At 43.7% G+C, this 144,179-nt stretch overlaps 1 protein-coding gene across 2 annotated transcripts; it reads right to left on the reverse strand.

Annotated features, from left to right (window-relative positions):
- Window positions 1-30,382: 30,382 nt before the first annotated feature.
- Window positions 30,383-92,316, reverse strand: Lmcd1 (LIM and cysteine rich domains 1). 2 transcript variants are annotated; one of them, XM_057777143.1, is made up of 6 exons: window positions 92,162-92,316; window positions 57,781-57,869; window positions 51,909-52,164; window positions 46,456-46,791; window positions 32,698-32,913; window positions 30,383-30,980 (listed from the first exon to the last, which is right to left on the reverse strand). In XM_057777143.1, the coding sequence occupies exons 1-6, from the start codon at window positions 92,201-92,203 to the stop codon at window positions 30,822-30,824; spliced, it is 1,098 nt and encodes a 365-aa protein (XP_057633126.1). In that variant the 5' UTR covers window positions 92,204-92,316; the 3' UTR covers window positions 30,383-30,821. The 2 variants fall into 2 exon arrangements, with proteins under 2 accessions (XP_057633126.1, XP_057633136.1); XM_057777153.1 differs by lacking the exon at window positions 57,781-57,869 and having other exon boundaries at window positions 92,162-92,219.
- Between the last annotated feature and the right edge of the window lie 51,863 nt (window positions 92,317-144,179).

The following is a 144,179-nucleotide window of genomic DNA, read 5'->3' on the forward strand; positions in this document are numbered from 1 at the left end:
ACGAGATCTGGAGGAATCTGTAAAGGATGACTCCTAGAGATGTGATGGCTGAGGAAGACCTTTAAACAGTTAACATGTTCATACAGCCTTAGGCTTTGGCAGAGCTTAGGAAGCTGGGCAGACTCTCCCCCATGGGCTCTTTCCACCTGTGCGCCTGTCTCCCCCCATGTGCCATCTCTGTGTTGAGTGGTGCTAAGCAGCTTCAAGCAGGATCCACAGCAGTGTCAGTAGCTCCGCCTTTAATCCTGTCTCCGTTCCTTCAAGAGTTGCTTAATACTTGAGTTGTCAGTAGGTGACATTTCATTCCATTGTCTTATCGTGTATGTGAGAAATCCCATCAACAGGAGGCAATTGCAGACCCAGAAATGATGATGGACAATCTGAATTATTTCATATTAGCTGGGCCTGTTGTCTGTAGATTCGCCGAGACTCAGGCTGCCTCTCTTTTAGTTGACTCCTACTAGATAGGCTGTATTAAAGTGAGACCCCGACACAGCCATCAGGATCTGGAGAGAACAGAGAATGCAATGTGGTAGATATGTCTAATGCTCAGATTTTAGACCCCTCAACCCCATTTCCCAGGGGCCAGTGATTCTTACCATGCTCACTGGACAGTCTGCTCCAAAGACAGACTATGGTATCATTCGCCATGGATCTGCACTACTCAAGACCCATGGGAACTGACATTGACAGGTGGACCCAGGTAAAAATTAGCCTGTAACTCATCAGCTTGGACTCTTCTGCCTGGCTTCTGCAGGCAACTAAAGGGCAGACACTTGTCAGACAAGGCTTCTATTTAGAGAAGGCATGCATGTGAGCGACTGGGTGTGTGCTGGGCCAGGTTCTGTTCAGGGCCATTCCAGTCCCCCAAGCAGGCTTGCTGTGGATGTCACTGTAGCCTGGGCATAGTAACCAAGCACAGAGATCATCAAAGGATGAGAAACCTCTTTCATTTCTAGAGGCTTCCAGGTTCTTCCTACCAAGGAGGCTATTGAGGCAGTTGGTCTCCAGGAAGAGATAATAAGGATCAGCACTCTGTACGTGGTGTGTGTGTGTGTGTGTGGGAAGGGTGTTCGCATGCATATGTGGGGGTTCATGTATGTGTCCTTGTATAAGAGGCCATAGAACAACCCTGAGTGTCCTTATTCAGGACACTGTCCATCTTGACTTTGCACTAGGGTCTCTCACTGGCCTGGACCTCGTTGATTTGGCTCAGCTGCCTGACCAGTGAGTCCTAGGGATCTGCCGGTCTTTGCCTCCCCAGTGCTGGGATCACAAGCACGCCTCACTTTTGTTTTTGTTTGTTTTTAAGGAACAGCATTTTTGGCACATCTGTTAATGTGCAGTGTCCCCACTTCCTGTTCCTGCTCAGTGGCAACTTTCCCAGATGTTTGCCAGGAAGACCCATAAGCACATATAATTATGAATGCCAATATTTATCTTTACTTAAAAAAAAAAACCTTTTCTATCCTCTTAAAGTTTGCATTAGGGGTGGTGCTCTGAATACCCACAGCATGTCCTCTTCCAATCTCGAGCTACAGACAGTTCCAAAGACACACCAGTGAGGGTTTTCAGTACAGTGCACCTCTTGGCTCCAGTGCTATACCCCATCCGTCGCTGTTAAGTGGTTTCAGCTCTTACAACATGCCTGCTTGACACCTTGTTTACTTATTCCGTGGAGCTGCATCATTTAATTGCAAGTACTTCAGAACAAATGAAGTTGAAGCCCAATATTCTGATCCTCTAATCCATCTCAAGTTGCTTTATTTATCTGAGGATCTTGACATAGTCCACTCATTTTATTTCTCCCCCCATGTTTTCATCTTTTTGTTCTCATATTCCTTCTGTGTACATTTCCCCCAGAAGGGGACATTTGGGAAGGAGGCAACAGTGTTCTTCCTACTCGCCTCCTTTAAGCCCCTATAGGAGTTTTCATTCTTATCACATTGTAACATGTATAAAAGAGGTCCCAGAGATGAAGTGGCAGAGAATGAAGGGTTCAGGGGACGACTTGGTGCTTCCGAGCCCACAGGATGGCATTGCTGAGAATGGTGAGTGTGGAAAGAGACCTGGTGCTCAGCTGCAGCTCTGCTCTGACACTTTTCTCGGGGAGACATCAGCAAATGTCTGTTCACCCCAGAGAGGGAATGGAGGGCAAACCAAAGCAACGATATCACCAAGGTCCAGCTTGGTGAACCAGTCAGTTAATTGAGATTAATTTTAGGAGTATGGATGAGGGTTTTTTTTTTTTTCCACAGGAGACCATATAGCTCAAAGGTAGCCACATCACAAAAAAACCCATCCCAGTAAGGGACACTCAGAGATGCTGGAAACCTGGAGCACATTGCAGGACTTGCAGACAGCTATGCAGGCTGAGGAGGGTCTTTTTCATAGTCCTTATATAACTTTGAATGAGGGACCTGGTGAATTTCAGGGACTTCCTGAGATTTGTAAGTTTACAGTTCAGCAAGTTGACGAGTCTCTTTTTCATTCTACATATATAATCTTGAATGAGGTACCTGGGGAATTTCACGGACTTCCTGAGATTCATGAGTTTGCAGTTTAGCAGGTTGAAGAGTCCCTTTTTCATATTACATATATAACCTTGAAGGAGGGGCCTGCTGGATTTCAGGAACTTTCTGAGATTTGTAAGTTTTTTTTTTTTCCTTCCTGAGCCTTAAGGAGCTTTCCTTTTGGAATTTTCTGAATCTTATCAGCCTTCCATTCAGGATGGAAGACTTCAGTTCAGACGAAATTGCCATTTAGCACTGCTGCTCCATGACCCCAGTCAAGCCACACAACCTCTCTGGGCTCTGATGTCCTCAGACACCACAGGAGGAGAGGCTGTTGGTCCTTTTCTCCTACCTGTCATAATAGAGACTACCGCCTCTCATGTGTCCATAACTTGCTAAGTGAGCAGAGCAGGTAGGTGCATTCTGGAAGCCCTTGTGCTATGAGGTCCTGCTGTTCAACCTTGTTCAAGACTTAGGCACAGACCTGCCCGCCTCTATTTTGTGTTCTGTCTCCTACTCAGGTTTGGGTTTGGCTGTCATCCCCAACTTTGCGTGACTCCTTGAAGAGGCAGTTCCTACAGCTTTTAGCAGAGAGGGAAATGGCCAGGGATAGTGCAGGCCTCTGACCCGTGTCTTAACTAAGTGTCTCCTTTCTGGATTCTAGTGCTCAGTTCTATTTTGGTTATAATTCGGCATAAAATACCTTGCTGGAGCACAGGCCCATGGAGACAAAAGTCCATAATCTGCCATAAGAATGGTAATTTGGAGAAACGTGGCCCTTTGTGGAGGTTACCATGTAGGTGGCATGGCCTTAATTATTTTGAGGACTGCCTCAAGCTGTTATCCCTGGGCTCCAGCTGATGTGAGGCCCTGAGGACTAAGTGGAGGAAAAGGAGACTGTGTATATCAGGCCTTGAAAGTGTGTGGCCTCCCTACTTTAGCCAGAGAATCAAGATGATGGTGCTTTAGTCAAGTGCTCCAGAGGCAGACTTATCTCAGGGCTCCAAGGAAAAGACTCAGTTCCTGAGGTCAGAGACCCTGGGGAGGTGGTCTTTGCTGGCTTACACCTCCTGGAGGGCTCATTAGATAGAGTTAACGCCTATCTTTGATTCCTCGCAGGGCGGCTCAGTCTCTTTGAGGAAAACCTGTCATCAGGAGATATTGGCTACCTGTTAGCATCAGTCTTTCTTCCTCAGAGGCCAGATCTGCCTCCATGTCACCTGCACAGCTCTGGTTTCACCCTGTGGCACTAGGCAGAACGAGTTTCAATCCCTCTTCTTTTCTGACAGCATTTCAGATGGATGAAGGTAGCTCTGCTGCCCCGCTGAGCAGTTTCCCAAGTTAAACATAACTCTTTCCACTGTCACTCACATGGCATGGCTCCAGTTCCCTTTCTCCCACCGTTCTCAGAATTTTCAAATCTTTAAAGCTCGAGGGTTTCCAACCTGTAATCTACAGTCCCAGAGAGGCTAGATCTCATTTTGGGGAAAGGGAATACCTGGTACTAGGGAACCCTCCAGGAATCCACAAGGATGACCTCCTAGCAATAGTGGGGAGGGTGCCTGAACTGGCCATCTACTGGAATCAGATTGGAGACCTCCCTAATTATCATCAGAGATCCTTGATCCAGCAACTGACTGAAACAGATGCAGAGATCCACAGCCAAGCACTGGTCTGAGTTCTGGGTATCCTGATGAAGAAAGGGAGGAGGGATTGCACAAGTCAGGGAAGGTCAAGGTCATGATGGGGAACCCACAGAGACAGCTGACTCGAGCTTGTGGGAGCTCACCGACTCTGGACCAACAGCTAGGGAGCCTGCATAGGACTGATCTAGGTAGGCCCTCTGCACATGCGTGACAGTTGTATAGCTTGGACTATTTGTGGGACACTAACAGTGGAAGCAGGACCTGTCTCTGGCACTTGAACTGGCTGTTGGGAACCCAATCCCCAAGAAGGGTTGCCTTCCCCAACCTTGATGCAGGGGGAGGAGCTTGGTCCTGCCTCAACTTGATGTATCATTTTTGGGAGGGTTCTAATTCTCTCATTCAGTGTTTGGGAGCCCCTCTCCACAAGTGCGGTACTTTGTGGTGCTGCTAACTAGTCTGTGTGCATCTGTAACCCCTGCCACCTCCTAGTGTGCATCTGTAACCCCTGCCACCTCCTAGTGTGTGCATCTGTAACCCCTGCCACCTCCTAATGTGTACATCTCTAACTCCTCCCATCTCCTTGTTCGACAGATCTCCAGCTCTCCCCAGAGGCAGAAAAGAGTCATCTCCAGTAATCAGTTCTGGGCCAGGCAAATGCCCAAGATATCCTGGAGACTCAATGACAGGTATTTGAGATTCTTGGCTGAGGTCCCCTGAAGTTGGAGTCTAGTGTGACAGGTGTCGGGAAAGGGGAGGGTCATCATTCTTCACCTTATAGAGACTGAGCTCACAGGTTTACAGCTAAGAGGACAACAGGACCCATTTTGTGCCTTTCTTTCCTCCCTTTCTCTTCCTCCTCTTGATGGTTATTTTATTCTCTGTCTCTGTGCTCATCATGGCTCTGGTGCTTAGGGTCCCTATCCCCAGATCCTGCCCCTATCCTTGGCTCACCAATCACCAGTGAAGCCAGTGTTAATGGGCACTCTCTGTGGCCATGTTAAGAGCTGGGTCCAAAGTGCACTCAGGGTCCCATGGAAACATGATGCTCTGAGCATTACCCCATAGTGTCCAAGACCCACTGGGCTGTGCCTAGAGTGGATACATGTTGGTAGCCAAATAACAACTTCTCAGCTTGACGTTCACACTTGAAATAGAGTGAAATTCCACTGGGAAGACTCAATTTCTTTTACTGTTCAGGAAATAAAACTCCATCATAGGTGACCTTGGAGTCAGTCTGAGGTTCAAGATGCTGTTGAATCGGAGAACAAATTGGAGCCTGGGAGGGTTCTACCAAGAACAGCTCGATGGAACATAGAGGGACCAAGGGCAAGCTGAAGACTGAGCCACAGGTTACGGCTCGGACTGACCAGAGTGTAGACTAAAACATCGTAGCATGTTGTCTTCCCTGGCTGTGTTTGCTTGTTTTCTTTGCCATCTTTTCTTAAGAGAAATTCTGAGCGGAGGGAGACTGTGACTGTATTTCTCAAGTCAAAACTGCCAGACCTTCCCGTTTTTGGAGTGCTGGGCCCCGCAAAGTTAGGGTCAAGAGATGCACTTTCTTGGGTGGGTAGTGGTGGGCAGATGGGCCTTGTTCTGTCCATTGTGGTAGGGGATATATCAGGAAGCTATGGGGTACTGAGATGGATTGCTCAGTGTGGCTTGCACAAGATGAATACTATAGAGTGACCTTTGGGGTGTTTTGTGACCTTTCCACTGGCTTCTATTGGCTCCCGGTCAGGGGCCTGGGCAGAGGAACCCCCAAACAGGGAAGAAACAAAGTCCTTCCTACTTCTCTGACCCCTCTTTCCTTTCCTTTCCTTTCCTTTCCTTTCCTTTCCTTTCCTTTCCTTTCCTTTCCTTTCCTTTCCTTTCCTTTCCTTTCCTTTCCTTTCCTTTCCTTTCCTTTCCTTTCCTTTCCTTTCCTTTCCTTTCCTTTCCTTTCCTTTTTTTCTAGGCCAAGATCCACCATCTCTATCTGGTCACTGTCCCTGCTAACCTTCTTCTAGAACTCAGGACAACCTTGCTTGCTCATTCAAGGTCAACCTGCTTCTATGCTGATGATCACTTCTTTCTTGGACAGGTCCCCCTTCTCTTTGCTTGCCCCCCACTGTTGTGGTTTCATTGGGATTTCCTAACTCTGGATTCCTGTGATACAGCCAGCCCATGCCATTCCACACCAAGGTGAGTCAGCAGATCCCGTCCTATTTATAGTCCCCTGTGTCCCTCAGACCTGGTGTCACATCGGCTGGCCTGGCAGTCTCAATAGAGTTTGCTCCTTCTTGTCCTTTATTCTCTGCATACTTAAAGGCAATTATTCTCATCAACAGTATGAAGATATGGTGTCATTAGCAAATAACAGAGAAGTATAGAAAGGGTGCATTTATTCTGCTTCATTCAATGCTGACTGCTAATAATTTAGTTTGATTTATTCCATTTTTATTGTAGATTTAATTTTTAAAAGCTTTATTATATTCATTTATTTATTTACTTACTTGTGTGTTCATATGTATGGGTGTGGGTATGGACATGGCGGCCAGAGAACAACTTTCAGGAATTGGTTCTACCACGCAGGGCCTGGGAATCAAACTCAACTCATTCGTCTTAGTAGCAAACTCCTTTACCCATTAAGTAATTTCACTGGTCTCTTACATAAGAATTTATAAACAGTTTATATTATCTGTATCCATGAATCCATCCACCCTCATATCCATCCATCCATCCATCCATCCATCCATCCATCCATCCATCCATCATCTTACATAATGCCTACATAAATACTCTGAATTCTGAGGCTCCAGTAAGCTTTGCTGTTTAAGATGCTCTATGAAGCTTGTTACAAAATGATATTTAGTGAGGAAAATGCCCATGAGTCTGTGGGAAAAAGATAGTAGGCAATCTTATTTGATACTCTGGACTCTGTCTTGTGTACTTCTGGTTGATTTTCTTCTCTATCCATTTTCTGCAATGAACTGGGTGTTGAACATAAATTTAAAAAAAGCCTTAATTAGTCTTCTCTGTAGCTAAGTAAATGGTGGCTCCCGGAAGGATTTCTTCATTGTTCCAGGCAGGTTTCCCAGGGCAGTCTGATCTCTGTTGGACAACATAGAAAAGGCCAAGTCGAATTTCAGGATGACCACATAGCAGTCAGAGAGTGACTCTGAGTGAGTGCTCTTCTTTATCCCCTGAACAAAGACACCAAGAGAGGGGCCAGGATCTGACTTGACACCATTAATGACATAGGCATGTATTTTTCTGTGTGAACTTGAATTTATGAGACAGCCAATAGATTTGTCCTGGAGAAAGAGCCTTTTGAACATTCTGGGGTTCAATGACAAACTCCTTTGCAATGATAGTCATCTAGCAACCCAATTCTTCTCTATAGTTGTTGGGTTAAAGGGACTCCAAGTCCCTTCTGGAACCTGGGATCTATTTTATAATTGGAGTCAAAGATAAATAAGAATGGAGGTTAGTGACAATAACCTTCTCAAGTTCTTGTTTTGAGGATTGCAAGAGCTTGAGAATATTTAGGAAATATTTGCTGTGAGAAACTCCTGCTCAGTAGAAGCAATGATAATTCATTTATTTGCCCATCTTGTATCTACCTATATTAATTGAATATCTACTGTATTCTAGTCAAACAACTAGTAACCAAGAGCACTGTGATGAGCAAGACAGACATGCACTACCCACTCCAGGACATTGCTGTGTTTAGAGACTTTAATCATGATCAAGTGTTGCTATAGTCAACTTTTTAGCTGACTCAAAGCAAACTATAGAGGAGGAAGAGATTGATTATCACCATCTTCTGGGTGAGAAAATAGGTAGGAAAACACAGAGTAGATTTGATGGTCGTAAGTGGTACTGGAACTGGATCTTTAAGCTCATGTCTTTCTCTCAAAGCCTTGACTTCAAAACAATAAACTGATTATTGGTGCAGTCACTGCGCTTTGGTTCATTCACTTAACATTTTACTCCCCTGGCTTCTTCCTTTGTGAGTATCTCTATATAGATACAGAGATAAAGTAGGTGTCAATATGCTTAAGCATTTGATAAAACTCTGAAATATATGAGAAACATCCCATCACTATGAAAGACTGACTTCTCTTTATTGAGTGATTCACTGGATGCATACTTTGTTCCTTATCATGTCTATTATTGTCCTCCTTCCACAGCTGAGAAAAGCTAAGCCTAAGGTAGCGAGGTAGTGATTTAACTTAATATTATTGATTAAAACAGTGGAAAAGACATTTCAAACTTGTATCATAGGTGTGGATTATATATAACTACATCACAGAATATCCTCTTTGGCTGGAGAGATTGTTTAGTGGTTAAAAGCATTTGCTGCTCTCCAAATGACTTGAATTTCATTCCTAGAAGCCACATCAGATGGTTCACAATCACCAGTAACTCTAGCTCTGAGAGATCTGACACCCTTTTCTAGCTTAACCTCTATGGGTACCCGTGCATGCGCATACACACGTGTGTGCGTGTGCATGTGTGTGTTTCCCTTCTTTGGGTTTTGCTGGTGTGAGAGATTATCTATTGTTTAGATTTCTGTGGGTATAGTTAACTTCCTTGGGTTGGAGTTTTCCTTCTAGTACTTTCTGGAAGGCTAGATTTGTGTATAGATATTGTTTAAATCTGACTTTGTCATGAAATATCTTGTTTTCTTCACCTATGGTGATTGAAAGTTTTGCTGGGTGTATTGGTTTGGGCTGGCATCCATGGACTCTTAGAGTCTGCAAGACATCTGTCCTGGCCCTTCTGGCTTTTGGAGTCTCTATTAAGAAGTTGTGTGTAATTCTGATAGGTCTGTCTTTGTATGTTATGTGGCATTTTTCCCTTGCAGTTTTTAATATTCTTTTTTTATTCTGTATGTTTAGTGTTTTGATTACTAAATGATGCAGGGAATTTCTTGTCTGATCCAATTTATTTGATGTTCTGTAAGTTTTTTGAATGTTCTGTAAGTTTCTTGTACCTCTATAGGCATGTCTAAGGAAATTTTCTTCTGTGATTTTGTTAAATATATTTTATTGGTTTTGGACTGAGATTCTTCTCCTTCCTTTATTGCCATTATTCTTAGGTTTGATCTTTTTATAGTATCCCAGATTTCCTAGATGTTTTATGTTAAGAGTTTTTTAAACTTAATATTTTCGTTGACTGATGAATCTATTTCATCTACTGTGTCTTCAGTGTCTGAGATTCTGACCTGCATGTTTTATATTCTGTTGGTGACGCTTGCTTCTATTGTTCCTTTTCACCTACCCAGATTTTCCACTTCCTGAACTCCCCCAGGTTGTGTTTCATTTATTGTTTCTATGTTGATTTTCATGTTATGAACAGTTTCTTTGACTCCTTCCCACCACTTGGCTTTCTTGGCATTCTTTATGGGATTTGTTTTTGGTTTTCTTTTCCTAGATTTTTTTAAGTAACCCTTTTCATTTCTTTTTAAAGGATGTCTATCATATTTATAAAGTTATTTTAAGGTCATTTTCTTGTGCTTTGCTGTGTTAGAATATTCAGGTCTTGCCATTATATGATAGTTGGGCTCTGGTAGTGACATATTTCCCTGGCTGTTGTTGATTGCATTTTTACACTGGTGTTTAGTCATCTAGATTAGCTCTAGTCCCTGATTTCTGAGTTGGTCCTTACTGGATAGATGGTTTGTTTCTTGGTTTCTGTTTCCTCTTTGGTTTTCTAGTCTTTGTGACGTGGGTTTCTGGAGGCTGGTGTGGCCTCTGTCCAAATTGTGAGTTGACCTTCTGGTGGTTAGCTTGGCCTTTGGTGCAGCAGGATGTCATTGTTCTTCTGAGTGGTGTGACCTGCACCTGTTCTGCCTGTGTGGCTTGCACCTGAGTTGCTGAAGTCTGTTCAAGCTGGTGTGGCTTGTGCCTGTTTTGATTGGTATGATGTGGGCCCGAGTGGTGGAAATCCACTGGGGTTCAGAGCAGGGTTCAGCAGAAGGACCAGCACTGAGATAGGATGGCATGGACCATGGGAAGGTTCTTGGGATGCAGAATCTAGGGAGTGAAACAGTTCTATCCATAGGTGGGTCCCTCCTTGGTTCTGATAGGGGTGGCTTCCCTCTGAATGGTGAAAGTCTACTGGGGTTAGGAGCAGGCCCAGCAGCGGTGGTGTTGAGCTGCAATGGTGTGGGCTGAATCCAAGGAGGGGTGCAGTTCCTCTGGCTGGCAGGTCACACACTAGTTCTGGCTGGTGTGACCTGCTCCTGGTGGCAGAAGTTCACTGGAGCTGTAGGCAGGGCCCAGCAGTGGACTGGCAAGGATCTGGACAAGCCTGGGGAAAGATGCCCTGAGACAGAATCTAAGGAAGGGTGCAGTAAGCATTGAACATTTAAGCTGCAAAAGCTGACTTTAATATTATATTTAAAAAATGATTTGTTCATCAGTCATCTTATTTCTCTTTTTGCTTTTAGTGGACCTTCCTCATATCTTAAACTAATGGCTGGTGTCACATAATCCAAGGGGAAAGAAATATCTTGTCTTAGAAAGTGAGAAAAATAGAAATAATTTTTGCTGTGACAACAGTTTTCGAACATGCGAGAATAAATTGCAGATAATTTCTTTTTGTGGATCTCCTTGAGTATTATTTCTGACTGTGAAGGAATATATACAATATGGAATGTTCCACTCTTATCACTGTGAAGTGCATGGTTTAGTGGCACCAAATATCCATAATACTATTGTGCAGTCAAGCATTATTTTCTAGAATTTTTAATCATATACTGCCCCTATGAAGATCTTCTCATTGCATATTCCCCCAAACCATGTTAACATCTGTCCTACTTTCTGTCTCCATGGATTTGATCACTTTAGAGATTCAGAAAGTATCTGTGCTTTAGAGTCTGACTTGTTCTCTAGTTTAAGTCTTCAAAGATCAACATGTTGGAGCAGTGCTGGATTAGTTGTGTCCTCTCCTCCCTAACAATTCATGTTGAATTCCCAAGGCCCAGGACCTGTTATAAACTCACATTTGGAGGTAATTTTCACAGTGGCCTTTGGGTTAGAATGATTTGTGTGGGTTGAATGTGAAATACCCTCCGCAGGCTTCTTCATTTGACACATGGTCCTCAGCTGACAGTGCTGTTCTGGAAGGCTATAGAACCTTTAGGAAGTAGAGCTTTCCTGGAAGAAATACATCACTGTGGGCAGGTGTTGTGGGAATCTGATTGTACATTCCCAACTGCCCAGACTTGAAATAACCATACAGAAACTGTATTAATTAAATCGCTGCTTGGTCTATTAGTTTTAGCTTCTTATTGTCAAGCTCTTACATCATAATTTAACTCATTTCTATTAATTGGTGTATTGCCATGTGGTTGTTGCTTTCCAACAAGGTTCCAGCTCATCTGTCCCCCACAGCTACATGGCATCTATCCAAATCCACCTTCTTTTTACCAGAACTCAGTTTAGTTTTCCCTGCCTAGCTCTACTCTACCCTATCCCAGGCCAAGGCAGATTCTTTATTCATCAACAGATAAAAGCAATACATAAACAGAAGGAATCTCCACATCATCTCCCCTTTTCTGTTTAAATAGAAAGGAAGGTTTTAACTTTAACATAGTAAAATTACATATAAAAAACAGGTATCAAGCAAGAATTGCAATTATAATATTTATATCTACTTTATCTTTTATCATAACTAAGGAAAACTATTATAACTATCTAGTCTTCAGCTCCATCAAAGACCCCAGATGGATATAATGTTACCTAAATAAACAGTAAGTACACTGTAAGCAACTTCCAAAACTCTAGAATTGACAGAGACATCTCACTACATGGACAGTTACCCAAAGTTCTTCCGTATCATTGGGGCATCCAATCTTCAGCCTACATGCCCATAGTGTCCAAGAGACTTTTCCATGAAGCAGGAAATTTCAAAGGCAGTTCCACCTATATTAGCAGTTTGTTAGTCACCTTTTTTTTTTTGTCCTGCAGAATGTCTGGCAGACTCTTCCATGAAGCAGGAACCTGAAGGATCGTCTCACCTTTTGGCAAGTTCAAAAGTCATTTCTTTGTGGGTCCTGCATGTCCATTTCATGCAGCATAACATCAAGCAGTCCAGGTGAGAACAGTTTCTTGCCAAAATGGCTAGCAAACTCCATAAGGTGCCTCTTTGACGCACATCTTCCTCTTGAGGTAATTGGTGCTGCCAGGAGCAGATGTGTTTCATGTCATGAAAAGTCCTAAGTTCTTAAAACATTTTAAATGCCATATTCTGTAGGTCTTTGAAAGGTTTGAAGATTATCAACCTAACTAAAATATATGCCTATATATCTAGGAAGCCTAACTAACACGGCTACAAGCTTGACTATTATAGATGACTCTTTATTAACCTATATTTCTTAATTATACATTACATTTTTAAATGAGCTGCATAAACACAATACCTTAATCAAGAGCAGAAATATAAAAAATTGGCTTTAAATTTGTATTAATAAGCCAAGATCTATACCTATGCAAATTTCTATAACATATCCCTCATTAAATGTAAGCAAACAATTATAAACAATCATTTGGAAAATTTGGGCATAGTTCAAAATGCGTCCTGCTCTTTATTGCTCTGAAAAAGTGTTGTGGGAGGTGGCTTGTTTGTTTCCTGGTCACCCAGACTCCTGAAATAACCACTCAGAAACTGTATTAATTAAATCACTGCTTGGCTCATTAGCTCTGGCTTCTTATTGGCTAACTCTTACATGTTAATTTAATCCATCTCCATTAATCTGTGTATTGCCACATGGCAGTGACTTGCTGGCAAAGTTTCAGCATGTCTGTCTCTGGTGGTGGCTCCATGACTTCTCCCTGACTCCACCTTCTTTCTGTATTCAGTTTAGTTTTCACCACCTAGCTCTGTTCTACCCTATCAGGCCAAGACAGTTTCTTTATTAAGCAATGATATTCACAGAATACAGAGAAGAATTCCACATCACCACAGTGCACCCTGAGAGGAGGTTAGTAGTCATCAGACACTTCTTATTCACCAGTCTCAGATCAGAGGCTACCTCCTCTAAGCAACTTTACCAGATCACTAAATCTCAAGGTGGCCTGTGATCATTTCTTGTCATAGTGTCTGTCATGCTCCATCTTAGCTCTTTTACATTCTTATTCCTACATTCTTTTTTTTTTTTTGCTTATTTTGTGTCTCACTCACTAGAATATGATTGCAGTTTAAGATGGTTTTGCAAGGAGTGAAAAGAATTGAGACTGAAATAGTAACCAGAGAATAGACAGACAACGGTTGTAGTGACTCATTATGAAGGTTAGATGTTATGTTGTAGAAAGATAAAAAAAAAATCTGCAATTTAGAGCCAGGATCTGACTTGCATGATAGTATCAATATTTAAGAGACCCCAATGCAAGAGCAGAGAATAGAATTCCCTGGGCTCCTCTGCAACGAGAAGAGGTATACAAGGAATATTGGGGAGTAGGGCTAGAGTAGACTTATGTCTGGGCTGCTGTTACAGCTTGAGGGAGAATGGATGACTTGGCTAGAGAGGCAGTGGGATTAGAGAAACAGGTCCCTGAAGGCTGGCGTGGCTGGACCTTATGAATTTTCAATACAATAGAGACATTTAGATGTTCTGCCTAGATTTAAATATTTTTTGCACCAGTTTTTTACTAACAAAAAATGTTGATGTTGTATTGTGGGGACAGCTGTGGTCTGATCCCCACTCAGCAGCTTTGTAATGCTAGCCAAGAATAATACTGCTATGATTTCATAGGCATTAATTGTAATTTCACTTGAATGCCTGGAATCCAGGCATCACTATGAATGCTATATGTGTTCAGCAAAAGATACAGCATCCCAGAGGCAAGACCAGGACATATGGTGGGTAGGAGATAGGAGAAATTGTGAGCCCCATGGGGATATAAAGCCCTGTTCTTCTGCCCTTACTTGGGAGAACCTTGGATCGGGACACATGACTAACAATGGTCAAGGCACAGCTTTGCCAATTTCTTTGTTGTGAGCTTGGCCAAACTACTTCTCACTTTCTTGGTACATGTTTTATCCTCTGCATATTGGCAACAATCGTCTCTACTTTCCAGAGATCCTAGGTAGAGAAAACAATAAAGCATAATGGATCACACAGGATGACTGTGAACCTTATTCTGTGTGCTTGGCTTGAAAGATTGCATCCATATTTATAGCTGTTCTGTGTGTTTGCTATTGCCTTTCTGTTCTCCTAGGGGTAAGGTGATAAGTCTTGTTATTTGGTGAGACTGAAAAATGCCTAGGAGATGCCAGTGTGGCTCTGAGGACAACTCTAGAAATGATTCTATTGGACCCAATGGGTGGTTTGATCCATTAATACAGTCAACATCTGAATAGGCTATTGGAAGGCAGTGGCAACTGAACGGTGGGGCTTTGGAGGAAGTGAGTCACTGTGGCTGTGTCATTGGAGGGTGCATTACGTTCTGGCTCCTTCATGCTTCTGTTCATCTTCCTAGCTTCCATGGGGATGTTCCTGTTTGACCATGCCCTCTCCTTCATGATGGACTAAAGTCTCTAAAACAGCAGGTTAAAAATCAACCCTTTTTCTCTAGCTAAACATCTTTCCATAATTATATATTCCACAGTAGTCTATGCCTGATGGGGTTGGCTGGGCTGCCTGGGAGGGGCTGTTCCTTTTTGTCAGCAAAGCCCTGAATACCAGGGTATCAAGGAGACAAAAACATCACAAAGGTACAGTTCATTCACAGACAGTTTTACTAACATTGAGAAGACATGGTTCTTTCCTAGGGAAACTTCAAGGCTAGTTGACAGGGCAGTCTTATGGGAAATAAGCAGCAGTAGAGTTGATTACAAAGATTCTTCTCTCATCAACTCCTTTATTAAGCATTTATTTGTTCCCTCACTTGCCCATTCATTCATTCATCCATTCCTTCACTAGGCACTTATTTGTTGATAGCCTCCTTTGTGCCAGGCGTTTTTCATTGCTAGTGGGGAAAGCATAGAAAAGCTTCCCTGTAATAGTCATGGATTGACATCTGGAAGGAACCCACTGGGATTTCTAGGTTTCTCAGTTCTGGAACAAGAACTGGACCAGGGACACATGGATATTGGTAGAACAAGAGCAGCTCATGGAGGGAGAAAACCCACCCCAAGATCAGAAGCGAGCTAGACAGCAGGAACAGTTGGAAGCTCAGAGGTCCCTAGTCAGAGCCCTCTGTGGGTCATTTGTCCAGCATGTACTTTCTCCGGAGTTTATACAGCACTCACTTTTGTTGTTCATGTTCTGTCTCTGAAACTCAGATATTTAGTTTTTTTCTCCATTGTTTTCTTTCCAGTGTCAACACTGATGCCTCTCTCTCTCTAGATCCTACTTTCATGTCATAATCACTTCCTTGAAGCTCATCTTCTTGTTGGCGAGACAATAATAAGAAAACAGATACACAAAGAAGATAAGCTGCTACAGTGCTCAGAGCTACCGTGAATGCAAGGCAGAGAGGAGTAGTGTTGTGCATGAAGTAATCAGGAATGGCTTCTCAGAGTGGGCCATAGCCACGATGATCCTGGGTGACAACATGGAACTAATGATGTAAGGACCTGGAGAAGGATAGAGGGGGCATCTGGACATAGGAGCAGTAAGTACAGAGGTCCTGAGGTTGGAACAGGAGTTGTCCATGCTATCTCAGACACAGAGGAAAGGTCCCTGTTCTGGAAGAAAGTAAGCCAGGGAGGTAGAAAGAGATGACGTTGGAGAGGTGTGCATATTGCAGGTCCTCCAGGCCAGGCTAAAGAGACTGGGTTTTATTCTGTGATGTCACTGAGCTGTCAAGTGTGACCTGAGCTGGTGCTTGTTAGTCATGAGCTGATATAGGATGGGTCATAAGGGCATGAGGGTGGAGACCAGTTGGAAATTGGCTATGGGACAATACTAAGTGGCATGCCACTTCTGAATTCACAATGGGCTGCTAGCTAGTGAAGGTACTGTGGTCCTGGTCCTCATGGGGTTACAGTATACAGAGCTGACCTGTGGGGCTACAGGCCACACAAGCAGTATGTTTTCCCCTGTGCTGGCTTTGCAAGTCCCATCTTCCAAATGAGGCCCCTGGGTCCTCCAGGAGCACAGTCAGCTTTCCAGAAGAGCACAGCAAACCCTTGTGAAGTGGCTCTTCAGAGCCTCTTTGTCATTACATGCCAGAGCCACCTCACTTTGGATGCACACAGGGAAGAAGGTTCTGAGGCTCATGTGATGCCCTTTACTGCCATCTGTGTTAAATATGAACAAGACTCCAGGACACTCAGTGAGTTACTGTCCATAGGCAAGATGGCTGCCTACAAAGCCATTTGTGCATTTTTCTACACAGGGGACTCCTGGACCACCAGGGGTCTCACTGTGACTTGGCAATCTAAGCCATGTAAAAACCAAACCTATAGGCCCAGTCAGGAGGCACTGTGACTTTAAAATGATGTCAAAAGAGAAGCAGGCATCTAGAATCCACACGAACTGCCACTGACTAACGCCTCCAGGATTTCACTACTCACAGTTAATAAACAGCATCTCTGGAGTTAACTGTGTGGTGTGGTCATTCCGAAAATAAGATGTTTTCAATTTAGGTTGTGGGTGTTCCTTCTAAAACCTTTGTGTTTTCTTCTAGTCTCCTGTATTAACAATGCGTGCTTGTGTGTGCGGGTGTACACACACACTTTTACAAATGTGAATATGTAAGTATAATCATGGATTCTCCTCTCAACCTATCCTGTCACTTTGAACTTGACTGCTCAGTCTGTCTGAAGTTGATTGAGTAACATGGGCCACAGTTGCTGCTTAGCTTCTGAAAGGAACCACTAGTTTTCTCCCCAAATTCCCCAAACTTAGGCAGCTCAGCAAAGCATGCTGGGATGCTTTTTTCCCTATGGAAAGGTGATGGTGGCTGGGACTTTGAAATTCCACCTGTTACATTGTGAACTGAGACCAAATAGCCTCCCATCCCAGCCAACCCTCCCAGGGGTGATTTCTTAATTTTGAAAAAAATTTTTAAAAGATTTTTGTTTATTTTTTATTTATGTATAAATAAATGAAATAAAATTTAGGTATTACTGTTTGTTTATTTGTTATTGTGTGTGATTGGTGTGGAGGTGGTGGTGGTGGTGGTGTATGTGTGCGTGTGTGAGCACACATGTATGTGTGTGCATGTGTGCATTGGTCAGAGGACAGCTTTCAGGTGTCAGTTCTTTTTTTCCACGGTATGTTTTGGGGGTTGAACTCAGGCCATCAGACTTGGGTGGTAAGTGCTTTCACCAGCTAACCTGTCTCATCAGGCTTTAGAGGACCAGGTTTGGAGGCTGATTTTTGCACAATGTGGTTTCCAGTTGGCCAGAAGTCACTTTCTTTGCTGAGTTCCATCAGCACTGATACATCACTCACTTAAGCAAAGACTGAGAAGGACATGGAGAGAAACTACTTGTCAACATAAAAGAGACTATCAGGGACATTGTTCTTATTTCATCTCCTTTGGTATCAAGGAAACAAGACCATTAACTCCTGTCTTCCCTTTATGGAGATATATAGGAAGCCCCACTGATCCTGAAAGGCCTGAGTTGTGGTTTGGTACACAGCCGTGCCTACTGTGTGTGTTGTCTGTGCCTCCTTTCACATTACAGCATCAGAGTTAATAGCTGGTACACAGACCTTGCAACCTAAAGTCTAGAATATTCACTACCAGGATCTCTATAGAAAGGCCTGCTGACCCTGCTCTGGAGAAGTAGGTGAGCCAAGGACTGGCATCTTGGAATGTTTTGTTAGCATCTGAAAAAGAGAGATGACAGCAATCATATAAGCATTGTGGCCCCAATTGTTGGCACCAGGCTTTCCTGTGTTTACAAAACTGCCTAGCTTCTAGGGCATACAGACCCCATCTCTGGTTAGGAGATTCAAAAAAGGCTTTAGATTAGAACTGACAACACCTAGGTTGTAGCCTTGGCCCAGTCTTAAGCTTGAGTGATGTTGACAAAGGTACTTTGACTCTTAGGCTTTCAATCAACCACCATAAGGACAAAAATATGTGTGTTGCCTACCATGTTAGCATACTGTGGCTGTGTTGACTGCCATGTTGGATCTGTGTTGTGTACCATGCTGAATTTGTGCTTCCCACCATGATGTATCTACAAGGTTTTCCATGTTGAATGTGTGCCTGCCACTGGTCTCATGGGACCTGTGCTTCCTCCTATGTTGAATCTGTACTACCCACTGTGTAGGAACTGAGCTGCTTGCCCTATTCGATGTGTACTGGTGAGTGGGGAAGGCCGGGTTGATGTGGGATATCCTTCTGTATATGTGTTGCTTTTATAGGCTAATGAATGAAGCTGTTTCAGCCAATGGCTTAGCAGAGTAAAGTCAGGAAGGAAATCTGAACAGAGATATATATAGAGAGAGTAGGTGGAGTCAGGAAGACACCACGTAGCTGCCAGAGGAGACAAATGCTAGAACCTTACAGGTAGACCACAACCTCATGAAGATACATAGATTAACAGAAATGGCTTAATTTAAGATTTAAGAGTTAATAAGAAGCCTGAGCTAATAGGTCAAAGAGTGTTGTAATTAATACAATTTCCATGTGATTATTTGGGTCTGGGTGGCCGGGAAATGAAAGTGCAGTCTCTGATTACAAAAGAGCACCCACTGTCTGGGATATGGATCCACATAAGACCTAAAAAAGGCTTAAGAAAGGCCTCTAGACCCACAAAAATAGTGCCATGTTCAGCTTCTTGGTAGTCTCATTTCTTTTTCAGATAGGCTCTATTTGCTAGAGGCAAGCAGAGATGTGATTCCTTTAAGAAAAGAATTCCTGACTCAGCACTAGCAGCAAAAACTCCAAGGCTCCTTTAAGAGATAGCTTTCTAGTTTATGCTGGTCCTATTATAGAACAACAAATGTGGTCTGTGAGCAGCATGTTACAAATTGCTTACTGGTGACATAGACCTGCTGCATTCCTGGAGCTGGGACTGTGAGCATGCCTTGCAGAGGCGGTGAACAAGTCTACCATGTTGGATGGTTCAGAGTCAACAGGTAGGGCCATGGAGTTGGTCCTAGCCATGTTCGATTAGCATTTTAAAAAAAAGGTGCTCCTGGTCAGAAAATGATTACAGATATGTGATAAAGACAGATTCAGACAAAAATAAACCTCTGAATGTGTTACAATATGTTTAAAAAATATACTTAGGTTTGTGAGAGAGAGAGGAAAAAGAGTATAGACAAGAGTATGGACAGTCATAGATTAAAGGAGTAAAGAAAAATAAGCCATGTAAACATGGAATATACACAGAGAGTTTGAATTATGTATACTGTGTTTTCTTTGAATTTTTTGACTGCAGAAAGACATTTGATTCTGGGAGCTGTTAGTTAAACCAATATAAAGGTATCTTGACTTCAACATTTGAGTATAAGAATATGTTGCTTTGGAAAAGAGGTTCTGCTTTTGTTTTCACAGAAGATGTGAACCTGTAAATTTCTTCCAGGCTAATATTGCTTGATGGAACAAGATCCTCCAAAAGGTCTCCATGAACCCTAAAAGCATGTCACCCAACAAAAGCAGGAAGCAGTTTGGAGAAAATTATGCTGAGCTTCCCAAAATGATTGTTTATAAATATTTATTTTCATTTTAAAAGGTTTAGTTATAAATGTTTAATGGCCACAGTCAATTTCTGAAAAAAATAAGGAAGATATGATATATAGAGATAAATACTTTACATTGGTATAGATTCTGGTCTATGGATAGAAATTTAAGGTTGATTTGCTACACTGTGTATATGTATTTCTCTCTCTTTAAGGTATTATGTTTGTGGGGCTCATTTTAAAATGTAATGTATAATTAAGACATGCAGATTAATAAATAATCATCTAAAATAATCAAACTTTTAATTATGTTAGGTTTTTAAGATATGCAGAGATAAATTTCAGTTAGACAACCTTCAATACTTCAAAGACTTATAGAATATGGCATTTAAAATATTTTAAGAACTTAGACTTTTCTCAACAGTGAGACATGTCTGCTTCTGGCAGAACCAATTACTTCACAAGGACGATGGGCATCAAAGAGTCTCCTTATGGAGTTTGCTAACCATTTGGGCAAGAAACTGCTCTTGCCTGGACAGCTTGATGTTATGCTGTATGAACTGGACATGCAGGACCCACAGAGAAATGACTGCTGAATTGCCTAAAGAAGGTGAGACAGTCCTTTAGGGTTCCTGCTTCATAAAACAGCTTGCCAGACATTCTACAGGACATAGAAGAAAGTGACTGATAAACTGCAAATAGAGGTGAAACAGAATTTCAAATTTCCTGCTTTATGGAAAAGTCTGCCGAAGGCTATGGGTCTGGGCTGAAGATGGATGCCCCAACATTACAGAAGAACTTTGTTTGGGTGACTGTCTAGGCAGCAAGAAGTCTCTGTCAATTCTAGAATTTTGAAAGTTGCCTACAATGCACTTCCTGTTAACATAGGTAATATTATATCCTTCTGGGGTTTTTGATGGAGTTGAAGACAGATAGCTATAGTTATAGATCTCCTTAGTTATGATAAAAGATAAGTTAGATATAAAACTTTAGACTCACAAAAATATTGTTAACTAGAATGCTTGATACTTGTTTTTATGTGTAATTTTACAATGTTAAAGCTAAAACTTTCCTTTTTAATTAGACAGAAAAGGGGAGATGATGTGAAATGTCCTTCTGCATATGTGTTGCTTTTACTGGCTAATAAATAAAGTTATGTTGGGCAGTGGTTTAGCAGAGTAAATCCATGCAGGAAATCTGAACAGAGATATAGAGAGAGTAGGCAGAGTTAGAGAGACACCATGTAGCTGTCAAAAGAGACAGATGTGGGAAACTTACGGTAGGCCACAACCTCGTGGCAATAGATAGGTTAATAGAAATGGGTTAATTTAAGATGTAAGAGTTAGTTAATATGAAGCCTGAGCTAGTATGCCAAGCAATGTTTTATTTAAGATAGTTTCTGTGTGATTGTTCATGTCTGAGCAGCTGGGAAATGAACACAGTCTTTGGTTACATCAAGTCTATGTACTTCTGGGGTACATTGTTTTGCTTAGTTTCCTATGCATTTACAAGGCTCAACATCATGTTTTAGCCAAGGGAGATGTTGAGTAAGTGCTTGGCAAGTGGATAAATCAAAGAACCACCCTACTAATGAATGAACTGTCCATTGTTTCGGAGACAACCATATAATGAGTAGTGAGTACTGTCCAGTTAATACCTTATTACTCATATGTTTGGTTGAGAGCCTAAGAAGCTGACAGAACATCTCAAAAAATCACCAAAGCCTTCCTGGAGGAGGCAGTGCTTTGCAGTGCTGAGAGTTAAAGACAGATGCAATAACTGGGACATGTTTCAGGTAGAAGAAGACAGAAGGCCGTGTGTTTACATGCTGTGATCCAAGATGTGACAGTCACCTCCTCTGAGGACAGGACCACATAGGAAATGCACTGAGCAAACTGCATCTTCTCCTCTGGCCTAAGGAGTATGGTTCTCATCCAGCCCTGATACCCAGAGGTCCCCAGGATGCTTGCCTACCCACTCCTTCCCCTTCCTGTTATCAGCTGAAGATGAACTCTACACAGCTCTCTGTTAGTGCAGCCCAAACCATTCCCTTCTAGGGCAAAGGCTCACACTGCTTTGGAGCAATATTTCATAATTTATATATTTGATGAAGATCCAGAGTCTGTGCCAGCAGTTTGCAAAATCTAACATCCTGGGATCCATTAGCTATGCAAGTCACTTCTCTATTTTAAAACTTTCCATATTTGAACTTGTGGAAGCCCATCTTTCCCGTCTATAAGAGTTTTCCCACAAAATGGTTTGTAAGTATCCATCATTCCTCACAGCTGAAAAAGAAAGGGCTGGGACAGTAAAATTTTTTTAGATATTTACTTCAGGGATTACCACTTTATGTAGACCTTTAAAAAACATTTGTCTTATCTTGCCAGTAATTAAAATATCAAGACAAATGAGATTTTAGTAGAATTCTAATTACTTCAAGATGAGCAGTGGTACTTGGCTTCCAGCCTGGGTGCATGCTGCAGCTTCCCCAGACCTCCTATGAGCCTCATTCCTTGATCCTGGGACTCACCCTCTGACTCTGCTTTCATGAGGTGCTCTTCTCCCAGGGTCATTTTCTCTGACTTCAACGTGCCTTGTTCTTATTGTTTTATTTATATGGGCTGCCTTCTGGTACTTTGGCAAGTGGAGTTGGCTCTACTTCACCGGGAGGTTTTTCTTTCTCATTGCTGCCTCTAATAGGGCCTCTGTCTTTAAAAGGAACCCAGTTTCTTGTCACTTGGATGGTAGATGGTTTTCTTATCCTGTCCTTGGCCTCTCTTCATAGAGATGTCTGTCCCTCTCTCTCTTTATTGAATAAAGCTTTCGCAAGACTAGGCTAGCCTCAAATTTATATAGCTGAGCATGACTTTGGAGTTCTTCTGCCTCCACCTCTTGAGTGCTGGGCTTACAGGCATGTGCCATCACATCTGGTTTGTGTGGTGCTGAGGACTGTTTAACAGTCCTTTGTGCATGCTAGGCCAGCTCTCTACCAACTCAGCTTCATCACCAGCTGCTATAGCTGTCTTTACTAATCTTCCCCTCTCCAACAGAGGTTGACCTCCTGGTGATGATGAGACACTGTTAGTTAGAGTACCATAGGGCTCTGGGCAGAGGGATGGGTTGAGGGGTAAACATATAACCCAGAGTAGCTGACCAAAGTCATTTATAGAAAGCCATAAAAAGAGACATTCCATTTGCACTGGGATCATTGGCTCCAAGAAGGATCATGAGTCTATATGGCGGTGACAGCCATGCCTAGGACACTCTGGGTGAGTCTGATGGAGAAGACCAAAGCCAATGAGGAGGAAAATCATGATAAATCAAAGGGATAGGTGGAGGAAAAAAGCTGAGTCTAAGTTTGAAACTTGAGCTCCTGGATCCAGTTGTTCCTAAAGCTGGACTTTCTCTTGAAGCTGGACTAGAAAAATAGATTCTAGAATGTACATTGTCTCTCACCTTCTTTTGTCTATTTATATTGACTTGAACTAGGCTACCTTCTCATAACAAGAATAAACATTATTTCTTCTGGCCACAAATCCAAATCTTTTTTTTTTCTATGAAGAACCAACATTACCTCAAACAGAACAAAGCAACATAATGCCAGTGTCTGTAGTTCCTATTTCAGCAAAACCAGGAGTTTGAACACAGGATCTCCTTTCATCTGACTAGTAGAATAGGACCCACTGTATACACTGACTGAAACAAAACAAAGCAAAACCAACCAACTGGCAAACCTACCTACCAACCAACAAACCAATCAACCAAACAGGCTATCTATCAACCAACAAACCAACCAGTCAACCTATCTACCAACCAACAAACCTACCCCCCTATAAACAAACCCTACCACTAACTAACCTACCTATCTACCACTAACCAACCTACCTATCAACTAACAAACCAACCAACAAAACTACCTACCTACGTACTTACCTACCTACCAACCAATCAATCAACCAACCAACCAACCAACAAAACCAATCAACAAACAAACAACTCCCCCAGAGAATGCCCAGTCCTCAGCAGAGTCTGCAGTCTTGGCTTGTAAGAAGAGGAGGAAGCTGTGACTAGCCATCTCCATGGCAATAGATGACCTTGTTATTCTCAGAACCTTCTCATGTTGGAAGACAAGCTTTTGGAGCACAAGTGGGATGACCCAAGGAGTCCTTCTCTCAGTGTCACTAGTGCTCTGTGGGACAGATTTGATGATAAATTGGGAGGATATTTAGGACAGTTGATTTTAGATGTCCTCCTGGACACCTAATGGTATGCGAGGTCACAGGCACACTGACTAAATTTCAGGAACTACTCTACACCACATGCGAGCATAGTTGTATGCTGAGCCATGAGGTTCCAGGTGACAAGAGGTCACATCCAGGATGCTGCGCTCTTCAGATCATTTCACGGTTGTAATAGTTATTTTAGTCTTTGTGTCTGCCTTATTTATTTGTCCAAGGTCTTGCTCTGTGGCTCATTGTCCTTGCACATTCCTGTCTTCCTCTTTCAAACTTCCAAGTGTTCAGGTGTCAGGCATGTGCTACCACCAGAACCTTTTACACTTTGTTCTCTTTATGTTCTGATGGTCTCCTACATATATAGATGTATTGTGGTTATGTTTACCTGGTGTGTTTACTTTTATTGGCTAATGAATAAAGCTGTTTTGGCCAATGACTTAACAGAATATAGCCAGGCTGGAAGAGATCTATAGAGAGAGTAGGCAGAGTCAGGGAGACACCATGTTGAAGGAGAAGGACACACTGGAGCCTTACCTAATAAGACACAGTCTCCTGGCGATACACAGATTAATAGAAATGGCTTAATTCAAGATTTAAGAACTAGTTATAAATATGACTAAGCTGTTGACCAAACAGTATTGTAATTAATATAGTTTCTGTGTGATTATTCAGGTCTGGGTGGCCAGGAACTAACGAGTAGTCTCCACTTACAAAGCATAGCCTCCATTTACATTTACCATCTATCACCTTCTCAGATCTGCCGTACTTGCCTGTTCTGTGAGGCATATTTTCTCAGCCAGTCCCTCTGTGACCATGCCATTAGAGAACAAGATTCCTCCAGCCATGATTAACAGTCACTAGATGCTTAGGAAGGTCGTGGGCTTCATGGCTACTCCCTCCATTCATGATACAAAGTTGGGGCACAATCCATAGCTGGTATCCAAGGTATATCTATATCTATATCTTTATCTATATCTATATGATGTGGGATTCCCTTCTGTATGCTGTGAATACCATTGGTTAATAAAGAAACTAGCTTGGCCTGATAGGGTAGATGGGCAGGGAAAACTAAACTGAATGCTGGGAGAAAGGAGGCAGAGGCAGAGAGAAGCCATGTAGCCCTGCCAGAGAGAGATATCAGAACTTTACCCAATAAGTCACAGCCTCGTGGTGACACACAGATTACTAAAAACGGGTTAAATTAAGATATAAGAGTTAGCCAATAAGAAATTAGAGCTAATGGGCCAAGCAGTGATTTAATTGATACAGTTTCTGTGTGATTATTTCGGGCTGAACAGCCGGGAACCAACAAGCAGCCTCCCCACAACGTCTATATCTATATCTATGCTGTGCATTCTTGACCTCAGGAATTGAAATATTCATCTTCCCTAGAGACACCTCAGTAGCACAAAAGTATCTCTCAAGCATTTCTGCTGAACCTGACGTCAAAATCATATGTAAACTCATTATTTTCTACACTGAAAAATTAATTAAGAAATCTCTATTGGGGGCTGAAGAGATAATTCAGTAGTTAAGAGTGCTTGCTGTTCTTGTAGAAGTTCAGTATTTAGATCCCAGTACCCACACTGGGCAGCTCACAACTGCTTGTAACTAAAGCTCCAAGAGATCTAATGTTCTCTTCTGGCCTTTATAGGTACCTGCACTCATGTTCACATCCTCACACATGATATACACATACATACTATCAAAAACCAGAGTCTTTTGCTTTGTCAGTCATTAAAGACAATCACATGCCTTTTGTACCATACCGATTACTATTAATGATAAAAATGATAACAAATCACTGTTCTATTAGTTTAGTGCACTGGACTTATGATCATTAGTGTGTATTTCTTCTACTATAAAACCCCAAATACATCATGAAGTGGAGGCCACATACACCTGCAGCAGCCTCAGCACCTGCTTATCTAACTCTTGTCTGCGACAGGAAGTCACACCGCGTGTGTGAAGTGCACCATACAGGTCTGGTGCATTCTCTCCAAGATATTCAGTACTGATGCATTTCTGAGAATGTTTCCTGGTACCCAAGTGACTCATGCCTGTATCAAATCCTCATGCTGAACATCATCAACATTTTAAAATCTGTCAATCAAACAATTCAAACAAACTGGAAAAATATAATGGCTTCAGAAATGTGTAGTCGGGTAAGTAAATTGATGTGTGACCCTGGACTGCGATTTTTGTTTTATAAGCCATTATTGTGACCATTGGTGATGGTGGGATAGGTCTGAGGATTCTAAGATAGCAATACTTGTGCATTCATTTCCTGATTATGATGGCCACGCGGTGGCTTGTGGATAAGAACATCCTTGTCGGAAGTCACATGCTAACATTCTCATGGGAGGCTATGGGTGTGATTCAGTGGTAGCACTTGCTTATCCCGGGAAGGCCCTGGCTCCATCCCTATCACGATGAAGAAGATTTAGGTGTGGTGGGGCCTGATGTCTGAAAAGCTTTTCAGCCATTCTTCATTCCCTTCTTGGCACTTTTCATATAAGTTTAAAGCTCTAGAAGCAGTAGAAAAACAAAGTAACAGCAGAATTCCCCAAAGAGGCTCTCTGTTCATTAGGGAAGTTAAGAAGCACCTTAGTGGAGAGGCCACAGCCGTTTTTTCCCCTGGGAACAAGGCTATGAGAGCCACTTTATGTCACAGGAATTACTCCACCCCCACAAAGTAGGAAGCAGAGCTGCTTGGGAATGGGTGCATAGCCAACAGTGTCGGCTTCAGTCTGAAATCTCTATCTGTGATCTCCATCAGTGGGAACATGGTGCCTTTAGCAAAGTGAACCACAGCAGATCCCGGGCTATTTGTGCTTTCTGTTCCTTGCCAGGCTGTGTACAGAGGGCGAGGGAAATCGTGATGGTGAGATTATTGTAAGGAGGGCCATGGCTCATTCCACATTGCAAACATCTATCAAAATGTCACATTTTGTTCCCCATAAAAATGCACAAGGCTTATTTGCTCATTAAGAATAAAATAAGAAAGAAAGAAGTCAGTAAATGGAGCTTTTCACCAACAAATAATTGCAGTTTGATAAGGGTGCGGGAGTGCTGTGGGCCTGGGGCTGACTGAGTACACAGACCAAGGGGCCAAGAGAATGGAGTGATGAAGTTGGCAGCCACTCTCTCTGCTGATTCAGGGATGATACCATGCAACAAAGGCCATTGGGCCTCGAATGCTTGTGTCTTTCTGATGCTCGTACAGTGTCCCTCAGCTCCAGGTCCTCCTAGAAGAAGCAGAAATGAAGCATAATTAAGAAACCTGATTGCAAGTTAAAGAAATGTCCACTTCTATGCAAGAATCAGGGAGTTCCTGATTGTTCTTGAAGGCAAGAGTACACAGGGGAAGTGTGTGTGTGTGTGTCTGTGTTTGTGTGCTAGTGGCTCATCTGGAAGTAGTGTAGTAGTGTAGAGATACTAAGGTCCTGCCAGAGAGAACACGAAAAAGCATTGTCTGTCTGCTAGAATATGTACCAGGCAGGATATGACATCGGAAACGATGGAGAGAGTGATGGAGTGGCACTGGACTGAGTGACACCCCAAATGCAAGGGCAGGGCTATTGCTGGACAGGAGGAGCGTGGGTATGCTCCCGGAATGTATACTCTGTGTCTTCCTGGTAGGCAGAGGCAATCTAATCATTTTGGGTTTCAATAAAACAGATCATGCATCTCACCATCTCCCTGTCCATCTCTCGCCAACTCTGGTTTGAGTCTGTTTAAATGCCCCCATGGTTCCTGTGACAGGGTCTCAGCTTTTATATTGTTGACTAGGGAGGAGCAGACTGGCCTTGTTCACTCTTCTTTTTGTGTTCCTGTCACACATTGTGCAATCCATCCTCTCTGTCTATGCTTCATATTCATCCCTGTATTTCTAGTACCCAAAACTGGGCATTGAATAAATGGACAAGGCTTCCTCCATGGGGCCTTTGTACATGATTTCCATCTTTAACCCTTGATCCTTCTGATGGAGGAGTTAATTTCATTGGTTAAATAAAGAAACTGCCTTAGCCCTTTAATAGGACAGAAAATTAGGTAGGCGGAATAGGCAGAACAGAATGCTGGGAGAAAGAAGCTGAGTCAGGAGTCGCCATGATTCTTCCACTCCAGACAGACGCAGGTTAAGATCTTTCCTGGTAAGCCAGCTCGTGGTACTACACAGAATATTAGAAATGGGTTAGATCAATATGTAAGAGCTAGCCAATAAGAGGCTGGAACTAATGGGCCAGGCGGTGATTAAAAGAATACAGTTTCCGTGTAATTATTTTGGGTAAAGCCATGCGGGTGGCCGGGTGCCGGGGACGCAGCCCCGCTGCCGCTCATATTACAACATCCTTCTCTCTCTTTTAAATCAGGGTCCATTGTTGCAGGGGTACCTTTCTTTCTTTCTTTCTTTCTTTCTTTCTTTCTTTCTTTCTTTCTTTCTGCTTTTTCTTTTTTTCTTTTTTCCTGACTAGGCCTAGTCTTTTTTTTTCTGTGTGTGGATCTTCTTTTTATAGTATGTACAGTAACTATAGTTTCACGTTGACCTGTAGATGTGTTTTTCTGAAGCTGGTCCCCATAGTGTGTAAAATTCATGGAAGAAGTGACCACTGTTTTGGGTGGAGAGATATGCCCTGCACACAGCAAAGGACCAACAACCATAGTGCATATTGAACATTTCTAGGACGGGTGACTGGCTGGCTTGCTGGCTAGGCAGATGGATGGAAGGATTGGTAGATGAATATGTGACCATTCTTCTGCACTCAGGGGAAGTGCCCGTGAAATGGGTGATGCCCCAGGAGCATCTTTTAGGGCATAAAAACTTACAATAGATAATGAATTTGACCTTCAGGTAACCAAGAAGGAGCTGAAGCATGGGGTAGTGGGTGGGGTTTGTACCTATGTAAGAAAAAGAGGGAAGTACTGTGTTCTGAGGCTGGAGACAGAGGAACCAAGTTTCAGAAGGTTTCAAATGCTATAGTTGAAACCTGGTTCCTAACTTGACAAGTACTGAAGAGCCATGGGAGTTGATTGAGGGCAAAGGGGTGCTTAGAACTTGTCTTTGAGACAGCACAATAATGTTCAAACCAGGGGTATGGGAGAGATGAATGGAGGTGATACCCATCACCGTAGGAGAAATCATAACAGTTTCATCAGAATTAAAAAACACATAAATGGACTGGGGCAGAGAAGAGTCAGGGCAACAGATGGGAAATTTTAAGGAGAGTACTGATGACTGGAACGTGCACCCCTGGGGCCAGTGTCTTTTTCATTCTTGTATATCTGGTAGAAAAAGAAATGGTACTTAGTAATTGTGGGAAGGAAATAAATTTGAGGACTGAAAATACTCAGACCATAAAAGGGAGATAAAATCACGCCGGTCAAATTTTGTATTTGGCTCACAAAATGTTCAGTTGGCAACATGTGAAAATTAAGAGATTTTTCATAAAAATGCCATTAGTTTAAAAGATTTATGTTTACTGGGCACCATGTATGTCCCACCCACTGGTTGAGCATAGGTACCTTGGCAGCTCCTAGCACTCTGCCAGGTCTTGCCCCCAGACAGGCTCACTTGTGACCTGCCTAGATACTAGGACTAATGAGTTGAGCCTTTGACTCTAAAAAGATCATTAGCTCCAGTGATCCACATGCCTGAAAGGAATGAGACTGTTCTTCAAGTAATTCCTCTTTCTCTGTCTCTCTGTCTCTGTCAATTCCTCTCTCTCTATCTCTGTCTCTCTCTACCAGACTGTTAAACAAGGCACCCCATGGGATTGGAATTTCCTCCCAGGAATCTTATCCTGGGAGAAGGGAAAGGCTGAATGAAGTTTGATGCCAGCCAGGGAGGGAATCTGTCACCCGGAGAGATTTCACACAGTGCAGAGTTGACTTGATCTGTGTAGAATCAGTGATGATGCAGCAATGGCTGGGGCCATACCTTGGCCAGAGCTGCTTAGTTATGCACACTTCTTACATCCTATTTAAACCCAAGACTCTTCTAAGTACCCCAAAGATAGATTTTTGTGGGGGATTGCCAAATCTCTTTGTCCCTTTTCCATGTGCGGCCAAGTTAAACAAATTTTCTTTTTATGCTTTTCACTATTAATTTGGCTCATTTAATTGGCTTATTGAGGGTAGATGGCTGAGCATGGCTTGTTAGCACTGCCAAGGTCCCATGGGTAGCATGAAATATGGATATGTGTTTCTATCAGATATTTGAGAGCATGAGAAGAGCAATGGAGGAGAGGAAGCCGGAGTCTGCTATAAGCATGTCTTATAGTATTAGTATAAGATTATTATTAGTGTTTACTCATTTCCTGGCAGTACCAGATCAGGGTCTTGGCGATAACCACCTTTTTCCAGAATCAGTGTCATGGTGTAAATAATTAGACAAAATGTGTGTAAGTGTGAAATTCATAAACCTTTTATTTATATGTTTATCATGCCAATAGCATTGTTTATTGCAGATTCAGATTCCACTTGAAAAAAAGGCAAACAAAAGAGAGTTGAGATCCCATCCTGCCCCTTGGAGAGATCCCTTGTCCAAGGAAAAAAAAGCACAGCCTACAGCTACTTCATTGGATCCCTCAGAAATGCATTCTGGAAAATTTCTTCTAGGGTTCCCTTGCAGGATACCAGAGTGTCTTTTGTTGTCTGCAGTTGGGAAACAATGAATTCATTCTAAGACTTCTTAGAATCCCTCTGGTTTCAAACCTATGGACTCCCAAGGATCTACCACCCCTCAACCTAGAATATGCACTGCTTGCTGGCTGTTGCATTTGCCCCAGAGGACGGCTTCAGTCTCCTGGTGGGATCCAATCGACTCTGGCTGTGGGTTGGCAGCCCTTCAGGAGCGTTTAGACTTGCTACAAGTGGGGCACAGGAGCTGGCCCTTGGTGACAATGTATGCACGGCCACTCAGCAGCTGCTCACAGCCCTCACAGATGAAGTGCTTCCGATGCCAGGCCAGGTCTTCCACGCGTTGGTAGTCTTCTGAGAAGATGATCTGGAGAGAGAGAGAGACAGAGGAAGGAAGGCATGACTGAGGTTCTGGCCCTAAGTAGAGGCAGTGTGTAAGGGGATAAATTATGGGTTAGTTTAATTCCATCCCATGCTGTACTGTGACCTTTAAATGTCCCCACAAAGCACTCTGACATGATCTGAGGGTCATGGCTGTGTCTCAGTTTTTCAGACATGAAAAAGAAAACACTCTGCTACAGGCAGGTTTTTATTTATCTGTCAGTGAAACTTCTGGGGCAAGTCCAGAGGACAGTTATTTTCTGAGCTGGGATTAAATAACTCGAGTGACCCTGGAAGACAATTAACAATGGGAAGCAGACAGTGGCCATTTCCTAAGAACAAGAAACCACGGGTGGTCTGTTGGATCCAGAATAAAGTGACACTCCAGAATAACTCCAGGAGCTGAGAAAAGTCAGAATGGAAACCTGATTTAGCCAGCTTGGAGCACAACAGGATGTGAGCCTGAGTTGTCACTGAGGTATTTGACAGTCTTGTGACTTGGCAAATTATACCACTTCTCTGTCACTCCATTTACACATAACCTAGCTTTAAAAAACACTGTTGTCTCCACTTTCCCCCATCCCACCCCACACCCCAGTTCCCAAATTTTGGAGATGGGGAGAGAAAAGTGAGAAGGGGAGGATAGGGAGAACTTGGGGGAATGGGATGGTTGGGATAATGGGAGGTTGGATATGGGAGCAGGGAAGTATATATCTTAATTAAGGGGAGCCATTTTAGGGTTGGCAAGAGCCTTGACTCTAGAGGGGTTCCCAGGGGTTCAGAGAGATGTACCCAACTAGGTCCTTCGGCAGCTGAGGAGAGAGAGCCTGAAATGGCCTGATCCTATAGCCATACTAACGAATATTTTGCATATCACCATAGAACCTTCATCTGGCAATGGATGGAGATAGAGACAGAGACCCACATTGGAGCAATGGACTGAGCTCCCAAGGTCCAAATGAGGAACAGAAGGAGGGAGAACATGAGCAAGGAAGTCAGGACTGCGAGGGGTGCACCCACCCACTGAGACGGTGGGGCTGATCTATTAGGAGATCACCAAGGCCAGCTGGACTGGGACTGAAAATGCATGGGATAAAACCGGACTCACTGAATATGGTGGACAATGAGGGCTGCTGGGAAGCCAAGGACAATGGCACTGAGTTTTGACCCTACTGCATGTACTGGCTTTGTGGGAGCCTAATCTGTTTGGATGCTCACCTTCCTAGACCTGGATGGAGGGGGGAGGACCTTGGACTGCCCACAGGGCAGGGAACCTGACTGCTCTTTGGACTGGAGAGGGAAGGGGAGGGGAGTGGGGAATGGGAAGTGGGGGGAGGGGGAAGGAAAAGGGAGGTGGGGAGGAGGCGGAAATTTTTAATTAAAAAAATTTAATAAAAAAAAAGAAGAAAAAATTACTGTTGTCTAAGGATTCAAACTTGATTCTTCATACTTGCAGGGCAAGCAGTTGACAAGCTGAGCTATCAGGGTGGTCCTCCTATAGCCAAACTCCAAAGCTTTGAGATTGTAAGCATGGCCCGTTTTGTAGATGAGAAAATCAAGGCTTTGAGTACCCAGTGAAGCCAACCTCAATTTTCTTAAAGAAGAATACACTATCAACAAAGCCACACCTATTTGCCTTGGGGTTGCGCTGTACAGCATGGCCACTCCCACTTACTCCCATCAGCCTACCAACCGACTCTCACCTCATCACAGCCTGAGCATCGGGGTCGTAAGCTCTCACAGTAGTGGCGGCCGCACCAGGGTGCACCATCCTTCCAGAAGTAGATGAGGTCAACCAGTGGCTCTGAGCACTTGATACACACAAAGCAAGTGGGGTGCCACTGCTTGCTGTAGCCAGCCCTGTCAGCATAGACCACAGGGCTGTCAGCAGGGGCCGTTCCCTTGCAGAGCTCACAGACCTAGAAAGGATATGAGAAAGAGGGACATGTGATGTCGGTTTAAATCCCAGTTCCATCCTCTCTACCTCCTGTGTGACTTCGGACGAGTTAAAAGACTTCTCTGTTCTTTGGTTTTCCCATTTGCGAAGTGGGATAAATATATTTTCTATCTTTGGAGGGCTAAATAAAGTGACTTATCAATCCCCGAGTCTCAGGTTGATGAATGTCACCACCCTTTGTGTCCTTGGAGTTACTGAGAGTTTCACAAAGTTTTTGTTGAAGGGGAAAACCGTGATTGGTAGTCACCTTAAGAGAAATGAAAACTGTGCTTCCTCACAATGATAGAAAAAGCTTTTATGGCGTGTTAGCATATATGTTTTATGTCTGAAAACAACTGTATTTTCTAAAACAAAAAAAATTAGTGAGAGGAACAATTGAATATCTTTTAAATAACTCACTTAAGATGGCCGGATTCTCTTAACTACTCATATGTTTGCATGCCTTGTGCCGTTTTGGTTGAACACTGTAGAGGAACTCTGGCCTCACTCTGATAAGTTGGATTAGGAAGGGAGGAGTATTTTAATAGCCGTCCAAGAAAACAGGATGTGCGTCTTTGACTCTACATCAAAATTTAACAAGTGCCTTTTCTCAGAAGTTAGTCATGGACCTGAGATGGTTCAGGGGGTAAGGGAGCTTGCTGCCAAGCCCCATGACCTGAGTTTGACCCCTATGACCCACACACAGTGGAAGGAAAGAACTGACTCTAACAAATTGTCCTCTGATCATACGTTTGTGACATGTATGCTGTGGCACGTGTGTGTGTCCCTTAAAAATATCAATAAAAATGCTACCACATATAGTATAAGGTCACAGGAACCCTTCTTTTTGTTCAACTTTAAATAGATTTCTTGTCCTGCATTGTCTTCTGATCAGCTTTTTGTTCTTGAATAGTTTGAGATTTATAGAAGAAAAAAAAAGCAGAGAATTCCCACACACCACTTCCTTTTTTTCTGTTTCTGATTGACTTGTGTTAATCAGGTACCTTTATCAATGAGCTAGTGGTTAACATGTCTTTAAATTTCATTAAGGTACCTTTAGATTTCATGTGACCTCTTTCCTCTCTTCTGGGACACCACACTTAGCCTTCTGCTTTTGCAGGCTCCCCTTTGGGGGAAAGGGTGACAGTCTCTTAATGTTTCTGTTAATGTCTCTGTGTTTGTGGAACCTTGACAGTCTGAGGGAGTCATGGTTAGTTAAAAATGTGTGCCAACTGCAATCTGTTTGATGTCACAATCATGGGATAACACTGAGATGAGGACCCCAGAGGCCAAGCAGGCTCTCCTCACCTGCTACCAGGGGCATATGCTGTCACTATACCTCCTTAGGAGGATTGCTGACTTTTGCTGAAGTAGGATGTTGATCTTGACCCCTGGTTGAGAGTTGGTTGTCAGGTTTCTCCACAGCGAAGATGTCTTCCTCTTTCCAACTGCCCTCTTTGCAAGAAGCATACTCCATGTTCCTCATGTAATGAACCCTCCACTTTCTCAGGGTTCAAGTAAATACATATACTATGTGGAATCATATAAACGACCTCACAGGTTCCCCTAAGGGTATTTTGAGAACCGTTGCTTGACTTATCTCCTGGAGTTTTGAGTGTTGGACAGCATTCTTCTTATATACCCATCCGTCTATCCACCACTCCATCCATCCATCCATCCATCCATCCATCCATCCATCCATCCATCCACCTACCTATCTATCCACCCATCCACCCACCTAACTATCCATCTATTCATCCATTCATCCTTCCACACCTCCCTCTCTTCTTTCCATATTTGTAACTTTGTCTTTTCCATCCTCTCATGAATGGGAATTTAACAGATCTACAACATAAACTCTCTTGAGCCATTTCAAATCTTCTTCTGCTCCCCAAAGCCCTAGGATAATGATGGCTCTCATGTCCTTAGGGCACATCTGTACTCTGCAGTGTGCTTGGGATGTTTTGCATATTATGAATAACCTCACACATACCTGGTGGTTGTTTCTGTGTTAGGAAAACGGTTATTTTCCCTTCCAGAGACAACCATGCCTCTGAGAGACTCGGTGACATGCTCAGCGATGCACAATTTTCAGAAGACAAAGCTGCCATAAGAATCTAGCCAGACTCCTCCACAGCTAGGTCTGCGGACTAAGTGCTGTGGCCTTTACAGCTGGGGTCAGCAAACAGCTGCTGGGGCTGCTCCAGTACAGCAAACACTTTATCCTCAAGAAGAACTCCATTTCCCTTATTATTAGACCTAGGGTTTTAAAAGGACCCACGTTTAAGGGCTACATTTTCAATTGCATGAATAAAAATGTCATGGAGATTTGTTTTCTCTCTTGTTGTGTAAAATGCTCACAAGGTGCTTAATTTTGGCTGTTGGCTCAGGACCCTACAACGTTTGCTGTCTTTGTTTTTTTTTTTCTTCAGATGCTAATTTTAACTTAATAAATCCTGTCAGCCCCATTCCCAAATATTTATATTTTGCCATCTTTAGATGGGGAGGTATATGTTAAAAGTCTACTGTAGGGACTGGAGTAAGAACTCTTACTGCTCTTGCAGAGGAATTAAGTGTGGTTCCCAGCACCCAGGTCTGTTGGCTCACAATTGCCAGTATCTCCTGCACCAGGAGACCTTATGCCCTCTTCTGGCCTCTGCAGGCACATGCACACACACGTATGCATAAATTAGAAAAAAAATAAAAGTTTACTATACTTTGGAATCAGAATATTTCTTACAGGCCCTATGCTAATGACTTGGTTCTCAGCCTGTGGTTATTATCAATGAAAGGTGGGGCCTAATAAGAGATCAGAGGGGTGTGACCTTGAAGGGGATGGTGGGATGCTCATTTCTTAATTCCTCTGCTCTCTGGTCACCATGTGATGAGAAGTTTTGTTCCACTACCATGATTCATCTACACTTACCATGATTCATCACTTGACCATATGCCCAAGGTGACAAGGGCAACTCACCATAGGGAGAAACCAAGGAAACTGTCATCTCAACGAACATTCTTCCCTTGTTAAGTTGATTCCTCCAATTGTTTGTTAAAGTAACAGAAAACTGAATAGTGTGAACACTATTCCTATCTTATCTCTTTTAGTGACCTACTCAATATACTCTTGCACACTGGAGAGGAAATAAGAAGTAAAATGATGACAATTAGGATAAGGAAACCAAATGAGACCATGGAACATAGCTTCCTGGAGCACAGTAGGTGCCGAGTTAATATCTAGGCATGGAAGGCATTTGGTTATCTGGATGGATCTGAAGTGGACCCTCACTGCTTGATAACAGACTTTAGAACATTCTAGTTTTCCAGCTTCACTTCTCTCCATTGAATGAAAGTGGGGAGCCCCTCAGTTAACTGAAAATGCTCTACCTCTTCCCATGGCCGAGTGCACCAGCCTGGGACTCATCAGAGGGTCAGAATCATAAGTGGCAGTCAGCTCTAGTCTCACACACTGCCTGCTTTGCCTACTTGGGCCCTGAAAACCACATGGGCAGGGCTGCTGGAGCACATGGTGCATTTTCTGCCTGGCGTCTACATTTTGTAGAATGAAATTTCCAGTCCTTTCCTCCCACACGGAAGGGACTGAAGGGACTTACTGTTGGCTGACCACATGCCAGATTCCCAGATGCTGCTTAACATGGAAAGAGAGGACAGGGATAAAGAAATGGCCTGGGGATGCTGGCAAGCACCTTGGTGGCACACATAAAAAGGAGCTGCTGATACGGGTTTTTAAGAAAGGCAGTCTGAGTGGGTGCTCAAGGGTGACCCTGAAGTCACGTGGTAGATGGAAACTTTATTCGGGAGCCAATGGGGAACCATTGCAGGTTCTGGAGGCCAGGAGTGTGGGGGTGTGATTTGAGCTGTAGGCTAATAACTAGGGCAGGGAGCAGGAAGAAGGTCAGTTTCACAGACCTTGGTGGCAGCTTGACCAACAGTACTTTGTCAGGTCCCTGCCTGAGGAATGTGTTCTCCACCATGATTTTTGGGTGGCAGTTACTACTACCCTTAACCAGCTCTTTTTTTTTTTTCAAACAATGTCATTGTCAGTTTGTAAAAACACATAGTATAATGAGCCCCTTGGACATCTTTTTGCCCTGGGTGGCCTCCTCCTCCTCTTCCTCCTATTTCTTCTGTCTTCTTGGTTATCTCAAAGGCTGAGGACTCTGGGGTTGTCTGGGTCTGGCAGTCTCATGGGCTCCCAGCCACCAGGAACATGAATGAAGGATCAGATCCTACACCTCTTGGGCATTATGATCCTGGCCTCCCCGATCACCATCCTTGGTGAAGCTCCCCTGTTCAGGGTGGCGGGGAGCCAAGCCCTGGAGTCAGGTGCCAGCATGATTGCGGTGTGACTTTGGGCAAGCTAGCCTCTTTATGTCTCAATTTTGCCATCTGTCAAATAGGGACAATGTTAGCAGCACCAGCATTTTAGGGTTATTGTATGAGTTTAGTGGATTTACTGGGGAGTTTGAAGGGCTCATTTATTGTCCAAACTGCTTCCCTCATAGGATAGAAAGTTGAGGCTCAGAAGGGTTAAATCACCCCCCCCCCCCAAGATGACCATGCTGTGGTGAGGTCAGGGCTGGAGCTGACTCTCTGTTCCCATGATGCTATACCATGAGGACTCGCCCTGGATGCTCCTCCCATTTTTTGCATTTTCTGTCCCCCTTCTCTCCAGCTGAGCAAGGTCAGAACTTCCACCTGGCTGATGGTCTTATGTCTCAGTTCCATGCCCACTGACTCTTAGCCCTGGGCTTGTTGTCACGCTCTACTTCTCTAACCCTACCTGTTGGAGACCTTAGTTACCAGGCTTATCCTGCCTCATGTCTCCTGGAGGGCTTGCAGCCACATACTCTTTCACTCCCTTTCTCTACAGCCATTGATTCAGCAGGCCAGGAATTTGCAAGGTTCAAGGAGATATGGGTACTGCCACTGGCTGCACATTGAGAAACCACCATGGAGTACGAACACCTGAGTGAGCTTTGTGTAAAGTCTGCCCTGTGACTTGGGGACCACAGGCTAATTTGATTTCCTGGGGACGTTTACATTTTAACACTTTCCAAGGAAGCCCATTTGGCCACTCTTTGGACTTTTTGGTAAAGGAGGTGGTACAGGCGGGCAGAATTTCCTTGGGACTAGGGTAAAAGGCATTTAGGAAGTCATTTATCTTGAGTCTTCCAGCTGTATTTTGCTCCTGTTCCCAAGTGCCCAAACTCAGCTTGCTCGTGAGTGTTCCTGGTAGCTGCCAGAGAACCTTGTCTGCATAGCACTTTCCCTTGGGACAGGGGATGTGGGACAGAACCTTTCAGAGGTAGAATGAGTAGGAAGGAGGTGTTTGTCCATGCCCACAGCTTTCTATGACCTGTTCACATATTGTAAGGTGTTTAATTAAATAGTCAAAAGCAGTGTTATAATCCCAACACCCAGGAGACTGAGGCAGAAGGATCTCCACAACAAGCTAGAGACTACCCAGGGCAACAGAACAAGTAAATGAATAGGATAAAACACAAGTTCCCCCCCCCCCCCCAAGGAAAAAAAACAGTCAAAATGAGCAATTTTGAGTATTCTGTGATTGGGCCTAGGCAGTGTTTAAACATCTGATTTCAGAAAGGCAAGAGCGATCAAACAAGACTGTCGGTAGCTGAGACCTTGGGTCATGAGCTCCTTGCTTTGGGATGTGTTCAGATCACACTGGCATAGCCTTAGATACTCTTTCAATCAGCAGGACATCCCTTTCCCCGAGGAATCATGTCCCAGCCCAGTGGAACACAATGGGTGGAGTGCCACCATAGCACATAAAGCAGGAAAGAGGTCCTCTTTTTACGACAAGGTTAGGTCATCGGAAGTGGAAAATATAAGTTGCCATGCACCCAGCACTGTCAACTATCAGCCTCTGACTCAGCAACATAGTTCAGTAGAGTCTTGGTGTTCACTCTTACAATGGTATGGCTGACCAGCAGCTGTGTCCTACTGCCAGTGCTCAGTGCCATCAGAGAAAACAGTACCCATGGAGAATCTGGGAAAATATCAAGCTTCAAGACTCAATGTCACTCAAATTCCTTCCCCTTTTTTATGACAGTGTAAATTTGTACAATCTTAAGCAGAGCTGCCACAAGTTAAGGATCGCATATGCAGCTTTTTCTGGACTCTATTTCTAAAGACACACCCCGAGGACTCCTGAGAAGACAGAAGTTACAGCATCTGGAAGCTTCCATACCAAGGTGATCATCACATGGAGAAAGTAGAGGAAGAGTCCCAAGGAGACCCTGCCCGACCAACCTAGCTGTGTGTTTCCCCCAGTGCAGTCCAAACATAAGCACAGACCCCTGCCCAAGTAAAGCTGAGTGGATAGAGCCAAGATGTCCCTATGGTGCTCTGATCAAATGACTGATCTGAGAACAAGAGGGACCTCATTGACATTAGTCACTTGGCCAGGACGGCTTGCTCCACAGCATAATGAAAGAACGACACTGGACAGGGACAACAGGGACACATGGAGTCATGTGGTTGCAGTAAGACAGAGTGTATCAGGTCATAGTAGGTTCAGGACAGTGGCCAAGGGCTATGCAGCTATTTAGAACTGTACCTAAGGACCAAGGTTCAGAGGGACTCATGGGCACAGAAAAATCTCTCTAGCTATAGTAATCTCTGCCTTGGGATTGTCAGAAGCACATCCCAATACTTCTGTTTCTCTCCTGGAAGGCTCTTATCCGAAAGCCTACCCAGTCTAAATCCAGAGAGCCTCGTGAAAATCTTACCATTGCACTCCAGTAAATATTAACACAAGGCCTTAAATTCAGGCACTGGCTTCACTCCCATGCAAACACTCAACAACTTATTTATAAACAGCATCTCCCATGTCCTCTTATGGTGCTTAGTCCCCAGCTTTGCTTCTCAGCCTTGTGTCTGACAGATGGTACCACTCCCCCCAATTTTCGGACCTGGCATCGTTTCTGCAGGCTTAGCTGTCTTGAATTCTGTTTTCTTATACACTAATCTTCCTGAGACCACAGAGGGCACTGGAGGAGCACATTGAGTGCACAATGGTTAGGGCCCCAGGCCTGAAATGTGGTCAGTACAATGGCTTCATTCCTAGGGAAGCACAGGGGAAATTGGGGCTTGTTCAAACCTCGGTAATGGTGGTCTCTGGCTTATAGGAAACTCATTATCCATGGTGGCCACTACTACTAACAGCCTTTTTTACCAGAGTGTTTTCTTAGAGCAGGTTGCAACTATGGGGTCTTTGCCCAGGGAAGCTAAACATCACTGAGATGGGCACGAAGCACATAAACTTACTCTCAAGAGAGAAACGGTAGTCTGCATTTATTTTCACATAAGTTCAAGGACCAACTTGCTATAGAAAGTAAGTTACAAGGGATCTGATGTCTTCTTTTGGCTTTAATAGTCACTAGATACACACATGGTGCACATATATATGTGTAGGTGAGCATCTATACACAAAAGTTTAAAAATAAATTATTTTTAAGCTTGGAAATATATATATATATATGTGTGTGTGTGTGTGTGTGTGTGTGTGTGTGTGTAAAAATTACAGGGTAATTTTGAGGATTAGATAAAATGACTTGTAAATTTCCTGGCATGGTACCTGACATAACTTAGGTAAAAATGGCAGCTCACAACATTGTCACCTGTTGATCATCATCACCAACATCATGAGCATCACCATTTCATCATCATCACTAGGACCATCATCGACACCAGGATCAACATTGTCATCACTAGGACCATCTCCACCATCCCCATCATCATCACTGGCACCATTATCATCCCCATTGCTATGGTCATCGCCATCTTTATCATCTACACCATCATCATCACCATTCCTATGACCATCCCCACCATCATCACCAACACCGTCATTAATACCACCATCACAATCAACATTATTGATTAGTCTACAAAAGCAAAAAGCAGAAGAAAAAAGAAGAGAAACAAAACCCAAATAGGGAAAAGCTGAAGATGTTTTTTTCTTGCTCAGGATTAGCAAACTACATTTCTCCATGGATTAACTACAGACCACTGCCTGTTTTTGTAAGTAAAGTTTTATTGGCTCACAGCCAGTCACTTGTTTAGATAGAGTTTATAGCAATGTGCTACAGGGGCTGAGTTAGTAGAGGCGACAGGGACAGTAGGGCCTGCCAACTTCTATATATTCTCTCTCTGTCCTTTATTGAAAATAGCTTAGCAGTGGCTGTTTTAGTCAATGGAATATTATGCAGCCCACTCAAAAGAGGGAAGAAAAATGACTGTAAAAGTCACATGGTTATATGGGAAAGTATTTATAGTATAAAAAGTGGAATAAAGGGATTTTTTTCCCTTGGAAAAATCTTTTTGAATGTCATTAAAATATCCCCACTGAGAAGGAAGCAGGCAGAGACTGAGGAGTCTGGTTACCATGGTGATCTTGAGGTCTGCTCCCAAGTTCCCACCCATGGGTACCTGGGTCAGGGAAGCTGAAGGGACCAAGGTTGGCTGTGGCTTGGTGGTCTCACATTGATCTCCTCCACTTTATTCCAGCTCAGAAAGAAGTGGCTCACAGAGGGGCTGGGGTGGCTTCAAGTCCCCAAGCAGAGCTGGCAGGAAAGGCAGCCAGCCTGCACAGCCCACAAGCCAAACATCTGCTCCGACAAAGACTTGGAAGTCCCTTGCCCACAAATATGTCCCTTCTGGGATGGGCCACAGCCTGAGCTGCCGGCAGCTGTAAGTTTCCATCAGAGAGGCCGTCCTATGTAGGAGGGTGGGGTCCAAAGCCTTCTGTGCCTCCCTTTGCATTTTTGTGGGGAGGTGGAGGGAAAAGAGTTTGCCTACTTCTGGCATCCCACTGGGTATCTCAGGATCTTAGGAATACATTCTCAGGACTGTGGGGAGCCTCCATTCCTCTTTATTGAATCTCTGTGGCTTGAGGCTTAGGGATGATCACCTGACCTGAGGAAGGGACAAGGTGATGGCGGGAGTGGTGGGGGTCTGTGCTAAGAACGGTCAGCATCAGAGCGGAGAGTACGTTTCATGCTCTGTTCTGGCATCCTCTTCCCTTTCTTGGGTTTCAAGTGTGGGATGATGGAAAGGCGGAAATGCCTGGGCACAGTGACCATGCCTGAGAACCCTGTATATTCAATTTCTGAGGGAACATTCACTGAGCTCTCTAAATACGGTGAAACTGCCTGTGGAACAGTCAGCAGTCAGAGCAAGCAGGCTGTGGCCCATCCAGCACAGGCATCTGTAAATTCTGTCCTGCTGGGAGAGGTGAGGGTTGGTGCTCAGAGGGTAGGTGAGGGGCTTTGAGCAGACTGGTAGAGTCCAGTATGTTGCTGGAGTTCACAGCACCCTGGCCAGAGCTCCGAGATGCTCCTGAGACCCATGAGGAGAGACTTGGTCTGGGGCAGGGTGTCCTTCTGCTCTTCAGCACACAGAAAAAAGGGTCTCATTCTCCAGCATGCCGGCCTTTGAGGGCTGTCAGGTGCTGTGGCTCACTCCAGACATTAGCACTCAAATGTATTTTCCTTTCTAGGGGGCTCCACTCAGGACTGCTCACACCACACTGCTAGTGATGACAAGACCTGGGTTCGAATCACCCAACCACTCCTTAGCAAACTACCCTGGCTGTGTCCTAGGCTTCTTATCTGGGAAATTGGTATGATAACCTCAATCTATCTCATGGTCATCACAAAGACTTAATGACATTTATTTTGTAGATTTGAAAATTTCTCCAGAGGCAGTTTAGAAAGGACTCTAGCATGACACTCCTCTGTGAGAGTGGAATGTTGGGGTTGGGGAAAACTCGGCAGTTTAATGGCTATTTGATGTGGGATTACAGTCTGTATGCTGTGAATATGTTTTATTACCATTGGTTAATGAAGAAGCTACTGCCATTGCCTATGGCAGGGCAGAATATAGGTAGGCAGGAAAACTAAAGTGAATGCAGGAAGAAAGAAGGTGGAGTCAGGCAGATGCTATGTAGCTGCCCAAGAAGCAAGAGGTAACAAATTATGAGCCTTGTGGTAAAATATAAAATAATAGAAATGGGTTAATTTAAGATGTAAGAGTTAGTTAATAAGAAGCCTGAGCTAATAAGCCGAACAGGTTATAACTAATACAGTTTCTGTGTGATTATTCGGGTCTGGGTGGCCAGAAAACAAAAGAATAGTCTCCACTTACAGCCATTGATGCTATAATGAGGTTTTAGAGGAAGGTCATAGCTTAGTGTATGAAACCTTTGGGACAGTGAAGGCTATATAGCAGCATGCATTATTGCATGGTGGGAGATCTTGAGGGGAAGAGGATCATGATTCAGTGTCAAGGGCAGTAGTGGGTGGTAGGGGGATCAAAAACTGTGTTGGATTCGATGCTTGTGTTTCTAGAACACAATGCAAAGAACTCTAAGAGTACCAGGTAGTATTTTTTTTTTTAAAGCAGGGATCCTTTAAGGTCACCCATGCATGCATGCATCCATTCATTATCTGTCCATCCATTCATCCATGCATGCATGCATGGGCTTCAGAGAGTGGTACAGGCCCACACTTGGCAGTGAGGCTGCTGGAGACACAGCTTTATGGCCTGCTTTTCTCCTGAGTTGCCTTAATTGTGACTCTTTCTCTTGCTTTGAGGAGACAGAGAACCCAGTTGTTTTCTTTTGGGACAAATAGCAAACAGGGCGCTTTAACTCAGCATCTTCTGCATATTATTATGGAAATGGGATCTTAGACAATCTACATATTGTTTGTGCACCTGAAATTCTACAACTCACCTGACTCTCATGAATCGCTATATCAGGCAACTGTGTGAATTTCAAGAGATCCTGAAAGTCTCAGTAAAGCTTTGTGCTTAAGCCCTGTGAAAAGGGAATGCCACTATCTTCTTAGGCAAAACACTATTCAAATTGTTCCCGTCTTCCAGAGCCCAAATGAAGTTTGAACATTGATTTACTTGTTGAGCACCAGCTGTCTACATCAAAGATACCCACTGTAGATGTAGAAATGAACAAGTGCTCAGAGTCTACAGAGAGGGACAGATGTGACCCCACTAATGACAAGTGAGCTCCCAGTTAAAACTGTGTTTGGGATTGGGCAGCAAACTACATCTTTCAGAGGCATCAGACAAATTCATCCAAACACTTTCCTCCTCATTCCTGCTCATTCCTGAGTGTGGAATATGCCCCGTAATGGCCAATATTATTACTTAAATGCTTCCAGAATACCATGGATATTCCCCAGAGTTAAGTACAGGCAAGACACCAGAATCTCAGAGCATCTTTGCTCTAGTTCCATGTTGAACAAACATTTGGGGTTTACTCAAGGACAAGATATGCCCTCAGAACAGCATTGCTCCCCTGGGAATGGCAATTCAGAGAAGTCACAATGACATCAAGAGATTCTCTTCCAAGGCGGAATTCTTTAAAACTTGCTCTTTAAGGACAGACAGCTATTAAAGGGTGGATACCGAGCAGAATTGGGGTGGTGTGGGGGAGAACAGTTTATAAAACTAGTAGCTACTATGGTAACAAGATTTAGTTTCTTTGAACAGTCTTTCACAGATGTGAGTCTTTTAAGTATTACTGACAGGGCTTGGAGAGATGGCTCCAGTGCCTGAGTTTAGTTCCCAGCACCCACATCTGTCAGCTATAACCACCTGTAATTCTAACTTCAGGGAATTCAACCTTATCTTCTGGACTCCACAGGCGCCTTCATTCCCACATATACATACCTAAACAGACACACTATATATATGAAAAACATGTCTCACTGCTAAATAACAAGGAAAAACCCAAATCTTGGAATTCTTAGCTAAAAGATTATGAGGCTGTGGCTCCTTGGATGGAAATTCCAAGTTGGGTCAAGGTGGGGGTGGATGGAACTGGGAGGTACTTAAAAAACCCATAGCCAGGAATGACAGAGTAGCCAGGCTCTTAGGCCATCTTTCTGTGGGTTGCTTGGTTTACGAGAAAGACTGTTAGCCTCTTCCCTGCAAGACATATATCAGGGACATGATGGCTAATCTTGGTTGTCCATTTGGCTGGATTGAGGATTGTCCAGGGGATTAATAAAGCACTCCTCTGGAAATGTTTGCAAGGGCATTTCTAAAGACCAGCGCATCATGTAGGCCTTGACCTAGTAAATCTGATGACATTGTTGGGGGGTGACAAAAGGTAGGAAATAAGGCCTAGCTAAATATGGGAAGTAGTCACTGGGGACCTGTCCCTAGAGGCTAGATCTTGACTTGGTCCACTTTCTGTCAACTGGGTGCTTCCTATTCACCTATGTGATCCCTCCCCTGTGATGTTCTGCTCAAGCATACAGTGCCCAAAGACCACTGACTAAACCCTCAGAAACCAAAAGCAAAATAGAACCTTCCTTTTTCAAATTGCTTATGTCAGGTAATCTGACCACAGTGACGATGACCTGGCAAAAAAAGGGGTCCCTGTGCTGGGACTTTTTAGAGTCAAATGATAAGTAGGGCTAGAAACATAGTGGTTATTATCCCCATGGTTCCACTCTTGGCCTTTGGAATAGCTTGAAGCAATTCCATCCACAGGAATTTCACCTCTGAAACCATGGTTTCTCTTTTGTATTTTCTCAAAATGCACCCACCCCCACCCCTCCTGCCACAGGTATGTGCATCTTCGGTACCGTTGCTAGGGAAAACTGGTAACCACACAGCCGAAACCATGTCCTATATCTGACCTACAGCTTTCTCCTTTAGATCAAGTCCTCAGCCCAAAGTTCACACCAGTGTGGGAGCAGTGACCTCCCCTTGTTTGACTTCCTGGGGCTCAACAGATACATATATGAACAGTGTGAAATTCACCCTTTCACCCTTTTTGGTTCCCCCAGCTTGTCATGTCATCATCATTCACATGGAACTGCTTTTAACATGCCAATTGTACCTTGTTTTTTTTTTTTTTTTAAATGCTCACTCCTTATAGGGGTACAAGGCTCTTTCTCAAAGTCTATGGTTCTGTGTTTCTGAGTTATTTCACGCATGTCAAGTTGAACCTTACCACATTTTCAGAGCCTGGCCCTACCCCAAGGGAGCCTAGATGCTTTTCCGTAAGTTGTTACCATTTGTTCATTGGTGGCATTTTCCTAGAGCAATAGTTCTCAAGCTTCCTAATGATGCAACCCTTTAATATAGTTCTTCATGTCCTGGTGACCTCAACTGTAAAATTATTTTTATTGCTACTTCTTAACTATAATTATACTACTGTTATTGATTTTAATGTAAATATTTTTGGAGATAGAGGTCTTTCAAGGGGGTTGTGATTGTGGAGAACCCCTGTCCTAGACTATTATCCGTTCCATGGCACTAACCTGGTGGTATTTTCCATGGGTCTGATGCATATTTTCATGTCTGATACAGAGTAACAAGTACCTGCCTCCTTCACTGAACATGAATAAACACACGGAAAGAGGAGAGTATGGCAAGATGGGACCCTGGCAGCATAGCTCTGGCCTGGGGAGCTTCAACCAGACCAGAGGAGATAAGGGACACTCACATATTCCACTTCCTTGGATGGGTCACCCAGGCTGCCATTGGTGGTTGGCGCAGTGGTCTCTGTGCTCTCTGGTTTCTCCTGTGTCTTGCCTTCCTCTTTGGGCAAGCCTCCCTGGCCTGGGAGGGCCACTTCGCCCACCCCGAGGGCCTCACTCTTGTACTGCTTGACGAAGTCTTCCATTGCTTTCAGCTCACTTTCCACAAGTCCACGGCAGCGAGAAGGGTCCTGGTCATATATAGGGAGCTGATGCATGAGCTGACGTCGGCGGTAGAGGGCACCCTCAGTACCTGTCACAGGCTGCTTCTCCTTGGGGATGAGTTCCATGTACTGCAGGCCCTAGGGGGATGGAGTGGAAGAGATAATATCATATGGCTGTAGTTCATGGTCATAGAAGCTAAGACACAATCTACTTTAAACAAAAATGATGGTTTTCCACTGTGACCCGAGATTGAAATATAAATATGTTTTCCCTGCCCATATCCATTCCTTCCTGCATGTGTTATGCATATGTAAGTGTATTATATGTATTCACATGTGTGTACATGCATTCTGAGTCCAGAGGCCAACCTTGGCTGCTGTTCAAGTGCCATTGTCCTAGGTAGCGTTAGCTGTTAACTTGACATAGCTTAGAATCACTCCTAAAAGAATCAGTTGAGTAACTGTCTTTATCAGGTTGGTGTGTGGGCATTGAGAGATTGTGTTGACTGTTAATGGATGTAGGAGGGTCTAGCTTATTGAGGAAAGTCCCATTCCTTGGGCAGGTGCCTGCCTAAGCTAACAAGCAAATGTTCCCTCACAGGCTCTGCTTTGAAATCCCCCTTAAGTTCCTGCCTTAACTTCCCTTAATCATGAACTATGACGTGGAAAGTATAAACTAAATAAACACTTTCCTCCCCTAAATTGCTCTTGGTTGGAGTGCTCTAGAACAGCAGCAGGAGGTAAATGAGGCCATCCATCCACCTTTTGTTTGAGACAAGGCCTCTCTTTGGCCTTGGACTCACCACATAGGCTAGATTGGCTGGTCATCAAGCCCCGGGGATCCACTTATCTCTGCCTTTCCAGAACTGGGGTTCCATGTGCCACCATGTCTGCTTTTTTTTTTTTTTTTAAAAAAATGGGTTCTGCAGGACTGAACTCAAGTTCTATACTTGCAAAGCACGCACATTAGTTACAGAATTGTCAACTTAGCCTCATCGTGTTTATTTTCTACTTCAGTTTTTCTTTTACAAGTCACAAAGCAACACCTGTCTCTTATCTCCAGTAAGAATACATAGGTGAGAGAAAGAATGCAAAGGGACATGCACACCCTGTCGCTTGTATGTGCACACCCTGTCGCTTGTATGTGCACACCCTGTCGCTTGTATGTGCTGAGATGCTACTGGATCTTTTCCTTGGCTCTAGAGGCATGGATGTGAGCCTGTGTCTGAATTCATCTAGCTGTAGGTCCAGGGGATCCCTGTTCTGTATGATACTGTCCTCTGACTGACAGAGAATTTAAGAACTCTCCTTGGAGATTTTACCAAGCCAGCACACATACCAGGCAGGTGCTCTACCACGGTGCTACCAGTGTTGACAGGTGAGAAAGAGGCACAGACTTATACCTGTTAGCTGGCTCTCCATTTGCTCACTTACTAGGCATGGCGGGGTTGGCGGATGACTACATTATTTTGCTGCCCATTCCCCATACGCTACTGTGATTTTAACTTTGGGGTGACATTAGGAAGAGAAGGAGTATCTGTCTGCTCATTTCAATTTCTGTCAGAATGGAACTGAAGATCAATCGGCTTTGTTATCTGGTGTGAAGTGATTGTGACGACAAGTGAGACAGTTAACAGGCATTGTCAGCTTGACTGGCTTTAGAGTCACCAGGGAAACACAATTTGGGGTGAGTCTAGGAGAGTGTTTCTAGGAAGGTTTAACTGAGGAAAGAAGGTCTACTCTGAATGTGGGTGGTACCATCCTGGGCTTTGGGTCTCAGAGAGAATAAAAAGCTAGCTGAGCACCTGCCTTTCCCTTGCTCTCTGTGTCTCAGCTGCAGAAGTGATGTGACCAACCTCCTAGAGTTTCTGCTGCTTCAGTTCTACTCTGATGGACTGTTCCCTCAAACCACGAGACACAAGAAGCCCTTTCCTCCATTACGCTATGTTTAGTTGGTATTTTGTTTCAACAACAAGGGAGAAAAGTAAGTTTGCTTCCACCACCAAAGCAAAGTCACTGCTTTCAGCCTCTTCTGTGATATAACTTGCTGGGCAGTGACCAGATGAAAAACTGTTACAGAATCATGGCAGCAGGAATGTAGAGAGGCTGACCTCACTTGACCCGGACCTACAAGGCACTGTCTTCTCTCTGGTCCTACAGTGGATGTGCTTTATTATACTTCGGCTGATGCTCATAAATGAAAAATCCTGGTCATCTCTTCTGTACTTAGAAGCTTTGGCGAGCTTCATATGTGTATATGTGTATGTGTGTGCATGTGCACATATGTGTTTACTTTCTAATGTAACCATCTACTCTGCAAGGGCAGTTGTCCCTTAGAGTTTAGCAGCAAGAATGAAGGTTCTGGATTTATCCCATCTTAGGTTGAGATTCTGGTCCTAGGCACTCTAGCTTCAGCCTCCTTGACACTCTCTCTGTGCACGTATTTCTCAGTTGTAAAGTGATCACCGAACAAGTCCAGCAGGCTCTGGGATTCGGTGACAGGCCTACACTGCCTACATCATGCTGCTAACATCCGTCCAGCTTCCTTTCCCCTTGCTTTCCTATCTGTGGCTTCCCTCCTTTGGAAACGCACCTCTGCTTAGCTGCCATGTTTGTCAACAGTGTGCAAGAAGCTGTTGGAAAGCTCACTAAAATGTAGGCTAGCAAGCAGCAGTCCCCAGTTCCTCAGGGCAGTCGTGGCATCCAAGAAACTGCATGCTGGCTATGAGTCTCAGTCTCAGAGGCAGAAATTTCAAGACCTGACATTACTGTCATGGTTTGAATGTGGAATGTCTCCCATGGCTCATGTGTCCAAAAACTGGGTTCCCTGCTGGTGGTGTTACTTTGGGGGAGTTGTGTAGGCTTTGGGAGGAGGGTCACTTAGGGGGATATACCTCGGGATTTACAGCCTTCGAGTTCCAGCATTCTCTCTCTGCTTCCTGCTCTACCATGAATAGCCATTGGCCATACGCTAGCACTGCCAGAGCCAGGAGCCTCTCCTCCCACCATGCCTTTCCAGCCGTGATGGCTATACCCTTTCAAAATGTGAGTCACAATCAATCCTCCTTCTTGAGCCGATCCTGCCATTTGTTCTGTCACAGCAAGAAGGGGAATGCCGACCATAACTGCTTCTCAATGAAACCCCAGCAAGAAACAAATGTGTGAGAGAAATCAACCGGGACCCCAAACACCTAGCAGGAGAACAGAGGCAAGGCAAGTTCCTTGCACTTTGGGATTTTGAAAACACATGAATTCCCCTAGAAGAAATTCTATGACTATTGGTAGCACCTCAGAGGGCCTTGCGTGAGCTTTCACTTGCGCGAGGCATTGCCACAGAGTCTCATTTTTGGTGAAAACAAAGCTCATTTTAGATTTGCCAGCTTTGTGGGGTGGATTTTGTTCCCTTCCAAATGGAACATTTTGATTTCATTTTCCTCATGGGCAAGACCCCTGATTAAAAGAAAAATCAATCTAGTTTAAAATAGCTTTTCTTAGAAAAAGTATAATTATATCATTATGGGACTATGGTATTTCATGATTTGTTAATTTTAAAATATGTGTCAGCACCTCTAAGAGTAGAATCGACAGGGTCTCAAGTCAATAGCACTCCCCCGTCTACGTGACTGGTAATTATCTGGATATTAATGTGTTTACAGATGACTATGGTTTCCTTCGCAGCCAGAGATCTGCTTAGTAGGTCTCAGGGATGGGGAGGTCAGAGGGGTGACAAAGGTCAAGGCCACAGTACAAGAAACTGAGAGGCAAGTGTCTTATTCTGGGTGACTTTTCATCTCTGCTCTCTACCTCATCATCAACTTGCCTGGCTCTCACAGGTCCTCCTCTGTGAACGCAGATGGCCCAAGTCTAGCCCCCAATTCAGAGCTAGATTCACTTGGGATTATGGAGGATTAACATGTAAACTTCCATTGAAACCCACAGTGAGCAGCCAAAGCTGCTATCAGATGCTAGTGAACAGGGGTGCCACACTGTGAGGGGTGACTGTCCCCAGAGATGAATGAGCTAGGGATTTGTTTTCCTTCTTGGTGCTATTGCGTGGTGGTGGACACTTAAAACAGGTGGAGTGTAATGTAATCTTGCAGGCCCCCTCTGAGTCTCAGTTTCCCTCTAGGTACCTGACTGCCATAACAGTATTTGTCTAACACGTTGGGAAATTATACAAGGCTATGGGGTGAAATACTCTTAGTCTGGTTACCAGTACATAGCAGTGCTTGATACAGGGGCACAGACAGGCTGATGGGCACCAACTTGGAGGTCTGATAGAGTTCTCTAGTTTTCATTTTGGTAGGGAAGGATGACGGGCAGCCTGATTCTGCCCCACTTCCAAAATTCAGTCAGGCTCGACCACTTGGAAATGAAAACAGAGAAGGGAGGGTGAACTAAAAGAGAGTGCTGGCTAATGCCAGAACTGAGACCAGCCAGCTGCAGAGCAGACAGGAGGGCTTTGTAGTCAGGCAGTTTTACAATGCAGCCTTCACTATGACCCTCTGATGGCTGCCCCTGATTAGACAGGGAGCAGCATATCCGGGGCTTTCACCAACTGCTTCCTGATACCTCAAGGCAGCTCTTTATGACTTGATGGCTTGTGTGCAGCTGACTTTGTGAACACCAACTGATGGTTTGCACACCCAGGGAGCTGAGGGTAGACTGAATTTCTGGATCCCTTGGCATGTCCTGGCTCTGCCACTGCTTTGATGCCATCATCAGCCCCTGCTTCACCTGGACAACTTGCAAAAGCCACTCTTTGTGTCTTATGTAAGCGAAAACTCTGCCTTGCACAGTGGTGGAGTTCATGAATGCTTAATAGGTATTCATTCATTCATTCATTCATTCATTCATCTAAAATCAAGGGGCTTCCCTTGTCTGAGGAGGAAGGACAGCACCTCTGTTTTTCCATAGGCTTGTTGAGGGTTCCAGATCATTGCATATAGAAATGAACATCTTGCAGAGAAAACAAAGAACATTTAGAGAACTGTGATAAACCATTCCCCTGTTCAGAATTGAGGAGCCCCAAAGACACAGTGAATGGCCATGTATAGAAATGGAAAGCTCTCAAAAGTTCATACGAAGACCTCTCTGCATTCTGTGAATGAGAAAAACAGAGGCCCAGACTGTCTTTGTGTCATTACCTGACACAGGTACAGAGCTAAAACTATGGCCATCTCTACCTCATCACTGAGTTTCAGGAAACCATGACACAGCTCATTCTTAACAGGGTACGAAGAACCAATTCTTACCAGTTTCTGAGTGACTCCTGGAGGAGCCCACTCATAGGTTATGGTGTCAAAGGTGGGGTCTTTGCCGGTGGCAATGGGATTGGTCATGATCATGCGGTTCCTCTTATAGATGCGGATGCCATCTCCACCTTTCACCCGGGCAGTGAGCGTGGCATACTTGGAGTCCATCAGCAGGCGCCCGATTTTCCGATCGTCATCCAGGTCGGAGCTCAGGCAGTGCTCCTCCTGGCTGCACTTACAAGACTTGCATATTTTCCTGGGGGACAGTAGAAAGAAGTGAGGTCATCCTCCAGAGATGACATGCTTTGGCAGTAACATTATCTACCGTTTTGTACCCAAGCACAGAGTTTTACTTTATTAACCTTGAAAGACTGACATCAGACAGGCAAGGTCTTTGGGACAGAGAAGAGCATTGGGGCAGAACACTTGTCTCTTTCTGTCTCGCTCTGGGAAACTCAGAATGCAAATATCATCTGAGAAGGTTGTGTTCCATGTTTCTTGTAAACAAGAGCTGCAGTTTCCACTTGGTGGTTACCATGGCAAAAGCAAATTTATTCAAAATGTGTGTGGACTGTAGTTTGAACCTGGCCCCTGACTTTCTTTTTACAAATAAAGTTTTATTGAAACACAGCATACTCATTTATTTGTATGTCTACCCTTGGTTGCTTTGGGGGCTAGAACAGCACAATTGAATAGTTACAACAGAGGCCTTCTGACCCTCAAAGCCCAAAATATTTATTATTGGCCCTTTACAAAAAAAGGTATGCTAAGTTCTCTACTCTTAAGGATCATTAAAATTGTCTCCTGTGATTCATGAGCTGCATAAGCTCTGGTTGAAATTCTTCAGCATGCCCACTGAAATGAGATCTGGTGGGAATTTTCTTCAGCTTTGTGGACAGAAGCCAGGGGGAAGGGAGTGAACTGAGTAAAACCTTCCAGCTGGGGAGATTGATGTCCTGGGAGGGTGGCTCTGTCAGGAGCCCAGGAGGAGGAAATACATTCTGGGGAAGTTTCAAGTTCACTTGAAAGCCCTGGTGCCTCTCTCTCTGACAATTAATAAAAGAAAGTGTTTGACTGTTTTGTGTCATGCTGTTAATGTTTGGAACTCCAGAGAGTTCCGGGGTGTGAGAAGGAAAGTGTTCTCCCTCCCCTCACAGGCCTGTCACCATAGGTTTGCTGTGCAGTGTCTCAGACGCCCCAGTGCATGCAATTTAAGAGACTGTTTTTAAAAAATGTGAGCAATGTAAGACCAACCACAGGGACTAAGGCAAGGCAAGGGGGCTTAGCTGTGGATGCATTATGGGGTTCAAGCAACCCGAAAGAGCCCTGCTTGCTTTTACACCTGGCAGTCACAAGTATCATTGGATAGACAGTCTTATTGGTCACTTACTTCAGATCATGTCCCTAAGTGGGTAGTTAGCATTGTTGGCAGTTTTTAACATCGTGGTTGGAGGCAGGGTGCCCCTGTCATCTAGTTGATAAAAGCCTTGGATGGGCAGACACATCCTCTAGTTCAGCCTCCCTCCTGCTGCCCCAGTACTTCAAAAGCCTGTGGTGGGGGTGGGGTTGAAAAGCGCATCTCATTTGAAGAGGAGTTTAACTAGAACCTCCAAGAAGCTCACAACTGGCAGGGCAGGAGAGGGAAGTGTGACACAAAAGAGGAAAAGGTTGAACAGCAATAAGTTACAGGGCATGGGATATTTCTGCTACCCTTGACTCACTCCCAAATGTGAGTAGGTAGGACACAGATGTGAGTTCAGTGTTCTGTGCTCTGGAGTCTGGAGTTAAGGAAGTTAAGGAAGTCTTGATGGAGGAAGGTCATTGGTTAATTAATAAAAAAACTACTTGGCCCTCATAGGTTAGAACATAGGTGGGTGGAGTAAACAGAACAGAATGCTGGGAGGAAGAGGAAGTAAGCTCAAACGCCATTTCCTCTCCTCTCTGGGGCAGACGCCATGCCTCTGTGCTCCAGGGCAGACGCGATGAAGCTCCGACCCAGGATGGACGTAGGCTAGAATCTTCCTGGTAAGTGTACCTTGGGGTGCTACACAGATTATTAGAAATGGGCTAAATTAATACGTGAGAATTAGCTAAGAAGAGGTTAGATATAATGGGCCAAGCAGTGTTTAAAAGAATACAGTTTGTATGTTGTTATTTCGGGGCATAAGCTAGCCAGGCGACCAGGAGCTGGGGCGGCAGGAACACAGCCCACAGCTCCTACTACAAAGTCTGGAAAAAAAAAAACCCTATTTTTTGTTTAGCATCAGGTTGCATATTGTGTGGCATGATGGATGGACTGTTCACATCTGGGGTACTGCACATCTGGGGTACTGCCACATGAGAAGAGTTAAATCTATGACCTGAAGGATTCATCCCAGCACCATGGGAGACAAAGGACCTTAAGAGCACCACAGGGTGCACATGAGAAGTCTTTTCTCTTTGATCCCACAGGAAGGAGACTCCTGTTATGTGCAAGTGGACATCTCAGTCACAATCCATTGGATTCTCTCACCTCTTCTTATGAGAGGCAGACTGGAAGGCTGTTGATGAATGGTGTTAGTCATTTTCACTTGAGAGGTAACAACAGCAGAAGTGGAATGAAAATCCCAGTGTGTTGGGACAGAGGGCAGCCACGTCTGCAAGTCTTTTGTGTTCTATTTGGCCCCCTGGTCTCCCTATACCCTACTTGAGGACCTGGATATGGAGCTGCTCTGGGCTGCTTTGGTCAATGTGGGATCCCAGGATGCTATCCCAGTCACTGTGAATGCAAACTATTTGAGCTGGAGAACATGAGGATATTCTTTGAGGATGTGTCCAGGATCTTCCTCTGATAGTTATGCTCTTCTTACTGCTGGGCACACTGCTTCACTGTGACCGTTGAGGAAGACACTTTCCCATTCTGCCCTAGCTCTTGTTAGGTACCCATATTGTGAGGGACATATACACTACCCCCAAAGAACCTAAGTAGCATTAATATGACCAGTTCCTCCTCTCTTTTTGGAAAGACATGGGCTTTCCTTTCAAACCAGATTGACTGAAATTAAGTCATTTAAGTAACTGCTGTGATTTGAATATGAGTTATCCTGCATAGACTCAGATGTTTGGATAATTGGCTCCTGAGGGTGATGTTTATGGGGTTATAAAACTTCCAGAAGTAGAGCTTTGCTGAAGCAAGAGTATCACTGGGGGCAGGCTTTGAAATTTTATAGACAGACCCCACTTCCTGTTTTCTCTCCGTTCTGGACTGCTGGCACAATGTGATGGGCCAGCTTCATGTTCCTACTGCCATGCTTCCCCCACCATGATGGGCTCTAAACACCTTCTAGAACTGCGAGCCCAAATGAACTTTTTCTCTTAAAGTTGCTTTAGTTGCCGTATTTATCACAGCGACAGAAATTAAACAAATGCAGCATCTTCATCAATTGACTGTGAAAACTGGGACATGAAGATGTGTGGAAGTGTGTCCTCCCGAGATGCTGAGACAGCACTGCATCTACACCGTTGAGTTTAAGCTCCTCATGTGGGCATTCTAATGCAAGATGACATGTTCCATGTAGGACCTCCAAATTCAATCTATGTTTCTCAAGGAATTTACTTGCTATTCAACCCATGGGCAGGATGACAAAGAAACAGAGGGGTTAAAACAATGCAAGGAGACTTAATTTCCTAGGAAGCATGAAGGATAGGGCCAGATTGCTCAGCTTCTGTAAACAACTGGATGACCAAACCACATCCACTATGGGATTGTTTTAGGATGGTAGGTGGCAGCAGCCCAGGACTGACCCTTGTGCATGGAGCGAGCATTTACTCCCTATCTCAGGAAGTTTACAAAGTGATCCACAAAGAGTTGCAGCCATTCCTCAATATTGTCTGAGACCCGATTTAAAGAAGGAAGATGAAAGGAAGACTCGAAACTAGTAGAGTTGAGATGGTGGAGGAGGTAACTTCCCTTCAGACTACAATCTGCTCAAATGGCTAAAACAGGAATGGGTGGAGTCACTGCTGCTAAGATCAAGTCAGCTGAAGAACGTTATAAAGGGGTCAGAGGCCTGGGTTATATGACTTCCAAGGTCCCTTCGATGTGGAAGATCATGTGGGCTCCTCTGAGGCTAAGGCTGAGGCTGGTCAGGAAATGGAGCAAAGAAACAGGGCAGTGCTATGAAGCTCAAAATCCACCATAGTGCAGATGTTTACGAGCTTGAGACAGCGTTTCTTTCAGGCCTAAGTTCAAATCACGTCTGTTAGCGAATTCTTTCCAGTTACCCACCTTCCCTGTACATACTTGCAGAAAGGAGAAATATTATCTAATATATGATGTTGATTAACATTTCTTTATAGAAGAGTTTGCTTATTAATAAGTAGGTTGTTTTCTTTTGAGATAGGGTCGTATGCATAGCAGATATTTTGCAACTACAATCTCACCATGAATGTTAGCATCTTAGGAAAGCCCTGGGGAATTTTGATCGGCATTGAATGTCCAAGCTATAATAAGACACTGATAATAAAAGTTCTTGGTTTGTTATGGTGTTCTATGGAGTGTGGCCTCTATCTCTGTGGTGGCAGAGACAGTCACCTAATTTGTGCCCTGCATATCTCTAGAACAACTGTCCACATAGATAGTGGCGTGAAGATTGCCGGGACATTGTTTGTTGGCAGCCTCCACGTTGTTTCAAAGTCCTCAGAGATAAAAGAAGAAAGAAGACAAATTCCAGAACTCTACCCAGACCCTACACTCTTCATGGAAGGATAGGAATCACAGGTTCTGGTTTCCCAGTACTGTGGATGGAACGCCTCTGACTACGTGCACACGTACATGCCTGTGTGTGCATGTGTGTGTGAGAGTGTGTCTCTGTGTGAAGTCAGAAGGCAACTTTTGGGGTCATTTTTCAGGTGCCGTCTTTCCTGTTATTTGAGACAAGGCTTCTCATTGCTTTAGAGGTTGCAAAGAAGTTCTACTGGAATTTGCTGAGGAGACTAGCTGGGTGGCCAGGAAGCACCAGGGATCCTCCTCTCTTTGCCTCCTCAGAGACATTTGCCTTTCGGGAAGGGAGATCAAGTCCTCATGCTTGCAAGCCAAACACTTTCCTGGCAGAACTCTCTCTCTGCTTCTACTTTTGGCCTCTATTTCAGGAGCCACACCTAGGTTAAAATCCACCTCAGAGATGCTACTTCAGTGAGGTGAGACCAAGGCCATCTTCAGACCTGAGAGTCGACAGCCCTTCCCCATAGACATCCCCAAACCCATCTTCCCATGGTCATCTGTTGTGGCTTATATGTAAAATCTTCCCACTAGGCTCCTATGTTCAAATGCTTGGTCCCAGCTGGTAGCTGTTTTATGAAGTTATAGAAACGTTAAGAGGTGGGGCCTTGCTGGAGGAAATGGGTCCACAGGATTTGGGTCCTTGGGGTTCTCATAACCAGGCTCTCTCCTTCCTGTCTGGCCTTTGCTTCCTTTCCCACCAAGATGCAAGGAATGCCAATGGCACACTCCTGCCACCATGCCTTCCTTTGCATGGCTAATGGTGTCCCCTCCAATCACGAGCCAAAAGAAGACTCCTCCTCCCTTAAATCACTTCTTGTTAGATGTTTGATCACAACAAGAAAAAAAAAATAATTCTTGCTGGATCAGGCTTGATAGCATCTACCTTAAAATGGTTTCTGAAATGCAAAGCAGCTTTCCCTATCTTTGCTCCCCAAGTTCTTTACAACATTATCCATCCCTGAATCAGGACAAGAAGAGGGCCTCATTCCCCAGCTGCCCTTCCTAGCATGCATCCTCCAACCCCGTGCCAACAGAGAGAACCACCCACATTTTTGGAAAGGATAGTCAAGTAACAAAAGCAGACAGAGTCCCCTTGAGCAAATCCATTACCTCCACGAATGAGGCTCGAAGCCGGAGCACATTCCCTTGCACCGCAGACAAGCCACGCCCCTTGCCGACTGCTGCTGGCCCAGGGACATCTGGAAAAGGAAGCACAGAGAGGGTGTTTTCCTTCACATTGACCTTTGGGAGACTTGGCATAACAGAAAAGGGACTGCGTGGGGTTCAAAGGGCTCCTGATCAATATGCTGCCACTCACTGTTTACTGGGAACAGAGAAGAACATCCGGGAATGGGGCCATAGGCGGCAAGTGTTGAAGGGTGGGGCCCTTCCTAATAAAAGCTCTACTGGGGCTCCCCGCCAGGCTCCAAGGCTGTCTCTGAGCGCCAGGGTTGTCTGGAAAGATTGCTACGAGGGGCCATCTGCTTCTTTCCCCATCTTCACTCCTTTCTTAATCTGTCTATCACTGGAACGGAATCTTCCAGAGTCTCCTTCATTGCCTTCTGATTTATTGATAGGATGTGACCAAAGCAACACTACAGGCACAAACAAAGGAACATGCCTTAGTTGTTTATGGCTCAGAGCAGGACTTAAATATTTTGCTAATGTACCAAAAACAATCTCATGAGCCCTTGAAATCTCCTCTCGGGGGAGGGCAACACACAAGGCAGGTTTTGTTATTCATTATAAGTCCTAGGAAACAGGAGTGCCTTTGGCTCCCATTGCTGCTGTGGTTAGGTCCAGTGGCTCTGGTGGGGTCCTCGAACCAGCAACTTTACCGACAAGCTCACCAGAAATGCAAAATCCCTGGTCCCTTTTCATCACACTGCCCTTTAACAGAATCCCCAGACGTTTATTACATTAGAATTGGAGAGGTGGCGGGTTAGTGATGGATCTGCAGGCTGAGAAACTTAACCTAGCTTTCCCCTGGGGGTGGGGGAAGGGAAGACTTGGTAGAGGTATGTGAACCATCTTGTTCTTATCAGAAGCAGGCAGGGCTCAACCCATTAGAAATGTAAAGGAATAAGTTCTTCATCTTGACAAATGCACAGATGACATAGCATTTGCTTAGTGTCCACTCTGTGCCATGCATGGGGGCTTTAGTATTAGAGGCTGTATGCCCAAAAGGGATGCACAAGCCAGGGGCTCTGGAAAGGGAAGCTCATACTTCTCGCTCAATTTTGCAAACCACTGCTGAGTAGCAGCGAGGGATAGGTTGCCGTGCCAGACCGTGATTTGGACATAAATGTCAGAAGTATTGAAGAAGGCATCAATTCATAAACCCATATGGGAGGAACAGGGAGGCTTCTTCAACTAGGCCCCTTGGAGATTTAGACTGTGTAGGTTGAATAGACAGAAAATGGTGGGAAGGGAAGCCTGGCAGTGGGAAGAGACAAGCTGTGAGGAGAACAAATGGTAGAATGTGTATTGTGCTGTCACAAACTGAGTGTGCTTCTGGGGACTTTTGTGGTTCACTGTATTGTGGTGTGTACACACACACACATACACACACACTCACGAAGGCCAGAAGACCATGATGGGTATTGTTTCTCCTCAGGAACAACCCGCACTGTTTATGTGAAAGAGTCTTATCCTGTGGTGAACTCACAGCGCAAGCGCAGGCGCAGGCTAGACTGTCTAGCGAGCCCAGGGTATCTATTTGTTTCTGCCTTATGTACTACCACACTGGCTTTTGTTTATGTGGGACCTGGAGATAAAACTCAGGTCCTCATGCTTGTAAGGCAAGAAATTTTGGGACTTTTCTATAGCCCTCTGTTTGGTTTTAAAAGCGTGTGTGGAGGTGGGGGAGGGGAGGGGACCTGGTGAAGTTTGTAGGTGAACCTATCCTCACTGATCCTTTACAATATCTCCCTCCTGCACCCACATCTCCCAACAGTTAGACCAGCATTTTGCGCGCATTCAGAGGTCAGTACTTATATTTGTGTCTGATTAGTGCTAAAATCATGTTATACATGCCCCCACCCCTGGAAATGGGTCTTACTATGTGATCTATTCTGGCCCCAAGCATGAGATCCTCCTGCCTTAGCCCCTTGGGGTTAAGATTACAGATCTATGCTAAGTGTGAGCATTGAGATGGTTCAGGTCACTCACTAACCATCTTCCTAAGTTGGGGGCTGCGTTCCATAGACAGAGCTTTGTTCCTTAAGTTATTGGCCTGTGTCTGTGCTTGCATCCACCTCTCCTCCTCCTCCTCCCCACACCTCAAATTATACGAGCTGAAATATAGCAATCTTTCCACACTTATTACTGGAGTGGTTCCAAGTGTGCTTAATTCACAAATAAGGCTTCATTGTTGGAGTGTTTCAGCTACACCCAGAGGCCTGGAAAGAAGTCATTCACGGAAGCATTTCCTAAGTGGCACGGCAGGCCTGAGCAGAGCTGATCTTCTAATGAGGGGCTATTTAACGGTCCTCCCAGAAGAGGATTAGTTTTGAGGACTGATCTGGAGCCTATCCTCGGTGTGGCTGCTAACTCCCGTTTGGTTGAGAAGGAGTGATGTAAGGCAGGGCTGTTCCTCAGCGTGACAGCCTGTGATGTGGTGACCAGACTCCCTGTGCTAGGTCTGGCATTTATCAGCTATGCCTGTGACTGGATGCAAGCCATTGTTCTGCCTAGATCAGGTTTCTGCTTTGTCAAACAAGAAAACCACCTGGGTGGGGCTGCCTGGCTTGTGTCCCCCACAGCACTCATTTGTGAGATGTTAGAGAGTAGCTCATGGCAGCGGAGTGGAAGTGAGGCTCATGTGATCGAACACAAATGGCACCCGACGTGCGAAGGCGGCTAACCTTTAAGTTGCCAGGCTGTGCTAGCTGCAACAAGAGGGTAGGGGAGTGGCCCTGTTTTCAGGGAGAAGGGTCCTGGTGCAAGGTCAGGCTGGGCTGGTTTTAGTGCTGCTTTTGTCCCATTCTCTTACTGTACAGGACCAATGACTGGGCTTGTTGAGTCTTTCCCTTCCTGACCTACTGGGATAACAGGAACCCAACATGCCTCATGGAGTTGCCAAGAAGGTTCAATGAGATGCTGGGAAGGATTTAACATACACTTATTATGCACTGTGTATTTACTGTTGTCATTAGATCTTGTGAAAGACAGCTTGAAAGACCTTGAATTGATTGTTCTAGAACTTTCTTTCAAGCTTTCGCTTTCATGGGGGCTTCTGGGGGAACTATTTTTGGAAGGGCAGACCTCATATGTTTTTCATTCTCTACTTTCTTCCTTACCTATTTGTTGTCTCTGTGATTTGATTTGAAAAAAAAAAAAAACAAAAAAACAAAAACAAGCAAACAAAACAAAGCACAAGGCCAAAGCAGGCTCCATACTTTGTGAATAAGCAAGGCTGATTTTAGCCTTTGTCCTTGAGAAACTCTTTTGGTTTTGTTCTGTTTTCTATTAATTAAACTTGTTTGTTGACAATCTCATACACATATAATGAAAGCATTCTCCCTCACCCCCATCCTCTCTCATCTCCCCTTCTATTAGGTCAACCCCCCTGCCCTTCCCTACCAATCTGTTTCCCACATCACATCATTTTGTTTTGTGAGCTAGAGTTTTAACCAGGGTTGTGCATGTATAACCATAGTTTGGAGCTGTGCATTGGAACCTGGTGGGTACACAACTAAAAAGAGTGAGACACCACTTCCTAGACTCTCTCGGTAGTTGATATTTCAGCAAGAGGGTCAGGACTCTATGAACCCCTCCCCCATTCACAGGCCAGGCTCATGCAGGCCCAATGCAGGTCTCTGCAAACAGCTGTCATACTTGATAACCTCTTTCAGCAAGCTGTTCCTAATGAAGAAAGGCCACTGTTTTCAAGCACGTGATGATAGAGGAGGTCTATGCTTGGGCCAGGTAGCCATAGCTATGTAGGTACAGGAACAGGAAGCAGAACTTAGTCTCCAGCCCGCCAGTGGGCCAGTTTCCATGACATCAAAAGTTTGAGGAAAGCAAAACAAATGGCCTTGCAAAGAAGAGCTACATTTGGGCAGTCAGATCATGCATGTAACTAGTTTTCTGGCTGACTGTTCTACACAGTAAATAGTCACTTGTTCGTTGCATGCCATTCACTGGAGCCAGGCAGACCCAAGGATCTTCAACACAGAGGAAATGATGACCTTGTTGATTGAGAATGGGGAGGGGGATTAGCGTGAAGCAGAGCTCCAAATAAGAGCCTCTGGTTTATAAACAGTGCCCTTCTCTGAAGGAGATGATGTTGACTGATGGCACTGTGCCTCCCAACCTCTCCCAGGAGCTGTGTATAGATGCTTAAGGGGACCATCCCTTTAACAAAGGTTTCCTAGAATGCAGCATCTAATCAGCCTTTTCTCTTGAGGGAAAGAAAATGCATTTTGACAACTGTTTTTGGCTCTGGTTTGGTAGGATGTGGTGCATGTAATATAAATTCTTAGAATTGAATCATGCATTTATTTTTTATTTTCCTGTTTTTTTTTTCCATCCAAATCAAAGCTTTCTCTCCCTCCCCTTTTCCCAGTCCACCCTACCTCCTTTAAAGAGTTAGGTCTTCAAAGGACTTAGGTAGTTACTGGAGGTATAGGGAGCAAGAGACAGCCTGGGGTCTCTAATCTCCTTTAAACATTTGCTTTCTGGTGAACTTCTAGGGGAAGTCTCTAGACTTTGATCTGTCTGTGCCCCCTTTCTCTCCTCTCTCTCTCTCTCTCTCTCTCTCTCTCTCTCTCTCTCTCTCTCTCTCTCTCTCTCTGCACCCAGGCATGTGGCAGCCAGAGGCTGGCACTGAGTTCTTTCCTCTACTGTTCTCCACCTCCTTCTCTGAGCAACTGTCTATCACCGGAACAGTAGCTCACTAATTCAGCTAGGGTGTCTGGCCACTGAGTTCTGGGGACCCTCTTCTCCCCACCCTTGCCCCCACACCAGGGTTACAGGCATGCATCACTGTTCTTCACTGCCTGGATGGGATGTGAGTGCCGGTGATCCAAACCTGGGTCCTTGTGTTTGCTACTTTAATGGACGAGACCATCTCCTTCACTCGCCAGGAACTGTGCTAATAACAAAATGTTACCGCGGAGAATAATATGGGGTTGGGATGGGAGGAATTTAAAAGGGACAACTGCAGTGTTCAGGGTGAGCGTGGGGATTAGAAAAGAGGTGTCCTGCTCAGTTTCTTTCTCCTTGCGGGACTCGTGTAAGATGAAAATGGCAGGAGGATACTGGTTTGTGGCTCGCCTGATTCGTGCATCATTCAGTGGCATCCGTTTCCCTCAGCTCTAAGACTTAGTTACCCTGCATGCTGACTTGCAGTCATGGGTCCTGGGAGATACAAATAATCTCTGTGTTTTTGAAAATTTCACTCCTCAGATTATGACATTAACTAGTCTTACAATTGGTCACCCACCTTGTCCTAACATTAAATTACTATCTAAGACCTGGTTCCTTAAAGGGTTTTGAGCTGGTCCTAAAATCTTCCAGGTTCTTTCATGTATGAGGAGGAGGATCTCGCGATTATGTGACGGCCATGGTCTTACCCTCTGACAGTGGTCTATTCATGCCTGCACATGCCCCGTGACTCTCCTCAGTGCTTCCTGAGGCAATATCTTTTAAATGAATGCTGGATTCGATCTGTCAGGGGATTTTTACAGGTAAGTCCTATAAATACAGGCCATTCAGGGTCACTGGCTAACCTATTAGGTTACTTAAATTGAACTCATAGAAATTCCAATAGCAAACGGAACGAGAATGGAGATAAGAGGAGCAGGCTGAAGTTCTGAGAGGGTCCAGAAAGAGCCAGTATTACATTCAGCTAAACCAATCCTAAAACCACCCCACTACTAGAAATAGTCCAATACCCATAGTTCTGCACTCCACCAAGTGCCTTCACTTCCTTAATCACTCTTTGTTCACACTTAGGATCAGCCTTTGAAGACTGCCGTTATTCCTAGTCTACAGAATGTTCAGGAATATGGCCTTCTGGAGGAGGGAGGGGCTTCTAAATCCACTTCTGTGTGATGCTCTGTTTTTCTCGATGATCATGAATGTAGCTAACATTTATTGAGTACCCCTTTGTGCAGGGCAAATGTCTAGCATTTACATACTATAATATTTCCTATAAACATTCTGTCAACCATACCAAAGAGGTACTTTTTTTTTATTACTTTCATTTCTAGATCTCAATACTGAGGTCCAGAAATATCGAGGCTCTTCTGGAAGATCCAAGAGTATATGTGACTGAGCCATGATGTTGCAACAGGCAGGTTTTATGTGTGCTCTTAGCTAACCTGCTATTGATCATCCCACCAAGAATTTAAAAAAATTTAAAAAAAAATTTACTTTACATTTTAAAAGTCGGGGCACACCCCTTATCTTGCTTGGTCTTCATAGTGATCTCAGAAGAAAGGTCTTTGCCATTTTGCTCATGAGAAAAACAAGTCCACAGAACTGATGGGGTTTACTTCCTAGGACATAGCTCATACTAGGTCTGACTCTCTACCATACCAGAAGTCTCCAGATCCCAGACAGCTTCCACTGGAGGTGTCATTGATTCTGGGAATCTGGGAACAAAAGGAGGAATGCAGGTCTGTAGGGTCATGAGGTTGTTGTGGAATAATAATTTGAGATGTGTACATTTGTCTATGCTGTGAAATGTTTGTTTAATGATGCAAAGATGTGTTGTTTTCTTTTATGTTGTATTTGTTTAACTCTGTGAAGCTGTGTTACTATGCCTGTGTGAAACACCTGATTGGCCTAATAAAGAGCTGAATGGCCAATAGCTAGACAAGAGAGGAATAGTTGGAGCTGCCAGGTAGAGAGAATAAAAGGGAAGAGGGATGAGTGAGAAAAGGAGGGTGCCAGGGGCTAGCCACCCAACTGCACAACCAGCCATGCAGTAAGAAGAGAAGACATATAGAATAAAGAAAGGTAAAACACCCAGAGGCAAAATGTAGAGGAAGAGAAATGAGCTAACTTAAATTAGAAGAGCTGGTTAGAAACAAGTCAAGCTAAGGCTGGACATTCATAAGTAAGAATAAGTTTCTGTGGATTGATTTGGAAGTTAGGTAGTGGGTTCCCAAAGGCAACAAACAAACAAACAAAAACACAACTACATAAGGTTCTAGGAAAATTTGATTTATGAGAAACAAAGTCAGGCTCAGATACAATTTCCTTGACCTCAGATTTCTACCACCTTCTCTAGCTTGGATCAATCAACTGAAAGATGTTCAAGTACAGAGGGAAAGGTCATAGTTAGGAGAAGTGTATCAGAGTCACGGATCACATACATTCTGCCCTGTCCTGGAAGCCTGGAAAGGGACCTGGTTGTTAATACCCAGTACAGCATCATGGATCTGGAGCTTGATCTTGGACCCACACGGTAAAGATGGTGGAACGGACGGTGGTTTGGGGACTATGTGCTAAAAGTCTATTGCTCAAAATTGTCAGTGCTTAACAAAAATAAGAGCTAACAAACTTCCTCCTTAGCCAAGAAGGAAGTCATTCCTGGGTTCATTTCCAGCTCTTAGTAAGGATCCCTGGAGTTTGATGTCATTGGATGAGGTTCATGCCACGAGTTCAAATATATCCATTTCTATTTCCATTTACTGTTGCCACTCAAATTCCTTTCACAGTCCTTTGCATCTGGGTCTCTGGAAGTCTTCAATGCACATTCTAAGCTTTTTTTCACAATTATCTAACCCTCAGAGACCTTCAAGCCTTCAAGTGGCTTGAGGCTCCACCTTTCTTATAATATACAGAAATAACAGCAGTTGTAGTAAGTGCAGTTATTCTTCATTACCTGTATAGACCACAACCACAGATTCAACCAACCTTGGATGAAAATCTTGGATAGAGGCCCTGGTGAGGTGGTTCAGTGGTTAAGAGCACTTCTTTCTCTTCTAGGGGACCTAGGTTCTGTTTCCAGAGTCCACGTGCAGGCTCACAACCATCTATAATTTCAGTCCCAAGGGATCTGGTGCCTTTCCTGGCCTCCAAGGGCAATTCACACACATGGTGCACAGGCATACATGCAGGCAAAACATCCGTATACATTAGCATAAATAAACACTAAAGAACCATGGATAGAAGAAAATGTGTGTTTCTATAGATTTTTAACAATTTTGCATCATATGGTACTGTGTGAGGTGTTGAGAGATAAGCACAGATTCTGTGCAAGGTTATACATTGTTTTCCTATAAGGGTTCCTTGAGAACCCTGGAATTTTGGTATCTGATACATATCCCATAACTGATCCCTTACAGACACTGAGGTACAGATGTACTGGGTTTAGAGTTTTCTGGACACTACGCTACAGCAAGTCTCAGAGGCAGGTGTATTGCCATGCTTGTCAAGGAGTAGTCTCCTTGTTGTGGCAGTAACCACAGTGGCAGTACCTTGGAACTTGTGAGTCCTTGGGAATTGTGTGTATGTGTGTGTGTGTGTGTGGTGTTTGTATGCATATCTATGCTTGCACATGTGGAGGCAAGAAGTTGACTTTAGACTTCTTCCTCTATCTCTGTTATATCTTTTGGGACAGAGTCCCTCACTAAGCGTGGAGCTTACTGTTTCTGCTGGACTGGCTGGTCAGTGAGCTCTGGAGATCCCCCTGTCTTGCCTCCCCAGCACTGGGATTACAGGGTCACACAGCAACAGATGGCCTTTTTACATGGGTACTAGAGATCTGAACTCAGGTCCTCATGAGTTTGCGGCAAGCACTTTATTAACTGAGGCATCTCTCCATCTCTGCTGATCTTTTAATACATCCAAGGCCTAGGCTGAAACACAGGGCTTGGTCACAGGTGTTATTATATTTGGAAGTTCCCCAGGGTTTCCAAGGTATAGACAAGATTGGGAGCCCTTCCATCTCAGCACAGTCCTTCTGTCTTAGTCCAACCCTCAGATGCTCCAACTCAGAACAGTTCTTTAGCCTATTGGTTTAATAATTTTCTTTCCTAAACCCTTGGATACACTTGATAGGAATATAAGTTATAATAGTATAATAACCATTATGGAAAGCAGTATTAGGCTCTCAGTACTAGATATCTATATATATGGATATATATATGTATATATATATACATATATATATGAATGAAATAATGAAAGCAATCACTACTAGAGGAGGTTGTTGCATCCCCATGTCTATTGCAGCTTTATTCACAATAGCCAAGATAAGGAATCAAGCTAGATGTGTGTCAACCAGTTGATGAATAAGCAACAGAAAGGTGTGTGAACTCCTCCAGTAGAATGCTGTATATGTCATCCTTAGTACATCCTTAATAAAAGAAATCCCAGGGAGATGACTTAGCGGTTAAGGTCACTTGCTACTTTCCAGAGGACTTGAGTTCCATTCACAGCAGTCATATAGGGCAGCTAAAAGTAGCCTGTAACTCCAGCTGTAGGGGATCTGATGCTATTTCCTAACCTCTACAGGCTCTGCACATGCATGCTCATGTGTACATGCATGTACGCACGTGTGTACATACAATAAATAATTAATATTATTTATCATCAATTATTAATTAGTTAATTAATAATCAGTCAATAATAATATCTGCTGGTTTTGGCCACTGAGATGGACCCAGAAGCATTAGGTTAAATGAGTTAATCCTGGCACAGAAAAGCAGGCATTGCTCGTTCTCATGTAGGTGTCCTAAGAGGGTCCCACAGAAACAGAGTGGACGTTGAGTGCCAGGGTCTGGGTCTGGGGAAACGGGGAGATGGTTCTAAATGGGTACTAAGTGTGAGCTATACAATGAGAGTGCATCTGGAAGATCTAAAATATAGTGTATTGATTATAATTTTGGGCTTAGAATTTGCCAAGAGAGTGGATCTTAGTTACTTTCATTACAAGGAGAAAGGTAGCTGTGGGGGAGGCGCATGAGTCAAGGGGTTCAAAAATGTCCACAGATACATGAACGCAAACTTGCAGGCCTCATGCGTGCCAGTTCTGCCTCAGTGAGCTGTCCTTACATGTTAAACCCAACTGCTGACGGTGGGAAGGACAAGGAGAATCTGATTTTACCCCAGACTCGAACTGCACCAAAACTGAATGTGCACAAACTCTACCAAGGAAAACGAGTGGGTGAACAAAAGGAAGAAAACTAAGACATTCCAAAGATATACTCCGTATACGGAGTGAAATATGTTTTGTGCAGCATTTGTTTTAAAAGTTGTATTTTAGAGCTAAAGTCAGACACAGCAAGGGACATCTGTAACCAGTGCTGGGGGTGGGGTGGGGCGTGCATCCGAGGAGGCTTTCTGACCAGCCGGTCAAGCCAAATCGGTAAACTCCAGGTCTACCATTCTCAGCCACATAAGGAGTTTGAAACAAACTTGAGTTAAAGGCCTTGGTCTCAAAATTAATAAAATAACATTTAGGGAGGTGAGAATTTCCCTATTCAACTGCAGCGGGTCCACATGATAATTATGACAGACACGAACCAACTGAACTAGAAGGAAAACAGTGATGCTTTACCCTGAAGCCCAGGTCAGCATGGTGACCATCAGCTTGCCACCCCCTGATTGTGATCCTAGTCTGTTACTTCAAATGTCTCTAACAAACAACACACAAAGTTTTCCACTCCTAGAATTCTAAGCGCTGGACCAACAGAGCTAATCTCAGTTTTTGTTTAGTCTGTGAATTTTCAGCCTCACTACACAGTTCAGTGAAAGGATATCAGAGCTGAAGCGATTTATTCTCATCCATAATTATCTAGATGAGAACCTAAAATGCCCTGTATGGGGACTGTAGGAGCCCACGCTCACACACAGGGGAGGGCAGAGGGAGAGGAGGGAGAGAGAGGGAGAGGGAGAGAGAGAGAGAGAACCAAAGATTGCCAAGAATGCTGTTATGTGTCCCCTAATAAAGACAAGGTCTTTGCCACTGTCTTGTGAAATTCAGCATTGTTCTAGAAGTAATTGGCATGGTTGGCTTCCTTGTCATGGTAAAGAACTCAGGTCAGATAATCACTCAGCTAAGGAGAAAGATAGCAGCCATTTCTATGCCTCCCCTTACTTGCTGTCATGTTCTGAGTCAGTTCCCTCAAAGCCTGCTCAAGTGACTGATGGTACCCTCTAGAATACAACCTATACTCACTCCTCCCATATTTGGGAAAACGCTATTTTTTAATGGCCATGGCCTAAAGTTTTTACTTGGAGATTTTTCAAAACCTGGGGAGTCGAGTGAGGAACAAACCAGAAGATAAACAGAGAATAACAGTTTTTGAGAGTGGAAAAGGCAAGATTGGGAGAATTCGTTTAGCAGTGCATTAGAGGAAAACATCTGGATACAAAGGAATGATGTCATGTATAGGATCCACCTCCCTCCATACCCCACCCCTGGTCAGCTTCCACTGGGGCACAGGATCTGTCTCATGAAGGAGGAACTGGTCAGTGGGCATCCATACAGAAAAGAGCAAGTCCAGACAATGTGCAATAATTTCCTCTTCTTCTTCTTCTTCTTCTTCTTCTTCTTCTTCTTCTTCTTCTTCTTCTTCTTCTTCTTCTTCTTCTTCTTCTTCTTCTTCTTCTTCTTCTCCTTCTCCTTCTCCTTCTCCTTCTCCTTCTCCTTCTCCTCCTCCTCCTCCTCCTCCTCTTCTTCCTCCTCCTCCTCCCCCCTCCCCCTCCCCCTCCCCCTCCCCCTCCCCCTACCCCTCCCCCTCCCCCTCCCCCTCCCCCTCCCCCTCCCCCTCCCCCTCCCCCTCCCCCTCCTTCTCCTTCTCCTTCTCCTTCTCCTTCTCCTTCTCCTTCTCCTTCTCCTTCTCCTTCTCCTTCTCCTTCTCCTTCTCCTTCTTCTTCTTCTTCTTCTTCTTCTTCTTCTTCTTCTTCTTCTTTTCTTCTTCTTCTTTTGTTATTATTATTACTACTGCTGCTGTGCTAAGGCCTTGCACTTGGTGGAAAATTTACTTCTTTTTTAATTGTTGGGATACTTTAGTGTGGAAGCCGAGACCTTTGCCAAGACCCCGGAGGTTTGGGATAGAAGAATGAGAGAAGCCTTCTCAGCCAGACCACTTACTCCCAAACTCCGCACCTCTTAAGAAAATAATAAAAAGCAGTGGCTCTCCATGCAGCTTGCACTCATGGAGCTCATATGAGCCCAATTTGGGTACTTCCTTCTAGAAGAGTTTCTCAATCCCCTCCACCCTAGAGCTGGGGAGGTGTGGGGGCCGCCATCAGCCTCAGGGAGGATGGAGGGTCTCAGTCAATGGCAGCCTGGAGAAGAGGCAGTCAGTCAGCACATTCTGGGGAAAGAGGAAGGGCTGTGTTTTCCCTGTGTCTGGTTAGAAGGACAATTACTGCATTTGGTACTTAAATTTCCAAGCTAGGTCCATGCCAGGGAAGGTGTGAACATCCTGAAATGACAGCAAAGTCAGACTTCCTGAAAACGCTCCTCTTCAGGAAGGGCAGTCCATGTACCATGAATGACATGATGAGTTCAGTTAAGTTGCACTGAGGTAGAACAGGCAGACAGGAGTTGCACATATGTCTACTAGTAATGTCTACCTCTCCACACAAGCCCTAGGCTATAACAGAGAAAGTGCTTGCTTAACCAAAGTAGGAAGTTATCTATTCCCTTTTCTTTCTTTTCACTGTCATTTTACTTTGTACTTTTAGCTCCTGTATTTTTTAAAAGATAGGGAAAACGATAAGACCCTCACCCAAGGTTTTACAATTCTTAGAAAGTCCTGAGACGAGAGACACTGAGAAAGGAGAGCTATCAAAATTCTATGAACTGATCTGGACAGATGGATCCTCTCTTCTAGGCCTTGGCAAGAGCCCTTAAAAGTACATGCCTATATGTGGTCATCAAAAGACCCCTGAATCTTCCAGAGGTCAGGAGATTGGGGTTACATTGACAAAGGCATTAAGGCAAGGTGCAAAGTTTCAACTCTTATACTGAGAAATTTGTTGCTGAGCGATCAGCTGCATGAGACAGCGCATGGAAAATCTAGGAACTCGCTCGTCCAAACCTTGGACACAGACAGTTTTGTTTAACTTTCTATTGGCAGGGTGAGAACTACGGTGATGGAGGGAGAGAGGAAGCCAGCCTCCTTGGCTGCCAGCAGCTTGCTGATAGCCCATGTTTACACACTGCAGTATCCAAAGCAGGTCCACAAATCTTATTTCTTGATATCCCACTGGATTGATGGGACAAGGTTTGTAAGACTGAACTCACATTTTCCTTTGGCACCAACTGCCTTTGAACTAGCTACCAACATTGCATGGGCTAATATGAAAAGAGAAATGTACAAGGCAAAGGGTCTTCTCATCAGTTTCTTCTTCATCTTACCTCTAGTGGGGGTTGCAAGTCTAATGCAGCCCAGGTTAGCCTAAAATTCCCTGCATGGAAGAGGATGACTTTGAATTAGCTTTGACTCCACCTCCTGAGTGCATCACCATTCACGATGTATGTTGTACTAGGGAATTGAACTCAGGGCTTTCTGAGTGCTAGGCAAGCACTTTATCAATTGAGCAATATCTCTACCCACCAGAGGACTTTGTTTTAAAAGACAGTATCTCACGCTGCAGTCCAGTCTAGGCTGGGCTATAACTAGGCTAACCTTGAATTTATGCTAATATTCCTGCCTCAGTTGTCTCATGAACTCTATGATTACAGGCATTTACTCTACTATACCCCACTTGGGTGTTTGTTGTTGCTTTGGGAAGTGCTGGGGAATTGAATTCAGGGCCTCATGCAAGCTAGACAAGCCCTCTACCACAGATCTCCTAATCTATACCCTGGTGTTTTTTTTTCTTTTTAAAATTGTTTTATTGAGCTATATATTTTTCTCTATTCCCCTCCTTTCTTCCCCCCTCACCTTTTACCCTCTCCCATGATTCCCATGCTCCCTATATACTCAGGAGATCTCTCTCCTTTCCATGTAGATTAGATCCATGAATGTCTCTCTTATGGCCCTATTTGTTGTCTAGGTAGGTTCTCTGGGATTATGAATTGTAGGCTGTTTTTCTTTGCTTTATGTCTAAAATTCACTTATGAGTGAGTGAATATTATATTTGTCTTTCTGGGTCTGGGTTACCTCACTCAATATGATGTTTTCTAGATCCAACCATTAGCCTACAAATTTAAAGACGCCATTATTTTTTACACTGCTGTATAGTACTCCATTGTGTAAATGTACCACATCTTCTTTATTCATTCTTTGGTTGAGGGGCATTTAGTTTTTTTCCAGGTTATGTCTATGACAAATAATGCTGCTATGAACATAGTTGAGCACATGTCCTTATGGTACGATTGAGCATCCTTTGGGCGTATACCCAAAAGTGGTATTGCTGGGTCTTGAGGAAAGTTGTTTCCTAATTTTCTGAGAAATTGCCATACTGATTTCCAAAGTTGTTTGCACTCCCACCAGCAATGGAGGAGTGTTCCCTTTACCCTACATCCTCTCCAGCATAACTTGTTATCAGTGTTTTTGATCTTGGCCCATCTAACACCCTGGTGTTTTCTAATGGATCTTGTGAGACACTTCCATCCCCACAGCATGGGTATAAATTATGAAGAGGAATCCTAGAGGTGGTAGCTGACCTGGCACTTCTGATCCTTTCCCTGGTGCTTCTTCCTCCAAAGCAGCCCTTCCTAGGAAGGTTTTCCTTCTTTGGCTCTGACCTGCAGCTTTGTGGATAACAGAACACAGTATATGACCCTCACTATGACCCAGAAGTTGATCGGACTCCCTTGAGAATCTTATCCAAGTAGCTCAGGGGAAGTGAAGATAAGAAAAACTAGGTCCTTTTATGGGATCCCTTCCTCCCCCGCACCCACACTTTCTAAATGAGAACAAGCTGCTGGGGTTTCTGGGCCTGATGTCTTCAGGTTACACTCAGAGTCTAATTCATCTCATGGTTCTTAGATTTCAACTCTTCATAAACTTTGTTTCTAGTATAAATTTTAATCTTAAGTTTGGCTATATCTGTCCATTATACCTTCCAGTTGGTGAGACACTTGTGTATTTAGTATTGTGTTAGCTTATGTAATCCTATAAGAATATAATTTCCTGTGTGTGTGTGTGTGTGTGTGTGTGTGTGTGTGTGAAGTCTAATTTTCAGGATGATATGCTTTCATTGGTCTTAGCATAGGAAAGGGGCGGGAGCTGGAGAAAGTCAAGCAGGAAGGTTTTAAATCTTGCCTGTCTGAGTCTTAATACCTTGAAAGGAAACAAGCTGTTTAAATGTGTTTTGTAGCCCAGTTATTAAAAGTCTGCAGGTTTCGCTATGCAAATACCTCCTGCTAGGAACCTCAAACTTAAACTGTAGGTTAGCTTATTGACAATGGAAGCTTTACACACACACACACACACACACACACACACACACACACACACACACGAGGCTGTCTTTAGAGAGGTGTTTCTCTGGTTTCAAAGGACACCCGTCTTATAAATGACTCCTCTTCTCTCTTTTTTGCTGACATTTTTAAAAACTGAATATTAAAGACAGCTTTTGAGCCCAAGTATTTCATTCTTCCCTTGACTTCTGCACTGCATAAGTACCTAATTGTTCCCTAGGAACAGTTGGTTTTTGAATGTAAGAAAGCTGTAGATCCTTAGAGCTGAAAGGACCTTAAGAAGGTCATAGGTCAATTTTTTTTTCTAAGTCTAATTTTATAAAGCAGAAATTAGATGTAGGCATGGTGGCTTATTCCTATAATCATATACTGAGAAGGCAGAGGCAGGGGGCTCTATATGAGTGTGAGGCCAACCTGGTCTACATAGGTGGATGGTGTTTCAAATAAACAAACAAAAGCCAAACAGATGGCTTAGGGTAAGAGCAGTTGTCACACAAACTTTATGACCTGAAAACAGATTACTGGAATCCCCGGTAGAAGGAGAAACCAACTCTCAAAGGTTTTCTTCCAGCTCCTACGTGTGTGCTGGAACCTATACTTATACACACATGCATCACACACACCACACATGCATGCACACTCACATCCACACACACCACACACACACACACACACACACACTAATAAGGATAAATAAAAGTAAGTAAAGACAAGCATAAAAAAAAACCCTACCAATCAACCAAACAAGAAATGGATATTAGAGGTGGCCATTCACCTACAAATAACTCACTGTCAAGGTCTCACCTTTGAAACTTACTAGATGTGATTCAAACGAGAAAATCAAAACTATAGAACCCAAGGTAGTTTGCAGAAAATTTCACGTGTCCTTATCATGTGCTCCTGGAGTACTTGGGCCTTTCACTTCTTTGTGGTACCCATCACGGTGGACCTCATCTCCTGCCCATTTTGATGACCTTTAACTACTCTTCCTGCTATATTGCAAGTTCTAAGATGACAGAGTTGCTGGAGTCTAGTTCATTGGTCTACCACTAGTCCCCAGAATGCCTTGCACATGGTAGCTCCTTAAAACACACTGTGGTTTAGAAAGCCCCTCTGACAGCACTCTCAGTTTTTGTCTTCTGTCTATGTTTCTTGGCATCAAAAACGAATACATTAGATGGTCCTTTTCTGTGACGTTTGTCAGTGCCCTTCTGAGCCCTGCTCAGCTGTCCCCTCTCCTCCCTGGTTCTAGCACCAGCTCTTCTCTCCTGTTGGACTCCATCAAGTGGTTTCACCTCTCCCTTGCAGCTCCCGCCTCTACCCTCCTCAGATACTGGACTCTTGAGTGTAGACACATGAAACTTTCCCTTTTCTTCTTTGGCACCCGATCTCCATTTATGCCTGCTCCATCTATTTGTCTAGGCACCTGGGTCTAGTGCCAAATCTCAGCCAACCACTCAAGGCCGTTTCCTCACAGAGTGGTCCATTTCTACTTCAGGCCATAGCTTACATGCCAGTACCCAGAATACAAGAGACACTGCCTGGATAGGAAAACGCATTCCGTCACTGTCTTCTGGAAAGTGATTTCGCAGGGAGGGAAGAGCAGAGCATATTCCTGTATAGAGACTCTGGTCCAGGCTCTTCTAGGAAATAGAATATATACAAGTACTGGGAAATAGTGAAAACCCAGGCCATCTGAGAGCTTTGTTAAATTGTGCAGGCTTTCCGTGGCATTTCTGGTCTTGGCACATCAGCTTGGGATTATCTCTTTATCCACTCCTGCTGTGGGTGGCTCACAGTGTTGGGGAAGTTCTGTGCATACTGGCGCTTGTGGCATTAAATGTAAACTCTGGATACTATTCATGCTACCTATGTAGCTCCAGAAAGTTCTTTCTGCCCTTTCAATCTCAGACTTTTGCATTTTCATCACACTTTTTCTTTTCTGGACATAGGATCTCATGCATCACAGACTGGCATTGAACTATTGGCTCTGTAGCTGCAAACCGCCTTGGACTTTAGACCCTCTTCCCCTGCTGGATGCTGGGATTACAGGTTTACACCACCACATTCAGCCTTATTATACTTTTTGTATAATAGTATTGAGAATGAAACCTAGGATCCCATGTATAACAGGCATGCAACTCTACCCTTGACCTAATTCCCAGTCCCTTTTCATCTTTGAATGTGAATTATAGTCTTTAGCAGCTCCATGGCATCGTTGTGAGAATCACACATAATGATACATATAAGATGTTTTGGGAAAACACAAAGTGTTTTGGAGATCGGGAGAAATCAAACATCAGCTGTTTACAGAACCCCGTTTTCCTTCTTCATGGCCTTTGTCCTCTACATACCATCTGTGTGACTATCTGCTTATTTATAGTTACACAGATCACTTTTGGAGAACTTGTTTCTTGAAAAATAACTTTACCCCTGAAATGTATTTAAAATAGAAAGCAGCCGTAAGACATAGCAAATGGGGACGGGTTAAGAGTACTGGCTGCTCTTCTAGAGGGCATGGGTTTGGTTCCTAGAACCCACATGATGGCTGATAACCATCTGTAACTCCAGTTACAGGGTCCAACTCTCTCTTCTGATCTCTGTGGGCACCAAGCATGCAACAATATTCAGACATGCAAGTAGATAAAACAGTCGTATACATCAAAAATAAAAACAGATAAACCTTTAAAAATAGAGCGAATAATGAAACAGCTTCATTACATTCTAATTGTATAAAATTTCCTTCTAAGCACTTTGGGTTGGCTCATGTGACTTTAGCATAAGTCTGGTTAAATGTTTGAGAAGTCAGACATGTCAGTATGGGAAGACTTTCTCCCCGATAGAACCAGAAGTGTTTGCGATCTGAAAGGAGATAGAGTCTGGTCAATGTTCATATTTGTGTATTGACTAAATTCAACCCACGAACAAATTTATATCCTAGACCTCAGGGAACTGAAAACATCCTAGGGAAGGAGGGAAGATCTAGGGCTGAATTTCCTGCCCTTCACCTTTATCAGTGATTGAGCCTGCAACTGAAGCCATCAATCTCACGCCTCTGAGCCTGAGTTCACCCTCTTGTAAAAGCAGAGTCCTGTAAAGATGCGAGAAACTTTGACCTGATGCAATGCATGGCCCACTGCCTGTGCTTCTCTAGAAAAGTCAATACTCTTTATGCAGGAACAGGGATTCTAGTTTACCCTTTCATGAGGAGGGCAGAGTGGGGTTGAGAAGCCTGGGCTCTGGGGAGTATAGGATGGCTGCTAAGAAGCAAAGAAGACAGTTTGGGAGACATGTCTTTACCAGTAAAGACAAGAGGGCTGCTGCCTAGAGTGTGAGAGGCTTGAAGTGTAATGGGTAGAAAAAAGAGGATAATGAAAGAAACTGGTGTATGCGTAGTGGTTGTTTATGGATGTGCAGGTACATGTGTGTATGCATGTGCAGGTACATGTGTGTATGCATGTGCAGGTACATGTGTGTGCATGTGCAGGTACATGTGTGTATGCATGTGCATATGAGAGAGAGGGGGAGGGAGAGGGGAAGAAGGAGAGAGATAGGGAGAGGGTGAGAGAGAGAGGAAGAGGGGACAAAGGACAGAGGACACCATGGAATTTCATTTCTCACCTTAATTTTGAGATGGTATATCTCACTGGGCTCCAACTTGCCAAGGTCAGGCTAGCTGGCCAACAAGACCCAGATCCACCTGGCTCCGCTTCCCCACTACTGGGATTTAAGAGCATGCCTGGCCGTTTTAAAAGACATGGGTTCTGGGGATTGAACTCAGGCCTTCATGTTTGCACTGCACCAACTGAATTGTCTCCCACCCCCGCTCTTTTTAAAGTAATATTTTAAAACAACAATTAACTGAGCAAGCTCACTCAGAAAAAATTTTAATAGTGTTATCCACGCTTTCAAAACACTTTTCACCATGATCAGTGTGGTATTGAAGGCTTGGCTAAAATTATAAAGCACTAAGCCACATTGATACTAAGCATTAAAAAGAAAAAGAGGGTGGAATGCCAATTTCGAGTCTTCAAGATAAGAAGAAATACTACGGTCCGGAGCCGTCTCAGCATCTCCCATACTTCAAAGACTCTGCAGTTGGCAGTGATTCTGTTGTTTCTCTAAGCTTGGTCAAGGTGGCTACAGAAAGACAAACTTCTGCAAACCCTCACAGATGCAACATTTCCACTGGCCTATTTTGGTATAAATATTCATCAAGGGGTAGAAAATTAAACTAGATATGGGTCTGAGCTAGAAGCCGCTTGGCCTTGATTTCCGCCAGCCTTCAGTCATTCTTCAAGAGGGCCAGCTCCTCTACGATGTGATTTCCTTTTGTTTGGAGACCAGGGCCAACTGTCTCCCCAGCCTATGGAAATCCCTGGAGTGTGTCTTCAGGGGACCATGGACTGGGAAGCGATGGCTGTTGGATTCACAGGAAGGCCTGAGTTGGTTCTCAGGAAACTGGAAATATATCAAGGTGCGGCTCGTCTGCATCCTGTGCCCATTGCTTTCATAGATAAGGGAAGATAATCTGACTTTGGACGTAGTCATCAAAAATTCTGAGTTCGGTTTGGCATGCATCTCACTAGTTTCCTTCTTATCTTAAGATATATCCTGGATACAACCAAGGACAGTATCAAGGTGTCTGCCTCCCTCTACCTCTGCATCCCACTCCTCGTTTGCTGGTTCTGGTTTTTGGCTCATGACTATAAAGGCCATTATCAGTAGTGCATCATGGGGCGCTACCAAGGGAGAGGAGTGTGGTAGTGTGGTTTTCTTTCTCTTTTATACATCTGTATCATACCCTCTACTGTCATGCTCCCTTTTTCTCTTATATCCTCTCAGGAATGACTGTCTCTGTCAGGAGAGGGGGCGACTCCCCCGTTCCCTCATCTCCTTCTTGCCTGACTTTTCTCCATTCCACCGCCTTACTGCTGAGCCTTCCTGTGTTCTGCACTAACAGGGAACACACAGAGGGGAGAGAGGTGAGGTGGGGGATTCCAGCACAGTCAGGATATCCTGGTACAGGCATTAAAGTAAGCAAGTCAACAACTTCAGATGTCCCTGGACCATTCTGAAGGTGACACATGTATCCAGTAGGAAAGCAGATCAGTGTTAGGAGCTCAGAAAAGAGAGGGCCTGGTCTGAATTGCCGATCTCACAGAAGATGAGTGCATGCAGAATAAGTCCCTCTCGACAAGCAGGTGTGTGTACAAGAAAGTCTCTTCGGGGAACTGGTGGCAGATCATTCAGGGCAGGCTGGCCATTGTCAGGTCCGCGAGTGAAGAGGGACCATCACTGAAATGGTAATTCCAGACTAATGGAAGAGAGATCTAAAAGCCCCAGCTGCAGCTCCTTGAAGCAGACTTCTTTCTTAAAGTGGTATCCACCAGGCTGCTGCAGGAACTCAGCCCTACCGTTCCCTAATCATCTACTCACAGATCTATCTTTATTCTTAATTTTTGTCTCTTAAAACCAAAGCAAAACTCACACAGACCTTTCCTCCCTTTGTGCAGGTATGACGTTGCCTGGGTGCATGCTGTATGTACATGTGTGTGCACGTGTGTTTGTCATGGCATGCATGTGGACGACAGAGGGCAGCCTTGGGTATTGGTCCTTCCCTTTCCCCCTCCTTGAGAGACAACAGAGACAACAGAGACAATGTCTCTTGTTCACTGCTGCATATGCCAGACCAACTGGGTGGTGAGCTTCTGGTTCTCCTGGACCCAACCTCATCTTCCAGAAGGATCACAGGGATTACACATGGGTGTGCTACTGTGTCTGGCTTTGGAGTTTAAAAATATTAAAAAATCTCAAGTATTTGCTTGATTACTTTACATGTATATTCCCTAAGATCACTAGCCAGATAAAATATAGAAAACCTACATTCCAGAAGGTTTCCATGTTCTCCTTTCTTGGTAATAACCCTCTCTCAGAAAGATAGCTACTATTCTGAGTTCTGGCACTGTAGACTTCTTTTTCTCCCTGTCTTGAACATCATACAAAACATATTCTATGGTACTATAAAATTTGTTTCTTACTCCTCGTTTGAGGTTACCCAGGTGGTTGCATACATTAGATTAAAAAATTACTTAATAGTTTCTATTTAAGCCATTCTCATGTTAATGGGGGATTTGAATTGTTTCCAATCAAGGGCTATTGCAGGTAAAAATCATTCCAGACACTTTTGTCTAAGTTTTATGGTGGACACCCATGGTCCTTTCTCTTAGACATATGTCTAAAAGTGAAACTGCTGCAGGGGTAGCAGTTAAACCCCACGAGAAACTACCTGCAGCTTCTGGTAGTATCATTTTATTTGTTTTATTCTCCCTGGCAACGTCATGTGACTTCTAGCTGCTCCCAGACCTGATAATATCTGAATTAATTTCAGCATTCCCCTCAGTATCCAACACAATCTCATTATGCTTTTAATCTGTATTACTAATTGAAATAAAAACGTCAGACTCCCTTTTGTGCATGTACAAAGCTATTAAGGCCTCATGTTGATGTTCTTTGTCCAGTCTTCACTTTTAGAGGCTGGAGAGATAGCTTAGTGATTAAGAGCATTTGCTGCTCTTGCAGTTGATCCAGGTTCAGTTCTCAGCACCCACATGGCAACTCTCAGCTGCCTGGAACTCCAGGCTCAGAGGATATGATGCCCTCTTCTGGCCACTACAAGCACCTGCATGCACTTGATACTGATATGCAGGCATCCACATATATGTTGATCATTTAGGTAAAATGATTTTTTAAGTTACACATTTAGAATTAGTTTGTGGAAGATATCTATATATTCTGGATACAACTCTTTGTCAAATGCATCCATGTGTGTAACACTTGAAATATTTTCTCTTTGTGCACTCCCTTTCATCTCTTGGTGGTATCTTTAGAGAAAGCAAGGTATTTTTAATTGACAGATCTCTCATTTATTTGTTGCATATTACCTCCAGAAGAGAAGTCACAGAGGTATGCAGTCTTGTAATTCTCTTCTCTTCTCTTCTCTTCTCTTCTCTTCTCTTCTCTTCTCTCCTCTCCTCTCCTCTCCTCTCCTCTCCTCTCCTCTCCTCTCCTCTCCTCTCCTCTCCTAGCATTCCATGTGGTAATAAACTATGAACACCCTGCAATTAATAAATACCTTGTGCAGGGGCTTGAGCAATGTCTTACTTGGGATGGTATTTACTGTGCAAGAATGAAGGTTTGATTCCAAGCACACATATAAAAGCTTGGTTTGGTGGTGCATGCTTCTGGGGAAGTGGAGATAGGTGGATCCCTATGGCTCATTGACTTACATGTACATGTATATTGCACACACACACACACCACATGACAAACTCGGTGCTATTTCTTTGATTTAACAGGAATTATTATTTCCTTCCTTAATCTTCTCAGGTTTTATGTACATAGCTTCCCCACCTTTTTGTTAAACTGGGAACAACAGTGCCGAATTTTCTTAAGTATTGCAAAAGTGGTCCCCAGATCAAACTTCAAGAAAGTCTGTGGAAAGCTTATGCTAGGTCTCCTAGAGCTGGAAGGTGACCTGGAAATGGAAGCCTCGGCTTTCAACCTGACCAGCGCCAAAGAAGACTTGGCAGAAGAACTGGAGATAGATTTTTAGGAAACAACTGGCCATGACCTGGAAGCAAAGAGAGCTGCTGGGGAGAAGCTACAGAGTCAGAGGTTCTAGTTCAAGAGAAGGAAGAGCTTCCTAAGGATCAGAGAAGTTAATAAAATAAGCAAGCAAGCAAGCAAACGAAAAGCAGATCTATTCATGAGCTATTCCCACGGCTGCCCACGTCATCCTGCACTGAAGGTTCTGGCCATGGAGGTTAGGCCGAATAGTGTTTTGTTTTTGAGTCAGGGTCTCAGGTAGCCCGGGTGGACCTCCAACTTAATATTCAGTTGAACTTCTGATGCTTCTGTCTCTACTACCGGAATCACCACACCTGGTTTATGCAGTGCTAGCAATGGAACCCAGGGCTTCAGGCGTGTTAGCAACTGAGTCACATGCCTAGATACTGTGGCACCCTGATTTCTCCAATTCCCCTTCCTCCTCCTTATCTCTGTGCTGGGCCTGTCCATGCTAGACAAATAGTCTGCTGAGCTACATTCCTGACCTATTACTACTTCAACAAACTAGCCTTGGGACTTTGAACAAGTCACTTGGCTTTGCTGGGTCTGTGGCCTCGTCCATCTAGCAAGAAAACTGAGACTCTCTGAGGTCTTTACTACCCTTTAAAAACTGATTTCAATTGTGTAAACGCAGAGCACAGGCATTATTCAAATAAAAAAACAGTGTTTTTTTTCCCTGGGATGGTCCTAACCCTGGACTCCAGGAAAGGTAGAGGTGGTGATTACAAGTCTAATTAGTTACAAATCTTATTCTGGGACTGTGTTTTCTGCCTGAGCTGTTGGGGCCTGTCGGTTGTGTAGGACAGACTTGAGTTTTTCCATTAAATCTTACCCTTTTTTCAAGTCCTTGCAAATATAACTATGATGATTGTGTTTTCATTTTCCAAAACCTGGCAGCAAATCATCAGGGTTTTTTCCGGGTCATATAGTCACATTCACCACACGTAACTAACAAAAATCAAGAACAGTCAGCCTAGTGACTTTTTTATATTCAACCCTTGTACATTTCACTGTGTTTTGTCACTGGCTCTGAAATGCTTTAAGAAAGAATCCAAGTCAGAAGTCTGAAGAAAGAACCATGTGATGGAAACCATTGTGATGTAAGATTCTGAGACTTGAGGACCAAGAATCTGCCTTTTAGAAGAATGATTGTCATCTGCAGGGTGTATCAAGACATTTTCTCCATGGCCAATGTGGCTGTCCCTACTATCTCACCAGCCTGGTGGGTCTTCAATAAGAAAAAGGAACACATTTTCAGATAAATAAAAGACACATAGCTGAAACAAAGTACTACAGCGGAATGTATTTCTTCACAGTTTGAGACAGCTGCTATCCCTAAGTTAGACAGCAAGTGTGATGGGGAAGATCTGGAAGGCACAAAGCAGAATTGTGACCTGGTCTGTGTCCATCCTCATCTTTCAACACACCGTTCAAATTGCCTTCTTGGGGAGACTTCCCTGACCACCCTGGGGGAGATTAACTTCCTCTCATCGTCCTCAGACTCACTTTTCTACCTCCAGTCAGGACAATGCTGGGATGCTCGGATGGTTTCTCTTTGGAAATCATCAAGTTTGTGAGTCTTTTGATTCCACTTCTCCACTCCCAGGCCAGCAAGTAATAACTGTGCAATACACATGAACAAACTAAATGCTCATTCCTTCATCTCCCTTCCCTTCTTCTATCCTTCCTTCCTTCCTTCCTTCCTTCCTTCCTTCCTTCCTTCCTTCCTTCCTTCCTTCCTTCCTTCCTTTCTTCCTTTCTTCGATAAAGTCTGACAATATTGCCCCAGCAAAACTAGTACTTGTTACGTAGTTTAGCCTGGCCTTGAACTTGCGGCAATTCTCTTCAGCTTCCTGAATCTTAGGATTACAGGTGTGAACAATCATGCTTAGCTTAAAAAAGAGTAAATTCTTATATTTGATCAAATCAAATGTGGGTAAAAGAGTTTCAGCAGCATAATATTTTATTGTCTATTTAAGATTTCACTCTTGTAATGTCTTTTAATGGTGACAATAGCTACATTTAACACAGTTGTTATATGCCAAGGCCTATGCTAAGGACTCAAAAGATCATTGTAAAGAAAGAGGTTTAAGGTACATTTACCAAAGAAGAAACTGAGGCTTCTTTCAAAAATGACTTACTAAAGACATTATAAAATGAATAGCAGGTCTCAACTTGAGTCTTCTTTGTCTACTCTATCACCACACATATATGAATATATGCTTGTATATATGTGTGTGTATGCACATAAGTATATATGTGTAATGCGGTTAAAGTTTTATTTGTGATGGGAAGGGACCTCCTGGCTATCTGATTGGAAAGCATCTCTTCTCACAATACTGTTTTAAATGCACAAGTTAAAATCCCAAAGAAAGTCAGTATTATTGAAATTATTTAAACACATAAATTAAGAGTCATGGATTAATAATATATTAGCCACTTCAAATATTATTAGGAAATATTGGTGGCTATCATCAATATCTTTTCAGAGCAGGGGTGAACATAAATAATATGTCCAAATTCAACTCAGTTAAATAATCACTGATATCCATTGGTATTTAAGGCCCAGGACTCATAAACTTTCAGGGCCTTTGCCTTCATTCCTAATAAGGAAGCCCTATCTTTCAATGAGAGAGGAAAATATAAAGATGCAATAGTTTGGCTCACTAAGTTGCCTGGTAACCCCCGATGTAACCACAGATCTCTCATTAAAAACACATCTTTCTAATGATTGAGGAATATAGTTCAGTGACAGAAAAATCTGTCTAGAAACCTCAGGGCCCTGGGTATGATCCTTAGTACTGAAAAATAAAAGCAAAATGATTTGGCTCAGTATAGTGGCACATACCTGAAATCCTGGAACTTGGATGACCGAGGCAGAAAAATGAGTCAAGACCAGCCTCAACTAAAATGGGTGAGACCCCATTTTAATAAAGAAAACGAAAAGTATCCCTGCCTTTATCTGCCAGCAGGATTCCAAAAGAATCTCCCTTACATAAATCCCTACCCACTGTCCCTCTTGTTAGAGTCAAAGTACTCTTAAGAAGGAATCTAGATGGCCGCACAGCCAGCTGAGGTGGGGAACATAAGAGTGCCTGGGAGGTGGGTGGCTGTCCTCCAGGGTGGGGACAAAGCTGTGATCTTCTTTCCTTCTACCTCCTGTAGCCAGCAGATTACTTGGGCCTGTCACCTTGATGGTCAGGCTCATGAATCAGTAGCTAGAAATGGCATTTAGTCATGTGGCCCAAATAGATGCTGTCTTCTTAAGGACAGGTTCTTATAGGGCATTACTCAGCAAGTAGCCCTTTCTCTGTTTTTTTTTTTTTTTTTTTTCCCTTTGGTGTCCTTGAAATCAACACAATGAAAAAAAAAATACAACCCAGGGATCAGCAGCCTTTGAGGACATGTACTTAGACAGACGATTGGTCTACCTCTCTATCAGCATGAATGCTAAAACTAGGTACTGGTGGGACCCAGGAACTACTTTTTAACTCTGTTTCTGATGGTTGCTTTCCCGAGAGTCCTGGTTAGGATATAAAACGTGGGTAAAGAAATGACACACTCCACTGTTAAAGTAAGGTAGCATGTTTGGGATTTCTCTGAAGGTACACAGTCTGGGAGATGTGAGGATAGCCAGGAAAAGAGGATAAGAGTGCACACATACACACACACACATGAATGTGTGTGTGTGTGGGGGGGAGTCAAGAAATACATAGAATCTAGAACATTGATATTGTCGGGCCTTTCTTTTACCATATGAAAAATGAGCTCCAGATTCAAGTCAGCATGGTAGGAATCCCAGAGCTTTTGAATTCATTGTATTGTATAGTATGACCAGATAGTGGATGAAACCTAGTAAATGTTAAATAAATATTTGCACAGAAATAGATAAGTGGATTTCACTCGCCTTTGCAGGCAATGGATCTTAGGGTGAGTGCCTGGGTAGGGTCACAAGGGTGGGGTTGGACAAGGCGAAGTCTCCTGTTGAAAGGTTGGCAATGAGAGATTAAGACAGACTGCTGCTATTTCCATGATTTTGCATATGGTGCGGCCTGAGCATATTTATGGCCGGATCAAGTTTAGCTACAAAGAGAAGTTCCTGCAATCTGATAGCTTAGAAGCCGCCCCATGTGATGTAGGCAAACTGAACTTGCTCTTCCAACATTCCAGCGCTTAATGACCTATGAGATTTTTGCTTTGTGCCGATGAGAGGGAATGCCAATAACAGCAAGGGGGACAGGTTTATTGCTTACTTACCTCGTTAAACTAGCTTTTAAATGGAGAACTACTATTAGCCCGTGTTCTAAAATGAGGGGTTAGAGGTTCAGCAAGGATAAATAACTGGGCAAAAATTGTGGACCTGGTAAATAACAGAATTAGGTCTTATCTCTAGATCACTATGGTTGAAATATGTGGGTCTCCCCCACCCAATGTGTACCTGTATGTGTATGTGCACACATATACATATCAAGTGTTTTCTTTAGTAACTCTCCACCATATTTTATGAGATGATATCTCTCATTGGGACCTAAAGGCTCACCAAGGGGTCCAGACTGACTGGTCAGTAAGTCCCAGAGATTCTCTTGTCTGGGCCTAAGACAGCTCCAGGAGTACAGGAGAGACTATTACAGGAGAGACCACCATTTGAGTCTCTTCATCTCTTTGGCACAATGATTCATTTGCATTTGTCTCCATAACAGTTTTGTTTTTTCACAGGATCAAATGTTTTAAAATAATGGAGAAAAAATTCAATCTATGAACAAACCACATGGATTTTCAAAAGTTGCCTAGGCCTGGACATCCATAGTTTTTGCCCTTTAAAGTAGAGAGTGGCTAATTTGATTTCTTCCCCTTTAGCAATATTATGTCCTTTTAAAGCATGCCCTTGTGGGATCCTGGGCTGTGGTTTTCTTGTCCTGATTCACATATTACTGGGCAAAGCATGAGTCAAGCTGACCAAGCATGTTGAGATGTACATTCTCCAGGGAAGCTAATGCTCACATTAATATAACCTGGAATCTTTGGGTCTAGTAGCTCCAGGATTTATTTTAAGAATCAGGATAATAGGGTAATAATGTGATTCCTTGAATGGTTCCTGTACAAGATTCTTAACTATGGAATATCATCAGCCTTCTAGAAAATCAGGAAGAAGACAGAAAGTTCATGTTGTATCCCTGGAAATGGCTGTGAATTCAAGAGGATGACGGTATACTCCTGCTCACATATATCACAGAAGAACAGACGCCTGGTGACATTGGGCAACTTCTGGGAAGTTGTTCCCCAGACTATCACCGAGTTTAGTGAGTTGGGAGAACTTAGTATATGTGTGAAACTACCCTCTTTGGATAGGGGAGCTTAGGCTTTGTGATCTGAGAGACCCGGTTTTGACTTCTTAGCCTGTTAAACACTTGGTCTAAATCCACTCAGCTGTGGAAAGGACACTGTTGTATTCACGTGGCGGTTCTGATCGCGTTGGTGTCAGAGGCCATGGCATGTATCCTGAGCATTCAGGAGGGAGTCTACCCTTTCCCTAATTTGCTTTTCCCCAAACTTGTCTGTCTTAACAGAGAACAGACAAGTCTCCTGGGAGGAAGGAATCCAAACAGTTGATAATGGTAAGAGCAAACACAGTCTTTTTGAGGGGAAAAAAAAAAGGTGGACAGGTTCATTTCTCATAGAAAAGAGCAGACTCCAGCTACAGAACTGATGTGAGAATTTTGCACTTTGTGATTGCCTTGTCATTTCTGAATTTGTAAATGCCAGGATCTGGGCTGATAAAGTAGCTCAGCAGGTAAAGGTACTCGCCATCGAGCCAGATGTCCCCAGTCTGAACTGAGAACCTATGTAACAGAGAAGCAAGTCCTGAAAGTTGTCCTCCTACATGTACACTATGACATGTGCGCGCGCGCACACACACACCAAATAAATAAATAAAAATAATTAAAAATAACAGATGTCTCCCTCAAGTATCTAAACTCAGATACCAAATATATATGTGTCAACTATTAAAAAGAATCTCAACTTCCACAGACCCCTACTTTACCTTTGGCTCCGAGAGAAATTCCACAGATGGCATTTCCTAAATCTCCAAGAAATGTATGCTATTGACATGCATGACGCCAAGAATGTTCAGAACACCAAAAATGTTCCAAGTGTAGTCAGGGAAGCCCCCTGATATTGACAGGAATCTTATAGAGGTGGCTTTTGACCCTACACCTGTCAAGGGGGCGACAGCTGCCGACCAGATCCTCTTGCTGTAATATAAAGGAAGAAGAGGACAGTCTCAAAGGAAAGTCGTGAAGGGCAGCAGTTGTCTCTTCCTCTGCAATGCTCTAGAAGGCTCCTGGACAAGTCTGCTTTCCTGAGAATGGAGCATTAGGCCTCTTTTGCCACAATCGCTTGTTTAGGAGATGGTCTGACGTAAAAGGCAGCAAAATGAAGGCAGAAGGAAACTGGATTTTATCTAGCTTCTGCTACTTCTTAGGAAAATGATCTTTGCAATAGTCCTCCAGTGAGCAAATGCCTGGAAGAAGAATAGTGACTACTTGTTCGTTAGTTCACATATTTTGAGGTGCTTGGCATAGCATCCAGGGTCTCAAGTGTGCTAGGCAGAGGCTTTACCTCTGAGGTGCATTCCAAACCCATCACAGGCCTGTATTAACTGCAGTGATTCAGCCACCTGCTAGAAAAATGAATGTTTCAAGGGTGCTGGGTAAGTGGTGGTGAGATAAGAGCATGCCAGGCCTGCCATGAGTCATGGCGAGTCTCTGCTTTATTATACATAGGCTATTTTGAATGTGTGAGTAGGGAAGGCAGGGTGATTCTCCAACCCCAGGCCAGCACTAGGCTTCTTCTGGAACATAGTCGGCTCACTGGCATCTCCTCCTGAGAGTGCCCAGAGTACAGGCACGAGAGAGACACACAGGACCTGGGTGGTCTGGCTTTCTGCTTGGAGGAGCTCAGCTTGTTCTTGTCCTGTCTTGGCAAGCCTATGGACATGTGATCGGAAGACCTCGCTCCCACCTCTGCAGGTTACCTGGGATCCCCTTGCTGAGCCTCTTCAGACACACCTGTGTGTTTGAATGAGCACCTGCCCTGTGCAGAGTCGCGGTTTTCTGAAAAAGACTTAGAGAGGGCTGGCGAAATGACCCAGCCGATAAAAGTGTTTGCCCCACCAGCCTCACTGTCTGAGTCTGATCCTTTGTACTCACAGTGGAAGGGGAGGACTACTGCCTGAGGGTTGTCCTCTAACCTCTGCACATGTGCTGTGGCACACACACTTGCACATGCGTGCACACACACAAATAAAATAAAAAACAACCTTGGTTAATTTCTCCCTTTCAGCTCCTTTTGGGGACAAGCTGTTTTATACACCTATGGGCATACCTCCAATGTGTTGGCGATTAAGGTCTTAAGTGACAGCTTAATATGTTTTTTAAGAGTGGGGGAGCCAGTGACATTCTTGAAGAGTCCTGTTTGTGTTGGACTGGCCTGCCCAAGTCATGTGCCAGAAATTTTTGCACACGGCAAGAATTAGAGGTGAAAACAGGAAGGGCTTTGGATGTAGATGAGAACAATCCTGGATCGCCCAGATAGCCAGGAAGCATATAATGTGGAACAATAATATGTAGAGAAAGATGTCTAGTTGACCTGGACATAAAACTGGTTATCCCATCTCTTACTGCTGCATGGGTGTTATGTGGAGTAACAGAGCTCTTTAGAACCAGCACGTTGGCACATGCAGCAGTCTTAAATCTCTAATCTAGTCCATTCTAAATCCCTACAAAGGTCTTCTGGCTATCAGGGCATCTTTCAGAGCCTACTAGACTTCTAGGCACCGCTTCAGCAACCCCTGGACAGCACTTTGACTCCTCTGAGCCTCAGTTTCCACATCTAAAAGGTGATGAAGAGCTCCAAGTGCTACCCACCAGGCCCCCAACTCTATATCTCTGGGGTGAACTGCTCACTGAGTGACCATCCAAGTTCAGAAGGAGAGACGTGATTCTGCACGGATGCACTTTCTTTTTTGGTTTTTTTCGAGACAAGGTTTCTCTGTGGTTTTGGAGCCTGTCCTGGAACTAGCTCTTGTAGACCAGGCTGGTCTCGAACTCACAGAGATCCGCCTGCCTCTGCCTCCCCAGTGCTGGGATTAAAGGCATGCGCCACCACTGCCCGGCCGGATGCACTTTCTATGTGTCGGGTGAGAAAGGAAATGAGATCATGGGTCTTTGCTACAGATTACCAAGGGGTGAGGGGCACAACTGACTTAGGTATAGCCGAATGCAAGTTTGTTTACTATTTCCTTGGAACAGCAAAATTTAAAGCATATACCTTCTTGTATCCACATGCTTTCAAAATGAAAATCACCACCAAACATCCTAATAGCTGATTTTGTGTGCCTCTGTGTGTGAATTTATGTATAGTATTTATACATGTTCATATGTGCGCAGGTGTGTGTGTGTGTGTGTGTGTGTCTGTACAAGTGGCTGTGGTGGGTGATGGCCTAAGACAAACCTTGGCTACTTTTTTTTCTCCAGAGCCATCACTTTCTGTTTTTGAGACAGGGTCACTCACTGGAACCTGGAACTTGTCAAGCAGGCTAAACGGGTGGCCAGCAAGTCCCAGGGATCTGTCTGTCTCTTCCTCTCCAGTGCTGAGATTATACAGATATGCCATGACTCTTTATGTGGACACTAAAGGTTGAACTCAGGTGCTTATGATTGTGTGGCCAACACTTGACCAAATTGATGGTCTTCCCAGTCCCACTAATGGGTGATTTCCACTGAGTGATTTGCTGCTGCGCCTTTAATATACATCACCTCACTAATCATCACAGATAGTGTGAGAAATCAATGCCATTATTGACTCTAGGACACCAACACCACCAACACAGAAGTTAATCACCTTGCTCTAGTGCACATCTAGTAAGGGGTGGAGCTGGGATTTGAACTCAGATCTGTGCCAGTAAGCAGAATGCTTAATAAGCATCAGAAGAACAAATTTATCCTAGTGATTGGTTCCACCTAGAGACAGGCATTTGGCCTTCTAGGCTCTTTTTCTGCCAAGGAATGTTGGCAGTTTCATCATGCCCAGGGTCCTGCCTATCCTGGGGGGGAATATCGTCTCTTCCAAGAGAAAAGCAAATGATGGCTCAAGAGCCAGTGGCTTGGGACTGTTCCCCAGCCTCTGCCCCTGTGAATGAGAGCATGCATCCCACAGCTAGAGAGGCCGGCAGCCTGTCTGGGCTCAGTCACGTGATCTCCAAGGCCACTCCAGTCTGGGATTTTATATTTTCTCTTGAAGACCTTTTTATGACTTCCCAGCTGCTGGGGATTCCCACCCCTCCTAGTCCTTGGGGGACAGGGCAATGGGGACACCGCAGTCCATTTCAGATTCTGTAAATAAGCCCTTCGCAACTCTGAGTCTAAAACTGGTTCAGAATATCTAAGTGTGATCATGCTCCCTGAGGCCAAATGTTGTAAACCCCCACAGTTGCAGATTTTTAAAGTAAATATGCAGTAAACTCTTTCAGTGCGCTGTTGATAGGGCCCAGTATTTAGCCACTCCCGCACCATTCAGCAAGGCTTTCTTATCTCAGGCTCCTTCCCTTCCCTCCACTCTTGAGGTTGAAGACATTGGTTAATCCACCCCGTGGTGATCTTCCCCAATGGTTGAAATTCCAAGAGGTAAAAAAAAAATAGCAGCCCTTTCATCTCTACCCACTTCATTCTTTCTCTAAGCCTGTAATTGGATCTAAATGGAAAATAAGACCTTTGCAGACCAAGGAAGTTGGCACTAGGCAGGGACATGAAGAGGAACACGTTCCATCTCTGACCCAGAGAATCACACCCTCCTATGCGAGGACAATCAAAACAAGGCTCTCTCCAATCATAACCTGGGCTTTTGATAAAGGGAGGGGGTGCTTTTATAGACTTCATCTCTCATTCTATGATGTCAACCAGCTTATAGTAACACACTCCCAAATCATTTGACCTCTCTGAGGACAGAGCAATGCTGTCACACCCCTGCATTCTGCTACTTTGACCGAATTTGGGACAGCAATCTGAACATTCCATACCACAGTGCTACAAGTGGAGAGATGACCCCACAGGCACCCTGAGCAGTCACTGTGGGCTTAGCCGTCAGATAGTCTGCACTTTAGTTGTTTTGAATCTCACTGTAGGCATGTGATGTAGATGCTAGATTGGAACAGAGGTGAGGAAGGGGGAAGCCTGTCCTCAAATCCTTGAGAAAAATACAGGACAGTAAGAGCAAAGCCTGAATATAGCCGGAACCCACCAGGTATCCCTCTCTCTCAGGTCTCATGTTCCCCAAATTCTGGAGGAGAGGGGACACTTGATTCTGCAAATAGTCTGGTGAATGCATCAGGGAGATGCCTGGATTAAGTCTGATTTGATGCCATGTGCAGAGGGATTCACTAGGCTGAGGAGTGGAAGGGCAGGAGGCCTGGGGCTTCCTCTTTCTCCCTCTTTTCTTCGTGTCCTCTCCTTATGGCTTTCTTTTTTCCTTCTTTTGCCTCTCTACCTCCCACAAAGTGTCAGCAAAGGAGGACTTTGCCCTGAAAGATGAAATGTTCTCAAAGCAGAGTTTAATAACTACTTCTTGGGGGGAGATTAAGCTATACCATCAACATTGCTATTAAAACTGTTGGGCTGTCTCTCCGTCATATATCATAAATAGGGAAAGTGTGACTTGTTCGGTGTTGTACAGCTAAAATGTGGCAGACCCAGGGCCAGGGTTTGAACACTTCTGCCCCCAGGAGCTACCTCCTGTGACCCTGTACTTCCTATTTCTCCATCTGGGAAGCATAGGTTTGTTGCTGCTGCCTCCCTGTCCCCTATGTCTTCTCAAAGTCCAGTCTGCTGCCTTCAGGGTGCCTCAGGTAAGTAGGCAGTCAGCTTGGAGCTGTAGGCATAGCTGCTGGCCCCTCCTGCAGCAATTTATCCGTGACCTTCTGGGCTCTGGGCCAGCCTTTCTTGAAAGGGAAATGTGCAGACCCTGGGGACAGAAATTAGTTCCCTGTGCTAGAATGGCTACCACTGCCAACAGCACCAAAAGAAACTGTTCTGTGTGCTGGAGAAACCACACAACTTTGGGAGGGTAGCAAAGGGGGAGGGTGTGTATCACAGACTCCCAAACTTCACTAAAGCCACACCAGGAAAGCAGAGAAGCGGCGGGGACAGGGTGGGGGAAAGCTAGGGCATTTCCCAGGATCACAAACAAGCGCTTATCCCTGCCTCCTAAATTTTTACTTTAATTCACCTTTAATCAGCGTCAATAAAGAACCAAGACTCAGTGTAAATACTTTTCTTAACAATGGCTTAAAGAGTGGATTTGAGGGATGCGTCTGTTAACTCAAATAAGTATAACCACCTAATTCTGCTTTTTGTGCATTGTGTGGATTTGACGCATCTCTTAGAGTGTTTCTAGGTACTCTGTGCGACTGAGAGCAAGGGGAATGGGAGGATACACCAATACAGAGGGATCTCGGCTCACCTTTTGTACTCTGGGGTTGAGGTCCTTAGCCACCTTCGCCATCCTAGGAATGCAGAAACAGCTCCTGGCTTCTCAGACAGGGGCGGGAGGGTGTGCAGGAGGGAGTGCAGGAGGGACACTGCAGCTGATGGGTCAAGTTCAGGTTTGTGCGCTCAGTCGGCTGCTCTGGGCTCAGCACAGAGCCGCCGTCTGCTTTAATTGGAGAGCGGGACTCCCTCTAAAACGTCGCCAGCCAATGCGAGTGGACGCCCATTGGGGGCCAGCCAATCAGAGCAAAAGGCTGCTCCCCTCCCTTAGGGTGGCCTCTGCACAGAGGCTGAGAAGGCAGCTAAGTTCTACCCTGACGTCAGTGCAGCCGGCGGCTCGGCCACCTAGGGCTCACATCTGTCCCCTAGGCGGCAGGAATCCCTTTCCACGCCCTTCTCCTTTAAAGGGCAAGGAGCAGAGGGAGGGGCAGATGAGACCCAGGCAGATCCATTCAGGTCAAAAGAGAGAGCAAATAGAAAAGAGCCAAGGTATTTTTAGAGAGCTGGCTCCAAAAATAAATGCTGAGCAGTGCTCTCTGCCCACTCTCTTCCTCCTTGTCCTAGGGGTACACGAGGCACGTGGTCAGAAGCCCGGACCGACCCTAAGCTGGGTAAAGTCTATAGTTACCAGAGAGAAGAGACTTTAGTAAATTAACATTTCTTAAAAACAACAATAATAACAAAAAAGTTTAAAATAACTTTTTAATAACATGTTTGACCTTCCCTTCTCAGGGGAAGAGAATACAATATGTTTTCACATCTCTCTCTCTCTCTCTCTCTCTCTCTCTCTCTCTCTCTCTCTCTCTCTCTCTCTGTGCGCGCCCATGTATATGTGTGTGTGCGTGCGCGCGCGTGCACATATAATACAACACTTAATGTGGAGGACAGGGAATGGCTTGGAGAAATCAGTTCTCCCCTTCCACCACATGAATTCCCAGCATCGAACTCAGATCATCAGGCTTGGCAGCAAGCACCCGTACCCCGGGAGCCATTTCAATATTATAGCACCAGAATTACTTCATGTAGTATGATTATCACGCCACCAGGAAGATGAGGAGACACCAAAGTTGCACTCTGCAACAAGACTTGATCTAACCTGTGAAGGCAAGAACAGAACCTGCCCCCGGGGAAGGAGCTCAAGACTGTGGAAGATTGACTGTGAAAATTCGTAATGTTTACACAAATTGAGTCTTGCAGGTTTGCATGAGCAAGAGTCTATCTGATTTTTCTCATCCTTGAAATGAACTGTCCACGTTACATCTGATAACAATCCCTGTAAGTTGGTCAGGATTGCTTAGCTATGCCAAGCTGTTTCTGAGTCCACAATGCTGTCTGAGGAAGTTCCCCAGACTTGGATTTCCCTGTCCCCTTTTATATGAGGCAGTCCTGCTTTATCTTCCATGAAGTGAGGTTGTCTTTCTACAACCCACATTGGCAAGATTGCCTACCAGAAGCCAGGGCTCCAGTATGTTAATGGAAGATTGGTTGTAGGAGGCCCAATACTCACCTTAAGGTACATCCTTTATTGTTGACTCCTTGGGGGTTGGAACTGTGGGTCACCTACTGAAACTTCCTTATCAGAAGCTTTCTGTTGCCTAATCCTTCATCTTCTTCAAGAATCTCAAATCATCCCTACCCCTTTCTGACTCAAACAGTGATTCATCTTTCATATTCCTGGAAAAGACTATGCATTGGTGATTTTACCTCCCCCCCCACCCCTGCCCTAAGATGACAGAGAACCTATTTCTTTCTCACAGGTTTCTGCTATAATTAGTTTTGTTTATTCCTAGCTCTAAGTTCAACTATCAAGCATCTAAGGGAAGTTGAGGACCCATTAATTGTATAGATGAATAAAGATCTGGTTCTGGTGCACGTGTGTGTGTGTGTGTGTGTGTGTGTGTCTGTGTATGTTCATGAGGAGGCCAGAGGACATCATTGACTATTGTTTGTCAAGGGCTGGCAATCTATGGCAATGTCTCTTACTGGCCTGGACTTTGCCCAGTAGGTTTGGCTGGTTGGCTAGTGAACTCCTAAGGATCCACCCGTCTCTGCCTTCCTAGTGCTGGGATTATGAGCATGCTACTACACCAAGCTTATTTTCCATAGGTTTTGAGGATTGAACCCAGGTCCTCGTGTTTACTAGTTGAGAGTTTTACAAACTAGGCAATCTTCCTAGCTGGGATTCTGACTTTTCATTAACACTCATCAGGCCAGGTGAGATGAAAAGAGCTGGCTTTGTCGGCTTTGTTCAGACTCCCAAGGCAGGCTCCATGTAAATGTTAGACATCCACCTGGTCAACAGAAGCCTGGCCCTGGATGGAAGTTTTCCCATGAGCGGCTCTCTCAGTAGCAAATTCTCAGAACAACAGTGCTAAAGAAAGACATCATGTCAGAAGTTTTCATGTCTCAGAGCAATGCGAACAGAAGCCAGGAGTGTAACAAAGGCAAGCTTTATCCCTTTCTGACTAGGCAGAGGCCTTCCCAGTGAAGTCACTGCCCCCTCTCTTCCCAGGCACTTCTCCTGTCTCATCTTGAGAAATCATTGTTCTGGGGATCATGGTAACTGCATAAATTTGACACTTATAGTTTCAGCTAGATCCCCCCCACTTCTCCTTACTTTTACCTCTATTTCCAGGCACATTGAAAAATGCAGATGTCATAGCATCCTTCAGTGTACCTGGAGACAGAGGTAAAGGTAAGGAGGTAAGGGTCCTATTCTCAGAATAGAATACAAGAGCTGCTGTCTTCGGTGCCCAATCCACTGTTTCCTAGAGAAATACTATGGGCAAATGACAGATTGACAGATCCCTGCTGTCCTCTAGAGGCTGTCCCCATCCCAGCTTATAATGCCAATTTCTACCATGGTCAAACTTGTGTGTGCCATATCTTTTTTTTTTTTTTTTTTTTGCGATAGTGTCTCATTGAACCTGGATCTTGACACTGGACTGGGTTGGTGACTGGTAAGTTCCAGTGATTCTCTGTTTTCGCCTTTCTAGGGCTGGGATTATAAACATGTATGCCTCCATGCCTGGCTTTTTTCATGGGTACAAAGAATTGAATTCTTTTGCTTGTATAGTTTTATGGCTTTATGTACTTTATGGATTGAATTCTTTATTTCTTTGGTTAAGAAAATAGAAATCAGGAAATCTTTTGGTGGGGGATTGGAAAAGCAGTGAGGTCTGATTTTTCTCAAGGTTCATTGTTTTTTGAGATGCTGGAAACAGCGATTCATTCACAAAGGAGTCTCAGGCACCTGCCTTAATCAAGCCCTGGCCTGCATGCTGGGGATACTCCATACATTAAAGATAAATCCTTCTGCTTGGAGATCGTTGGTCCAATAACTAACACTAGGTCACTCTACCTGTTAAAACTTGTTTCTTACTAGATCTTGGCCACTCAGAAAATGAAAATTCAAAGGCCTTTCTTTATCAAAAGATCACAGAAATAGAAATTGCCAGCACTGAAATTCAAATTCAGAGTTTCAAATTTTAGGTGTTTTCACCTGTTCTATGTAACTTTCCCCTGACCCTGGTCGTTATTACAGAGGAGTGAGCCACTCTCAGGGAAAGGTAAGTACTTGGTTCAAGACAGTTCTATGGATACCCTCACCATCCCTCCCTTTATCTTATCTGGGATTTTTGAATGAATCTCACATTCATTCACAAATGAATCAATTAAAGATGCAAACACTGAATTGGGAGTTAATGTGGGCTCAGTCCTGAGGTGAGCAGACAATGGTAAACACAGCAGGGAGGGGGGTTGTCCTCACAGGTTGCTCTCTGGTGGATGGACATGATATTCAGCCAATGACTAGATATTTAGTTAAGGAAACTGCACATTTCTCAAAGTGTCCAGGGGAAAATGCACAGAGGAGAAAACCATTGTGCCACAGGGTCCAGGAAAGCCTGACAGAAGCGGCAGCATATCAGCAGAGACTTGAAACTGGAAGAAGTTAGGTGGGAAGTGGGGCCAACATGGAGAGAGTCCTCCAGGAGCCCAGAGCTATAAGAGCAAAGGTCCTTGGGTGGTCATTGGCTTGGTGAGGGAGGGTAGGAGGCCAGTGTGTCTGCAGAGCAACACTAACAGCTGGAAGGAACAAGAGGAGATCAGGACCAGAAAGGCAGGGCTGGATCGCTCTGATAGCCACACCTCTGAAAACACAGAGAGGTTACATATTCCTGCTTTCCAACCGAATACAGTGCATGCCACACGTGACACTTAAAATTGTCATATTTACAGAAAGCCAAAAGAAGCAAATGAAATCCTATCCTTGCAATGAATTTTATTCAACATGATCAGCAAAGTACTGCCATCTCCAACTGTGCTTGATTTAAAAAGTTAGTTAATTTGTTTTATGTGTATGGGTATCTTGGCTGTGCAAAGTGCAGGTCTGTGGACCATGTGCATGCTTTATGCCCTTGGAGGCCAGAAAAGGACATCCAATCCCCTGAATGAGTTATAGACAATTGTGGGCCTTCATGTGGGTTCTGGAATTTAAATCTGGGTCCTCTGGAACAGCATCCAGTGCCCTTATCAACTTAGCCATCTCTGCAACCTCTTCTGGTATTGTTTTGTGTTACATCTTTGAAATATCTTATCCTCTCGGTACATCTCCCTCAAGATTAGCCTTACTGCAAAGGTTCAGTGGCCTCACGTGGTGAGCAGGGCTTCACTGTAGACTAAACAAACCCGTAATCAGCAATAGAAATTTAGCTGATAATTGACATTCCCCCATTGCCACCGGGTGAAATTATGGGGCTATGAAGTCAGTTATGGATGGGTCCCCTATGGCCTCTGGTGCAGCTTGTACTAATAGGACAAGTGATTTTGCCAAAGTTACAAAGGCAGAGGGAAGTTGAAGCAAGATTTGAACCCAGATTTCCTGGAGGTACACCAGAAACTTTCATGCATCCCCATTGATTACAGTGTTTTTAGCATTAGGGTGTAGTAAACATGGCTCAAGCTGTCTCCATGAGTGAACATGAATAATGACTTTTATTTGGTTATGATTTTTAGAACATCCTGTATTCATTAAAAACACCTAACACTTAAGGATTAGTAGATATAAATAATTCACAGACCACATAGTCTATTTTAATTAGCTGTTATAAATATGCATGAGTGACATATGATAGCTTAATTTGTGTTAATTTCAACCCACTTTTGTGCCATATATTTTGTGACTTGTCCACAACTTAAATTTTTTGGTTTCTTTCCTGCTATTTTCTTTTTACAGGAACTTTAATTTTAGAGTAAAGATCTAATTTTCTCCAGATTTTTGGATAAACTCCCAGATCCAGAAAAGCTTTGCCTATAGGGTCAAAACATCTGGATTAAAAACCACAATTGTTGGATCCGACCAGCGTTCTGCTTCACAGTCTTTGACAGGGATGGAGAAAGACATGAGGTGACTCTGTTTGAAAAGTACAATATGCCAGGAACATAATGTTGAGCCTGATTCTGCTAACATCACTGTGCCTGACCCCCACCTTGCAACTCAAGTTTGCTGTAAGTTATTAGAAGTAACTGGTAAATTTGTTCTTGGTGTCAGCTTTGCAATCTACCTTAAGGTGCAATAGTAGCCTTTGCCCATTTAATCCGGTAAAGGGTGTACAAAGAGAGAATGGGACGTATACCTAAAAATAGTTCTGAGAAAGGGAGGGGGGGAGAGAGAGAATGCATGCTCGCTCCAGCTCTATCTACCATGGATGAAGAGGTTAGAAGCTACTTGAGAATCTCATGGTCTCTGAAAACTGAGGATAATGATGGTTGTTGCCGTCTTACTGCAAATGCACCCACATTTTTCTTGCTCCATTTGCAGTACACAGAAATTTAAAGCGGCTTGCCATTCTGGTACCTGCAAGTTACTTCTAACAAATACAAGATGGTGAAGGGGTTGGGAATCATGCCATGATTATGCTGTTTCTTCTGGCACAGATAAGGGACTTTGCAGCTGGAATTAAGGTCTAGAATAAGCTACAGAGGGCAGCCGTTCCTGTGTGCACCCAGCCTGGGCTGAGCTTAGGAGAAGAGAGCCCACTGCTGACAGAAATAGCCCTTCTTTCTGTCTTGCTGGATCTGAGGAATCAACCACCATCAGTTCTACATCTGCAAGAAAAAGACTTCTTCCAACAGCAGATGAGCTTGGACGAAGGATGGAGCCTGTCTCCTGTCTCAGAGGAGGTCTTCTTGGATACCTCATGCCAGCTGACAGCTGGAACTAAGTCTTGTGAGGCCCTGAGCCAGGGACCCAATTAACCAGTTAAGTGTGCCTGAACCCCCGCAACCATTGTAACAATGATTTAGACTTCTTTTTTACCCTTTCTCGTGTGTGTGTGTGTGTGTGTGTGTGTGTGTGCGCGCGCTTGTACTCCTCTGTGTTGGTGCACAGCCTGAGGGACAATCTCAGGTATCAGCCCCCACTTTCCCACTTGAGTAAGGACTTCTTGTTTGCTCCAGCATTAGCCAGGCTAGCTGCCTTGCAAGTTTCCAGGAATTTTCCCAGCTCTGCCATCCACTTCACCAAAGGGGCATTGGGATTACAGACATGCACTACCTTATCTGGCTCTTTCATAGGCTCTGGCTACCTGAATTCATACCCACACACTTGTGTGGCACATCTTTTCCCACTGAGACATCTTCAAGCCTCCGACTTAAAAACAAACAAACAAAACTTTATGATAGTATGGAAGTGATGAACGTGACTTCAGTGTTTGAACATTTATCTTTTCCTGGAGTTATCAGTTGATGGTCCAGTAGTTTCTGGTGATGCTGGGCAGGAGCATACAGCTCTTGGTCAGCCACAGACTCTCAAGAGTGAGTGAATGAGTGAGTGAATACCTATAATTGCTGAGCTGGGGCATTTATTTAGACTATTTGATGCATTTTGGATTTAAGGTATTTTCAGTTTAGAATGAATTTGTTGTGCTTACTTGAGATAGATTGGGACTGTTGATGTGGTCAACTTGACAGAAACCAGAATCACCCAGGAGCCATGTCTCTTCACATGTCTGTTAGGAATTGTCTAGATTAAGGTAATTAAAATGGGACGAGGGGCTGGAGAGATGGCTCAGTGGTTAAGAGCATTGCCTGCTCTTCCAAAGGTCCTGAGTTCAATTCCCAGCAACCACATGGTGGCTCACAACCATCTATCATGAGGTCTGGTGCCCTCTTCTGGCCTGCAGACATACATGCAGATAGAATATTGTATACATAATAAATAAATAAATATTTAAAAATAAATAAATAAATAAAATGGGACGATCTACTCTAAATGAAGATGACACCACATCATGGGCTGTATACCCTCTCAAGCTGTATACAAAGGAGATTGCCAGCTGAGCACTGGCAGTCATGACTCTCTGCTTCCTGACTTCAGATACAATGTGAGCTGCCACCTGAAGCTCCTGCCTCCAAACCTCCCTTGCTGTGATGGACTGTACCCCATCAACCCGTAAAGCAGAACAAACAGGTCTTCCCTGACATTGACTCTTAATGGCAATAAGCAGTAACTGACAGGGCTCTACCCCGCTGGAAGCCGAGGGATGTCTAGATGCGAAAAGAACATAACGGTGCTGGATCTTTGCTTATTTGTTATACCAAATAAAAGACCCAAGCAACATCATTCCGTAATTATTGAATTTATGTTAAAGCTTTAGTTTTCTGTTACTTTTTAGGAAGAACAAGTTTGCTTTGTCTCTTTAAAAGTGACACTTCTGTGAGGTCTTTTAACTTCCTTGGGCAGAAAATCATGTGAATGGGTACCCATCCTTTTCATTGGTTTATTGATTGATTTAGTTTTTTTTTTTTTTTTTTTTTTCAGTGCTGTGAATGGAACCTCATGGACTTTCACATGCTAGGCGGGTGTTGTTCAACTGAGCCATACCTCTGGCCCCAAGTATCTCCTTAAACATCTTCATTTGTCCTTAAGTTACTCTGTTAGTTACTTTTCTCACTGGTGTAACCAAATACTCAGGAAAGGCATCTTAAAGAACTAGGGAGATAGTTCAGTTCATAAACTTGATTGAGATGGGGTAGTTTGTTTGTGGACCAGTTAGTCCGCAAGTGTCATGGGGGGGATTTCTCCTGTCTTTGTCAAGAGAAAGAGTTCTTAATGTCACGAGAACCTGAGTTCACATTCTGGGCAATGCATGCCTCAATACTAGGGAGGCAGAAACAGGAAGAGCCCTGGAGCTTATTGGTCAGCCAGTCTAGCTAACTTCTGAGCTCCAAGGTTAACCAGAGACCCCATTTAAAAAAAAATCAAGTGGAGAATGATTGGTAAAGGTACCACCATCGACCTCTGATGGCCTTTATATGTACACATACCTGCATGAACACTCATACACCTGCACTTGCTGAGCATGCTTGAGGCTCTGAGTTCCATCTCCTATGCTCCAATAAGCAAAAACAGACAAATGCTGGTTCTTATCTGGCTTCCTCCTTTCCCCCTTAAACAGGATGTTGTCACCCACATTCAGAGTGGCTCTTCCTGCCTGGAAGAGAAAAAGTCATGGGAAGGAAGTAAACACATGTCTGTCTTGCTTCGCATCCATAGTGTTTGATGAGTGAAGTCCTTGAGATGACCAAAGGCTGTCATTTGTATTTCCAGATAGAATCTAGAGCTCAGCCATGTCAGTTTCGCTGCCAAAGGCCTCTCAGCTAGTGAGGGTACAAGTTCACACTGGGATCACTCAGGGAGTCCCTGATTTCTGGATGAGAACCTTCTGGGCAAGGATGGGTCACCCAACCTTTGGTGTTGATGTTTCTTGCATGGCCTTTGACTTCACTTTTCCTTCTTCTTCTAGCTCTGTGCCCAGAGGCAGATCCTCAGACTCCATTCATGTGTACTTTGTTGTCTTCTCATTGGGTCCAGCCAGTGGTAGATTATATGTGCATATATTGATTCTCCTCTTGTCCTCCATCAACAGGGTTTTGTGCTGGCCACGTCCCCCACTGTGATGGCTAGTTATACTTGTCTACCTGACAATGCAGAATCACCTAGTAAGAGAGACTTTGGTTGTGAGCCATTAACAGCTGAGCTAGCTATCTTCCCTATCCTGAGAAAGAGAGTATCAATGAAGAATTGTCCAGATCACGCAGGCCTATGGTTCATGTCTGTGGAGGTTGTCTTGTTTATGTTAATTCATGTGGGCAGACGTAGTCCATTTTGGACTACCTAAGCAGTGGGTCCTGAACTGCATAAGTGTAGAAGGCTAGCTGAACACTAAGCATGCATGAATTTCTTTCTCTCTGCTCTTGACTGTGGCTATGATGTGATTAGCTGCTTCAAGTTCCCGCTGCCTTGACTTTTCAGAAGGCATAAACTTTAACCTGGAATTGTGAACTAAAATAGGCCCTTTCTCCCCTAAATTGTTTTCTGTTGGGGTGTAACACCCTAACAGAAATGAAAGCAGAACACCTGCATATGCGTAGTTCCCATGGCACAGTGATAGCTCTGTCACTTAGCCACTCGGTTGTCTGCTTTTAGTTATTGCTGGCTTTGGCTGCTCCATTTAAGAAACTACTGATCCCTGTTTTCTTCTTTATAAGAAATTCCTTCATTATTTCCCTTCAGCAATCTATTACAGGATTTCTAACTGTAACTCCGACCCAAAATTCAATGCTCCTCAATTGGCTTGATGTCTGCAAGCTCTTTGGCAGACTCCCTGTGGTCTATTTTGGATTCTTTGTGTTCTCTGTTATATATGAGTCAAGATAAGGATGTGAGGCTTGGTGATCAATGGGAACATGAAAACCAGTTTGAAATGCTGGGAAGGTAAGGTGGGAAATGAGGTACCTTATAGCTTGGCTTGCTGGTTGCTTTGAAGTCACAAGGAAACCAACTGTGAAGTTATTCAGCCATGGAGCGCTACTTCAGGCATGTAAGTCTTTTGTGCCTCAGTTTACCTATATTAAAAATAATGTAACTGGGTCCAGGTATGGTTAAGTGGTGGAGCATTTGCCTAGCCTGCTGGAGACCTTGGTTTCCATGCCCAGGGTCATGAGAAAAAAAAAAGTAGTTAGTTTGTAGACACAGCAGATCTAGTGCAGAGACGACAGAAGGATGTGAAGAGCGTGGAAGATGCAGGTAGCTGTCACCGTCACCGTTTCCATGAGACACGGCAAGTGGCACCAGGGTACTGCAGGGTACCACCAGGTACCACAGGCTGTAGCTCCTGGCGGATAAGGCCACAGGTGTACAACGCCTTCTTGCTCACCAGGAATTTCCTTCCTCCTTTATAGTTTTCTCTTAGCTGAAAACTATTTTAATCCTAGGCCGTCATCCTTATACTCAGGAATTCCTACACACAGAACCACTGTGTAAACTCGGCGGAGGGTGTGCGAGGAGAATGTTATTAAAATAACTGTCAATAAATTTGTCTGCTTTGAGGAGTGGATGTGGGAATGTGGGGCTTAGATAAAAGCTGGGCGTCACTGTCCATTTTTTGTTGCTTTAACAAAATGCCTGAAACAAGGTAATTTATAGAGGGTGGACTTATTTTGGCTGGTGGATTTAGGGATTGGGAGACCTAGGGGCAGGGGACCGCAATGTATTTGGCACATGGTGGGTGCAGGGGGCTTCAGGATACATGGATTACACTGTGGAGTTCATTGTGTGGTGAAGCAGAAAACACCCCAGCTCTGCCCCCATTCCCCACTTCTCTCTCCTTTTTTCTACCTCAATTCTGTCTCCCTTTCTTCTCCCTCTTACTTCCCCCTTTTTTCTTTTTCTTCTTTCTCCTCCTTCTGTTCTTTTTTTTCTTTTTAATTATATTTAATTATTTAGTCTATGTGCAGAAATCTGGAGACAAAATGTAGGAGCTGATTTTCTCCTCCTCCTTGGTGCATCTTGGAAATCAAAGCCATCAGGCATGACAGCAAGTACCTTTATGCACAGAGCAAACTCATTGACCCTCCCTTCTTCTTATATGATGCCACCATGGGGGGTCTGTTGGAGGAGGCCACTTGTTGGTTCCAGGCTGCTTAGCCCCGAAATAATCACATGGAAACTGTACTATTTAAAACACTGCTTGGCCCATTAGCTCTAACTTCTTATTGGCTAACTCTTACATATTAATTTAACCCATCTCCACTAATTGTCATGTGGCTGTGGCTTACTGGGTAAAGTTCTGTCTGGCGTCTGTCTCTGATGGGGCTACATGACTTCTCCCTGACTCCACCTCCTTTCTCCCACCATTCAGTTTAGTTTTTCCAGCCTAGCTCTACTCTACCCTATTAGGCCAAGCCAGTTTTCTCTATTAATTAATGGTAATCACTACACACAGAGGGAATCCCACATCAGGGGTCCCATCCTTCTGATATCAATTCCATTTTGATTTCACCTTGATTCTTTGGGGATTAGGTTTGGGTATGAGCCACTGGGGCTATCAGTGAAGTTTTCTGGACTGACTGAGCTTGAATCATTGTGTGGTTAGCTGGCATGCAGTTTGCAAACAATGTGTAGAAAATACTTGTTTATGTTCAATGTGACCCAGTGGGTGGGAGATGTTGTCATGACTCACTAAGGGAGAAGAACATTCCGTAAGATTAAAGTTCAGTGATAGAGATCCAAATTCCTACTCTAGGAATCATTATGATCTTTGGGGTTTGCAGGGGGTAGTGGTAGAGATGGACTAGTTTAGAAGGAGCTGTCTCAGATTTTCAGTAGCTTGGTAAAGAGAGGACCTCCCAACTTCAAAAGACATATTCAAGATAGTTGATATCAAGTGTGATTTCTGGGCTGCTGCTGAAATGACATGGCCAGCTTCTAACCATGCAAAGTTTCATGGAATCTTCCTATGGTAGCTCCTTGAAGAAAGTGATCTAGTTCCCATTGCGCTGAGCCCTGGTATTCAAGTTTGATTTCTGTTGCTGTGCAAAAACCACTTTGATCAAAAAAACAGCTTGAGGAGGAAAGAGTTTATTTATATTTTCAGTTCACAGTCCATTTGAGGAGTCGTTAAGACAGAAGCAGGAGGCAGGAACCATGAAGGAACATTGCTTGCTGAATTACTCTCAGGAGCATTACTATCAGGAGTCTGATAAAGTTCCCAATTGCCTGCCTAGACCACGGTACAACCTTCAGTAGGCTAGCCCCTCCTCTATCCATTAAGATTATGAAGATTGTTCCTCACAGACACTTTTATAGACCAACCTGGTAAAGACAGTTTCTCAGCGGAGACTCATTTCAGGTGATTCTTGTGTGTGCTGAATGGACAGTTAACGCTAACTAGGATACCTGGAGACACGAAGTAATTTTCTCATGGTCATGTAGCTGATTGAAAAGCCTTGATTTGAGCTTACATGTGTCGAGATTCCAGTGTTAATACTATAAACCACAGCTAAAAACACCAGCAGCCCCATCTGAGGTACGGGCCATGTGTCGTGATATTTCATTTGTATTTTAATAAATAAAGTCTACCTAAAGATCAGAGAATAAAACAGCCCCACTAGTCAGCCTTAGAGATCAGGCAGTGGTAACACATACTTTTAATCCCAGTAGCCATACTAGTTTGCCACAGAAACCAGGCGATAGTGGTGCACGTCTTTAATCCCAGCACTAGAGCGGAATATAAGATGGGAGGAGACAGCTCCCATTCGGTCTCCTTCTGAGATTCCTGAAGGCACGATTGCCATTTCAGACTGAAGAAGAGGTAAGAGCCAGTGACTGACTGTTTTGCTTTTCTGACCTTCAGGTATTAATAGTACCACAGTCATGTGCCAAGCAAATATAAATATACATATTTATGTATATATGACATTGAACCATTGCTTAGAAATGAAAATTGTTCTATCTCTCTCCTTCTTGCCACTTACCACCTATAGGCTGATTGCATATATCCCTCAGTTGCCTAATTATGGATACCATTTATTCATTACTGTGCAGGTATGAGTGTGCATGCATGTATTTATGAATATCAGTGTGCACATGTGTGTAAATGTGTGAAGAGGCCAGAAGTTGACCTCAAATGTCATTCCTCAGGACATCATCTACATTGTTTTTCTTAGGCAAGGTCTCTCATTGGGCTGAAACTTGCTGATTTGGCTAGGTGGCTTCTCGGGGATCTGCCTGTCTCTCAGCCTGTCTCCAGGGCTGGGGTTACTAGTACACACCATCACACACACATGGCTTTGGTTTGGCTGTACATTCTGGGGATTGATATGAGGTCCTCATGCTTTCTCAGCAGATACTTTATGGACTAAGCTATCTATTCAGCTCTAGGGGACTGTTTAAAATAATGTCGTATTTTTGAAGTAATCTGAACACAGGTAATGGAGAAAATCCAGCTTCTTAAGAGATCCCTCATCTATGAGAGGTAGAGGTAAGTATTGTTGCATTCTTCACTAGGGACAAACTGAAAAGACAGAAGATATAAAAATCAGTATGCTGATACCTTCCTTAATAGCTTCCTCCATGACTGCACTTTCCATCCTGTTTGCCATATTGGCATTTTAATTTTCCAAGGCATCCTGAAACTTTCACCTGGTAACACCTCCCTGAGGGATGCTGGTAAAAATGCCTGTGTGTATTATCTGGTCCCAAGAATGACATGCACATGCTCTGTGGCTATCAGAAGAGGTGAGTTATCACCCACGAACTGGCATCACTTATGATCGAGATTCATTTCTATGACTGGGCTTGAGGACCGAATTAGACTCTTGTTTTAAATGAGGAGATGTCTGATTTGGTCCACACTATGGCTCAACTCTGGGTGTCCCCCACAAACTCAGCTGGTCCCCAGCTGGTGCTGTGGTTTGGGAGAATGCAGGGCCTGGTTGGTGGAGGTGGGTCATTGAGAGTAAACTTTTGTGGGTTGTGGCCAGTCCTGCTTCCAACCTAGCTCTCTGCTCCTCGATCTGTGGTTCCTGCCCTGACTTCTTTCGGTGATGGACTGTGATGTAAGTTATATGATGATGTAATTCCTTTCTTCCCTTAAGTTGCTTTTGGTCAGTGCTTCCTCTCATACCCAGAAATCAAACTAAGTCACACAGTGATGAGTCAAGTGTGTAATCCAGCCATTTCCTGTTGCCCAGCTTTCTTTGCCTGAGGATCCCACACTAGTCTAGTCCTCTGTGCCTCACTTCATGCTTCAGCTTCCCTTTACTTTTTCTGACTGTTGGATCACCCTGACAACTGCTGACTCTGGGTCCTCTCCAGTCTTCCTCCCATTGGGTCTGACAGATGCTGGGGAGGAAAGTGTGGCTTTTCAGTCAGGAATGCCTAGGTTGTATCCATGCTTTTCTGCATCTCAGCTATTCAATCGCAGGCACTTTTCATTTTATTCTGATTGTTCCAGCTGTGGAGTGGGACTGTAAGCCTGGGACGGGCCCACTGAGAGGAAGGTGGGCATACAAAGTACCCCACTGCTGTTGGCATACATAATAGCCATATGACACCATAATTTACTCTTTTTCCAAAAATCTCTTCTCTTATAATGTCCACCCAGTTATTCCTAGATTACAAATGGTTTAGAATAACGTTTGCCTCTATTGTTATCTTTCTCCCTAGTGCCCAACACTGCAACCTTGGCCTGATTCCCCAAGATGTTCCTGTACACATGGATATAATAAGCAGTGGCTTCCACACAGCTACTGAGGAAGCCACTGCTTAATATAGTGCAAGGTACATTGTATTGGATACTTAACGCTCTAAGAGGAGACAGAGTTGGCAGAACCTCTCAGGAATCCTGTCTCCCACATCTATCTTTGTCACCTGGGTAACATCTGCCATTCTCTGTTTGACGCTGTCTGTGAGAATTCCTCTGCTCACTGACCCGTTCCAGGTATTTGGGGTCTCTCACTGTTGCTCGAGATTGTTCGCACTGCCACTTGACTGTACCAATAAAGACACCTTGAATCAAGGATGGGGTCAGTGATTGGCTGACCAGGATTATCCATAGAGGTGTTGGAGGACTAAGAAAGTTGGATAGACAGGGACAGGAAGAAAGAAGAAGGGGCTGAGGGAGATTTCTGGGGTTTTTAGATCAGAAAAATGTGGAGAATAAGGTCAGCTGATTGTCTCTCTGCTGTCCTTGGGTTTATAAGGTTTTACCTCAAGTTCAGAGTTTTATTAATACTAGAACAATTTAGGTAAACATAATATCTCACTGTTATAAGTTTTCTTCTTAGTATGAGCTGACATCTGCTGTACTAGTCTGTCTTTTGGGTCACCAACAAGATCCCAAGTCACAACACAGAGATTTATTAGTTATGAATGCTCGGCCTTATCTTATGCTTGTTCCACTAGCTCTTATAATTTAACTTGTTTTTCTTCATCTATGTTTGCCTTGCCTTCCTTCTGTATATCTCACTTTCACTGCTTCTCATGTCTAGCTGACTGGTGGCTGCCTGGCCCCTGGCCCCAGGTGTGACCCTCTCTTTCTCTCACTCATTTTCCTGTCCTTATTCTCTCATTCTCTTTCTTTTTGAGACTAGATTTTTCCTGCTATTTATTCTCTTTGTCTGCCAGCCCCGACTATCCTTTCTCTGCTACCTACTGGCTATTCAGCTCTTGATCAGACTAATAAGGTGTCTTAGGCAGGCAAGGTAAAACAGCCACATGTCTGTATGTAAGTAAGCATGCATCCTTACACCATTAAACAAATACAACATAAGCAAATATGACACACCTTTACACAGCTAAAGTAATATTTCAGACCACAAACAAATGTAACACAACTTGAACAAATATTCTACAGCAATCTGCCTTTCAGAAAATGTCACTCATCTGTCCCGTTCCTGCCTTCATGGTGTATCTGTGTACATGAAGATAGTGAATCTACTAGAAGACTGTGATCAGAGCTGGGGAGACAGCTCAGTTGGGAAAGTGCTCACTCAAGAACATGAGTTTAATTCTCAGAACTCACATACAAAATAGCCAGTGACGGTGAGATAGAAGGCAGAGATAGATCTCTGAGGCTCACTGGTCAGCTAACCATGACTGCTAATTGAGTTCCTGGTCAGGGAGAGACCCTGTTTTAAGAGAAAACAAGATGCAAGCTATTCACCAAAGAACAACTGAACTTGTTTACTCTTCTCCACACACATGCACACACATGTGCACATGTACTTGCACACTGATAACCATGCACACATGCATGAAAAATGTGATTGTATCTTCAAGAGGTCTTTCCCCCTATTTATAGAATATAGAAATAGTTTTCTGTCTTTTGGCTGTCAGGAGGTGTCCTCCAGGTATGTATATATAGTTTTCTTTCTCTTAGGTGTGTTCCATCCCACTTTGGGTGAGGAGGGCCATTCTACTATGTGCAGAGTTATAAGAATGTCTGTTTATAAGACAGGCAGACTTGGTTCAAATCTCTGTTGGCTGCTCAGTTCAACTACCTGTGAAATAGAGGCAGTCTTACCAAGCTCCTGGCACTGGGTATGTGGGCCACATGTACAGATGTCTGTAGAACATGCCCTGCAATGCTTCACGTGGGAAATGCAAGTGGTGGTTGATTTGCTAATTGTCAGATAGGGAGTGGTCATCCTGTTTGTTTACTTCACGAAAATCTCCTTAGTAACCTTTAAGGCTGTACTCAGTGTGAGTGTGCAGGTCTTTCTTTCTTTGTGAATAAAGTGGCATTAAGCGTCTCCCTTAACCCCATTATAGTCACAGACATTTAGAGGAAGTTTGATAGTCCAATGTCCACTTTAAACATATCAGTTCAAGGCAAGTTGCAATTTAAAAAAAAAATCATTCAGACTTTCTTTGGCTAACCCTGGGTGCTGTAGGGACCTCTGGGGAAGCAGTGGAATGCCCAGACAGTCGTGGGCAGTACTCCAGGGCAGCTGAAAGATGAGTGTGCCCATGGCTGATGCGCAGGCTATGTAGACACCAAATCCCCCTGACAAAGTCCAGCAATGCTTCGTCGATGATCATCCTTCTCAAAAGACCGGATGAGCTCACCCAGAAGAAGGGGTGGGTGAGAGATTTCAGGAAAGATTCTTAGTTATCCAAAATCAAGTTGTAAAAACTCTGGGGGTTGAGGGCTCCTGTTGATGTCCCCACTTGTTGTCATAGCCCCAGAGACATGGCTTGCTGGTGATGTCATCTGACATGAATAGATGTGCCAAAGCCAGAAGCTGCCAGACAGATCCGGGATTGTGATGGAAGGTGAGAGAGACGTGCATATTGTGTACCACGTGAGCATGGAGTGAGTCATGCTTTCCTGTAGGTCATTATCACCTATCCCAGCACTGACTGCAACTCCTCAAGATATTCAAAAATAACCATCATCTATCCCTGAACAACTCACTCCAAGCTGAGATCTAACATTTAGTTAGGCTCATGTTGTGTCATGAATGCAAAATACCTTCATCTGACTCAGTTCCACGGACATGATCAACCCCAATCTCATAGTTCATTCATTATTTCCATCAATGGAAACAGCTATTCATTCATTCGGTCTAACCTTGCTCCATGCTTCATTCCATATTCCATTTCATGGGTCGGTCCATTAATTGTCCAGTCTTTCACTAACTGGACAAATAACTTTTGTGCTTTCTGTGCGCCTTGCTGTGCTGAGCATTGGGCAGGCAGCAGTGAACCAAGGCAGATACAGGATCGGCTATTCTGGAGAAGACAGACCCTGTAAACAAGTAATTGCAGCAAAAGGTGATGAATGGGGAGGATTGTGACAGGGAGGGTAGGAGCCTTGCAGCAAAAATTCACTTTGGCAAGAACTTTAAAAGTTTTCTATTACCCCAAAGTTGAGATTCCAGTGGCTTAGCTTCTAGAGTGTCTACATAAATAACCGTGAACACTCCTTAGAAAGAAGAGTGAACATTTGTGCAGCTTGTGCCAGGTGGCTGGGCATAGAGCCAAACCCTCTACCAAGATAGTCACACTTAATCCTCCTGACAATCCTGAGTCTCCCCATTTCGCAGATGAGGAAGCCGAAGCTCAGAGAGATCAGCAGCTTTTCCACTAGGAGCGGAGCTCTGATGAGTCAGATTTTGTTCTCTTTGCCATCCTAGTCCCCTGAATTGGAAAAACTTGACAAAGGGTGTCAAGAATTCAAGGTAGGAAGCATCTTTGGACCTTCTTAGTTTACTCCCAAGATCCCACAATAAGGTTTCCGTCCCACGAGGACAAATGTAAGAACGTAGGTGACCAGGCAAGAGAGTATTTTGGGGGTAAGCCATGCTCTGCCTCCCAGAAAGCATGAGAAAGTTTGTCGGGAAGTTCCATGCAATCATGGAGAGTCCTTAAGCAATGCAACCCAGAAACGAATCAATCTTAGGCTCATGTGCACATTTTGGATGTCGCTAGGATAAAGTAAACCAAACTAGAGAGCTTAATGTCCACATGACATCTTCATTTGGTTGTAAAGCACTCGATTACACACGCTCTCTTTCCTTTACAATGATAAAAAAGGAAGTGAGTCAGTCATTTTTACAAAAATAGTCCTGCATTTCAAAAGAAAGCAAACTTTTCAAAGAATGTAGGCTTCTATTTTTTTCCCCTTAATTCCTTATGTCTCCTTCTGTCAACTTAGTGATAGGGTCCATCGGTCCAGATGTTTGATCATTTTTGAGCTAATTTGGTGATGTTCACATTTAATTTAGAAATGACTCATGCACAACGTGAGTAGTTGCCTATGTCTGGCTAGAGTTAGGGACAGTCACCAAAGGTGAGAGTGACTAGGGTTTGCCCGTGAGTGACCTGCCTTCTGTTATTTGCGATGTGACTGAATGGCTGCAATGACACGGGTGGCGTCAGTGTGACTGTGAATGCCATGGTTAGCTCTCTTCGTAGCTGCTCTTATGTGTCCCATGTAGGCTGAGGTGTATCTGTCCTCATGGGCACTGCTCACCCAGTACTACATATTCCAAGGAAGACTGAACAATCTGTGTCTCCAAGGATCTCCCCTTGGGTTCTTCTTGGTCATTCTGTAGTTATTAAAGACTTAGACTATCAACTCTCTCCAATGAGGGGTTTCTTTTTGTATATGTATATTTATGTGTGGGTTGTGTGGGGGCTGGAGATCAACCTTGAATGTCATTCTTCAGAAGCGACCCACTTTGGATATCAGACAGGGTCTCTCTCAGGGACCTGTGGCATACTGATTTGGCTAGGCTGGATAGCCAGACAGCCCTAGGGAGCCCCTGTCTCCACCTCCCTACGCTGAAATTACAAATGTTTATCACTACTCCTGGCTTTTTACATGGGCTCTGGAGATCAACCTCAGGTCTTGGTGTTTGCAAAGCAAGTCCTTTGCCAACAGAGCTGTTTCTTCGGTGCTCTAGCTGGGTTTCTTTACGTGACTTCTCAGTCATCATTGAAGTCATCTCTCCTTAACAGCAAGCCTCAGAGTTAATTAATCTACTTCACAGTACTATGGCTATAGCATGCCATGCTGGTTGTTAGAACTGTTCTGCCAGTGTAGCTTTCCAGTAACAGACACCAGCGTGCCTGTGTGATTAGAAACTTGATGCCATAGACACTGGTTATGTCCTATATCTGTCCCATCTCTGTCCATCTTCCCTCCAATTCTGTATAGTACATACTGTTGAAGAAGAAATCAAGGGTCACATGAGCAATGAAACTCACCTTGGATCATACTGGTGGCAAATTTTAGAGGCAACATATAAAGTCACCTTCCTTGAGTCCATGCTCTTCACTTTGACAAGCATATTTCTTGGCTTTAACATATATCCTAGATGGTTTTAATCATTGTTTTTTTTAAAAACAATTTGACATAAGCTAGAGTCATCTGAGAAGAAGGAACCACAACTGAGAAATATATTTGGTGTGGGAGGTCCTTCTGTCTATATGTTGCTTTTATTAGTTAATTAATAAAGAAACTGCCTTGGCCTGTTGATAGGGCAGAGCTTAAGTAGGCAGAGAAAACTGAACTGAATCCTAGGAGAAGGAAAGTGGAGAGGGAGATGCCATGGGGCCATTGCCAGAGATAGACATGCTGAAACTTTGCTGGTAGGCCACGACCTCATGGTGATATACAGTTTAGTAGAAATGGGTTAAATTAATGTAAGAGTTAGCCAATAAGAAGCTAGAATTAATGGGCCAAGCAGTGATTTAATTAATATAGTTTCTGTGTGATTATTTCGGGGTTGGGCAGCTGGGAATCAACAAGCGGCCCTTCACCAACATGCCCTAACAGGACTTCATAGGATTGACCTGTAGACAAGCCTGTGGGACATTTTCTTGATTAATAATTGATGTAGGAGGGTCCAGCCCATTGTAGATGGTACCTCTCCTTGGGAAGTGGTCCTGGATGTATATAAAAGCAAACAATGGGGAGAGCAATCCAGTAAGCAAGCATTCTTCTATGATTTCTGCTTCATTTCCTGTCTCCAGGCTCCTGCCTTGGCTGCCTCTGGTAATAAAATATAAGATAAATAATCCATTTCCTTCCCCAAGTTGCTTTTTTGTCATGATGTTTTATCACAACAATAGAAACTCTAGGAAATCATCTTTTTTTTTACCACCTTGTATTAGCTGTGTGCTTGTTTTCTTAATTTTATTAACTCATGTGGGTACGGCTGTAGGAGGAGACTTTGATCATGTGGCATTTTGCCTGTTACTATTTGCCATAGTCTAAGTAATTCAGTAAAATAAATTCCATAAAATAAATTGAAATGTTAGCACTTGTGTGGACTCAGACTAGAGAGTGGGGGAAAGTTCTGGATTCTTCATGGCAGGCCTTTTCCCTCTGAATTTCACGGGGGTGAGAATCATTTTTATTTAGTTCTCGATGGCTACATAACTTTTTTCTTAACTCTTATTATAACTTCAATTGTTCTAAAAAGGTTTTTGTTGGAATAGCCTGAAAGCAACTGTAAAGTTTTCTGTAGGATTCATTATATTAGTGGAATAACTATGACTTCAGATTGTGGAGGAGCTGTTGGCACATTTGGGAATTAGAAGTCTCCCATGGTTTCCAACTATGTGGATACTCCCTTGAGCAGTGCTTACCAGTATGACCAGGAGACTTATGAGGGGTTTCTCCAGACCTGGGGACCACAATCCGGCTCTCCTCAGCCAGAATTTAAGGACTTTGAGCTCTAGAAGCCCTGTGTAATGGACCATAATCCCACTTCAGAGATGACTAAGTCTCTTTTATAGACTCACCACAGTTTACCCTAGAACCAATGAATAACTAAGAGCAGGCCATCCTACTGTGTGTAGATGAAGTTTGAACATCCCCACCTATGCAATATCCTTTAACGTACAGGGCAGAGTTATGAGTTGGAAGAAAAAGTGAAAATCAACCAGAAACTAGAGAGACACTCATGAGCTTGAAATTCAAACCTGATTTCCCATGTTGCTTTGAGATCATTTGTCATGGGCAGGAGGAGAAAGCATATTTTTGTTTCACAGTATGTTAGCTTGATTTACAACTCGTACATATTTGGACATACATTGTGTGGACCCTGTTTCTACCCATTTGTTCCAGCCCTCAAGTGGTAGGGATAGGCCTGTAAGTCACCACTATGTAACCAGCTGTCCTGGTTTGGGACTTAGGGGATTTTCCCTGGGATACAGGATTTAAAATGCTGATAGAGAAAGTTCCAGACAAATCAGAGGGAGTTGAGTTATTCTCTCTAGATCTGTTTATAAACTAGTAACTGCTACTAATATGTAGATCTAGACATGTTAGAATTCTTGTTTTGAGAACAACAACAATAAAACCTCAACAACTTTAATTTATACTTTTATCATGGTGTATTATTAGAACTTCCCTGATGACAGTCTTGCTCTCTGAGTCAGAAAGAAATTCAAGGTCATTTGACCACAACCAGGCATTCTGTCTCCAGGGAAGGATGAAGCCTATCAGTAGTGGTGTTTGTAAAAGAGCCACCACTCTTTGCGATGGGCATTCACTGGCCCCTGGACAAAGCTCCATGACAACCACTGCTGGATATCCAAGAAGACTCTACTCCTAGGGCTTTTCTTCTGCAAGAGCAAAGAGATGGGCAAGGTGCTATACAACATTAGTCATGTCCATCCTCAGTTCAGGCTTCATCACAATGGGAGAAGGTGGCTCCTTTCTAGGCAGTCTGCAGATGGCTAAAACTTACAGATGTTTAGAAGTGTTTGATGACTGAAAAATGATTATCTGGTAAGGTATTCATACTGAGAAAAACAAAGAAGTAGATGAAGCAAAGTCCTTGTGGCAGGCACATACTTGTTTGGGGGTCTAAAAGCAGTACAGAGAAATGGGCTGAGAGGAAGAAGAGGTGGATAAGATGAGTTCAGAAGTGGACAGGAGCCATGTCGCCTTAGTGGCTACAGTAAATAAAGAGTTTAGGTGTGGTAAGTGCATTGGAATGACCATGCAGTAGTTAGAAAAATGCCTCTTCCCCAAAGATATGCACGTCCTATCCCTGGAGCCATAAATATCAGAAGACAAGACAAAGCCAGGCTTTGCAGTCATGATGGTTAAGCATGTGGGCCCTAAGTGTAATCATGTACACACATCCATGTTAGAGTGAGGAAGAGGAAGATATGACACCAAGAACAGAGGGGAGGGCCATGCAATGATGGAGGCATGGAGTAAGGAATGTAGCCACAAGCTAGCCAATATTGGTAGCTTCTAGAAGCTGGAACAGGTCAACAACAGGCTCTGGATTTTCCAGGACAATTTTAGCCCAGTGAGATTGATTTAGTATTTCTAGCCTCTAGACCTGGGAGACAATAAATTTTTGTTGTCTTGATCCACTTGTGTTTGTAGTCATTACTTACAGCAGCTGAGAAGCTGGACCAGGCTGGTCTCAGCTTTCACAGACGTCAAGCATCTTTGGTTTCTGTTCTTCTGGGACCTCCTAATTGCTTCGTGGAACAGAGAGCAGAGGGACAGGCATAGCAGTAGGGGATCAGTTGTGGGTCCTAGCAGGCAAGGTGTGAAGGGGGGAGAAGATGAAAAGGAAACAGCCCTTAGGGTTTTCCGTTGGCTGAGAGAGTGTCATCCCCCCCCAAAAGAAATAGACTTGGGGTGGAGACATGGCTCAGTTTGTGAAGGGCATGGTATAAACAGAAAGACCTGAGCTCAGATCTCCACAACTCACATAAGAAAGAGGACGGCATGTTTACCTGAAATCCTAAAACTGGGGAGGAGGAATCAGCAGATTCTTCTGGCTTACTGGCCACTAGTCTAGTCAAACCAGCAAACTTCAGGTTTAGTGAGAGACCCTGACTCAGAATCTTAGGTAGAGAGCCATTGAGGAAGATGCTTAATGTTGATCCCTTCTGCACACATACACATGTACCTATATATACTGCAATGCATGTGCATACATGAAAACACGCGCGCGCGGGCGCACACACACACACACACACAGAGACCAAACTCTGGAGTCACCATAATTTAGTGTGATCTCTAGTCTTACGTCAACTTGACACAGGCTAGAGTCATTTGGGAAGAGAGAACCTCAACAGAGAAAATCCCCTCACTGACTGACCAGTTGATAAACCTGTGGGACATTTGCTTGCTTGATTATTGATGTGAGAGAGTCTAGCTCATTGTCGGCAGTTCATCTTATGGGCAGGTGCATCTGGGCGCTATAATAAAGCAGGCTGAGCAAGTCATGAAGAGCAAGGCAGTAAGCAGTGTTCCTTCATGACCTCTGCATTAGTTCTCAACTCCAGGTTCCTGCTCTGCAAAAGTTCTTGCCTGACTTCCTTCAGTGATGGACTGTTACCTCTAAATATAAGACTAATAAAACCTTTCTTTCAAAGTTGCTTTTTGGTCATGGTGTTTTATCACAGCAATAGAAACCATAACTAAGACACTTCATTCTAGGGTAAGTATGCTTTTTTTATCCAGAAAAAAATCCCGAAACAACAAAGTAATTTGAATTCTTTTTCTTTTTTTAAAATTATGTGTGTGCATGTATGTTTGTATGTGTAGGTTTGTACATCAGTAAAGGTGTCTACTGAGACTAGACTTGTCAGGTCCCCTAGAGCTGGAGTTAGCTTCCACCATGGGTACTAGGAACCAAACTTAGGTCCTCTGCAAGAGCAGAACACACTCTTAACCACTGAGCTATCTCCAGTCCTACAGCTCATTTTCCCAAGGAATCACAGAGGTCACCCGTCAAAAGATGGCAGACTCTGTTTCCACCAGAGTGAATTCATGGGCAATGAAACTCTGGATTTACTCAGGACACCTTTACTCTTCTCCTCACCAGGCTGCCCACTCTGCTTATAGGCAGCCTTAGCAGGGGTCAGAAAAATCATCTGATGATGCTTTCTACACCACTTCAAAGGGAATTTTTGTGGCGCTATTGACTGGGGGAGACACATACGAGATATTGCTTAACTGTAGTATGCTTGGTCTTTTAGGGTGTCTCAAAGGTTTCCTGTGCTGGTAAACAGACTCCGCCACGCATCTGGGTCTCAGAGAGCACACATATTGAGGAAGTACGGTTTCAGGAAGTCTGACTCATCTGATCAGGGCATGGTCAAAGACGGCATGCCTAAAGTTTCTTCACGTGGGGAGCATGGTCAAGCACGTTTGGATACAGTAGGTCTGTGTAGAACCCAGAGTTTGCACTTCTTTCCTTTCTTTTATAATTTATCTTTATGAGTTGTAGGGAGGGTGCTCACATATGTGCTGGTGTGTGTGTGGTGGGGGTCAGAGGACAACATCAGGTGCTAACCCTCACCTTGCATATTTTTGAAGAAGTCTTTTGTTCTCACTGTGTGCAGTGGGTTAGCTGGCCTATGAACTCTTGTGGATTTTCCTGTCTTCAACTCCCATCTTGTTGGGATTGGAGGTGCATGAAACCATGCCTGACTTCCTACAGGTTCGGAGAATCAGATCTTGGGTTCAGAACTTGTGTGGCCAGCTCTTTAAGCCATTAAGCCATCTCCGCAGCCTGGGAGTTTGCGTTTCCGATGGATGGCAGGAGTTGCTCACATGATTGATACCCAGGTCGCATGTGGAATACCAAGGTTTCCAGGGATCATGCTCAGAGGCTTAAGATTCTGTGTGCCAAGGAGGAGTCTGACTTGAGCTCATCTGTCTCCACATGTGTGAGGAAACACAGGCAGCCCTGGATACGTTCCCAAGCCCCCATACGACCATCCAGCTGTGGTCCTGATTAAGCAGAGCGTTTTACATCGGGAAGCAGTGACACTCTGCATTCTCCGCTGCTGAGCTCATCAAGGGCTCCCTGCCAAATGCAACAGAAGCCAGCTTTCCAGACTGGGTTATGAGGAGGCCATGGTTTGCCAGGCAGGTCCCTACCAACAATGCCAATTGTGGGCGAGACAACTTCCTCAGCTCAGCACAGCTCAGCAGTATGTGTAGGCCTGGCATGCCACTTCTGGCATGTGATTTCCAGCACACAGGTCCGGCCATGCCCTGCACCCATCGGAACCCTGCTCTGGCCCCTCTATCCCACGGGAGAAAGTCAAACTCATTTGCAGTCTCCAAACTCCACTTCCAGTTCCAGCCTTTGTGGTCTGCTGTCTCCTGGATGGAAACTCTACGAAGAAAGGTCTTCATCCAACCATTTATTGTCTTTTCTCTCCAGGCCGAAGATCTGACTGTTTAATTAAGAAAACACCCTCATACTCAGGGGAAGGAATGCTACGGTACCAGGGAGAACAAGCCTGGAGAGGCAGCATTACCTTGTGGTTAAGGCTTTGGCACCAAGACATACTCTGGTTACCACCTCATCTGTGTGTCCTTGGGCTATCTCTGGGTCTCTGTTTTCTCATGTGTAAAGGGGAGAAAATGGGCCTTTGTCTTGGACCCACAGAAAGGATTCAGTGAGACCACTTATTGAAAGTCTTAACTTTGCTCCAGGTATGTAATCAATGTTCAGATTTGCAAGATCTTACACAAGGTCCTAAGTTCAGTCTCCAATTGCCAGCACCACACACACACACACACACACACACGACTTTGGAAAGATGGTTCAGCTGATGAAGTGTCTGCCTCACAGGAGGGACCAGGTTTGTCTACCCATCATCCACATTAAAAGTCAGGCACATCAGCTTAAATCTGTAACCCCACCTGCAGGGGTGAGGGTGGGGCTTAGGTGAATCCTTGAAGCTCACTGGCTAGCCATCTTGCCAATCAGTGAGAGGCAGGCTCAATGAGAGACCCTTTCTCAAAAACAGAAGGTAGAGAACAACTGAGGAAGATATGTGGCAAACAAAAACTCCACAATAGATCAGCAACCACTGACCACAACATTCATCCCTCCTTCATGTCCCCTTAGCTCTTCCTCAGCATCTTGGGGCCCCTGGAGAGGCATAGCTCCTGATGTTTCTTTGTTAAGTGCAATTTCATGAGACTGGGAGTCCCAACTGTATGTCTGCGTCTGATTTTGAAAAGGATCAGTAGTTAGGGACTGTCCCTTTTGCTGCATATCAGAAGCACTTTAAAAGGAAGAGAAAGGAACCATTCAGGATCCCAACCGGTAGGTCAAACGGGAAACAAACAGGAATCTTCAAGTCCAAACATTTCCTCCACGTACTTTGTTTACCTTGGAGACCAAGGTCAACATAATTAGGTTTCAATGTCAATAACAGAACGGTTGCAAGCCCAGGACAGGGCAAGCCTTTTATAAAGCTGGCTTTCAGGGCCATGGCTACCACCTTCCTTTCTACTCTGGGGAAGGCGGCCTTGCTGTGGAGCTGAGAAGACGTTGGATTCCTGACACTATTATTACAATGTGGGGGTGGGGATTAGCCATCACCGCAGTATGGATACGATCTGAAGATGTGTATTTCCTGCATATCTGTGGGTTACACCAAGCTACATCAAAAAAAAAAAAAAAAAAAAGAAAAGAAGGAACGAAGGAAGGATGGACGGAAGGAAGGAAGGAAGAAAATAAAATGTCAGGCTCTGGCTAGAGGTGTTCATCTACTTCATACATATTTCCCTAAGTACCTAGTATGTGTAAAACATACACACAGTAAACAGAACACACAGAATTGCCCTCCTCCCTGGACCTCCTATCCAGGAAGAGGGCATCTTTAAGTCTTAAAAAAAATACTTGCTTCCCTGAGCTGTAATTCAGTGACACACAGGAAAGCTTGGGGATGAGGCACCTGAAGATACTCTGTCTTCTATGGCTTATTATCTTTCTTCCAGACTATCATGGAAGCTCGGCAAGCACCCACACTTGAGCTATGCAGACTTTTATTCTCGGTCTTAGAGTCCATCTTCCCTGACTCCCCAGCTTCTGAGTGTTGAACATAAAGCAAGGGTCTGACTTCCTTATTTCTTTCTGGAAGCAGTGGATTTGCTAGCACTTTCAAAGACCATCACACTCAAGAATTTAGTCTGAGGTTTCAATCAATTTCTTTTCTTTTCTTTTTTTCTTTTCTTTTCTTTTCTTATCTTATCTTTCTTTTATTTTTCCCAAGACAAGATTTCTCTGTGTAGACCTGGCTGTCTTGTAACTCACTCTGTAGATCAGGCTGGCCTCCAACTCAGAGATCTGCCTGCCTTGCTGGGATTAAAGGCATGCACCACCACTGCCTGGCTTTGAGTAAATTTCTTTTCTCACCCTCTTCCTTGTCTCTAAGCTCTCAGGGTGATTTGTGCAAGACTGTATCTTCTAGTCTGTCCTCGTTGTCCTCATTTCTTTTCCTTGAAAAAACAGAGAGAAGTGCCCACTTAACCCTCCCCCACTTTTCCCAGCTTTGGGGGCTCTGATGGGCTTGGTTCTTTCCTTTACCCCCTAAGGAAATGATTTGAGTAGTAATTTTTCTCTTTCTCTCTCTGTAAAGACACTGGCCTTGTTAGGACGCCTTAATCCCCTCCACCCACTGTTTACCTTCTTATCTGAAAATATTACGGGATCTGCCAATCTGCCAAAGGAAACAGAGACATGTTTTTGAGGCTGGAGACTTACTTTTTGAGCCTGCCAGTATTTATATGGCTTAAATGGCTTCTCTGTTCCTGGGGTCACGTGGGAGGAGCAAACAAACTTTTACCAACAGCTGGGTGGAAGCCAGAGGCCAGGCCAGGTCAAATCCCACAGAAGACCAGGGCAGAGAGCAGGCTGGGCATGGGGGAGGAAGGAAAGAGGAGGGCCCATGCATCTAGGCAGCTTCATGAGTTCCCTATTCAAACAGCCTGTTCCCAAAGTAACTGGGTCTTGTTACTCACCAGGCAAAAGCTGAGCACTGTTTAAAGGCACATACCCCACAAGAAGGGAAAGACTACATTTATTTGTAAGCTCAGGAGAGCCACAGACAGATTGGGAGCTGCATCAAGAGATTTTCTTGCTTTTTAAACTTTTGCCTATTTATTTACTGAATGTTATGAGTATTTTGCTTGTATGTATGCATGCATGTATGTATGTGTACCTTGTGCATGTCCAGTGCTTGTGGACATTAGAAAAGGGTGTCAGATCCCTGGGGCCTGGCGATACAGATGATTTGAGCCACCATATGTGTGCTGGAATCCTGACCCAGGTCCTCTGAAAAAGCATCCAGTACTCTTAATCACTGAGCCTGCTCTTCAGTTCCCACACTGGCCATTTTCCAGTTTACTATTCAGTGACATTAAATGTACTTAGTATTATGTAGCACTATTTATATCTAGAATGTTCCTTATCTTCCCAACCTGAACCTCCAAGTGCATTACACACTAACTTTCCAGTGCTTTCTTCCCTCCAGTCCCTGCCAGTCACCATCCTGGGTCATGCTTACGAACATAACCTTTTCAGGGACCTCTGAAATATATTTTTAAAAATTGCTTCTCATCTAGAGTGACTTGCTTTTCTATTTATTTTTTCTGGACTAGAACCTGGCACCTTGCATGTGGCAGGCAAGCACTCAACCACTGTGCTATACCTCCAGCACTTGCTTTACTCAGACAGGATCTCTGACTATCTCAAGCTGGCTTTGAACTAGCAGTCCTCTTGCCTAGACCTCTGATGTTGGGATGACTGGCCTATACACTCTGTCTGGCTGGGATTTGTTTCACAGGGGGTCATTCTGTACTTTGGCATCACCAATGAAGGCAATTCCTCAACTGAGATTCCCTTTCCCCAGACAATGCTAGCTTGTGTCAAGTTGACCAAAAGTCTGTTACTACATGCCCTAAGAGTACAAAACTGCTAAGTGGGAGACCGTGGTGGAACACAGACACACTCAGAAGCCATTATTTTTCATGATTGATGTTTCTAGAAGTAAGCTCTGATGCTGGTCCAGTACACACACACACACACACACACACACACACACACACACACACACACACAGAATTCATTACCAAAGTATATTCTATGCTTCAAGGTTGCCATAGACGCATATGTCACCAGAGTCACTTGCAACTGTGAGATTTAGGTGTATATTGTGGCTTCATGAAAGCCATATTCTTCAGAGTACTCTTTAAATGACTTATAATTGCTTTTTGGGAATGTGATTTGATCATAGTGTGTGGACACTGAAAACATGAAGGATGGCCTACTGATTAGGGATGGTGTTCTGAAATGAGATAGTCAGATCTTGACTGTGTTGCTTACTGTGTATCTTAGTTAGGGTTTCTCTTGCTGTGAAGTGACACCATGACCAGAGAAACATTTAACTGGGGTGGCTCACTTACAGTTTCAGAGGTTTAGTCCCTTATCATCATGGCAAGAAGCATGGCAATGTTCAGTCAGACATGGTGCTGGTTACATCTTGATCTGAAGGTAATAGGAAGTGAACTGTGTGTCACACTGAGGGAAGCTTGAGCAAAAGAGACCTCCAAGCCTGCCCTACAGAAACACCCTTCCTCTAACAAGACACACCTACTTCAACAAAACCACACTCTCTAACAGTGCCATTCCCCTTGGGGTTCATTTTCTTTCAAATCACTACATTGTATGTTCAGCCAGTTATTTAGCCTCCCTCAGCTTTAATATTTCCCATGAATGAAATGAGGATGACACCGGCTATGAGAAGATACTTGAGATGGTGTTTATAAAACTTAACCCAGAAGAGACAGGAGCTACCCTGCAGGTGAATATTTGAGAAGCTCTTGTGATGGATTGTAGCACCAGTGTGAACCTTGCCTTTTAGGTAAGCCTGGCTTTTACTCTGGGATCCCTGCTTAGCAATTGTACAGTCTAGTTAGCGCTAGTTAGGTTTTTGGTCAACTTGCTATAAGCTAAAGTCACCTGAGAAGAAGGAACCTCAACTGAGAAATTTCCTTCATCTAATTGACCTATTGGTATACCCATAGGGAATTTTCTTGATTAATGATTGGTGGGGGAGGGTTCAGTCAACTGTGGGAGGTGCCACCCTGAGCATAAAAGATGATCCCTGGATGTAGAAGAAAGCAGGCCTAGCAAACTATGGGGAGCAAGCCAGTAACTGGAATTGCACTACAACCTCTGCTTTAGTTCCCGCCTTCAGGTTCCTGCTTGAGTTTCTGTCCTGGCATAGTTCAGTGATGGACTGTGGCATAGAAGTGCAATCCAGATAAACTTTTTCTTCCTCCAAGTTGCTTTTGGTCAGTGTTTTTATTCCAGCAACAGAAGGCAAACTGGAACAGGGTATTACTTCACATTCCTGAGTTTTAAGACTTCTATCTGTAAACTGAGTGTAAATATACAACATCAGGAATATGATTAAGGTGATTTATGTAAACTACTAGTTATAGTGCCTAGTGTACAGCAAGCCCTCAGACAACAGTTCTCTCTCTCTCTCTCTCTCTCTCTCTCTCTCTCTCTCTCCTCCTCCCCCTCCTCTCTTCCCTTCCCTCGCTCCCTCGCACCCTCATTTTATTCTTTCTTTCTTATCTCATATCTAGGTATCCCCTGACTATGGCACTGAGGTGAGGTGGATAGTACAACCTCAGTCTGAGAGTCCTGGAAGCAGGATTGCCATTCCAGATTGAGGTAAAAGCCAGTGGCTGACTGTTTTGCTTTTCTGACCTTCGGGTTGAACCCCAATATCTGTTTCTGGGTTTTTATTAGCTATGCTACGGTACTGGTATGTCCCAGGCTAGGATATTTGTGACTGAGAATGAAGGGCATATTGCTGTATGTCTAAGGCTCTGTCCAATTAATACTGAAAATATCTGTGTACCTATGTCTGGCTACCCAGAAATTTCCTTCATTTCTTCTTTCAAGAGCATTCAACCTAAAAAATGTGTGCCTCTGGGATGTCAACAGGAGGCCAATTGCCCGATGACCAGGAGTAGCCTCCACCTTCCCTATCACCATACAGTGTGTAACTCCCATGCCTTGTCTCATCATCCACGTCCCCAGACAGCTGGTTGAAAGTACACATGGCACTTTACTGACTTGTCCCCCATCTAAGAAAGAACCCAGGGAACAACTAGTTGTACAGCAAAACTGAGTGGATGATCTGAGCCTGAAGCAAATCATTCCTTTCAGGTAAATAGCATCCCATAACCTTATGCCAGACGGGGCTACTCTAGTCTGACACTATACCCTTTATTTTCAGCCCTGATTAATCTGGCCCATTACCAAGTCTCTATCTTCTGATCCTAACGTCCAAACCCATTATTCTTTGTTCACATCTTATCTCCCATTCTACCTTTAGCATCTTCTGTATCACCTGACTCCAGGGCTCAGCTTGCTGGAGAGAAGTGGAACCCTCCCCATTGCCAGCATTGTTTCCCCCAAAATATATTTCCCTCCCTCTAATTAAGTTCTGAAAATTTAAGACCTTGATGGTGATACTAGCTGAGCTAGTGAGAGATCACTGACTCTGGACTGATAGCAGGGGAACCTACATAGGACCAAACTAGGCCCATTGAATGTGAGGCTTGGGCGGTCTGTGGGGCCGCTGGCCGTGGGACCAGGATTTACCCCTGTTGCTAGGAGCACATTCTCTTTGAAGAGATACCTTGCTCAGCCTAGATATAGCGGGGAGGGCCTTGGTCTTGCCTTGAAGAAAAGTGTCAGATTTTGCTGATTCCCCTTGGTAAGCCTTATCCTTTGTAAGGAGTGGATGGGGGAGTGGGTTGGGGATAAGGGTGAGACAGGAGGAGGGAAGAGAGTGGGAATGGGGATAGCTATGTAAAATGAGAAACATTGTATTTTGAAAATCTTAATTAAAAAAGTAAAAAAAAAAAGACAAAAAGAAAATCCTCCTTCACTAGAAGACACCAGGATATCAGAAGGCCTATGTTGCAGATGAAATAGTTCAGTCAGGCAACCAAAGCCCACTGATGCTCAATGCACCAGGCTGCTATTACTGGGTAACAAATAAGCCCAGAGTCTTACGTTTTGCAACAAGAAGTGTTTCACTCACTAGGAATCGTACATCAGCTTAAGTGAACAAGTCAGGTCTGTTTCACTTGGGTTCACTCTGGCATCAGGCTGAAGAGGAATCACATCCCTGGAGAAGTGCAGGGATGACTAAGGTATGCCAGCATAAATGTATGTACATCTCAAGGCCTTGCTCAACTACATCTGCTAGTATCCTTTTGACCCAAGCGCAAATCACACTAAGGGGGTAGCATTACCCAGTCTGCCTTTGGTGGAAGAACTTCACGGCTTCATGAGAAAAGGGCTCTGGAAATAGGGAGGGCTAAAAAACTAGGGTCAATAATTCACTTGATGACTACCGTTAACATGTTTGCATCAACTAGATGGCTCGGTATAGGCATAGCAGAAATGAACGGGTCTAGTAAACAGGACTCATAAGATTCATGAAGGGATGCAAGAACAATCTAGGCAAAGGCAATAGATTCTCTAGGCAGGGTTGTAAGCTGGACACTTGGAGACTATAAGAGGGTACTAGAGATGGAAACTGTATCCCTCAAACTTGGTCATGCTTCAGGATCACCTGCAAGGCTTTCTCGCATGGAATAGTGAACTCATCTGTGGTGGTTTGAATGAGATGTCTCTCACAGTCTCATCTATTTCAATATTTGGTCCCCAGTTGGTGATGCTTTTTGTGTAGGATTAGAAGGTGTAGCTTTGCAAGAATAATAATACCACTGGAAGGGGAGTGACAATGAGAGTTTAAAGTCTTGCATAATTTCTAGATTGCTGTCTGTTTCCTGCTTGTGGATCAGCTTCCTGTTCTAAGCTCCATGTTTCTACTCTGTGGTCCTGAATCTTATCTCTAGTGAATTGAACTCTTTCTTCTATAAGTTGCCATGGTCATGGTGTTTCATTAGTGCAATGGAAAAGTAACCAGTACACCATCTGGTGTTCTCATGCAGTAGGTTTGCAGCAGTGCTTGAGAATTTGTGCTGTCAGTAGACTTGTAGGTAGGACTGATGCTACTCTTGTAGAAACCATCCATGGTGTTGTAGTTTGCAGGACGGATGACCGCTACTGGGAGAGATTATGGGTCTTGCCCAAGTGCATGAATGCAGTGCCCCTTCTCCCTTTCATTTCATCTTTATCCTATCTCAACACATGCTCTTCCATTTTCACATGTGATATGGGAGTCCCCTCTGTGTGCTATGATTACCATTAATGAATAAAGAAACTGCCTTGGCCTGCTGTTAGGGCAGAACTTAGATAGGCAGGGAAGATGGAACTGATTGCTGGGAGAAAGAAAGGCGGAGTCAGGGATGCTGTGGAGCTGCCGCCGCTGGAGATATAAGTGCTGAAACTTTGCTGGTAGGCCATGACCTTGTGGTGATGCACAGATTAATGGATATGGGTTAACTTAAAATGTAGGAGTTAGCCAATAAGAAGTTAGAGCTAATGGGCCAAACAGTGGTTTAATTAATATAGTTTCTGTGTGATTATTTTGGTTCTGGGTGGCTGAGATGAACAAGCTGCTCTCCCCTCATACACACATGTTTCTATTGATTCTGTAAATATCCCCATTACTCCACCATGCTCCAAGAACCCCTTTCTTTCTGTCTTGGGTTCCCTTTTCCTTACTCTGAGAAGATACTAGAGCCCAGAGTGTGGTTGGGGTCCACCCAAAAGAGGTCCATGTCAAGCATTCCATTCTCAGAGTGGAGATGAGAGGTCATATAAAAATGACTTATAGGAAGTCTGTGGCTCTCCTGACTAGTCCCGATGGTTTACCTTATCTTGGAACTGTCCTACATCTTTGAACTTTCATTTAAAAGGTATATGTAGTGCCTGGAGGCAGCTATCACAAGACACCAGCTTGATTGACTTAAGCAAAATGAAAATGTCCCCCCAAGACCATTACAAGTGTGTCATTAAATTTAACCAGGAGTTTGATGAATAGCAACTTCAAACCCAGTTTGCACTTAGAGTTTGACCCAGGATTAGCATGATCTAGTACCACAGCAGGACTTCCAGGGGGCTCAGCTCAACTCACTGAGCTGGGACACCAGCAAGTGCCCTGTTTGTACCCTACGTCCCTGCCCCAAGCAGCTGGTGCTGTGAGGATACTTATAGCTCATTCCAAAAGAGACACAGAAATAAGATCACCTGCTGCTCCTGGGGAACCACAAGTGACTTCTTTTTGTCAATCCCCCCTTTTACTCTGGGGCACACGCTGTGAAAATCAGTGCTTATTGGTTCCTTTTCCCACAAGTTCCAGTGTTGAAACCTCCCTTATTTCTTTCCTCCCTTCTGTTCACTCTCTTGCCTTCTAGGTTATTTTTTTTTTGAGACAAAGTCTCTCTATGTTGTTCAGGTAGCTCTGATACTCTCTAAACATCCCAGGCTGGCCTCAGATCCGTAATCCTGTTGCTGCCTCTTATTTTAGTTTCCCAAGTCCCAGAATAAGGTGTGTATACCATCACACCTGGATTGTGTGTTGGATCTACATCATTCCTTAATTCATTCAGCACACATTAACTGTGTCACCACTCTACATGCTGACAAGACACATGTGAGCTCCACAAAGTCACTGCTCTCCCAGAATTTATATTCTAGAAGGTGAAAGAGACAATAAACAACCAAACAAAGCGATGCACCAAGTAAGTGTCTAGTGCTGTGCAGTACTAAATTACAGATTGAACAGAATGAAGAGGGCCTTCAATGGGGTGATTCAGGAAGTCTATCTGAAAGTAGAAGTAGGAAGTACAAAGGCCCTGGGCAGGAAGATAATTTGTTCTATTTGAGGAGCCAGAACTTAGCTGTTTAATGGGTTGGGTATGTAAAACTAGGGAGAGATGGTGGACAAGGATGTTGTAAACACAGGCAAGAAATGATCTCACAAGCTTTATGGACTGCACTAGAGGACATGGATATGGTTTTTCAACACTGAAAAGCCACACAGGGTTTTCAGCTGGGTACTATTTGCATTTGGCTAAGCCCACTGTGGCTACTTTGTGGGTAGCAGAATTTAGGGCACACACACAAAAGTCTAAACACCCCCAAAGTCTATACAGGCCTCTCATGATGCTATAGGTTTGTGCTCAGGGCTGGAGAAGTGTTTGGAATCAGATCATAATTGATGTTATCTCATTTCCTCCTAACTTTGTGAACTCTGAGAACTCTCTAGGTTTCAGTCTTAAGTTGTGTGTGGTGGACATATCTGTAATCCAAGACTTTGAGAGACTGAGGCAGAAGGACCATGAGTTCAAGGACAGCATCAACCACATAGTATTTAAGAACTGGTCTCTTGGAAAATAACGAATAAGGAAAATTTAAAAAAGGGGCAGAAATAAAAAACTGGTTCTTAAATCAGTAAGGATCAGTTTATTCAATGTGCAAATGCGAAAAGATTTAAGCCACTCTGCCGATCTTTTCCCACACACCAGCCTGGGACTGTCCCCTTCGAGAATTCAGCTATCAACACCCAGCTCCTCTGAAGGAGAGTCCCAGGAGATGATCAGAATTTCAGTGACAGAATAACTCCACATGCTCAACCCATGTGTAAGCTGGCTTCTGCTCCCATGGTGAAGTTTGAGGCTGTCCATAAATATTTGGAAAAAGTGCCACTAAATTCCCAGGGCCAAGGAGGGGTCAGAATTTGTGTTGAGAGTTGGAACAAATACTGGCTATCATGGAGACATAGTCTCTGACCATGACTGAGAATGCAGTGGCTGGAGTTAGACATCAACTAGACGTGACTTGCTGTGCTGGATGACCACATAGCTTCCATGAGGCTCAGTTGCTACATCTTTAAAGTGGGATAGACAATTATGTAAGCACATTCTAGGATGTCATTAGGATTAAACCAGTCAACACTGGCAAAGTACCATGAGAGAGTGAAAGAAAAATGTTATTATAAAGACATCTGGAAATATCTGACCAATAGGTCAGACATGTTGATTCTTTCTGAGATCCTTATAAGATGTAAGGAACCTGTTGTGTTAGGTTTTTCTTTTCTGGTATGTTGTGTGGCACTGTTCCTGGGGAGACATAAATAGATATTTACTCATTCCAGGTAGGGAACCAATGACAGACCAAAGTATGGATACCACCAAAGTACAAGTTGATAAACCAATGAGTTTTCTTGGGGTTACTTACAGGAATGTGGGTGAGGGGTGACTTAAATTAGCAGAAATTACACAGACAGTTGCATAACCAAAGCCTGCCCCAGCATATGTTATGGCTTATGAAAGCTGGAACCATGGGGCGTATTACACAGTCTATAGGCAGCTTAACAGGTTGGAGAGTATTATTGCCATAAAGATCAGTTGTATGCAGGTCAGTTCTTCTAGGCAGCTAATCTTGTCAGAGAGTGTCTCTCAGCAGTCCTTACTATTTACATATGCCTGAGAAGCAGGGCATAGCGAAACTGGTCAGTTTCAGGCACTTCCTGAAGTATTTGGGTTGTTTACTTCCCGGGATTATGGAGCTTCCTTGCAAGGTAGAATGCTTCATCTTCTTTTAGAACATCCTGTTGGATCTCTTTGTAAACACTTTGTGTCTTATTAAAGTTTCTTTCCAAGATGGAAGGTTTTAATCTTTGGGAAAAATGATATAAAACCTAGCAAAATAGTTAACATAATTAACATAAAGGGGGAAAAGATACATTTTGTCTACGGTTTTGGAGATTTTAGTCTACAGTTATTGTCTTTCTTCGTTCTGGCCTTGTCAAGGGACAGAGCATCATGGAGGTAGGAAGCTGTGGAGTAGAAAGCTGTTTATCTAAGAGTAACAAGAATCACAGGCTGAGAGAAGGGTCTGGGGCCACAGACGGACTTTCTTCTTCCACCTAGGCCCCATACCCTAGTGTTTTCAGAATCTTCCAAAACAGTTCTATGAAGTGGTGACTCAATGTGCAACATGTGAGTCTGCAAGAGCATTTCACATCTAGGCCATAACACACATTCATTAAACGAGTTGCTTCATTGTCCTTTCCTATAATCAAATACATGAGGCTATAGGGCACATCTCATGCAAACTACCATACCTGTCTCAAAAAACAAGGTGAAGGTTGATCTTTGGCATCTTTTTGCACACGAGTGTGCGCGCGCACACACACACACACACATACCCTAAAATGACGATGGTATCACTGTTTCTATTAGAGTAGTTGTAAAAATCAACAACTTACTAAGGCCATACTACCAACAGGAGTATAAATTACGCACCCAAGTCAGTGCCTGGTCCTTAGGGGATGCTCTTTGCAGAGGAGATGGCCATTTATTAATATTTTGCCAGCTCTACCATGTTATATTGCTTATCAAGGAGCTTACCCCTAACTGTCATAAAACTTGGTCCCTTCTGCTAAAGTACGAATGAGAGCCTGATTTATACTCTGTCATGGTTAATTTTTATTGCTGATTTGACAAAACCTGGGTCACCTGGGAGGAAGGAAACTTAATTACAGAATTGATTCAATCAGATTGACCTGTAGGCATGCCTGTTTTGATTTCCAAATGTAATAGGAGGGCCCAGTCCACTGTGGGTAGCATCATCCCTAGGTAGGTGAGTCTAGGTTATACAAGAAAGTTACTGGGCATGAGCCAGAGAGCAAGACAGTAAGCAGCATTCCCGTTATTTCTTCTCAGGTCCTTCCTGAGTTTCTGCTCTGGCTTGCCTTGATTATGGACTGTGACCTGGAAGCATACGTAGAAATAAATATCATACTTCCCAAGTTGGTTTTGATCTATTCTTTCATAGCAACAGAATGAAACCAGAATATCCTGTTAGTTATTGAGACATAGATTGAGAATTCGAGTCCACTGCCTGATCAGAAGAAGTATTAGGAATAGTTTATGGTTTAAGTCTGAATGCCTTTGGACCTTTAGGAGGTGGGGTCTAGCTAGCAGAAGTGAGTTGTTGGGGACAGGCCTTGAAGGTTATATCAATTCCTATTTAACTCTCTGCTTCCTGGTCTACCAAGCTTTAACAAGCACACACCACATGTCCCTGCCACCATGGACAGATCCACTATGCTACCATACCTTCTTCACTATGCTGGACTATTCCTGCTGAAACCAAGGGCCAAAATGTTGTCTTTTTTAAGCTGCTCTGCTGGTCATGAGAAAAGTCACAAACACAAGTGGAGGAATGTTTATTATCAGGAGGAGCCTGCTACATGGTAAACATTGCATCACTTAATATGCTTGCAAGGAGAAACGATTTTTGTTTTACCTCTGTGTGTGTGTGTGTGTGATACTTCCTCCAGTGAAATTTCCTCAGGAGCTAGCCACCTTGAGTTTTGAAATAGGGTTTCTCATTGGCCAGAAGCTCACCTAATTGGCTAGACTGGATGGCTAGTGAACCCAGGTATCTACCAGTGTCTACCTCCCCAGTGTTGTGGTTACAAATTCAAGCTGCCATGCCTGGCTGTTTGTCCATGAGTCCTGAGAACTGAAGTCAGATCCTCATATTACAAGGCAAACACTTTACTGACTGAGACGTCTCCCCAGCTCTCTCACCTCCTGTTTGAGATAATATGACTTAGGGAAGTGTGGTGACAGGCCCAACTTCATATCACTAGTCATTGGCTATGCTGGATTTGAACCCAAAGATCAGAGAAAATGTAACCCCTTGGTGGTATCAATTTATCTCACCTGGGCTCCTCTTTCTTGTGACTTATGATGAGGCTGTTTTTTTAGGACTCATCCAAGAGCCCTGTGAAACAACAAGTAGAGACTTGCTGATCACAGTGCATCTCATGGCAGCTGGCCCAGCTCTTGCCCTCTAACCCCTGGCCATAAGACCAGTGGCACAACCAATGTCTTGAACAGTGGCCTAAAAAAACAGAGGGGTCTTGCTCTGGGCCTCTGGGGTTGTTTATATGGAATTGCTCAGACCATGCCCCCGGAATGCCTGAAACCATAGTCGACTGTGGAGAGAAAATAGCATCCAGTACTCCATTTCTGGACACCATCCGGACACATTCCAAAACATGAACAGTCCATTTTAGCTCATGAGTGCATTAGCTGTGAGCCGTGGAAAAGCAGCCCTGTTTGTAGAGTGCTCACATTCCTCTTACGAGCTTTTGGGTCAGAGCCTGTGTTCAAAGAAGTTCTGGATTTTACTTTTTTATCTGCATGGCCAGAAAGCCTAAGAGAACGAGGTGCCATCCTGAGGTACCTGTATAAACAGTGCCAGCAATATAATGACTTGAGTTTCCAGACCTAACAGATTGAATGAGAAGAGTTCTCTGAATTCTTGCTCAATGGAAACAGCAACTTTATTTCTCAAGTCTCGTGAGGAGCCAAAGACTAGAAAAACTTCCTCATTCACAGTTCACTCGTTCATTCATCCATAGAATACAGTGGATATCTACCATGTTTAAGCATTTGGCAGTCTAGGTGGTTGGATAAATTAGATGTAATTCCCATTGCCAGGAAACATAGTCTAGCTGGGGAAGTGATTTCATTAAACAACCTTATAAACACATCTAATATTGAAAATTACTAAAAAAGAAAATGCATGCTTCAAAGAACACACCTAATAAGTGGAGCTGCTCATAATTCTCATTGGAGGTGCCAAAAGACTTCAACAAAGAGGTGCCATTTGAATAATGCAGTGGAGAATGAAGGTGGGTAGGCCAGAGAATTCCATGTAGGAGCATAGACAAGACTAAAAATAATAAGGCTTCGTTGAGCATGAGGAGATTAGCATGGTGGACTGTTGAATGCAAATGACAATATGGGACAGGGAGCAATCAGTGAGGAAATCTCAGTCAGGTCCTGGGAGACCAAGGTAGAGCAATTGGGAGGCACCAGTGACTTTTTAACACCATGATAATGTGAATAATGCTATAATATGTAAATGCTTGTATAAAGAGATAGATGTTGAACTTTTTGTTTGACATTTGAGCACTACAAAAAGAGCAGATGTGTATTAGAATTCATTAGTCTTCTTAGACTACATTATACCAAGGAAATGTTCTAGCCTCACCTCTATTATTGGGGCAAAGAGGCTTTGGAGGAGAAAAATTTTATTTCATTTACAATTATAGGTCACAGTCCTTTATTGAGGGAAGTCAAGCTAGGAACAGGAAGGTAGGCCTGCTTACTACTCCACACATCATTACTTCTGACCAAGGAATTCCTTTATAGCCAAAGACACAGCAGGAAATTATGGAGGGTGTTGCATGGAGGCTGGAAGGAAGACTCATGTCAAGATACCTTTCTTACACAGTTCAGGACCATTCATCTAGGGAATGGTGCTACCCATAGTGGGCTTGAACCTTTTACATCAATTAATAATCAAAGCTATTCCCCTTAGACATGTTCACTGACCAACCTGATCTAGGCATTTTCTCAACTGTGAGTCTTTTCCCAGATGACTTTAGGTTATGTCAATTGTCAGTTAGCTGAGACAGATATTATATAACCCTGAAATATCAGAGGCTTACAGAATAAAGTGCTATATACTGGGTGAGATTTATTTCTGCCCTTCCCACATCTCTACTCTGGGCCTCAGGATGATGGAGGAGAGGCTCTTCTTAGACCCAGAATAAAGAAAACAAATCCAATCATGAGCTGATTATTATTAGTAGTAGGATGATGATGATGGTGATTACTTGAGATGATGGTATAGTTATGATGGAGGTGGGTCTTGTATTAATCTGTTGCTTTCATTGGTTAATTAATAAAGAAACTGCCTAGGCCCATTTGATAGGCCAACCCTTAGGTGGGTGGAGTAAACAGAACAGAATGCTGGGAGAAAGAAGCCGAGTCAGGGAGTTGCCATGATTCTCCCACTCCAGACAGATGCAGGTTAAGATCTTTCCTGGTAAGCCAGCTCGTGGGGCTACACAGAATATTAGAAATGGGTTAGATCAATATGTAAGAGCTAACCAATAAGAGGCTGGAACTAATGGGCCAGGCAGTGTTTAAAAGAATACAGTTTCGAGCCAGGCGGTGGTGGCGCACGCCTTTAATCCCAGCACTTGGGAGGCAGAGGCAGACGGATCTCTGTGAGTTCGAGACCAGCCTGGTCTACAGAGCTAGTTCCAGGACAGGCTCCAAAACCACAGAGAAACCCTGTCTTGAAAAACCAAAAAAAAAAAAAAAAAAAAAAAAAAAGAATACAGTTTCTGTGTAATTATTTTGGGTAAAGCCATGCAGGCGGCCGGGTGCCGGGGACGCAGCCCTGCCGCTCATATTACAACATAGTTACATCATTCTTCATTCCCTTTTCTCATTCAATCTCTTATCACATACCCTTCCTTGCTCCCTTTCATATTAATTTCCTATTTCATTAATTGTTGTTACACAAAGACAAACATACACAAATACATAAATCCAACCTGCTTAATCTTCATATTGTTACTTGTATTATTTCAGGGATAAACATTTAGTGTTGGATAATCAGTTGGTGTGCCCTTTCCTAGGAAAGACTATTTGTTCTTACTCTCAGCATCTCTTAGTTGCCTATAGTTCTTCATGTAGGTTCAAGGCCTCCTGATCTCCCTTAGCCCCTGTTCATATTAGCATGTCTATTATTATTATTATTATTATTATTATTGTATTATTATCTTATTCAGCTCATATTTAGACAGTAATGCTGGTGAGACATTATGGGTATAGCTTCTGACATTCCTAGGAGATATACTCTTATGGCAAACACTGTTCTTGCTCTTACAATCTTTCTGCCCATTTTTCAGCAATGATTCCCAGGCCTTGGATATAGGTGTTGTGTTAGAGATGTATCCTCTGGGAATATGATCTATGACTCTGCATTTTTATTGGTTGTGATTTTTGGTGGTGATTTCTATCTGTCACAAAGATAGGCTTGATAAACAGTGATTCTTTTTCTAAGATGAATTTCTATGTGTGCTAGCATGTGTGTGTTGTGTAAATCTCAGTGCACCGCAGAGGGATCTACACTACTGCCGTTTCCTCTTTGAACAACAACAAAGTACCTGAAATGCCCAAGTTTTCTCAATAGTGATTTATTTTTCACCTTTACTCTTAAAGCTTTAAATGTTACATAACTTAGGCAATGTGGAAGACTATTCCAGAAAAAAGGAACTATCATGTTCCCTCATGCAGCCAATGGTGCCAATGAACTGAGATCAGTATCCACCTTTCTCTGGTCTTGGATTGCCAAATTGTCAGAATTTGCTAATGATCTGGTATCATAGAGATTTCTCAGCTTAGTCCCTTGATTTCATTCTGTTCAGTGGGCTGTGAGACTGGGGAAAGGATAAGGAGGAAGAGATGACGTCAACTAGATAGTTTTGCAAAAGGAGGAAAGAGATACATCAGGTAACCCCCGAATTCTGAGAAATTTGTAAAGCATGCATGAGAAGTGATATCCCCTTGGCAGTGTACTCTTCTTAGACCCTCAGTAAAATTTGATTTTATTGTACAGTTGCTTGTGATAGGGAAGAGATATATGTATCTATGAGTGTGTCAGCTTATGGATGCAGTGGTGAAGTCAGGTTGAACTTGACTGTAATAAAACAGCAAGTTTCCATGAAAGCCAAATACATTCAGGTGCCTATGTTAAACAGTTCAGTAGGTTTAGCATGGAGCGTAAGATGTGAGCCATTGAAGAAATGAAAATAAAGAGGGAGTCATGACAATGGTGGGGAGCCATGGACAGTAAGCTGAGAACTTGGCCTTGAGTACCCAATGTTGCAAGCATTTTCGAGTGTTCAAGACCAGAATAATATGGGGGACTGGAGAAGGAGAACCAAAAGCATTTGGTACAAGTACCTAAACATCCTCACATGCCCTTGAGGGAACCTGCCAACACTGGTGTAGCTGTGGCTGAGAGAAAAGTGGAGAGACTCTGATTTAGATTCAAGATAAACAGCACGGCCTTTTTTTTTCTTTTTAAAATAAAAACTGCCATATCTCTACATGGTGTTGCCATGGCAAGAAGTATTTTCATCTGTTTCAAGAGCAGAAAGCTGCATCAAACAGAAAGAAATGGCCAAAATGAAGGCTTGAACTATCTTTGGGCTATCCTAACTTAGCAGCGTTTTAATTTCTTCATGTTTATATGAGAGGAATGAGAAAAATGAAAGGTCTCAATGACCTATTTCTTCCATTTTCCCATTGAGTGTGCAAACATGCCTAAAATTCATGGAATGGAGGACACTGGCCAAGCAAATAACCACTTGTTGAATGAAGAATGGTCCTCGGGTGGTCCCTCAGCAGCCCGAGGGCTGTTGCCACGCTCCCCTCCCTTTCCATCACCTTTGTGTTTGATTTCGTTCATCTCGTTTCCTGTCTGTCAAGGGTATCCATTGCAGGTATATTTCATTTGTTGCCATTGACTTTTTAAGGGGCCTCCTTAGGTGCCAGTAAATTCTGGAAGACTTCAGAGAGGACATACGGAACATTCCAACAAAAACACAGTTTTAAAAAGAAACATATTCATAATGTCAGAATAAGGAAAGCAGAGTCAGAACTCGGACAGCATTGCTGGACCCAACCTAGGCGTCGGATAAAATGATTAGTTCTATGGTACTAGTGATGTTATGGGTTCGAACAAGAACCAATTAGAACCCTTGACCTCTGGGAACTGAAGGCTCCTGCTGAATATACCAGAAAGCAAGGAAGAAAATAATATTTTGTTAGGATGCCTGGTTCCTCTGTGACCCATAGTTATGACCTTAAACGTGACACAGTCTTTGAGACTGAGGACAGTTTGAGGCATTGGCAGCAAAAGGCTGAAACATTAAGGTCTTGTATTTTCTGAACAGCTTAAGAAGTTCAGCCTATGAAGCACCCATCTGAGAGATTATATATACCATCCCAGTGTTTGTTACTTCCTGCCTGTGAAGTGCCCATCTGAGAGATTGATGGATACCATCCCAATGTTACTTCCTGTCTATGAAGTACCCCTCTGAGAGATTGATGGATACCATCCCAGTGTTACTTCCTGCCTATGAAGTGCCCTTCTGAGAGAGAGATGGATACCATGCCAGGGTTACTTCCTGCCTGTATTTTGTAGTTGCTTTTGCTAGTTCACACTGATAAAAATGGGCCTGAAGGGCAGAGGGCACAGGCTAGAAGTCAATGGACAACAATTCATTTCACGGTGGGAACGTGGGTGTGATTATATTCTCATGGCTAGTGATGCATCTTCTTAGATTTTTGTGGAAGACATGGGCCACATGGGGATGCTTTCTTGGGATAGCTGTAGGCAAGGCGATATGTAGAAGGCCATTAAATGCCTGCATGGAGTTAGAATGGCATCCAATGTAATTCAGCGCTCACTTGGTGAGTATCTATTATGTGTTAGGCAAAGTGAAAGTCTGGAGATTGTAAAGAGAAACTGCTTTAAGCTGCCCCCTTGTGATGTGTAGATATGGACTGCCATTAATGTCAGAATCCTGCCATGTCGTAGGTCCTGGAGCTGAATACTTTCCCCATTTAGTTTTCATGGAACTGCTATCAGTCAATGTTATTATTACCACCATTTTCCACATAAAATAGGTCCCGAAAGCCTAAAGACTCTCCTATGCTTCCATATTAGTAGCAAAGGTGTTGGAGCAAAGGTTGAACATGGACTGTCTGTCTCCATGGTATGTGTTTTATCATTTATTCTTGCAGAAGAGCTGAGGGTCTACGTAGGCTATAGAAATAAGGTCATAGTGGCCTTGGAGAAGGACTGTTACTTACCAGGTAGTCCAGACATATGGCAGTGGAGAGCAAGTATGCCTTTGATGGAGAAACAGCCTCTGCAAGGGGTTAGAGCATATGCAAAGAGTTTGTTGAGAGGCTGGAGAGATGACTCAGTAGGTAAGAAAACTTGCTACTCTTCTAGAGAACTCAAGTTTGATCCCAAGACCTCATGCTTGGTGGCTCACAAATACCTGTAGCTCTAGGTCCAGTGATTTCATGTATTACATACACACACATATATGTGAATAAAAGATGAAAATATTTTTAAGAGTATGGTGTAGCTCAAGTATCTGTGAAAAGAGGCCAGGGATGAATGATTATGTTTACAGCAAGTCTTTGAGGGTCAGCTGCTGCTAAAGACCATATCTTGGTAGTGACCATCTATTGCTGACCATCTATGGATAACTAATATTAGACCAAGGTCCTGCTCTTATGGAATTTCTTCTGAACTGTACATGTCATTAAGCAAATATCATATGTCACTCTTATGAGAAATCAGATTGACAAATGCTCCTATAGTCTGGTATTTGCACACTTGGTGCCCAACTGGTGCTGCCTGGGGAGACTCAGGGATTATGGCCTTGCTGGAGGAGGTATGTCATCGGGGACATGTTGATAAAGGTTTCTGTCCCACCTGGTCCTGCAGCCATGTAATCCCAAAGAAATACACAGAGACTTACATTAATTATAAACTGGTTGGCCTAGTGGATCAGGCTTCTTATTAACTAATTCTTACATCTTAAATTAGCCCGTTATTCTTGTCTATGTTAGCCACGTGGCTTGGTAACCTTTGTCAGTGAGGCATTCTCATCTTTCTTCTGTGTCTGGGTTATAACTGCAGACTGACTCTTTCCTCTTCCCAGAATTTTCCAGTTCTCATTGGCCCACCTATACTTCCAGCCTAGTCACCCCACCTATACTTCCTTCCTGGTTACTGGACAATCATTGTTTTATTAAAATACAAATAATAAACTTTTACAGCCTATAAGACCATTGTCCCACAGCAGGGATAGACTTTCAGAGTTCCAAGGTTATTCCCAGTTTTCTCTCTGCTGCTGTCTGTGGCCAGAGTTGTTCTGTCTCCACTACTGTTCTAGGTTCTTGTTCCTTTGCTCTGCTATTGTGGATTCTAATCCTCTGGAACCATAAGCCCAATCAAAGCCCCTCTTCTGTGTGTTTCTATTGTCATGGTATTTTATCACAGCAATAGAAAAGCAACTGATAAGAAGACTTTATGAAATCTATGATGGGCCAGACCTCTCTGACAAAGTAACATTCAAGTTGGGGTCTGAAGATGGAGATTGAGGTGGCTGTGCAAGAATCAGCTGTGTTGAACAGCAAGGGAAAAGGACAGACAGAGTGAGCATGGGGCCACAGACTACTTCCAAATCAAATGTTCACAGCATGTGTTCCTACGTTTATCACATGATCTTTGTAGAGGGTGTGATGTGTTTTGTGTTGTGTCTCCTGTAGACTTGTGCAGGAGACTCATAATTGGAGTCTCCTATGCGTTCTCACTTCCACAAAACCATTTAGGATCTCAGTGCCACTCTTTTCCAAACTCTTAGTCAACTTGGCATGCTTGATGCTGCCAGTTTTTGTTGCAATGTGCCTGCTGCATTCATTCTGCTGTGTCTCCATGCCAACTGGCCCTCTCTGGACTTGTGACCTTCTCAACAAAGGATGCCATTTCATACTGTTGCTTTGTTTTCACTGGAGCCATGAAAAGTACAACTTCATTAGCAGTCTCCCTAGGTGGAGAGAAGTTTTCTTCACTGACATCATCTCAGGGCTGTCAGTTTTCATTATCAAAACAGGATGCCTTTTTGCATCCACCCACCCTGCTCCTTGGTCTGCCATTCTTGGAATAGATTCTTGTTTAGCAGAGAGAGGAGACGACAGTACTGCATAGACTTCTCAGTTGACTCCTACCTGCCAAAGAAAAGCCACTGGGAATCAAGAGGAAGTGACAGAGCCAAGTCACAACTCTCTCCCAGCTCCTCCAGTCCTAGGCCTTGTCGCAGCACCCCCTCTGCCTTGCCTCTCATTAATCCTCTTCCTCTCTTTTCTGTCATTGGAGGTCATGTGAGTGAGAGCTGATGAATATGTGATCTATTGCTGACCAATACCGCCTTACAAGCATTAGCCTTGTAGGAGGCTATGGGCAGGTAATCTGGGTGAGGCTGCAGGGCCTGTGGTGAGGTCTTGTGCTGGAAGACGGAAGAAGAAAACTTCACTTTCTGTTGATGAGCTGGGAAGGATGTAGATAGACCTGCAGGTGTTTGGGTACTGCCTTCTTTAAAGTAGAACTGAGAGACTAATTGAGTCACTATTGAAAGTTTATTTTTCCTTTTTTTATGTTCAGTTTTAGAGATCTTAACAATGGGGATGCATTCTGAGACACCCATTTCATGGTGACTCAATCTTTGTGTGAATGTCATAGAATGTCATGATGTCACTAGATGATGCCATCTTTTGAAACCAGCATTCCATTTATTGTTGTTGACCAAAATGTCATCTAATGAAAACTTGAAACCAGACAAACATGGGTTTCTCTACTATATGAACCAATTAATCTAACTCGGAAGCCAGTTTAAGTGCTAGTTTGCTGTTTCTTGCAGCTTACACCTGCCCTTGCTGGTGTTTTCCTCTTGACTCAGAAAACCTGCTGAATGCCAGGCACACAGTCACGAAAGCACAGTGGCCAAGTCCTTTTCTCCTCCTTCTATCCCCTTCCTGGCCAGTGGAGCCTCTGATCCTCAGTGCTGGCTTCTCCATGGAGCCATTGTCAAATTTTATTCCCCACAGTAGACTGTATCCAATTAGCCCTGTCTTTCATGTGTGTTTCTTTTTTCTTATTTTCCTATCCTTTTGTTTTGTATCTTTTAAACAAGTTTTGGCTAGTTAAAAAGAGGCATCTTTCTGTCCCCGCCGCAGTGGAGTGTGAGGATAAAGGTACTGGAGCGAGGGCAAGAGTGTTATCAGAAGCAAAAACAAGACAGGAGAATCCTAATGACTGTCAATTTCATGTGATACCTTAGGAACACAGCAAGACACTGGCAGAGAAAAATACCTGGGAAGCCAGGCTTGGTGGTACAAGCCTGTAATCCTAGCTACTTGGGAGGCAGAGGCATGAGAACCACAAACTTTAGAGACTTCTGGGCTACATAATGACAGAATGATCTGGAGTCAGCATGGATAACGTAGTAAGGTTTGTTTAAAAACAAAAATGAATCAGACAATCCAGGATATGGCCCTGGGTAGAGTGCTCGCCTAGTGTGACTGAGGCTACTGCTATTCAAAAATGAAAAAATCATAGTTGAAGTTAAGTCTGGAAGCGTTGGCATCATGCATGATTGAGTTTTACTACAGTTATTTACTGCAGGTCCTCCTTAGCCCAGCTTTCTAAATTGTGTGTTGCAGCCCTGAGATGGGGTTGCATAACTGAATGTGTGTGTGTGTGTGGCGGGTCACAATAAGTCTGGCAACAATAAATGGTTTCTACATTCTCAGCAACCAAAATTAAATTCAAAATCAAACAGCTCACATTCACTACAGCCTTGATTGTGTACATGGGACGAGTACACTTTTGACCTCGTGTGCCCGTCATGTCCCACGACAATGGATGTTGCCTGAAAGTCAGGTTTCCGCTCAGATTCAAGATTCTCATATATCATAATTTCAGGGTTTTGTATTATACCTTAAAACTTTTCCGAGCTTAAAGAAACTTAATGGTTTAACTATATAAAACAAAGGATTTTGAAATATTTTCTATCATCGTTCTTTACCATGTAAGGATCAAGTGAGTGTATTTTTGGATTGTATTGTGCTAAAATGTTTGATTTTAAAAGTTATTGCTTAAGTCACCGAGTTGAGTCTCTCACACACATACACACATGCAAAAATCACTAAATTAATTTTGACTTGAGATTAAGATAGAACTTCCAACAATGTCTGAAATGGCCCTACACATACTTGGGCCATTGCATAATGTGTTTTTATTCAAAGAGGAATGGACAGTTATTAAGTAAAGATGTTGATCAACTATGAAAAACATTGGTGATTCTCCCTGCTCTGCAATTTTAAGTATTCGACCAAGATTTAATTCTTTATGTAAAAATAAACAAGCACATTCTCCTCACTAGTGTGCAAAGTTCAAGACCCAAATTCTCCACAACATGAAAAAAACTAGATGCATCTACATGAGTGTTTTTTGTCCTAAACTATTACATTTTATTTTATTCAAATTAAAAATTTCTTCCCAAATTTACACAAGAGCTCAACTTCCTAAACTTATAGAACACTCAAAACAATTCATGAGAAACAAAATGAATGAAATTTATTTGTCTCTTTCATCATCCTTACACTAACTAATAGGACTTCTGATCGTTATTGTTATCGTTATGTTTCCCTCAATGTTATCGCCTTCCAAAGGTCTCGTCACTAACAAGTTTCACTCATTCCAACAAATACCAGTCTACCTTATTCCAAAACAGGTAGTACTTATCCATTCCCCTAAAGATGAGCATAATCTTTGTACTGATTTGCTTATTATTTTTATTGAATTAACAAACTTCCTAGGTCTTTTACCTCATACCATTACACCTACCACCCTACTGTCCATAACCTATCTTTAATAAATGCTAAAATTATATATATGTCAAAATATGGTTTTACAATAAACCATTTATTTATTATTTATTATCAGTAATTGATCTGCATACTTATTTTATATGCTTCTATATTTATGGCCGTATAAAAATTTCTTAGATGGGGCTAGAGAGATGGTTCAGCAGTCAAGAGGGCCTATTGCTTTTGTGGAGGCCCAGGATTCAGTTCCTAGCATCTACATGCCTGTTACTCCAGTTCTAGGGGATCTGATGCCCTCTCCTGGACTCCCCAGGCTCCCACACGCATGCTGTTCCTTTGGCAAGTGACTGTGTTTAAGAGTTCTTTACATTTACTTACTGGGTGACAGAATTCATTTTCTGGTAAAAAGATATGTGGGACATAGCTGTGTATGAAAAATAGAAGTAAGCTCACATGGTTCTCAGTTCTAGAGACTGGAAAGTCCAAGGGAATAGAGCCAACATGTCCTCAGCTTCCAGGTGGGGGAGCTTCCTGGCTTAATATCTTAACAGTGGTGGCTTCATGTGATGACCAAGAACAAGAGAACCATATAGTACTTGCTTTTATAACACAACTGTTTTGTCAAGAATCCATTCATCCATGCATTCATGAATGGATAAATCCATTCATAAGGGCAGAGTGCTCCTGGCCTACTTACCGCAATAAAATATGATTAATGTATGACTTGGGTCATAAGGTAATAGCAAAATTTCAATGCACACTGCGTGCAGAATACTTTGCGTAGTGCCCTTTGCCCATCTCCATGCTCTAACCACCTACTCCGTGCTTTCGCAGATCATTATGAACATTTGTGATGTCTTTAGGGCCAGGAGGAGGGAGAAGCTACTTCCAGGGTTCTGGAGGGCTGACATTTGATGCCTCCATCACAGAGAGAAGGAACTCTGGGCTCCCACCTAGCATTTCTAATAATCATTTTTTTTTGCCATAAATAGTTCAAAAAAGAAAGCAAAATGTAAGAATGTGTGAGTCCTGCCCAAGAATGTATGCTATGTTCTTTTAAAAGGAAATGTCAACAGAGAGTTGGGTGACAACCAGTCTCACGCCGACCTTTCCAACAAAGCAGAGGCCATTCCTTGGAAACTATTTATAAAGGCTCTTATCTGAGGGAAGTTAATTCTAGGCTTTCTTCTAATTCAGAGGACAGGAGGGTCAACTCATTAGCTATAACAAGCCTTTTGGAATGGGCATTGCAAAGTTGGAAGGACATGGCCATTCCCGTGGGAGTGCTGTTTGGTCGGCTACAGTGAGGCAGCTGGGAGCATGAGATGCCATGGTTTACACTCTACCGCCTCTTGGCACAGGGTGATATTTCTGAGTTCAGACCTCAGTTTGCTTATCTGTAAAGTGGGCATAATGATTCTGAGCTCCCTAACAAGACAGACATAAGGACTGAGTCTACAGGACACACTCCATGCAGTGACTCATTCACAGGTCTTTCCTGGGTGTTTTAACTTTTCATCTTCCTCTTCTTCCTTCTTCTCTTCCTTCTCTCATTTCTGCTTCCTTTTTCCACCTTTCTCCCCCCTGCTTTCTCCTCCTCCTTTTAAGTGACCCTCTTGTCGTCTGTCTGTGATTGTTTCGATCATTGCCTCTAACTATTCTCCTTTATAACTGTATTATGACTGCTATCTCTGGTGTTCTACTTTGAGCGACATCCATCTTCATGGCTGTTCTAATACTGAGAGTAGTGCCTCAGTTAATATCACTAGATCATTCTGTAAATGAGAAAAGGACTTGCCTAATGGTGATGCCATTGTGCTGGAAATGCCTGCAAGAAGGAGGGATTACAAGGAAAATCCAGAAGCCAGAGCAAGGGGATGGTAGGCAGAGACTTGGCCCATCTCTAAAACCCTGTTTGAGATAATTACCCTAGGAATTTCCTGAACTCTAATGTCCTCTAGATGAACGGCCCTAATGATCTAAGAACCTCTCACTAGGTCTCACTTCTAAACACACTGCCTCTAGGATGAATCTTTCCATGTAAAAACCCTGGGTGACAAACTCAAACCATATGCAAAAGATGGCAGAGAGAGTGAGCACTCATATTGGAGCCTGCTGGGTTATGAGCCCATGCTTACTTGGTGACCATCTTTGTAGCCTTAGGGAAATGACTTTACCAATTAGAGCCTCTGCCACTGAATTCAGTGATTGGATAAGACTTATGTGCCTGGCTGATCCTAAGTGAAAGTTAGGGAGAGTCTCTCTTTGTGTCCTGGAGGAGGCACTGGGGTGGAGTGTTTGGAGTGTCTTCCTCCTGCTCCTAAAGAGCATGAAGCAGGGTAAGAACCTCCGTCAGAGTATTCCATCTTTCTTCCTGTAAAGTCAAACCAGAATGGCACCAAGATTTCCAGGCATGGTGACAGTAAGTGACCTCTGATTTCATGGCCTAAGCCTTTTACTCACCCTGTTACTATGGATACACTGAACAAGAACACCCAACAGTGGCTTTGGAGAGCTCTAGGGGCTGTCCTATCCAAACATAACATAAAA

The sequence above is a fragment of the Chionomys nivalis genome, chromosome 1 (assembly GCF_950005125.1).
Source record: "Chionomys nivalis chromosome 1, mChiNiv1.1, whole genome shotgun sequence".
NCBI classification, from domain to species: Eukaryota; Metazoa; Chordata; class Mammalia; order Rodentia; family Cricetidae; genus Chionomys; species Chionomys nivalis.

What these genes read in the sequence shown, in the direction of transcription:
- Lmcd1 (XM_057777143.1), bottom strand. Translation starts at nt 92,203, where the DNA reads ATGGCGAAGGTGGCTAAGGACCTCAACCCCAGAGTACAAAAG. An exon ending in TCAACCCCAGAGTACAAAAG is followed by an intron (nt 57,870 to 92,161) that starts GTGAGCCGAGAT and finishes TTCCTTTTCCAG; the next exon opens with ATGTCCCTGGGCCAGCAGCA. An exon ending in TTCGAGCCTCATTCGTGGAG is followed by an intron (nt 52,165 to 57,780) that starts GTAATGGATTTG and finishes ACTGTCCCCCAG; the next exon opens with GAAAATATGCAAGTCTTGTA.